Genomic DNA, 144,179 nt, shown 5'->3' with positions numbered 1-144,179 from the left:
TCAACCCGGAAAGACGGATGCAATCGACAACTCTTGCGAATTATATTCTTGCCAATGAGATTACGTGCATCTCGCAAATAGCGTAAATTGGTCCAATTTTCTGCCACGCCGCGTCTATTACCCTTATTCTTTTACTCCATTTGGAAATAGAAAATATTAAGCAATTGAAGCGGAATTCAAAGGTTGTCTGTTCTTTCGAATATTCGTGTTTGAGTCGAATTCGAAATGGTACTTTGCCAAATTGTCAAGTATTGCTCCTCGCCAGGACTCCATACTTAACTCGGCGGCACACCACTGGTTAGTATAACAGGTCTGCTGCTTAACTACTGCTTAGCACATAGCTACAGTTTTCGTTGCCATTGTCATGCGCACAGATTTCGGCTGGTGGTAACCGTCGTTTCTTCAATTATTCAGCCTTTATCCGTCAGACGCTAAGAGTATCGCTGTCAACGTTGGAAATGCGCACCTCAGAGATTAGAAGGAGCTCTCTTTCAACCTTCTATGTCAAACATCTTCTCAAGAATTCAAGACATTATTCCCCCACGCACACAAATGTGTTCCGGTAACTGCGATTTGTGTGCTATTGCTTGTTTTCACGCCTTGTTTTCTAATTACATTGCCAGCATGATGCGACTAATGTGCCGACAGAGGGAGTTATAGCACGCACGAGGTGTATTCACTCTTTATAAATCTTGTTTTGCAGATGACGCTATTTGCCTTGCTTGCCGTACTCGCCGTGTCCGTGTTCTCCCCAGTGGCAGCAGGCGGGAAACTTGGCTACGGCGGCGCTGGCTACGGAGGCCTAGGATATGGTGGCCTCGGCTATGGAGGTCTCGGCTACGGAGGTCTAGGCTACGGAGGCCTCGGCTATGGAGGTCTCGGATATGGTGGCCTAGGTGGTGGCTTGGGCGGCGTCGGCGGCGTCGGCGGCGTCGGTGGGGTCGGTGGTGTAGGCGGTGTAGGCGGAGTAGGCGGTGTAGGCGTCGGCAGCAGTGTCGCCCTTCTTAGCGGTGGGCCTGCTTTTGCCAAAGCCGTGGCGGGCCCAGCTTTCCTGGTGAGGACGGTTCACCACGTCAACAAAGTCAGTGGTGGAGGAGCCCTTGTAGCCCACTCTGGCCTCGGAAGCGGATATGGTGGCGGCTACGGAGGATACGGAGGCGGCTATGGTGGATATGGCGGCGGCTACGGAGGATACGGAGGCGGCTATGGTGGATATGGTGGCGGCTACGGAGGATATGGAGGCGGCTATGGTGGATATGGTGGCGCCTATGGTGGCTACAAAGGTGGTTACAAAGGATAATTTTTGAATCGTTCACTTATTATTGCGAATGTCTTACTAATGCAAAAGGCGAAATTACATGCATAGATGTGTCCCGGCAACAACGAAGATGCATTAACAGACGATCGAATTACCTACCACTAATTGTGTGAAGTATGAAGTTCGAAAAGTGGTGCCAGTTTCCTTCTTTCAGCATTCACAGCTCAAGAATGCTGCAGAAGATTTGAAATTGGCCGTTGCAGGAGGCGGAAACTACACACCACAAATAGCTGTGATACATGAAGCGATGACACCACTGCGGCACTTCTCCATCGCCAGTTAGAAAAGTACAAAATAAAAGAGGTTTCGCACCAGAGAATGATATTTAGTCTTCCTTATACTTCGGAGCCGAAGGCATACTTCCAGCAAAATGCAGCGCAGCATGACGCACTGCATCGTTGTGAATATGCCTTTGGAAAAAAGTGCTTTCCTTTGGATAAAAAGAAAGGGCCTCAGTGCAGGGCTGCACGGATGTACAACATTCACAAATAAAGAGATGGCGACGACTGTTTAGATGACCATAGGACTATCCTGTTGGATCCAATGTAAAGCATCAGACATCCGGCAATTTTTTTCCAGACGTGTCTGCCAAGAGTAAACATCAGGGTCGTGCGTACGGAAAACGGTATAGAGAAAGTGATGCTATGTGACAATAAGATGAAGCTCCTGTAACCAACTTAAGCGTAAAGTATACGTGAATATTACAAAATGTAGGTGCCTAAAGTAAACATCAGGGTGTTCCGCACATATGACAAGAGCATTCATTGTCAACACGCATAGCACAGCTCTCTGTGTTGAAAAAAAGAAGAACCTCGAAAAATTGTCGCTCATCTCACCGTGACTGGCCATGCCATTACTGACTTCATTTAAACATGTGCCACAGTTTGTCGTCAGCGTATAAAAGTCAGCAAACCAGCAGCTGATAAAAGCTCACCCAAGAAAAACTTTGTAGAATGAAGCTTCTTTCTCGTCCGATGGCCCGTTAGTAGGGGTAGGAAGGTTGGATACAGCAACTGCAGTTACACCAAGACCTGTCGTGTGGTAGACCAACCTACAGCAGAATACATGGGAATCAAGCGCCTATTTTATCCACGTGGTCACGTGTTGTTTGCGTCGTCGTGTTTACAATGAGCTAATGGCTGAACATAATTGCAAGCCCCTGACTTCGCTTCGTAAAACCATTCCTAAATATCACTACTGGAAGGCTATCCTATCTCATTGGGATGGCATTTCTTCATGCTGCACACTTACCATCGTCGCGGAAACGCATCAGTTGGAACTGCAGAGGCCAATATTGCATCTTCACATACCTCGGATGGCTAAGAAGTTCTATGTGCCCTCCGTTGGGGCCAAATATCCTGTCTTCATTCACTTGTCTGTGATGTATATATCCTTGCCGCGGGCTACAAATGTTTTGATTTAGAACTTATACCATCATTGAAGTACCGGTACTGGTCGAAGTATGCGATAGCAAGCTTGTGCGTTTGACACACAAACACACACACACACACACACACACACACACACACACACACACACACACACACACACACACACACACACACACACACACACACACACACACACACACACACACATATATATATATATATATATATATATATATATATATATATGCATAAAATGACCGAAGATTGAACGCATACCGTGGCATCTACGTAAAGCACATGTTTAGTGATACCGTTGTTTTATTGCTGTAAAACTGCCCATCGCATTTTGTAATATAACAATTACTGAGCACAGCAGATTATGACAGCGGCCCAGCTTACTGCGCTATAAAAAATACCAGGCCGATGGTGGGATCACACTTCTGTCTTCCAGAACGATACCTCAACGCTCTAACTATTAAGCGACGATTCGAAGCATGCTTCTCTGGCGCCAACGTCGCCCTTTTACGCTTCCGGTGCGTGAATCACCGGCCAGCATTTTATATTCTCTCCTGGTGACAGCTTGGGCTTGGAGACGCCATGTTTGAGAATGCAGTGCCTTGCGAATCAGACAGCATTTTTAGTCATGGCATCACCTGGGAATAAAAGTGACTTTGCCTGCGAAGCGAGCAAAGTGGACTCGCTGCGGTCAAGCACATGGAAGCCGTGGTGATACTCCCTTCCTGTCATCAATGGAGGCCTTGAGTGCAGGTCTGGGCGCCGCCCGAGCCGCAACGGTACTTAAGTCTGATAAGACTGCTCAGCGAGGCGTCACCAGTGAGGACCGCTGAGAGAGCATTGTACATCTGGAAAATTTTATCAAATCACCCAAGGGCCCGGCTTGAGTCAGCGTCCACATCACATGGTCCTGCGGACGAATTTCGAGCAATGCCGGACTAGGCACCGGACCGCGTTACATTAGCAGGCACCACCGTGGACAATCACGAAGTATGATAGTATTCTATTACGACTATTTGCACGAGATGCATATAAGTATAGAGCTTATAAGAGTGCAAAATGCCTGGTACTACATATTATGAAAAAAGTGATATTGTGTTGTGCTAGCGCTGTGTAGGTCTGATGAATGCTTGCATAGATGACATATTGGAAATAGGCCATATAAGTACATTTCATTTTTTTATCTGTTATTTTTATTAGATAACTATTGTTTTCTTTTTTATCAAGGTTAGTGTTTTTGAGTGACCAAATGACATTTTTTATGGAGAAGAAAAGACAAGAAGCTTCAAGTATTCAATTATGTGATCCACCAACGGGCTAGGCAGCAGCACTGGCCAGTAGAAACGAACAATATTACACGTATGTGAAGCATTAACTCAAACGATATTTATAATTTTGGCGACAGGTGTAGTTTATGTATTGTCACTAAAATACCACGAAGCTTTGATAGCAGGGGAAGTTGTACGTTCATCTTTAACGCCTATTGAACGGCAGCATTAGAAGCTTGTCCGAAAAATGAGCTCCGGATCATTCACTCTTTATGGAGTAGTGTTCCCTGCAGGCAGCGTGCGGGAATTTCTTTGCCTTCCTGAATTTCTGTATTGAGTACAAAGTTTCTTTCTAAGTGTCATTGACGAACACTCACTGACAGGCATCAAGCGCCATTTGTTGGTTTAGAGGAAGAAGATTGGCACGCGGTTCACTGTTTTTGACAGCACGTAACCAGAAGGCAGGCCGATGCAAGGTATCCAGCGCACTTGGTCTAAGCAACTAAAATGTACAGCGATGGTTCACATATGAGAGCTGTTTATACAAATTGAAAGCGAAGTCCTATGTGACTTGGAGTGAAGCCCACTTCCAGATTCCTACTTTGTGTTTTCCCCCTACTGCGAGAAAAATATCTGCAAACAATCTTTTTTTTGTTTTTGTTGATTATGCTTGTTCTGGAGGTGTTTGGCACATTTATATAGAAAATATTCACTTTTCTGGGAACTTATATCTCTCCTCCTTAAAGGATCAAATGGTACACAGTTGAGCTATATTGTTTTGAGACGTGATTTTATGGTGCGCGCATCGCCGATACAATGCTTCCATATTTGGTTACACGTTCAAGTTGGAATCCCTGAGTTAGTATATTGCTGGCCTTGTCTGGCTCTGCAGCGGAAGGGATACTTGCTTGCGCAATACTTCTTTCCGGCACGGGTGGGTCATTGAATTTTTAAATGTACGAGCTATTCGGCAAAACAGCAGCAGCACCCAGCAGCCATGGTCAGGAAAGTCCAGAAGGTTCGTGGCAGCAGTGGTAACCTAACGGTACACCATCCGCCTCATATGCGGGACGTACCTTGTTCAAATCCCGGTGCCGCCGGGTGGTTAGGTATTCGGCTCTCGTGGTGGGTTCACAACTCGAAAAGGAGTCCAATAGAGATTTCCAGAGTTGTCTCTTGGCGGCTCCCCTCCAACCACAGGCGGCATTGTTGAAGAGCATCCGCCACCGCTGTGCGGGGCAAGTGCTGCTTCCGGTTACCGACTGGGAGAATAGGTACCAGCGCACTCCCAGCCTCGTGCTCTGCCAATATGGGAACCCAACGCCTTTATAGGGGTGTTTGTCGCCAACCCGTAAGCACCCTACCTCAATATGTGTACATGGGCACCACATGGCAAACGGTCGTCATGGGAGCGCCCCAACGCTCCTTTTCTGGTGCTCAAGAGGCTGTCAACCGGAATTTAGGACGCAGGCTCCTTTCCCAAGCCTATCACTTCTGAAGGAAACCCGAGGCCAGGCCTGGGTACACATGTACTCATTTGTACCCGTCGGTACCCACTGGAGGCGGGAATCGAACCGTCCCGCAGCCGAGGATGGTGCTCCACAACTGGGCCGTGGCTGCGGTGCGGAACACCCACCACAGTATGTTGCAAGGGAAAAGCAAATGATGAAACCATTCCTGTATCAAAGGTTTACTTCTATAAAAGCGATTCTGCCAATTTAATAGAGCAGAAAATACAAATTAAAATAGCATTTCAAAAGAAAGATACAGGCTTGTGGTGCGCAGCAGCAGCAGATTGAGGGAAAAGTAATCACAAATAGACGTCACGGCGCTCTTCCTTGCAGCTTAGCGCTAAAGAATTCTAAAATGAAGAAAATCGCCAGTAGGTGCGCCACTTTTGATTACACGAATTCTCTGTTAACCAGGTTTAAATATTTATAAGCGTTTGCAGCAAATTATAGGCTCTTAAACTTGTTTCGTTATTTTTGCAATGAAGGTGTAAGCAATAGGAAATGAGTAAACTCTTCGCTGCATGACGTAAAAAGTACACCCACATGTTAGTGGTCATGAGGGAGTGTACGAGTGAAATAAAAGAACTGGCACTTTCGCCCGAGAAGGCAAGAGTGGATAGCCATAGCAATGTACTCAACCCATACACCGAGTAAGGCTAGTGGTAGTAAGGCCTTACAAATTGCAGTAAACATTCACACACTAATTATGTCATGCTCGTGCATAGAAACAAAAAAATTTCGCTCGCTTCACCACTTAAAGTTTGCCGCATCTCGATGCAAAAGTCATATCACCTTAGACTGCATACCAGTACAAGGGCTGCATACATTATGACACAATACAGTTTTAAAACGGCACCACACTACACCGACCTAAGCGACGGTGATGGCACCAGTCCTCCCATGCACCTGCCGCGACTGCTGCTGCAACCGTGGCAGTACCTACGACGAGCGTGACGTTGTAACCACAGAAACACATGCAAGAAGCAAAGACGCCGACGCCACACTCTCTCCCCGTCTCGTTATTCGTCAAACGATTCAAAACCAATGGAACGCATGAAGGACAACTTGCTCTACGCTACATGCACTTTCTAATATATATATATATATATATATATATATATATATATACAGAGCAAGAGAGCAGCATGCAGCGTGTCTCAACCAGAGCACCTTCGGCGATCTCGACCTCGCGCCTCCCGGACTACTGGCGATTTGGCTGCAGCGCCGGGCATTCCTCTTCACTGCGATCGCCCCCATAGGAAAAGGATCCATCCTGGCGACTGATGGTGAATCATGGTGAATCACGGGGTGGTAGTACGGCTTTAGGCGCTGTACGTGGACGGGTTCACGACCACGACAGCCTTGGTCCGTAGGTGGCGTGACAGGCTCGACAATTTAGTTCACAGGCGATGTCTACGCGACAACACGGTAGGGCCCTTGATATCTGGAGACAAGCTTGGATGAGAGTCCAGCAGGAACGGCAGGAACCCAAAGCCACACAAGGGACTGCGGACGAAAGTGACAATGCGGGTGATCATCGTCATGTCGAGATTTTTGTTCCCATTGGTCAGTGGCTGTAAAAGAACGGGTGAGCTGACGGCATTCCTCTGCGCGGCGGGCAGCTTCAGAGATGGGCGTACATGAGTCGGGTCTGTACGGAAGAATTATGTCGAGGGTAGTCGAAGGTTCGCGGCCATACAAGAGGAAGAATGGGGAGAAGTTTGTGGTCGCCTGTGGTGCAGTGTTGTAGGCGAACGTGATGAATAGCAAAATGAGGACCCAATCATTGTGATTAGAGGCGACGTATTTGGGGAGCATGACGTCAAGGGTGCGGTTGAATATTTCCGTCAGACCATTAGTTTAAAGATGGTAGGCGGTCGTGGTGCGATGAATGATGAGACATTCAGCAAGGAGCGCGTTTATGACTTTGGAGAGGAATACACGTTCTCTATCACTCAAAAGCTCGTGAAGTGCACCATGACGGAAAATAAAGTTTTTCAGGAGGAAGGATGCTATATCACGAGTGGTGGCAGCAGGCAGAGCGGCTGTTTCTGCATATCGCGTCAAATGGTCTATGGCGAAGACTTGTTCTTGAATGCTTGTTCTTTGTGAGATACATGGTAGACATGCTGTCGGATGGGTATTTCGGCGGGTTTGGTTGAAATTCTGTGCTGCGCATCGAGTTTCTGCTTGGATTTCTGACTTCGTGCAAAGCCGTTGCTAAAGGAAAGCAAAGATTATCTTGCTCTTGAAGTCGTTAGTTCGGAATTGACATCGAGGTCAAGTGTAGACTGCTTGTCGTCGTCTGGGATGGAGGAAAGCTCTGCGGGTGATAGGTTAGTACTTGCGTCGCCGACTTCTTTGATGTAAGCGACAACAGTGTCCCTCGTGAAGTGCACGTATTTGCGACTAAAAATAGTGATTAGGATTTCAGTAGGCTGTTTGGTCAGTTCGTGGAGACCGCGGGTAACACATGCTTGATGAGAGAAGAGGATGGACGCATTGGTTTCTACAACTCCAATGTCAGTTCGGTCCTTGTTGCTCATTAGGGTAACGGATACAATGGAACCAGACGGGACGGTAACGGAATCTTCAGACACGCTACGGTATCTCGTGCGATTTGCAGTCGTGCGAACTGGCGTTACGTGAGAATGTTACCAGCAGCTATCGACGATATATAATGGCCCCATATTCTATAAGAAAGTCCATTCTTAAGATGCCTGGAACACTCCCGCAGCACGACGAAAGATCCGATGAAGGCAGAGCCGCAGATATGCACTCGAGCAATGCATCCCCCAACCGGCGTCACGAGATGACCACCCGCAGTACGGAGCTGGGGACCGTTTGATGGTGTCGTCACCTTTCGGAGAGTAGCCACGAATTCACCACTCACAGCGGAGTAGTCGGCGCCGGTATCAACGAGGGCGGTGGCTTGGTAATTGTCAGCCGCTACGGCTATATGGACGGAAAGTCTTGTGTCGTTATAAGAAGATGGCGCGGCAGGTTAATCATTGTGGTTAATTTGTCGTGCCGGAGGTTGCTTGCCAGAACGATAAGCAGTGCCTCCACCCCCGGAGGTTGCTGTCCTCAGTTTTCGTGACATGGGCGTGGACTTTGGGATCTTGTGCGAACATCAGCAAACTTGGAATAGCGGCTAGGCGAGATGATGCGCCGAGCTGATGGTGAACGTAATTGGCGTCGTTGTGTGGGAGAACACGGTGCTTGATAGGCCAAGTACTGTTAAACCTCGCGTGGGTGTTCACCATTACTTGGTTGGTGCGCGTAAGGGTGAAATCCCTGAAGACCCTCCCTCGGATAAGGGCACTGACGATACAGATTGTCCGCGTCGCTGCATTGGTAGCAATGTGGCCTATTATCCGAGGTGTGCAACACGTCTGATTTCCGTGTGATCTCTCCCGGAGAAATGCACTCATACGTCTTCAGATCTGTAGCGGGAAATTGACGTGGTAAAGCTGAAACAGTGCAAGGCAAGCGTCGTCCCGTAGACAGTTGAGGACTACGGAAGGCTTCGGAATATATCAGGACTAGGGTTTGCGCTCACGTTGGTGCCAATGATTAGGTCAGGGTTATGATTTCTTCGCGAATGTTGTCACCAGGACTTTCTATCTCTCGGCCATACCTGCATCACCAAGCCGGAACACATGCCCTCGACAAACAATGGCCAGGCTTTCGTTTGGCTTCAGAAACCAACTCTTCAGAACCTGCTGGGCCTTGTCGTTCCTTTCGGGGCTGCTGTATGTCTCGCGCAGTGGTCGTCAGAATTCTTGCCAGCTAGCAATGGAGCCCTCACGATGCAATGGAGTCCTCGAACCACGTGCGAATGTAGTATTCAAGCGTAAAGTACACGTAGCGCAGTCTCATACAGTCATGTGATTCATTGACTGCGGCGACTCGGTCGAAGTTTTGAAGCCAATCCTCCGCGTCCTCAAACACGTCGCCATGAAATGACTCGCCATGAAAGACAACACTCACGTTAGAAGTGGATTGGGCTGTGTCGCTCTGTTGCATCTGACGTACTTCAGTGGTGGACATTCTTACCGGGCTCAATGGGCCACATTCAAGAAGTAGTCCTTTCAAGCGGCGGCTGTGTCGAAGTGCCCGGGTGCCGGGTTTTCCTCTGGAATTCTGGAAATGGTGGCAAGATCTTGACGCCTCGGGAAGTCACATTGGTGTACAGGATGGTACCCAGCACCTCTACCAGCTTGGCGCGTTAATTACACGACACGCAACAGCCGGCCACCCAGCAGAACAGCTCCTATAGAGCAGAACATTTCCTTCGTCTCTCTTAACAGAATCCTCCGCGGCGCGCAAAATAAAGCTCAATCAAACTGTAACCGCATAACACACCACTGACTGTACGTGTCAGTATACATTACAAGCATAAATTCCCATAGGTAAGAAAGGAAAGTGCGGAACAGGCTGGGAAAGTTAATCAGTCGGCAAACTTGCCTTTTGTCTTCGTCCAATGATTAAGGCGACAACCTTCAAGACCAGGCCAACACGCTTGGACAATATTTCGAGCCTGTATCTAGCTCGGCAAACTCTTCAGACTGATTGTAGAAGCATAAACAGATAGGAGAAAGTAACGCACAGAACCTTAAAAGTAGTGGAAGGGAACGGTATAACCAGCATTGCCGAGTTCAGGACTTCTTTGAACGACTGCGAGAAATCAGCACGAGGAGCTGATACAATCATGTACATAATTGTACAACATCTTCACCCTGACTCGCAGATAGAACTGTTGCCTTTTTCAGGATTATCTGGGCCACAGGAGACAACCCATTGGCATGGAAAGACGCGATTGTAGTCCCTGTCCTGAAACAAGCTAAAGATCCGTCCTTTTTGGAAAGCTACCGGCCCGTAGCGCTCACAAGCTGCTTATGCAAACTCTGAAAAAATTATTGTGGATAGCAGGGTTTGAAACTCTTGAACCAAACATGCTACTCGATCCACATCAATGCGGTTTTAGGGAAGGGCGGTCGACGGCAGGGCACTTCGTTTGCATGGAAGAATATATTCGCGACGCTGTTATAAAAAAACATTTTTTTGTTGTCCTGATTTTAGATGTAGAAAAGGCTTACGATACGACTTGGCGGTACGGAATATTGCGTTACCTATGAGAAATGGGCATGTCCGGAAAATGGTTAAGGTAACTGAAAGTTATCTATCAAAAAGCCCGTTTTGTATTAGGGTTAGTAAAGTTTTATCGAGACCATTTGTGCAAGAAATAGCGTTACCACAAGATCACGTGCTTAGCAACATACTTTCTATCGTAAAAATGATTTGCTTGCACTCTCAATACCGTGCAGTATATTTCGTTCCGTATACGTCGATGACGTTTAGACCGGATTTAAGTTATGTAACCTCGCAGTATGTGAGCAACAAGTTTACCTTGGTCGGAAGGAGGTGTCTAAATTGGCAATTGAAAATGGCTTTAGGCTCACCGGCAACAAAAGTACCTACGTGCTTTTCAAAGAAAAGGGAGGCCTCAGCGCAAATCCTCATGTAGAACTTCATGGACAGCACATACCTATGAACATACAAAACAAATTTTTGGGCGTGATACTATACACAAAGCTTACATTCAACCTACACATGAAGTATCTGAGGACAGATGTCGGAAAACAATGATCATTCCTGAAATTTTTGTCGCGCGCAACATGCGGTGGTGGTATCAAATGCCTTACGAACTTCTTTACAAAAGCGTCATGCGTACACGCTTAGACTACCGGGCCATAGTTTCTCAGCCTATTTAGAAAGGCGCTAAATATCAAGCGCCTTGAAGGTGCTAGATCACGTTCAGAATCTTGGCATATGCCTGGGTGGTAGTGCCTTCAGGAGAAGTCCTGCAGTGACCCTCTACGTGGAAGCTGATGAGTGATCTTTGCATCTACAAGCATATTCTCTGATTGTTAATGCGGAATCTGAACGTCCTTCCTACACAACCTTTAATGACCTCAGCCTCGATCAGCAGCTAGAGAACCCTTCTCACTGCATGTAAGAACATTTAGCGTGGAAATGGGTGTTTTACTCATTCAACATAGTCTGATGACCCCAGCAATGTCAATGTAGTTTGTTGTCAAAAACAAAAATATATAAGACATGGCACAAACACGTGTAAAAGCTCGTGTAAAACACGTGTAAGCTAGAAATAATCAATTTCTAGGTTATCAGAGGTGCCTTCGCAACGCACTTCATCGGACTTCTGAATGAAGAATGCCTCAGCAATTTCCCGCGCAGTCTTATCTTTGTGCCTTGATAACACATCAGTTTCATTTACCAACACTTTACAATTGAATTATTTGCAATGTGAGCACAAATTAAACCACGTCTGCCCTTTCAATAAAGCTCTGTCGTCCATTAATTGGTTATTCAAACACGGGCCGGTCTGGCTGGCGCACCACTTCCCGCAGGACAGGGGAATGTGATACACCACACTCTTTCTACCGGTTGTGCTCGTGCAGCGTGACTCGCATGAAACGGAACACATGGTCGCCTATGCTGGCCGAGAACTGTGAGACACTGAGCATCATTAGCACACTAACGAGCTCGAGTGTCCAGCGGTGGTCTTGAGTATCGACAAGTTCGAACATTTTTTTTTTCGGACGAAACTCCACAATTGTGACAGATAATTCAGCGATTGCCCGAATGTTCTCGAAGTAGCGCCTAAAGCACAAAATCTCAAGGTGAACCAATCGCCTTCAAGAGTACACCGACGACGTGCGACATCGCGCCGGTGCACTGATCCACGTGGCTGGCGTTCTCTCCCGCGACCAGGGCGTCGACGGTTCGCACAGAATGGAAGATGGCTCGATACTAATTTCCCCCCAATGACTAATGCGAAGAAAGGGAGCGGAATGATATGATCACTTCGCTGGCGGTCACCTCGACTAACTGCATGTTTGGGATGTGGGAGGGCCCTCTGTACTCTCGTGACTCGCAAAAGAATTTGCGAGATGAACAACGCCTCCTGGTCCTTCCCACCCATTAGCGCTCCCAGACATTAGGCGCTATCCATGACACACCGGAAGGAAGACATGACGGCCATATGGCCACGCTGAGAAAAGCTCAAGAACGCTTCGGGTGGTCCAGAATGAAAATCAGTGTCCGCTCATACGTGGCGAGATGCGAGGTGTGCCAGAAAGTGTGAATGACAGAGTGCCAGTCTGGTCTTCTCACGCCAATTCCACTATGAGAGTTGGTTTTCGACACCGTTGGTATTGAACACATTGGCCCACTCTGTATCATAGCAGTTGACAAGCGCTACATCCTAGTAGCCTGAGACTTCTTGTCGAAATTCGTGGAGGTGGCTGCCGTGCCTTCCGTCGCCACCCGCTTTGTCGCCAATTTTCTACAGCACCGATTTGAATGAAAGCACGGTCTACCAAGGAAGGTGATCTCGGATAGGGCAAGAACGTTCCGAAGCCGCGAGCTCCGGCCTATCTCTCTGCGGACCTATCGCTCTGAGGCAGCAGTCGAGTACGCCTTTGTATATGCCTACCATCTGCAAGGTAGGGATCTAACCGAAAGGTCAAGTCAGATCATCCAAGCTGATCAACAGTCAGCTTTACCCTTCTGAGGGTGAACGTGACTGATAGAAGCACCCAGAAGCAGCCGCGTATGCCGCCAACACATCATTTCATTTCTGCTAGGATGACAACATATACAATTGTGTGCAGACAACTGCCATAATTCAGGCCCGTAAATGTCGGACACTCCGTGGCAAGAAAAACATGATTGCGCAATATGAAGAAGCGCTGCAACGAATGACGTCATCCTCCTGCACTAGGTACGAGCTCGGAGATGTGGTGTGGTTGAGGCGGCCCGCGCCGACGCACAGTCAGAAACTACTTGCAAAATATGAGAAACCCCTCGTAATCACCGAACAACTGCGCCCTCATACTTGACGGGTGAGTAGAACTTTTAGGTGGCGCAGACAGATGCTGAAAATTTTGCCGCGCACATGTCCCGCCTGTAAATAAAGGGTTCCCCATCACAACTGTAATTGCTGTGCTTGCTGCGCTTCATCTGAGCGAAGGCAGTGTGGCTGGGTGTGGGGAAGCGGAAGACGAGAAGTGGACGAAGATCAAAAGAGACTAAAGCAGGTAATCGCAAGGACGGCATCTTGTCTGCTTCTCTCCTTTACAATAATAAATGCGTTTAGAGTAATGAGTCGCACCCCCATGTTTGGCTGCGAAGTGGGGATTAGCTTAAGCATTTCAGTTCATTCATTACCATTCTTCATTCCTATAAAGATTTAGCGCTGTAGAGAAGGTAGCGACATATTGCGGTTGTCGCCAGCACTTTAAATTCATAATAAGTAAGTATCAATTTTGATATCGTGTACGGGCACACGCTTACGCAGTGCCTATTGAATCTCCCAGGACGAGTTGCTTTTATAAATAGCTCAAAACCTTCGATTTCATTTCAAGAGAGCCAATGATAGCGCAGCTGAGAGCCGGAAAATCTTTACCATGGGCATCGTCATCATCGTATAGACGGACCTCATAAGCTGTTCGCAATTCGTGGTGTAGCTAATATTTCCTCTAAAGCACACACGTCTAAATAGTTTTACGAATACAAAATAATATGGGTTGAATTCATTTATTCATTTCGTGTGGCATGCAAATACAGAACCACGTTGAGAAGGCGAAATGCTGACTATGTAGTGGTTTAACTTGAATCGTCGCGAAATTCCCTGTAACACGAGACATGCAGACATTTGGTTACCACGATTTTGTCGTAATAATTGTGGACAGCAACCAGTATCCTACCTCATTGCTGATCTGCTGAACACCCTAAACACAAATGGATTAAAGCCGGTTTCTATGCCTCCTGGCTCCATTTTCACTTATTTCCTTTCGCAAGATCCCGCTGTCTCATTCCTGTAATTGTACTTGAACATTGTACACATATCTGTATGCATGAGCACGTATATTCCTACATATATATATATATATATATATATATATATATATATATATATATATATATATATATATATATATATATATATATATATATATATGTCCTCTAGGATAGGATAGGATAGGAATAACTTTAATAAAATGCCGGCTAACGACGATTTAACGAGTCGTGACGCTGGCCAAGCGTCGACCCGGGGTTATACCCTACTCTGCACTAGCCCAGTTGGGCCCGTTTGTAGTGGGTCATGAGGCTTGTGCTTTTCGAGTGCACCCCGGGCCTGCTGGACGGCCCATAGTTGTGAGTCCTTGTCTGCTGACTGCAGTGCACTTTGAAGTTCTGGCGGGTAAGTCCTGGAGGTAGCTGCCGTCGGGAACCTGGCACAGTCCCACATGATGTGCCATTGGTCCGCCGGACCCGCTGCACAAACACCGCACAGCCCACTCGGATAGAGCTCTGGGTGAAGCAGGTGCAGCATTACGGGGGCGAGGAGTGACGCGGTCTGTATTTGTCTTAGGATTACGCCCTCCTCCCGAATGAGTGCCGGGTGGGGAGGCGGCATTGTCCGTCGAGCTAAGCGGTAACACTTGGTTACTTCGGCATAACTAGTCAATCTGTCCTTGGTTTCGAACCACTACACGGAACGGTCACTCTCGGGGGCGCGGAAGGTAAGCGCTCGTGCCGCCGAATGGGCCGTCTCGTTGTGGTTCGGTAGGATGCACACTCGCCGGCGTGCGCCGGGAACCACTTGATACGGACGGTGCTGCCGCGGTCTTGAAGTTGGAGCTTGCCGATGATGGCAGCCGCCGGCGCGCATTTTCGCCCCTTGGCAGAGTTGCGCACGGCATTCCTCGAGTCGCTGAGCACGGTGCGACACTGGGCCTCGGTGATCGCCAGAGCGATGGAAACCTCCTCGGCGTCTGTGGCGTTCGTGCACCGCACGCTCGCTGCCGGTGTCTTAATGCCGGTAGCCGCCGCAACGACCACTGCCGCGAAGCCTTCCCGCTTATATTCCGCGGCGTCCACGTACCGGGCGTGCGGGTCTTAAGCGTGTTGCTCGGTGAGGGCCTTGGCCCGCGCCTGCCGCCGTTCTTGGTTGTATTCTGGGTGCATGTTCTTCGGGATGGTGTCCACGTAAATGTGGGCCCGCGCCTCATCTGTGATCTCGCACGGTTGCCGGCTGGGAGCTTGGGGGTTGTACCCCAAGGACGTCAGTATACAGCGGCCCGTCTTGGTGGTAGAGAGGCTCTCGAATTGCGCGGTGAGCTGCGCCTCGGCTATTTCTTCTAGGGTGTTATGGACGCCGAGCTGCAAGAGCCGAGCCGTACTCGTGGTCTCCATTAAACCCAGCGCTGTCTTGTAAGCCCGTCTGATCAGCGTGTTGATCTTGGTCCTGTCAGTGACGTGCCAGTTGAGGTAGGGCGCAACGTAGGCGATGTGACTGATCACGAACGACTGGACAAGGCGCACGAGACCGTCTTCACCCATGCCCGCCCGTCGTGTAGAGACTCGATGTATGAGCCGGATGGCGTCCATTGCCTTGGTGGTAAGCTTGTTGATGGTCTCGTCGTTGCGGCCGCTCTTGTTGAGCAGCAGGCCCAGGACCCTGATCTTGGGAACTTCGGGGATGCGTTGCCCCGACGCAGTCACAATTTTGATGTGATCACACGCCCGAAGAGGAGCGCGCTTCCGTCCCGGTCGAAGCGGTGTGACGACGAACAGCTCGGATTTGGCGGGCGAGCACATTAGGCCTGTGCCATCAAGGTGCTGCTCGATGGCGGTAACCGCCGCTTGCAGCTGTTGCTCAATGCTGGCGTCGGTGCCGCCGGCCGCCCACAGGGTAATGTCGTCGGCGTAGATCGTATGCCGGACGCCGGTCCCCGTTACTGCCCTCGCTACCCCGATCATGACGAGGTTAAAGAGCAACGGCGATATGACCAAACCCTGTGGAGTACCCGTACTACCGAGCTTGTGTTCGGGGAGCTTGAGGTCTCCGGCGTGCAGTTCTACCGTGCGGTTGGTCAAGAAGTCTTGAATATAATTGTAGCCCGTTACCCCCATGTTGAGTCTTGATACTTGTCCTAACATGGCTGAGTGTTTGACTTTGTCGAATGCACTTTGTAAATCGAGACCCAGAATTACTTTGCTGTCTTGTGTCTTGTTGTCGACGATTTCTTGTTTGAGTTGTAACATGGCATCTTGTGTGCTGAGTCTGCGCCGGAAGCCGATCATCGTGTCAGGATAGAGGCCTTCCTTCTCTAGGTATTCCTGCCACCGGTTGGCAACCACGAGCTCCAGCACCTTGCCCACGCAGGACGTCAGCGAGATGCGACGCAGGTTGCCGATGTCCAGTGGTATGCCCGGTTTCGGAATCAGGATCGTTCTTGCCGTTTTCCACTGTCGGGGGAGCTTGCCCGAATGCCAGCATTCATTGAAGTAATCGGTTAGGGCCTCTATCGAAGCATCGTCCAGGTTGCGTAGCATCTTGTTTGTAACGAGGTCCGGGCCGGCTGCTGAGCGGGTGTTGAGCTCGTGCAGCGCTACCCGTACCTCTGATATGGTAATGTCTCGGTCGAGCCACGCGTTGGGCAGCCCCCCGTACGGCGGGTGGGTTTCCGTTGGCGTGTCTGGCAGATACTTGGCTTCCAGGCTCCTGATAACAGCGTCTTTTCCTTGTTGTGTGATGGTGTGCATGAGACGGGCCAGGCGGTCGCGCTGGTTTGACGCGCTGGTTTGACTTTGATTCCATGTACAACTGCGATGCAAATCCCTGTCAGCTCGGTTGCAGATCTCGTTCCACTGTTGACGGCACAGGAGCCTGCAATGTTGTTCAATGGCCCTATCTAAGTCAGCCACCTTCTTCCTCAATTTGCGATTCAGCCGGTGCTGCTTCCAACGCGCCTGTATCGAACGTTTGGCCTCTATCAGGTGGGCCAGGCGGCTGTCCATGATGAAGACGTCCTCGTCTGTTTCTATGGTCTTTGTGGCTGAGCGCACTGCATCGCGGAGTTCCGCCGTCCAGGTTTCGATCTCTGTGATGTCTTGTGCTGTGGTGAGGCGCCCCTTGTTCGTCCCAGTCCGTCCCATTATGTATAATGTAATTTCTCCGTGATTGGTTGGGTATCGTAATTTCGAGGATGTAATGGTCAATGCCCAGGTCGACGCCCGTGTTGTGCCATGTTACTTTGCCCGTGTGGTCATTTTTATGAACGTAAGGTCTGGTGTGGTGTCTCGTGCTACGGAGTTGCCGATGCGGGTAGGATGCGCGGGGTCCCTGATTAGGACACATTTGTGGTCCAGGGTATCCTGTAATAAGTCCCGTCCCTTGGCTGTGTCCTTCACATAACCCCACGCTCGATGGGCGGCGTTGAAGTCCCCTCCGATCAGCAACGTGTTGTCTCTGGCTTGGGTGCTGGCTGTGTGTAGTAGGGTCTTGAATTTCTGTGTTTGGTGCTTGGGATTACCGTAGATGTTGGCGATGAACAGGCTGTCTTTCCGTTGTTTGCTTGAGATGCTTTCGGTGAAGGCGTATTCCACCCTGCTGCGGCCGTGTTTGAGTTGGTGCTCGATGAACGTGAGCCCTTTGCGGACGAACGTGCAGACGCCCCGTCCCTCCGCCTGGCTAACGAGAGCGCGATACCCAGGGAGGGTGGGGGTCACCGTCGCCGTTTCTTGCAGCAGGATAATGTTGGGTTTCTTGTTTACTGTGGTAATATGTTGTTGCAGCACTGCTTTCTTGTTGTTGCAACTGTGGCAGTTCCACTGCCAGACCGTAAGGCCCGGTAGCGATGCTATTGTGGATTGGTTTTGGGACATAGTTGTGGCGAGGGTGGGGCTTGCGTCTGTTCTTGGAGGTATGGGTGTTTGGCGAATTCCGCTGAAAAGATGGGGCTGCGGACTATGGGCTTGAGGGTGTGTTCAATGAATTCGAAACGCTCTTGTATGGTGCGGAAGGACGTGGTGATCAGTTCCTCCAGCCGTGCCAGTCGTTGGTCGGTCACGGGAGCCGTGCTGGCGTAGGTGTTGGCGAGCGCTTCAATTTTGGCTTCGAGCTGAGTTTTCAATTGGGTCAGGTCCTTGTTATGTCGTGATGAAGTGCGTGTTCGTTTCTTGGTGGTTGGGTCAGTGATCTTCTCCTCCTGGGGCGCGTCTTTGGTTTTGTCCTTTGATTCTGTGACTTGGTGCGATAGCGTGTCGGAGTTCTGCTCGGGGACAGCGGTGGGTGTTGGTTCGGTGCATGCTCGTTTCTTGGGGTTTGGATCAGTGGTCTTCTCCTCCTGGGGCTCGTCTTGGGTTGTGTCCATTGATTGTATGCCTTAGTGTGATGGCGTGTCGGTGGCGGGTGTAGGTGTCTCGGGTGACTGAGCTGGCTCTGTCCTTGGATGGGCTTGCTGTGCTTGAAGTTCTTTCTTGATCTCGGCTAGCTCTTCGGCAAGCCGGCGCGTGGTTTCCACCAGGGTCGCATTGGTTGCGCGGAGTTGTTCGAGTTCCTTGTAGTAGGGGCTACTAGTCCACGCCTGCCAGCTGCTCGGAGTGCTTCGGCCACTAGTGGCGCTGTTGGAGCTGGCGCTGCTGCCTTTAACTTCGCCCTTGGCTACGTCGGCCCAGCTGACTTTGTCACGGGAGCGCGATCGCTTTGCGCCGCAGCTGTTCCTGTCCGACGAGTCACGGCCGCGGGATGCGCTGCGCGAGGCATGACGGGAAGCGTAACGTCATGCGTGGCGTGAGGCATGGCGCGACGCGCTGCGGCGTCCGCCACGGGAAGCGCTGCGCGAGCGGGAGCGGCCTAGGCGTGGAAAGGCGCTTGATTCGAGTGCTTGCTTTCGCTGTTATTCGGCGTTACGGCGTTCCCATCGCCGTCGCCGCACGACGTACGGAACCTTGTATTTGGCTCTGCAGAGGCGGTCTCCAGTGGGGTGTTCTTCGCCACAGAGCTTGCACTTGGGGACACACTTGTAGCCCTCTCTGGGATTAGAAACACCGCATGAAAAACAGACACGTACGTTTGGTGTGGGGCACACGTCGCGCCTGTGGCCGACCTTGCCGCATACTTTGCACACTTCTATTTGCTTCCTGTAGAGACTGCACGGATAGAGCGTGGATCCATAACGCACATACTTGGGAACCTTGATACCGTTGAACACAACGATTATTGTCGTCGTGTTCCCGATACGCTTCGCTCCCACGGCGAGGGGGTTGTACTTTGTAACGATCTGCTGCAATATTTCGGCTTCGCTGTCCTCGAGCGCTATGCCCCTGATCACGCCCTTGACTGTGTCGTGGGCGGTCGTTCCGTAAGCGCTCACTTCGTATATTTTGCCTTGGACGTTGATAGCTTGTATTCGAGCATACTTTTTCGCTCGCTCCTCACACGGAGTGCTGAGCACCATAATGTTCTGATGGATATTGGGACACGCCGTATCCTCAGCTCGATCTGCCTTCTCAATTCCCGCTGCCGCCATGATGGCAGTAGCCACGCATGCAGCTCCCGCCTCTATTTGTGTAGACTTTGATGCTCCTGATGTATTAATTTTTGTTTTCATTTTCTTTTTAGCTACATTGGCACAGATTATTTTCTGAAATTATTTTGCATGTACGTCTCGGATAGCGTTTTTCATTTCTTTGTTCTACATCAAAGAAAACTTACTACCTGTACATTCAGGTTACTTTATTGAACGTTTCTTTTGCTTAACATTTTCTGTACAGTGCCTAGACTTAAGTTAAGCTGTCATGTACCTATGTCTCTGCTGAACACTGTCGAATTGTACCATAGGGGGCCGGGCTTAGTCACACTGCAGTAATGCAGCTTGTTCCCGCCAGCCCCTTTCTTTCTTTGCTGAGAGATAAAATAAAGTTTGATTTTATGTTATTTTATTTATTTTACGCGGCAAAAGAACGACGCGCGGAGAGCGTTGATCTCATTGTATGAAACATGAATTAACATCTGGGATGCCAAACAATCTGAATATCTCTTGCAGAAATAAAGCTTGCTAATTTCCAACGCCATGATTAAATCTTGTCACAAAGTTAGGCTGCTCTGTAGTGATAGGAGCCTATGTACCGCTGATGTTATTGCTCAAATATTACTGTTTTCGAAGTGTCCAAAGCGAAATGGAACGCGTGCATCAACAATCCATTATGTCGTCTTTAATATACGGCGGATCCATAAGTAGAAAGCCCTGCTGCATTTCACGAAGCTTTCCGCTCCCTGCAGAGCTAAGACGTGAGAATACGTAGCGAGCTGCTTATCACACGCGTATACCTTTCTGTTAGCAAATGAGGTAGTTGCAATCGTTCGCAAAGAAACGGGAGAACCAACGTGTCATAACACAGGCCGACGGCAAATAATGACAGCACACTATAGGGCTGGCGATTCTAGCGAAATGGGCACTTGGAATCAGCTCTAGGCAAATAATACATTGCAGGACAAAAGTTAAGGGCAGAATATTCGGTCTGTGAGCAAGAATTTTCCTTACAAGCGCTGAAACCAACGAAAACAATTCGGCAATGTCCCGGACAGTTATAGGACATTTGTTAATATGCGAGAAGAAAGGAAGCTGCGGGGTGGACGTTTATTAATTACATCATAAGCAGTCAACAAAAGAGGAGATACCAAGGACAATAAACGGGAAATTACTTGTGCGTACTAATTGAATTAAAAAAAATGATAAATTAATGAAAATGAAAGAGCACGAAAAAATAACTGACAGCAGGTGGGATACAAACCCACGTCTTCGCATTACGCGTGCGATGCTCCTACCAATTCAGCTACCGTGGTGACGTTTTACCATACACTTTCTGGGGTCTCTATGTTTTACTGCTAGAACTAACCCTGATATTGTTAGCCAGCGCCACCACTCAAAAACCTAGGCGCCTGAGGTGGAACATCCTTCCGGCCGTACGCGTCGCGAGTGCGTGATTTATTTGGATGACGGCAACTCGCCAATGAACCTAGTTCTAGCAGCAAAACATAAATACTCCAGAAAGTTGGTGGCCAAACGGCGCCGTGGTAGCTCAAGTGGTAAAAGCACAGCACGCGTAAGGCGAAGGCGTGAGTGCGTATCCCAGCTGCGGCCAGTTGATTTTTCGTCCACATTTATTAGCAATCATGTATGATTTCTTTCATTCAATTACTAAGCACATGTAATTTGCCCTATGTAGTGATTTGTGCGTTTGCTTGTTGGATTCTTATGCTTTGATAATGTAGTAACTTCGAAATCACTCAGGCAAGCTACAGCGGTGGGGTAGCGGAAGTGTCTCTGGTTTACAGTTGCGGTGCGGGTTCGAGTCCTCGTTGCGTTTTTTTTTTCTGCCTTGATCGTTTCATTTCTTAGTGTTTATTTTTCGGCAATTTCTGCGCCATGACTGAAACCTTGCCACTTAAATGTGATAATGGCACATCATATGAAGCGGCGCGTCCTCACAGCCCCTCCACAACCGTATCTATTGCACCATCGCGCCCTGCGTATAAATATGCGCTTGCTGCACTGTTTCTACACTACGTGTATTCCTCTGTTTAATGTATGCTCGGTAGCGCATGTAATAACACCACAATAAGCTTATTTAAACGAAAGACGCAGCGGTCCGATGAGTGTGGCAGTCCAGCAGCAGTAAAGATGCACTACTTTCACTAATTTTGTGTTGTTTGATGTGCGTAAGTGGCTAAAATTTCTATCGCCACGGGAGATAAACTGCCGCAGATGAAAAAGAAACGATATAAAAAGAAACGGTGAACAAGTGCCACGCGCAGGACACCGAGCTCAGCAATAATTGATTTAGCCGCAACGCTACAAGATGGCCCAGATACGATCGTCTCTATTCAGTTTTGGACTGCAGCAGTCTTGTTGATTACAGCGTTCTAAACACCATTTCTTGTAGGCTTCAGCTACGTTCTGCTGCCCAACTTTTGTGTATAAATTATGGAACATAAGCAACCACTCCATGTGTCATTAGAAAAGCGAATCCCAGGCGAACTGGTAGTCATTAACATCAAAGTGATCTACTGCACCTATATTTACCATAACGTTTGCACAGAGCGCCGCCTCTATAGGGTGTCCCAGCTAACTTTAACCAAGCCGTTCAACGAACATAAATAATAAAAAGTCGGTGCATGTTACAAATATAGGACATATAATGTTCGGTCGTCAGACCTCTGACGAAAACTGAATGCGACCTGAAAAGCGGTTACTGGAGCTAACTGTTCCGTGCAGAGTTCTTGCGGTTACTTACCGTGTCCATTATTCTGCGAATTGCTGGTTCGACTTCAACATTTTCGTAATCGCGAAATGTTGCAAAAATGACGTATTGCTACCAATCAATTAGGTGGATTGTGAGTGGGGCGTAATGCTATTCTTTGTATGTTTGCAAAAAGCAGACCTGTCATATTACCGCGTCGAGCTCAGTGAAGGCTATTTGTTTGGCTTGCTGTATAAACGTACGTAAAGGCTGTGGAATCAGGTCCGGAAGTTGTTGCATTAGGGATGCGCACGCCGATTTGTATGGACCCCACCGGCCCCGGCACGCTGGATTGTGACAAACACAGAATGAGCGTTGACGGTGGGGAAGCATGTATGTAGCTGTTTAGACTGCCTATGCCCAAGGTATCCTGACGTGGAAATGCAAAAACTGACGAAAAAAGTCGGACGTCGTTTCACTAAAACGCGCCCGGGTTTTTCTAATGCATCCGTCAGAAAGTTGATAGGAGGCGTCGGAAGTACCCTTAGCCACTACATTTGCCTTTTATATTGTTGCACGCATGACAGTATTCTACGATTTGGGTATGTGCCACATGCTATAGTGGGAAACGGGGTAATAGAGGTTTGAGAAAGGAGACGCTCGCGCAGCAATATCGGAAGCTCAGCTGGCGTTCAAAGTCTTCGGTTACGTCGCGTCCCAATAAACTTTCTCTTCGCAGAGAATAGCTCGTAACATAATGCGAAGGAGACTACAATGGTAGCTGTAACACCGGCATATGTCGATCACAGATGCACCATGTAGTAAAAAAAAATGGTTAGTAATAGAAGAAGAACATCTGTTTACAAATGCTCAATTTTTTTACCAGGGACATAGATAACATTACCAACGCTTGTTGCGCATTTAGGAGAATAGGCGCGATGCTTGCTTCAGTTTTCCACTAGGCCTGTAGGATCACATTGTGAGTCGATCGCAGCAATCAGATATACATGTGTTAGAGCTAAAATGTTTTACTATGAAAAAAAAAGGTAAATTGTTATGCAAATGAAATACTTTATTTAAATTCAATTAGGCAGTTGTACACGAAGAACAGAGACAAAGGCGCTGATCTTTCTCTATTAGATTTTGCAGAATACATCACCTTTTACATGTTATACAAACATAAAATGTAGCATACTTTTGGTTGTTCGAAAGAAGCACAGCACTAGAGAGATGGTCGGCTTCTATGAGCGATGAGGCAGCTGGCGTCGGAACGACGGTATTTGTAGGAAGGTCCGCACAACAAGTCAAAAATGAAGTGGCAGTGGGCATTTTCTTTCTCCAGGACCCTTTCAGCGATATACAACATACATCCTTTCTCTGAAAAAAAAGGCAAAAAATATAGAACATGAGCCACACATTCTTTTCAAAGTCACCAGTGCAGCGAAAGCACCTTAACACACATCAGCGTTTATCATGCTACATTAGGCAGAGAATAGCTGTTACCATATCGTATGCGGATAAGATAAAGAAATAACCGTTTATGTTTTCTTCACTAGAGATATCAACTTTTGTCTCAAAGCACTCCTCAAACAGAATTTCGCCCAACTACTGAAATTAAACATCACGAATACAATGGTATTGAGTGCATCTAGAGAAACAACAACTCAACACCGTTGCGATTGACTCATGCCCGAAAATGAAGATTAGGAAATTTATCAAGCAACGCGCTGGTACGGGCTAATTGATAATTCATACTGATCAATGTTTTAGCGCAGAATCAACAAAGAAGCGCATGTTCCGTTCGTGTCTCTCTATGCTTCCTTCTAGGTCATATGCTAAAAAAAACTGATAAGTAAGAAATTTCCGTAGCTGACCGTGGTCGTTTAGCTCACAATCAAAACTTATCATTTATCCGAGGTGTGCGAAATTATCTAAAACGATTTGGTTGTGTTGGTCTCATCCGTTAACTCAGAACCCACCTTTCCGGAGCTTCGGTTAAGGTCGTTTGAAACGCCCCTCATATGCTTCTTCAAGATTTTTGACTCTGCTGAGTATAGGAGATCAGTATAGAGGCTTCGTAATAATTTTGCCCAACGGAGATATCGCCAAGTACCCGAAAGTGTTTGCATTCACATTCCTTGGGAATGCGGCTACCGCAGCCGGTATCAAACGCACGACCTCGAGATCAGCCGCGCAGCGCCATAGTGACCGTACAACCGCGGCGGCTCACGTTTTCTAACGCTGATCACATCCGACTGATCCCGCCGCGCATGCGCAGTATTTTTGGCCTATATGCTCGCTCATCGTCCGCATGGAATATCAGTTTGGCCAGTTTGACCTCTCAGGTCAGCACAGTCATTTCGGGGCCGTATTCACAGAACTTGATTCGTGCACGCCTTGTGATCCACCTGGGCACGGTTAACACCTAGTGACTTTGCAACGGAAAGCGACAGTGAGATGACATCTATGGTAGCACAGGCTTCGGAGTGTTGTATTACACAAGAGATATCCTTCGTGCGTAAGCTTCCAGAAGGAAAGCTGGTGGAAACGAATAACATACAAATAAAGGTTTCGTCATTTTCTATGTATTTCCACCAAAAAAAAAAACCGTACTCCTCGGTATCAACCTGAACGCTCGAAATGCTTTTTTTTGTCAACTTAGACCATTCGAAATGTATTGCACAAAACAGGTGAACGTTCGGGAAGCCCAGAATTGCGGCGGTCCGGCTGATTCGATGTCGATACGTGAAGCCTGTATCGCGCACACCTCGAACTACCAGGGGTGGAAGCCGCCGCGGGGGTTTGGTTATGGTGTTGGGCTGCTAAGCACAAGGTCGCGGGATTGAATCCCAGCCACGGCGATAGCATTTTGATGGACGCAAAATGCGAAAACACCCGTGCAAGTTACACATAGGTGCGTGTTTAAGAACCCCAGGTTGTACCCAACTATGGCGTGCCTCACAATGAGATCGTGGTTTTTGCACGAAAGACCCCATAATTTACTTCTGTTTAGCCACGGAAGGAATACAGTAAGCTACGCTGTTCGCAAGCAATCTTTAGCAAAGTTTTTACGCTGAGATGAGGATGCAATCACTGTGGCAGCGCATTTAGCTTTCGGCGTCGTTTGAGAGCGAGGAAGGAGCAAATCGCGGATGAAAGGACAATAAATGAATGAAGCGTGGTCAACTGATAGCACGATCGCCCAAATGCATATTCAGTTGATGCCTTATTCTTACGGTAAACCACTGAGCACCCCTATTGGACAGCTCCCTTTCCCGGGCGGCTGCTACAGCGCCAAGCGCAACCGCGCTCGCCCGTTCACCGCACAACCGTCAAATGAATCGCTGCGGAAGTGTTACACTTTCTTCTCACATTTCTGCGAGAGAAAGGACTGATGATCACGTGGTGACATATGTGGAGCAGACTGAGACGCTCAGTCGGACCAATAGTTGCCCAGGCCTGCGAGGCTAACCTCGCCTGCATATGTCACCGCGACCCCAGAATTATAAAGCGATTGAATGCCTTTGTTTCGACACTAATTATGTAATTGGAAAACAAAGCTCCATATTATATACTTCTTAAGGTTTCAAGGAAAGGGGCCCAGCACCCGTACTTTCATAGGTATGCTATGGGGTCGTGCTGCACGCGGTTACAGTTGCGGTTCTAATGCCACGCATCCACTCAAAATAAGCTCCTTCGGCAGCTGGTACCGTCTGTGAAGTGCCGGTCGACGATGTCGTCGAGTGCCGGCCGACGACGAAACGCACGCTTCCTTCGCATAGGATCGCTGTCGAGGGCACAGAGAGCTATGAAAGTGAGAGAGAGAGAAAACTATAAATTAAAGGTAGGGGAGGCTAACCAGGACTGAGCCCGGTTGGCTACTCTACACTGGGGAAAGGGAAAGGGGACGGAAAGATTAAAAGAAGAGAAAGTCCACTGGAGATATCAGTAGTCGGTCACTCAGTCAGGATCGCAGACGCTGACTCAATCCGGTCGCTTTCAAATATCGCAGCAGCGCTTTTGTGGCTTTTTGTAGCTGCGATATGTGAGGCCATGGTACCAAGATTGTGTTCAAGGTGAACGGCTTTCCATCTAGCTGATTGAGAGCTGTGCAGAGGTCTTGCCTTTCATTTTCAAAAGATGGGTATTAGCACAGTAGGTGTTCTATGGTTTCCTCGACACCGCAGGCATTGCACTCGGCGCTATCAGCCATTCCAATCAGAAATGCATAAGCATTGGTGAATGCGACGCCTTAACGTAAGCGGCACAGCACTGTTTCCTCATTTCTCGGAAGACCTGGTAACAGCCGCAGTTGCATAGAGGGATCGAGGGAATGCAAGCGATGTTGAGTGATTTCAGGTGTGTGCCACTTCTCCAATGTCAAAGAGTGCGCTAGCTTCCCTAAGTGTTGGGCTGCGTCGGTCCGCGATAAAGGTATTGAAACAAGGGTTGCTCCTTTGTGTGCTTTTCTAGCAGCTTCGTCAGCGAGGTCGTTGCCGGAGATACCGCAATGACCAGGCAGCCACTGAAACACGACGTCGTGTCCTTTCGCGATCATGTGATGGTGCATTTCTCGTATCTCCGACGCGAGTTGTTCACATGACCCCCGACGAAGAGGTGCCAGAAGACGTTGTAAGGCCGCCTTCAAATCGCAGAATATAGCCCACCGATTAGCCGGTTGGTTATTAATATAATCAACGACACCTCGGAGGGCAACAAGCTCCGAACCGGTCGATGTTGTCAAGTGAGAAATCTTGTATTGGATGCTTAGTGATCGTGATGATATAACCATTGCACTGGTGGAGCTGGTCTGAGTGGAAGAGCCATCCGTATATATGTAGACTCGATCAAAGTAGAAAGCGTGCAAACAATCCAGAGCTGCTTGCCTCAAGGCCAAGGTAGGCAGGTCGGTCTTCTCTCTTATCCTTGGAACCGTAAGACGCACTTGAGGTTGTTTGAAACACCACGAAGCTGAGGTTGAACGTGCTGAGGGTGTGAAACCCGATGGTAAGGAGGCACGATGGATGCTGACCTTGTTGAAGAAGGACGCCTGGGGTGGTCGTTCTGGCAGGCACGCAAGAGAGCTTGTCTGCATCCGTGAAACATGACGAACATGGACTCTAAGCGTTTCGGTGCTAATGTAAGTCGTGATCGGATGGTCTTATGCCATTATAATGGTTCCAGCAGTTGAGGCGCTGCACGGTAGGCCTAGGCAAACACGTAGTGCCTGCGCCTGCAGGCTCTGAAGTTCTCGAAGATTTGACTTGCATGTTTTAGCTAGCACGGGGGAGCTATAGCGTAGGAATCCGATGAACAGTGCTCGATATAACTGTAGCATGGAGCCCACTGACGATCCCCATGTTTTTCCGGCGATGAACTTGAATACGTGAACAATAGATGTGAGCTTCTTTTTTTAGTGGGCAACACGAGGGCTCCAAATGAGGTCCCGGTCTACAATAATGCCCAAAAGCCGGTGATTTCTCTTGTAGGAGATAGGCTGACCATTGATGCATACTGGATAAGGAGTCATCACTTGTCGCGTAAAAGGGACTAACGCACATTTTTCTGTTGAGATGGTAAGGCCTTGTGTGTGAAGGTAGTCAGATGCCTGTGTTACTGCTTTCTGTAGCCGGGCGCGAGCCTGCAGGCGAGTGACCGCTGATGTCCACATGCAGATGTAGTCGGCGTAGATTGAAACACTCACTGTTTCCGGTAGGGATTCGGCCAGCCCAAGAAACGCGAGGTTGAAAAGAGTAGGGCTTAGAACACCGCCTTGGGGAACGCCTCGGCATGTGTAATGGTCGGTAGTCGGATGTACGAACAAGGACCTTTGTGTCAAGTAGTTACTGACCCATCGATATACTCGCCCTCCTAGTTCAATTCTGAAAAGTGTGTCTAGAATGGTTTGATGGGAAACGTTGTCGTAAGCGCCTTTCACATCAAGAAAGAATGCTACTTATAATCGCTTCCGAGAGTTTTGTTTTTGCACAGATGACACTAGATCAATGACACCGTCAATCGACGAACGACCGCGTCGAAATCCCGACATAGAGTCAGGGTAAATTTTGTGGTGTTCAAGGTACCATTCGAGACGCATGAGGATCATACGTTCCGTGAGCTTCAGGACGCAGCTAGCAAGAGCTATAGGCCGATAGGATGCCAGTTCGAGTGGTGACTGCTGCTTTTAGAAGCGGTACCAGGCGGCTGCGTTCCCATTCCTGTGGGACGACACCATCTTGCCATGACCTATTAAAAACGCTGAGGAGTTCTCTTCGTGATTCTTTGCCTAGGTGGCTCAAAGCAGTATATGTTATGCCATCGGGCCCTGGTGAAAACGAACACCTGCACAGCGCCATAGCAGCTTCTAACTCTTCCATAGAGAATGGAGCGTCCATACTTGCATCTCGTGGGCCGGGGATATTGCCTAGAGCCATGTCAGGAACTAAAACTGTGCCGCCGGCGACGTTCGCACAAAATTCCTCTGCGACGTCTATCTCACGGTGGTTTTGATAGAGAGCAAGGACGTTGAATGTTTGTCGTTGCTGCGGACTTGAGCAAAGACCCCGTAGGGTACGCCACACACGGGACAATGGCTTGCGGGGGTCTAGTGAGTCGCAAAAACATTTCCATCTTTGATCCGGTAGCTTATCCATTCGGCGTTTGATCTTCTTTTGCATGCACCGAGCTTCTCTGAGGTCAAGAATTGACTTCGTGCGCGTGTACCTCATTTCAGCTCAGCGACGTAGCGAACGAAGCCTTTCCAATGCAATGTCATTCTCTGCACGCTTTGATGGATGTGTGAAGCAGCGTATACAATCTTGCATAGCGTCTGCAATTATGTCTTTTAATCTGCGTGCAATATGTGTCTTGCATGTGTCTTCTACGCGATCGTGAAAGACTAACCAGTCCATTTGGCGAGAGACAACCGGTAATGCGGCGTCTAGTCCATCGATTCTCACATAGGTCGGAATATGATCACTTTCATGGGTTTCGATATCAGCGAACCACTGCACGCTCAAAGTCAGGCAACGTGACACCAAAGTCAAGTCAAGGCAGCTGCTGTACGTAGTTCGTCGCAGAAATTTCGGGCTTCCGTCATTCAGAAGACACAGATTGTGGCCTGATGCAAAGGATATTAGTGACCTGCCCCTCGAATTTATCCTGGAGCTTCCCCATATATGGTGGTGAGCGTTGAAGTCCCCTGTTATTATCCAAGGACCGGGAGTAGCAGCCATAGTATCTTCCAGTCTTTTTCTATCAAACTGACTTGTTGGGGAAAGGTACGCGCCAATAAGAGTAAAAGACAGCTTCTTCTTTTTCACAGTAACACAGGCGTATTGGTTACCGTCGTATGGCGCTACGTGTTGGAAAAAATACGTAAGGTCCTTGCGAATGTCAACCACAACCTTACTACTACTGACACACGTGTTTGAAACAAAAGATTCATATCCCGATAGTCTTATGAAGGCTGATAAGTTCGGTTCACAGATGACCAGTATAAAAAAATGGTTTTCAATTATGAACTGTCGAAAATCCGAAATACGGGACCTCAGGCCTCTCGCATTCCATTGGAATATGGAGGCACTTCTGACATCAACCCGGAACGATCGTTGTTGTTGTCGATGAGCCATGGTTCTGCTGTAGAAGTTCTCAAGTAGTCTTAAAAGAGGAATACAGAAGGAAGCCGACGCTTTCGGCACTCCCAAAATTACGATAGAACATCCCTATACATAGCACCCACAACAGTAAATTTCACTGCCTATCACACTTTGACGTCGTATCACCATGCATCGCTCCTTGGCTTCTGCTCTGCTGTTAAAACACGATGATGCCGCGCACTAAGTCAAGAGTTTATTTTTGCTAGTTATGGCGGGTGCATTCCGACAGAGGCGAAATGCACAAAGCCGCGTACACACAAATTTTGGAGACCGGTAATAAATCACAGGCTCGTGATTCCGAGGACTGAGGCCCCTATCTACGCTGTCTGTTGTAGCCCAAGTGGCACTTCATACAGGTCAAGGCTAACCAGTGAACATCAGCACGAAGCTCAGCGCCAAGCTTGCCATAAATTTACACCCTCATAAGAATGCACATTTCGGCGCACGTCAGCATACCGAAGAGCACCGTGCACGAAGCATACAGCGATTCAACATTGTAGTTGGTTTCGGATGAAATCAGTTCAAGTCGTCGATCTTGCGACACTGACGCACTTTGTTGAGTGTAATCACTGCACATATAGTACGATGCCAAATGGAGGGCAGTGGTATCCAAGCGGCACCCGATTAAAATGCGGCGTTGCAGTACGAAGCGAAGTGCGGCTCAAGAGCAACTTTCCGTTTAAATTCCGTACGAACCTTGGATGTTGTAAAACGTCATGAGCGTATTTTCATGTTCACGTCAGGACGGAGGCATCTAACAGCAATCTCTAACAACCCCACACCTGCGCTGGTTCCAAGGTATGCCTGCAAATTACCTGATTTCATTAACCCACCTCATTTACCACCATGCGCAACAGCGTTTCCTTTCGCCAGCACCCACTCTGTATTTCTAATCTACTACTCCTATCAATGAATCACGCGGCCGTCCTACCAGCTATTTTTCATCTTAATTCGAACTAAGACTTCCTCCGTTTCCTCTCCGATCTACACCGCTTTGTTCCTGTCTCTTAACGTTAAGCTTAATGTATTTCGTTCCATCGTCTGTTTGAGTGGTCCTTAACTTATTCTCAATCTTACTGGTTACCCACCGAATTTCTGCCCCATATGATAGTGCTTGAAGAGTGCAATGCTTGTGCACTTTCCTTTTCGACCACAGCGGTGAGCTCCCGGTCACGATTTGGTAATACCGGCTGTGTGTGCTTCCAGCCGTTTATATTATTCTATAAACTTCCGTCTAATGACGAGGGTTCCCTGTAATTCACTTAGGTAAGTTTAGTCTTGTGCATCCTCTAGAGGCTGGCTGTCGATCATAAATTCTTGTTCGATTGAAAAGTTATTAAATATTGCCTTTATCTTCTGCAAATCATTCTTCAACCTGCTCTTACACTTCCTCGGATAAGGTTCTCAATCAATTGTGCATTGTTTCCCCAGCAATGCCGAACAGGACAATGCCATCGGAAAGTTGAAGCTTGTTGAGCTCTTCAGCGTTGACCATCCCCTTGATTCTTCCCAGTTCCCACTCTAATAGCTTGAATGCTTCTTTAAGCATGTAATGAATATGATTGGAGAGATTGTGTCTCCTTGCCCGGCCCTTTTCTAGATAAGTATAATATGTGTGACATTATTCTTATGTGGCGAGCCGTATGCTGCAAGCACCACGGCCTTGGTGTGAAGTTCATTCCGTCCTTCAGTACAATTCATACGGTATGCATTTACACCGCTAATTACACACAAATGTCGTAGCATCGCCCTACACACTGAAATAATTTGCTTGAACTATGCGCCGCCGGAACAGCACCCAAGACAGCACAATTTGAGTAACTTAAATGCTGATTTCGCTTGCACATCGCGTTTTAGTGATCTCGATTAGCGTGTTACAGGCTTCACATTGTAGACTTCACGATACCAGGCCACTGTTGTTGGCTTTCATGTTGTCATGCATTTACGTTGTCCATACTACTGCGCAGCAGGTGCAGATCAGCGTAGGACTGCCGCTGGCTGGAAGAAAGCTTTTACGCTGAATTCATGAACGCCTGTTAACTGTTCCTTAAATGAGAGGAGGAAACTGTAGAAAGAAGATCGCACGAAGCGATTGACAGGCGTGAGCGATGTCGTTTTGCCCAGGACTGATGTTAGTGTGGGGTTTAGAATCAACATCAACAGCCTATCATATGAAGACGATGGCTGTCATCTGCTGTCGCTTTTTCTTTGTCGTCTGGTCTTCCCGTGGCAGGTAGCCTGAAAATGATGTGCCATAGTTACTAGGACGAACAAGACAAACGGAAGAAGGGTGGGACCGGACAGAGCGCTACTAGCGCTCTGTCCTGTCTGGTTTTTTTTTTTCGTTTCTCTTGTTTGCGCTAGTAACCGTGTCACAAAACCTGCATCAACACCAACTAGCCTCACTTACTGCGTTAATTAGCTTTTTAGAAACACAAAAAAATAAGAGCGTCTGTATGAGCGTTATGCTGCGTGCTTTTTTTCCACAACAAAGTGTCTCCAATGACACTCGTCAGTGTGGTTATATACATATAAATAAATGTGTGTGCGTGTGTGTGCGTGCGCGTGTGTGTGCGTGCGCGTGTGTGTGTGTGTGCGCGTGTGTGGGCGTGCGCGTGCGTGTGTGTGTGCGTGTGTGTGTGCGTGTGTGCGTGTGTGTGTGTGTGTGTATTCATGCGACCGTTCTCCGCTTCGTTCGTGAGGTTAATCTTATATCAGAGGTTCACTGTTGTTCAAGCTGTCCACCTGATTTTGGTATCAAAGGTGGTAGGTGGTATTATTTGCCATTTTTATTCATGTCATCATATCGATTTCCCGCTTTATATCATAGAGAGTATTGCAATCCGTCGCACGCATACGTTGCTTCATACTGTAAGCCACCGAATAGGAAAAACCGTAGGCACGGACACTAGGTCGCTTCTATGTAGTGCTGAATTGAAACTATACGCAATAAAATAGAACGCTGTGGCTAAAAGCATGGAAGATGACAAACTAATATTGCAACAACAGCACTTTTATGATTAGAAGCGCTTAGACGATTTCTCGTTATTTAATTTCGCATGGAGGATAATAGCCTCAAAGCGCTGGAAAAAATTATTCGCGGCCCTTTGAGCAGGAAAAAGCTTAAACTATTAAAAAATATGATAGAAGTGCTCATAACCGATCAGTTCCAAACTTGACCAGTGTCAGGGACGGACACTTCTGTTTGCTAACACCCAATAGAGCATAATGACCAGCATAAAAATTCAGGCTATCGGCACGCATGCAGAAACACAGCCTACCAGACATTATGCAGATGTTCGCCGCGCAGCATTAAGGCTGCTGCCTTCCACAGCAGCTCAAGGTCAATACAGTTATGCGCTGAAACAGTTCAATATACTTTGAGACGAAAAATCAGAGCGCTCCGCAGAGATATAAGCAGACGCCATCCTCGGCTATCAAATGTTGCCTGTGGCCAATCTGCCGTAACAGAGCGTTCCAACGCTGACTCGCGCCAGTTCGAGCGCCGCAGACAGACATAATTCTGTTCGTAGGCCTGCTACATCCCTATCGTAGAAATTCCTTCTTAATCGTAATCTGCGACGGCTGTTTATGTCTTGTGAACCGACTTACGCTTACTATTGGCAGAAGCACTGAAGTTATCCCCGTGGCTGCCGTTACATACGCGCGTTTTTCCCCACTACGTTCGCTCGTCTTTGTAGCTGCGGGCATCGCAAGCTTCCTTTCTTAAGAAAACCTTTAGCTTTATGAATATGATTTTTGCGTCACATATTTTTACTCCACATTTCGTGCGTAAGTTTGCTTAGTGAATTTCGCTTCAGATATGCAACATTTTTGACGTGGCAAAAACAGTCCGTTAACTTGGCTGCCTTGACGGTGAAGAAAGATTACGCAGGATGCCCTCGTTGCCCCTGCATTTAATATGGTCGTGCGTTTTCGCAACGTACACTATGCATCGACGAAGGGATGGCAACGGTATGTAGCTCAGAAAACCGTCCCTACGTTTCTTAACTATATTTTGTCTTCCATGTCAGGTGCATGCTCGTTATCGCGAACGATGACGGCGGTTCCTATTCTTATGCATGTTTTCCCCATTACCAAAACTAGCAAGTAGCAATAGGAATTTTGGCCTATAGAAAAGCAGAGGGTACTATGCATGTTATTGAGAACAGCTTACCTTTTTTAAAGTTTTCAGTTGCATATACCTTGCAGGTATCGCAGTCGTTGTATAAAACTTGGAATTTGTGCAGGTCACCTGAGAAAAAATGATTAGTGCTTTGTAAAAGGAGCTTCATAGGAGCGCACATGCGTGAATGGTCATAATCGCTCAGCCCACGTTCTCGTGAACACGGAAGACACCAGTTACGCGCCCGCTGAACTAGAATGTTATATAATGTTAACGTATCTAAACTTAGAGCGCAGCAAAAGATGATAGGCGAAAAAAGGGACACAACACATCCAATCTTCTTTTATTGGCTTTTAACGAGGTCAATGTTTCCATAGATTAATGCAATACCAACAAGCCCACCTATCCATAGGAATTGATATTTAAGGTGTTCATTGAGTGCATAAGGCAAGGCGGGTGACATAAGACGCGTTGTGACCGTCTAACGTTGCGAGCCGCAACCTCCATCCGCCTATGAAAAATTGTTGATGCGCATGGCTGACCGGAATTTCTTTTTCGCTACTTTTGTGCTCCGGAGAAACAGACGCCACCCCGGGCAATCTAGTCATTATGGCAACACCGAGAGTTAGCTTGGCCCGCCCCATATCACCTACAAATTAAGGACTGGTCCACTCTAGTAGCTAGGGCTTGAGTCGATCTACGTGGACAGTCTCACAACCGCCGCGATGCTGTTCAAGAGAGGGAAACAGGTTCTACGACTTAGCTCGCGTGGAGGTTTGCGTACCCACACGGTAAGTGCCATGGCATATGGAGAGGAACTTAGAGGAAAGGCTAGGAGCTACAGGCAGAATCCACAGCCAAACCAGAGTCAGAATAGAAGGTTGGAGTGTCAGGCCAAGCACTACATCGGTTCTGGTGGGACCGATTTTCCATCGTAACGCAACGAGCAAGCTTTCTGAATTCTTCATCATGCTGCGCAGCTTGAGACAGAGGAAAAATGGCAGGAACAAGAGTAACTTGATAAGCGAGCAGTAGGAAAGCAGCGTGTGAACACGCAATGCGACGAGAGGAGACGAGATGGTAACAACGCTGATAAAAAAAAGAAATTACAGGAATTTACAGAATTGCCTGCTAATGCGTAGCATTCTTTGGTTCGGCTCATACTTCTTTTTCCTATGTTTAGCCTCGTAAGTGCTTTTCTTGCCCTGTTGACCTACGAGAAATTTCACGCTGGCACAACCCCATATTTATGTTGACCGAATCCAAATTTTAAATTGCCCCATCCACAAATTTAGCTTGGCCCGCCCCATATCACCTACAAATTAAGGACTGGTCCACTCTAGTAGCTTCCATAACCGTTTTTAATGTAAGTAAAATTTTATATATATAGTACCATTTCTGAGGCTTTTGTGTATTCTTCAAATGCTTGTTTTGCGCCATATGAATAACTGGATTTACTATCCATGTAAAGGCAGGAGTTACAGATCGTACCGTTTCGTTGGTGTGTTTTCTTCCTCTATGTTGGCTATTTACGTATCTTTGTAGGGTTCTTTATTGTCAGAATGATTTTCATATCAGCAGACATTATCATCCTTTGACCAAAAATAAAAACAATTTATTCTTTATGAACAAGCTGGCGATACACTGTACTGAGGATTGGTCCATGTAGGCATCGCCATTCCGCAGACCACAGCGAATCTCATCATCCTCTGTACGATACGAATTTTGAGCCTATGTTTCCTTCCGTCCAAACGAACAATTAAAGGATCCCACAGGAGGTGCTGAGCGCTGAGTGACAGCGGGCAAGACTAACTTTTTATCTTTTCAATATATTTCAGTTTTCCTTTCCCCCTATCAGTCTATACCACGATTCTTTCTCTCGCTCTAGAACTCCTCTGTTCTTGCTATTTTTCATTCTTACGAACTGTCGTAGCCATTTCGCGTTAACAGCCGTCGTGTCTACACACTCACTAATTGATATTGATTTGCTTCTGATGTAGATTGATTGATCGAAGCATGGGATTTAACAACAAGATAACAATATGCTGGCTATGATAGATGCCGAAGTGAAGAATCCTATACTAATTTGACCACATGTGTCTGTTTAAAATGCACGAATAGTACGGTATACGAAAATGTTTGCATTCAGTCGCATTGGAATAGTGTTGCCGCGGCAGCGAAATAAAAAGCGACCACGTGGCAATAAGCAGAGCTCCATAGTGAGCAAGCCTTCGCCAAGGATACTGCTGATTTAGACATCGCGCACTGAGCCTTTAGTTCAAAGCTCATGATCCAGCATTCTTTACTAACTTAATCTCGGAGAGGTTGGCACGCCACCAACGTGCCGGGCGTTCATGTAACTCGACTCCACAACAGGATCCTTGGTAGTGATATTATTTGTATCCCACTATTTTTCATGTTTTATTTGGGCGCTACCCACGCTTTCCCCAACACCCAATAAAACTGGCAAAATAGTTTCTGCTATTCAAGCACTTCTTGTTTCGAGGAATCGGTAACGCACGATACGCATTTTCAAGAGCAGTAGTACAGAATTACTCAGACGCCCTGCACTATGGTGTCTTCCATGTAGCACCCGTTCAGTAAGCACTCAACTTCTACTAGCGGAACTTTTGTTTAGAAAAGCTTTCATTTTGCCATTGAAATACGCTTTGCTCTTCGATACATACGTTAGTCTTTACTATTTTTCATTACTATGTTAACGTGCACCAATAGATGACCAAGAAGAATCCAATAATAACATTCTCTAACCTTGTGTGCCTAAGTATGCAAAAAGTAATAAGCCAAATATATTCCGGTTCAACAAAGTACATTTTGTCTGTCCGGTCTTGGCGGCCATAGAGGATTATTTTTACCGTCAGGAAGGTGTCTTGCATAGATGACTTGCTTAGAATGCCGATTGCCAGTAGATTCATGCCTGCTGAGGACGTACCTGCACGAGTGAAAGAAAAAAAAAAGATGTATCGCTATTAGCAAATATTCCTGCCTTGTACCCGCTGGGGAGTTGTCTTGAAAACAACAGAATAATTGTTTCACATCTATTTAATATGTCGACTTCTATGTTACCGCAATTTGCATGGATGGTAAGTAACAGAATAAATGTTCTACATTTCTATAATACGCTTCGGATACATTATCAAAATTAGCGTGGAAGAAAGGCAAAAGGATAAGGGTTCGACATTTCTCAAATACGGTTCATTATGCCTAACGAGAATTTCTTTACACGAGCTGATTTGCCGGTCCCAGATTTGTAGAAGGTGAATTTCTCGAATTCAAATGACTTCAGATGTTCAAAAAGGTTCTTTTTGTGTGTTCTTCAAGGCGGGGGGTGGGGGGAGGGCCTCGCAGATTTTCTGGCATTGTACATGTTAGCGTTAAGGCAGCATGCCTTACCAATATCAGCTTCATTCTTTCTAGAATGAAGCTTGCATTAGGCATTCATTGTTTCTTCTTTTATTTTTATGCGTTTTTATTGCTATTGTACTATGCTTAGCTTAGGGAATCATTTCCTCATATTGTACATGCTACTCAGCACATATTCCCTCCCGAATAAATTATTGCAGGTTGTTTCATTTTTTTCTTTTTCATTTGCTAAAACTGCGCTAGTATTACTTGTCAACTTGGAAGTATGTCTGCTTTGATTTTTTATTCTATGCAGATTCGGAATGTTAATTTTGCATTTTTTACTGTTCTGCTAGTGTATGCCAAATTTGATGGTCAGTGGGCGCTTCTAAGTCCAATTTCGAGGCCTTTTGTCCGCTACCCAGAACACCAATCTCTCCTGACATTGACTGATCAAAGGCTCCACTAATAATTTCAATGCTTTGCAAGAAAAGAAAGCCGCGCAATAGGAAATAGAAAAAAACCATGCACATTCCAACACCAAAAGCGTTCTGTCTCTTGAAACGAGCATGTCGTCTATCGCGTGCCGTTGTATTGCGGACGGGAATAGATTGGACAGACTGGCAGATGCATAAACACGAGACTTAAGGAGCACAAGAAAAATATAAGTGACGGCAATCAGGGCCAGCTTAGCTTACACTGCCGTAAATGTGGTAAGTCTATGCGTCGTCGTACCAATCCATGCGTGCCTAAGTTCAAAAAAAGCGGGATTGTTTCTCGACATGATGATCAGTGCGTCAGAGAAATAAACGAGGCTGTCAGGATTGCTCGTGCCGGGGAGGGGTGCGTAAGCATACCACCACTTACAGTGACCAAGGAAGAGCTAAAGGTTATATGTGGTTGGCGATTAGGAGCTTGGTTATATTATCTTGTGACATTCATACTCATTGTTGCTGCTTTTCTTTCTTTTTCTTTTTTTGGTTCTGTTTCCTGCTGGCGCTTCATATGTGTACATATGCCTAGCATCGTGAGTAAAATAAACAATTGGAAGTCAGCGCTCTTTTCACTCGGTCTCTATAGTCCTCCCTTATTTATTTTTCGCGTTGTTACATAAGTGGCAATGAGACAACCAGCCCAGCAAGCAACCATTCTTCTAGCCAAGCTGTTGAACGAAAACAACAACAGTAAAAGCGTAAAAACGCGGTGCCAGACACAATTTTAATACTGATGTGCTCGGTCCCCAGAGGTCTGACGACAGAACGCCTTGAGTTTTAAAACTTTATCTTGCACAATGTTCTTTTTTTCGTTGAATAGCTTGGCTAACGTTAACCGACTCACCCTACATGATATATAGTAGCAATTCGACAGCAAATCGAGAATGATTCGCATTGCGTAGGTGTCATTTTGTTTTAGTCAGTTGAAATCTTAATGCGATTAGCATTCCTAGGGTACTTGACACACTTCCCGGTAGCTACCTGACGATGTGAGAGACCGTTATCCCGCCACTTTGGGCCAGTGGGTTGTACATGGTTTGATGGATACAACCGAACTGCGCTGAAGAAACTACATTCCGAACGAAGCATGGGATCAACTTGGGCCCCTGGATATGTTCCATTGGTTTTGTGCGGCTCTTTAATAGACCCCTCTGACAAAATTGCGCACCTGGGTATCGGACACTGGGTATGCTACGCTCATCAACGAACCTTTTTGAAGCCAACTTTGATCACTAGGAATGTTTCACTGTGTATGTGTCAATGGGTATGTGGCGCTCTCGAACGACAAAACCGAAATTCCTTCTAAAGTTTAACCCTTGCCATATGCAATCGAAACCACATTATATAAGGCAATCTTGTCTGAATACATTTTCAAAGAAGCACCACTGGCGGACTCGGGGGGTGCTGTGTGTACAATAGTGCAGTGTGTTAAGTGCGCACCGCGAGAAAAGAGCCGGGCTGCATGGGCTTCTTTAACATGATGCACTTCGGCGTTCGCAACACAGTGACTCGGTGAATTGCTGCAATGCTCGTAACGTTAACGTCAAAATTTGTGAGGTGCCTTCTGCCGTAACTTTCCTTAATGCCCATGGAGACAGGTGCTCATACTTACGAAGTTCCATTCGGTTCATACTGAAGCAGTGATAAAGTCGCGCCGTTGGGAAGCGCTGTGACGACAGTAAACCGCCAACACGTCGCGTTACTGTGCAGCTCGAATAAATCCACCGAGGTGTAAGTCATGTACCAGGCCTCCTGCACCACGGCGCACTGCGAAACGAGTAAAACAAGAAAAGGGAAAATTTCGTCATTCTTGCTTTGTGGCTATGGCGTCCTGCCGACACTTGTAAAACTGCTGGGGGTAGGTAGGCTGCTAAATAACAATATACAGCCTTAGAAAGGGAAAATTCGGGCGTAGGTTGATTGCTAACTACGTCGGCAAGTGAGCGGCCTAAAATCTTGGAACTGATGTTACTGCACGACCATAGTATCCAGCTTTTCTAGACAGGAGGGTTTAGTTCGCGTGAGTGCTACCACGTGGTGTACTGAGCTTAAACTTTTCAAACTTCCCCCGGTGACACGGTGATGACGTCAACAAATTAAAAATAAAATAATTATTAACTTTTCGTGTGCACTGAACTTCGCAACGCCGCGAAGCTCGACCGCACGTGGTATTCGTGCGAAATCGTTTATTAAGTAAAATTGATTGTGAGCGATCTTTACAAGCCTCCATCGAATATGTGTCACGTGCAATTTTATAGACTCAAGACGCCTTGTGAAATGAGGAAATGTTCATATTATTTTATGTAGATGATCATTGCGCGCCTTCTGTGCATTCATCCAACGTTGTGGCACCAGGTAAGCAGCAGTAGTTCCCGTAGGAAGCTCCACCAGACGACGTCAGCTAGTGCGTGTAGAGGTGAAGCATGTGAAAGTGGTGAATGAGTGCCAATACAAACAAAAGCAGTTCGATTTTTTATACCCGGCGTAGAAAATGCCCCACTCATCCCGAACAATACCATACATACCACGAAAACATTCTCTTTCGAAGCATTCCCCTCTTCCCAAGCCTTACTTCCTGCACTTTATTAGCCCGAATACACGCGCTACTGTGCGTTTCCTGAACTTGGCTACAACCGACGCGATAGTACGCTACGAATACACAGACGTGGCAACAACGCAGGCTCTCAACGAGACCATGCTGGACGCTCGCAGAATTCTTTCTTCTTGCACTCAAGACAAAAGTGCGGGTGCCAAGTATGTGTTCATTCGTTAAGAAGACAGAATTTTGTAGTTACAATTCCTGACGTTTGAGCTCCTTGGCGTTACCTTTCGCGTGTTCTGCCGGCGCAAGCAACACGCTCTCGTGTTATCACTCTTGGTACTTGCTCGTCGCGTTTTCGATGAGCGTGAGTACCGAAACAAGACAAATTGTTGTGGGGCCATAAAAATTGCCACAAACTTGTCGCAGTAAGATTCAGTATGCGCCAACCTGTCACCACGGCCGAGCTGCTCTTCGCTGCATCACGACAGGCGCGGCGAGCGTGCCTCGTAAAACAAAAAGAAAGTACCGAAAATAATTTTAAACAATGTTTGGCGTCAGAGAAAGCTCCATGAACTTGTCGGTGCATTAAAGCGCGATACTTAACTGCGCACCACGGCCGAGCTGCTTTTCGTTAACCGCGTCACAGGGCCAGGCGCGTCCCCTACGCTTGAAAAGTACCCCCAAAAAGTAACGAAATTAGTTACAATAATGTTGAGGGTCAGAGAAAGCGCCAAAACTTGTCCCACTAAGATTCAGTGCGCGCTAAACTGCGTCACAGTTCCCTGTGCAACTGGCGTGCCCAAAAAGTACCGAGATAAGTTAAAATATTGGGACGCTTTGAAATCGTCGCAAACATCTTCCAGTACAAGCCATTAGTTCAAGTTAACTGCGCCACGACGGCCACGCTGTTTTTCGTTAACTACGTCACAAGTCTAGCCTAGTGCCATGCGTAAGCCTAATTGCTTGAAATGCGTCGCCGACTGTCGAACAAAGTTTCTCACCTTGCCGCGGTCCAATAGTGCAGTGGTATGGTATGGTATGAAGAAATTTATTGTGTCCTGAAGATCAACCTTAGGTTGACGCGGGCCGCTCGTGGGAGCGGCCCGCGTCAACCTAAGGTTGATCTAAGCCTAAGCCTAACCCCCTCTAGATCTAACCCCCTAAGATCTAACCCCCTAAGCCTGGGGCTGTCAGGCCAAGCCCTTCAGCCACATCGTGGGCCTTCTGGACTGCCCGTAATTGGTCAGAGAGTGATTCACTGTGTAGCATTTGCCACCACCATTCTTGTTCCTTGTCACAGTGCAGTGGTGCCATGTCGAAGTTCAGAAGGGACGCAAGAATTCACCGGGAGCCCACCAAACCAGGCTAAATCCAAAAATAGAACAACAGGCAGACGGGTGACGGAACAGGCCAACGCTCAGATGCGCGGCCGGCCTCTCTGGCTTCGGCGGTGTGTCTGACGAATGACGAATGCATCTGGCTCGGCATCCGCCGATTCGCCTGCCGCTAGGCAACGGAAGTAAGCCGCAAAGTTTAATTTACACGAAGATATGTTTACTTTTGCCAGGAAAGAATAAAAAAATAAAACAGTTTCTGTTAATCTCATTTCACATTCTCTTTTTTTCGATGCTGGCGGCAGCAAACCGTTGGCGTTAATACCATAGCGTGACGTCTTTCCTGTTGCCACTTCTTGCCGAGGGTCCCTTCTTGTTATATTTCTTTCTCTATGAAGGTACGGAGTAAACCAGCTCCGGTAACCGTCCGAAGCACTCCATGGCAGCCTTTTTTCAGTGGGCACACATTCTTGACGTCCGAGCAGCGCACAGCTTCTAGGAGAGATGGCGTAGTGGACGGCTTTTACTTTTAACCTGTCAATTTCATTACGGTGCCCCCAATTATTTCCCTAGCGACTTTGCTATCTGTACTCATGGGCTACCGCAGCAGCGGCCAATCGATCTGTGTTTAAATATTTGCTTTTGCACCTTGACGCAAAAGTGACGACACAAGAAATGAGCAAACTGTTTCTGTGTCGCCGTCTGCTCGCATGCTACGACCGAAGCTGCTCGCATTATTACGTCACATTCGCTGGCCAACGGGCCAGGCACACCTTTGCTTGATGTGTGGGGTTTTATGGCGCAAGGGCCAGGTATGGCCAAGGAGCGCCATGACGAGTGTAATGTTTACGGTGCATTGTGAGTGCTGTAGACAATGAATTCCTCATGGTATATGTGACATGGCTGTAAAAAGGTCTAAAATCTGTTGCTGTGGATGGCGTAAAATATATTGTTGCTAAAATAATGGCACTAAGTAGTGCTGTGGGCTATGGCAATGGGGTTTCGTTAAGAGCATGATGCAATAAAACATAACGTTGACACTTTAGCTTCAAGAAATTCTTTGAGTACAGGGGCGGTTATACGTGCGTTAAAAATTCCCTGGCCAAATGATTTCCAGAGTGTGTGTTTCAGCTAAAACTTCTAAGACTAGTTTCGGATTAAAAAGCGGTTCACTGCTAAGAAAAAAATTCGGGTGAAGAGGTATATTTTCGCGATATGCAGAAATGAAATACATTTTTTCCTCTGTGGTTCTACTGCAGGGCATTGAATAAGAACGGGCAGAACTGTGAGATTTTGGCCGCACTTACAACAAGTCGGAGGATTGCCACCAGTCACGTGGTAAGAGTGAGTGCCGTAAGTGTGTCCTATTCTTAATCGGCAAAGGAGCACTTCGTTAAATCGCGGTGTTCCTTCCGATACCCAATATCCTAATTTGGGTTTTATCAAGTGCAGTATATTTGATATCTGAGCATTCCACTGTTGCTGCCAGTGGATTTTCAGCTTGTGACGCAAGTATGCTTTAAGATCTGTGGCTACGATCGGTATGTTTAAGTCCGTGTCACTAAAAGCTACCGAAGTAGCTTTCTCGTCAGCCGCTTCGTTGACTTTTAAGCCACAGGGGCCAGGTACCCAGCATAGGATGATCGTTTGTTTAGCACTATAAGCTGAGCATAGCAATGGTCTTTAATGTATACAATAGATTAAAGACAGTGTTTTAATATTTACGTACATTCATTACGGCTTGGACTACACTCAATGAGTCTGTGAACCCAATAGCCCTAGTCAGATTCTTTTCATTGATGTGCTTTACTGCAAAGAGTATTGCATATGCTTCCGCTGTAAAAATACATGTGTGTGGGTTCAATGTACCGGATATTAAAAATGCTGGTCCTTGTGCTGCGTAAGCAACACCAGAAGGAGACTTAGAGGCATCCGTGTGAAATTCAGCACAAGAATACTTCTTCTGAAGCTCAAGAAAATGTGACCGTATGTGTGCCTCAGGTGCTCGTTTTGATATTTCTGCAAACGACACGTCACATTCGATAGTCTTCCACTCCCAAGGCGGTGGAAGCCGCATAGTTGCCATTAGGACATTCTCTAAAATCAACGCGCCCGTTTCTTCGGACAATGCTTCCAACCGAAGGGACAGAGGAGGTCTAGTACTTGGGGGGTTACGGAAAAGCCTAGCCGTAGACAGGTCGTGAATAACTGGATGACATGGATGATGGAAATCTGATTTCACTTTGAGGGCGTAAGAGAGACTTAAATATGTTCTTTGAAGATGTAGGGACCATTCGTTAGATTCAGCATACAGGCTTTCTACGGGGCTAGTCTTGAACGCACCAGTAGCAAGACGGATAGCCGTGGTGGACGGAGTCGAGCATCTTCAAAGCATTAGGCGTGGCGGAGTTATACACAATGGCTCCGTAGTCAAGGCGTGACCGTATACGGCTTTTGTAGAAGCTCAAGGGGAATCTTCTGTCACTTCCCCAAGATGTGCGGGACCAGAGTTTCAGTACATTCATTGTCCTCAATCACTTCAGTTTCAAATATTTTAAGTGTGGGATAAAAGTTAGTTTGGAGTCCAAAATGAGGCCTATAAATTTATGTACATGACTCACAGATAGCCGTTCTCCATTAAGGTCAATAACGGGCTCCGGTATTACGCCTCTCTTATTGGAGAAGAGAATGCATGTACTTTTTTCAGGGTTTAGTTTAAAGCTGTTCTCTTCCGCCCACTTAGACAACTTATTCAGGCCAAGCTGCACTTGTCGCTCGCAGATGCTAAGATTCCATGACTTGTAACCTATTTGGATATCATCCACGTATACGGAATAAAACATTGTACGTGGTATGATACCATAGAGCGAACTCATATTTACAAGGAATAAAGTACAGCTCAGCACTCCACCTTGTGGCACACCTGTTTCCTGAGTAAATAGACGAGACAGGACGTTACCAATCCGAACATGGAATGTGCGGTTGCACAGATAACTTTCAATCACCTTCAGCAAGTTGCCTCGGACGCCCATTGCAGCTAGATTACGACGGATTCCGAAACGCCAAGTATAATATCATATGCTTTCTCCATGTGTAAAAATGCTGATAAGAAAAACTGTTTGTGCACAAAGGCATCCCCGATATTTGTCTCGATACGGACAAGTTGATCTGTTGTGGATCTATGTTCCCTGAAGCCACACTGCAAGCGATATAGTATCTTGTTACTTTCAAGAAAGTGCTCCAGGTAACGGTGAGTAATTTTCTCAAAAAACTTGCATAGGCAGCTTGTTAGAGCTATGGGCTATAGCTGCTGGCCAAAGACGGGTCCTTGCCCTCTTTCAGAATAGGGATTATGACTGCTTGCTTCCAGGCTGACGGGATGTAGCTGGCAGAGAATATGGTGTTAAAAAGAGAGGTGTGCTTTGTGTGCTTCGGGATGTAAGTGTTGAATCATCTCGTAAATTATTCGATCGGTGCCAGCAGCTGATTTGTTACAACTATGTAGTGCAACCTGAAATTCCGCCATAATTAAAGGACGGTTGTAGGATTCATTGCTCTTTCCTTTTAGGTCCAGAGGCAGTCTCTGAGCTTGTTGCTGGTATCTAAGGAATGCATCGGAGTAATGCAATGAGCTAGAAATGTTTTCAAAACGTGCCTCTAGAGAGTAAGCTTGCTCCTGAAGAGTATTTCCTTGCGTGTTTACTAATGGTAGAGAATGAGTTTGCTGACCTTTGATTTTATTTACTCTGTTCCAGGCTTTTCGTTCGTCAGTATAAGAGCTAATGCTAGAAATATATCTTTGTTAGCTTTCCCTTTGGGCACGGCGCTGCGTTCTTCTACCCTCAGACTTTATTTTCTTGAAAATGATCAAATTCTCCGTAGTTGGAGAGTCTCGATGGTTGTTCCAAGCATTATTTTGATTTCTACGCGCTTTCTTGCAATCTTCGTTCCACCATGGAACACGTCCCTTACAGGACGATCCATTTGTTACGGGGGTACATATTGACGCCGCATCAACTATGAACGCCGTGAAATATGCCACTGCATCTTCGATAGAAAGATTACTGATATCATTCCAAGACAAATCTGTCAGCTCCCTGTATCGTGTCCAGTCGGCACCGGGAGACATGTGGAGAGCACTCATCACCTTTTGTTCGTTTTATGACAATGGGGCAATGATCGCTCCCGTAGGGATTCTTAATCACGCTCCACTCCAGACGCGGCAAGAGTAAACTCGATGCGATGCTTAAATCGATAGATGAAAATGTTTTGTTTTGCAACACTGTAAAATGTAGGTTATTTCCCATTTAGCAAGCAAGTATCTGTAGTGAAGAGGAAGTTTTCAACTGAGCGCCCTCTGGCATCACAACGACGGCTTCCCCAAAGGGTGATGTGTGCATTAAAATCTCCAATGACAATGTAGGCTTCGGGCAGTTCATTGATAAAGGTGTGAAATTCTGTTTTTGAATGTTTTAGTTCGGGGGGATGTATACAGAGGTAATTGTGATCAACTTATTAAAAAGTACCGCACGGACTGCAACTGCCTCTAGGGGTGTTTTAAGCTGTAGTTGCCGGCAAGCAACGCCCTTATCTACTATTATTGCCACATCGCCAGACGAGGCGACGGCGTCGTTGCGGTCTTTTCGATAAACGGCATACTGCCGGAGAAAGTTCGTGCGTGAAGGATTAAGATGTCTTTCTTAGGCACACAGCACCTTTGGACTATACTTATGTAACAGTTCCTTAAAGTCGTGTAGGTTGTGGAGTAAACCCCTGACATTCTATTGTATTATCTGTGTATCTATAATGTATGTGTTTTGTCCTGCGTGTCTAAGAAATATAGATTAGATTATCTCAAGAGACCTTTCCAGGCCCCGTGAAACGAAATCTCCCTATCTTCCGGACGCGCTCGAGGGAGCTGCGCCGTTCCTTGGGCGTCTGAGACGCTGGATTTGTGCTCGTATCCATCATCTCGTCTGAGGCGGTGGATACTGCCCGCGCGGCGGGCACTTTCGTGGGAATGTTGAGCCGGTCTGCTTGGGCAGTGGCCGTGGGTCCAACAGGCCCGAGGGTCTGCTGGTCCTGCTTTGCGGGGGCCGGTACAGCGCTGGCTGTTCCAGCAGGTGGGTGGGGGGGGGGGGGGGGCTGATGGCGTGACCGCCGTCACACTCAGTGTGACTTGGGCGGCCGCCGAAGGATGTAGCGCTCCTCCCCGACGTGCCACATCGGTGTAGTATGGACTAGATTGATTGATGGAGAAGCGTTTGCGCTTCTCCAGGTTCAGCGCTTCTCCAGGCTCCAGGAAAGATTCAGTTTTACTTTGATTTCGATGATTTGTTTTTCTTTTTTCCAGGATGGGCAAGAACGACAGTATGCGGGATGATCCCCTTCACAGTTAGCGCAACGTGTGGTGGAAGTGCAAGTGTCGGACGAGTGCTCGTTTGTTGCACATTTTGCACAAGTAGTGCGCCCTCGCCAGCTTTTCGAACCATGGCTGACACTTGAAGCATCGGCGTGGGTTGGGAATGTATGGCCTTACCCACAGTTTGCAGTATCCTGTTTATATTGAGTCTGGTAAGTTGCTAGTTCCAAAAGTGATAATTATATGCCTGGTTGGTATTTCTTTGTCATCTCTCCTTATTTTTATCCTTTGTACCTTGACGACGTGCTGTTCTTGCTATCCTTCTAGTAAATCACTTTCGGAAAGTTCGATAAGGTCATCTTCAGAGACGACACCGCGCACTGTGTTCATCGACCTGTTTGGTCCTACAGAAACTGGAATGTCCCCAAACGCTACAACTTTTGAGAGTTTGTCATATTGTGGCTTGTCGCGAACTTCGAAGATCGCCACTTCCCATTTTTGTTACTTTATAACCTGGGCCTATCGCTTCAGTCATAGATTTGGCTACAAGAAATGGTGATATAATTCGGACTGTCTTCGTTTCGTGCTGACTGTGGACAACGTGGTATTTAGGAAAGGACATTTTCGGTTGCATGAAAAAGTTGAATTGTTCATTGGTGCGCCCCCTCTTCAGGGAGCGATCAGCTAGTAGGGGAAAAGCTTCAGCCATAAAAAATTGGAAAATTTGGCGGCGATGGTGGCCACCCACCACCAAGCCCAACAAGGGGAAGCTACAAGATTGGAAGCCTGCAGACGGCAGCCATGCATCGCCACTATAACCTTATATAAGATACCCAAGGTTTGATAATTACACCAGGTTAACCCTTGCCGCCCAGAATGCGGAAGTGAGAAGTGAAGAGAAGACAGGAAAGATGAAAAGGCTAGAGAGAAAGACGAAGATCGAAGAGGAGAATAGGAAAAGGCGACCGCTGATTTCCTCCAGGTGGGTCAGTCTGGAGGTGCCGTCTATGTGAAGCCGAGGCCGAAGAGGTGTGTTGCCTCCGCCGTGGGGCCTTAACCGTCCGAACACCCAGCATCGGCTCAACCCCCAGGATCCCCCTTTCCCCAGACACGGCCAAGCCGCGTACGGCTACACGCGGGAGGGTCCAACCCTCGTGTGCTCGGGTACGTGGTGTCGCAACACACCAAACGCCTGCTGACACAGACGCCCCTGTAGGGCAGGGACACCTTTGTGTATGACACGTATATTACCTACAGCTAGTTCCCAAAGTTGTCTCCTGTCGCGGTTATCGACGTTCATGAAGGCAGGCCGCTATATAAAATTACTGTGCAGTAAAATATGTGGCATTTGTCTGTTCATATTATCTATCATGTTACCGTTCCACCTCTATAGTATAGCCGCAATGTAGACAAACAGGTATCGGACGCCATAAAGGCTACCCACATACTAAAAGACTTCGCGCACAACTCCCGACACTTACTTGTATTCAAGAGTTGTGTGACTGCCAAGGGAATCCTTAAGGAATGTTACGTAATAAATTACGGGGTTTCATGTGTCAAACCATGATCTCAGTATGAGGCACACTGTAGTGGGGGATTCCGCGATAGTTGGGACCACGTTGGGTTCTTTCACGTGCGCCTAACCCTAAGGACACGGGTGTTTTCGCATTTTGCACCCATTCAAATACGGCTTCCGGGGCAGGCATTCGATCCAGCGACCTCGTTATTAGCAGCTGAACCCAATAAACACTAAGCAACTACGGCGGGTAAGGAATGTGGGCAGTTCGAGGAAAGTGACAATCGGCACGTGAGACAATTTGGTCCCATCCTCACTGCCAGAGAATCGGTACTAGCCTTCGAAGAATGACACCATAGAGTGCACTGTACTTAATGTGATGGAGTCCGCGTCCAATATATCAGGCGCGAATCACACTGTAACGACGGACGACCAGGCATCTCGCTTAGACGTGCAGTCGCGTAACAGCTGCCGGGCGCTGGCATCCGCTCTACGTACGAAAGCACTATCGGATTATGAAGCATGCCGTAGTGACGTACTCCGGATTAAATTTTATACTTAGGTGTTCGTTATCGCGCTCCGAAATCAAAGTGCACGACCGTTCTTGCATTTCGCTCACGTCGAAATCCGGCTCCCCCGGCGGGGATTGATCCGCGACTTCAAGTAATGCCATAGCCGTCAAGCTACCGTGGATGGTACATAAGGGTTCATTTGACGTTCGAACACTTAAGTAGTGTCACCTATAGCCTACGGTAATTAATTGCGGCTTTGCGTCTGCAGTCCCTGCGTCAGTTGTCCACTTAACGAATTTGCCTGGTGTTTATTTTTTAGAAATAGCATAAACGTACAGTGCGGTGCCTTCAGTTTGCCTGCAACCGCTAACGTGTCTATAGCAGTAGAGTTTCGTTATCTTCTCAAGTCGTCTTTTCCCTGTACGGTACTTCCTCCCTGTATGAGAAGTGCGAGCGAAGAATGACAAGAATGTCATTCAGTAGTTTCGCAAATATCCCGGTTCTACCCATTGTCTGCTTCTTCGCTCTTCCCCTCTCTACCATTTTTTCTGCTTTCAGTACTTGTATGCTATGATAAGGATAAGCACTGCAGTTTCTGCAGTGCTTATTGCAGAGGGTCACGGATAATTACAGCTGTCGAGAGGATAATGTGACGACACCCAGGGAACTCCAGAGGGCACTGTGCACATGTGACGTTATGGAAAGGTCCAAACGAGTGTCTTGCGCCGCCTTTCCTCTTTTTATTTTATTTATTTTATTTCACAATACTGTCAATCCCGATAGAGATTATTACAGGAGCGGACACATGATCATCAAGAAAGTACAATACGAGCAAAATAACACTGAACAAACAAGAAGTAAGCATAGAAAACATGGACGCTTACATTCATTGAATTAGACATTGGTCTCCACACAATTGCTCTTGCAAAAAAAAAATAAAAAAATAGAACACTAAGTTGTGATCGCGACTGTTTCTTCTAAATGATTTGTAAATGTTTCTAACGTTGGCTGGGCAGTAGTAGCAGGGTTTAAGCAGTTCCACTCTCGCACTGCTTGCGGAAAGAATGAAAAAAGAAAAATATTGTTACAAAGAAATTATTCGAGTGTGAGAGCGCGCGTATGTCGAGTCTGCCTGGTGTGTTTGTACTATAAGAAGGCAGTGGGATCCAACTTCAGCGCACTGTGTAATACTAAGCATAGGAACTTTAATCGGCTGCTTTGTCTGGCTGGTGAATGCGATAAGGTGCGTTTGAGGTAGAACAATTTGTTTGGCCTTTTTTAGCTACGTACTGTATGTGCGCATTGCAGCTGAGGTCCGAGGACATGATTACGCCTAAGTATTTGCACTGGGTGATGCTTTGGAGGACAGGGCCGTTGAAACCGTATGGGAACTGCAGATTTGATTTTTTGTTTGTGACCAACATGCCAACAGTTCTGTCGGAATTTATCACCATTTGCCAGTCTGCACACCAGTGCAGACTGGCAAATGACCTTATTTAGGGAATCGTTCTGTTTCGCTTGATCTTCGCGGTTATTCACAGTATGATAAAGGATGCAATCGCCTGCAAAGAGGCGAATGGTGATGTCGACTTGGTTTGTTATATCATCTATGTACGATAAGAACAGAAGTGGGCCCAGAACAGAGCCCTGGAGAACGCCGGACAAAACAGGGACAGCATCTGAAAGGTGATCATCGTATTCTACGTCTTGGGAGCGGTTTGACAGAAGGTCATTGATCTAATGAACAAGAGGGCCCTTACCAAGCATCCGGTTAAGTTTGTGAAGCAATTTAACATGGGAAACACGATTCATCGCTTTAGATAAATCCATATAGATTATGTCCACTTGTACTTGCTCATTAATGTTTTGAGTTAAATCGTGAAGGGTTTCCATGAGTTGGCTGACTGTTGATAATCCGTTTCGAAAGCAGTGCTGGTTTTAATGGAATAAATTGTTGGATTCCGTCAATTCTGTCAAGTGTTTCAAGATTATGTGCTCTAGTATTTTGCAGCACGTGCATGTTAAAGAAATAGGCCGGTGGTTAGACAGGCAAGATGTGTCACCTGATTTTGGTATGAGAATTACTTTTGCAACCTTCCACTCTGCAGGAAGGCGGCTCTCACGGAGCGACTTTAAGAAAATTATATGAAGAAACTTGCTTACAGGTTCTGCGTACCTTTTCAAGAAACTGTACTGACGTTGATCTGGGCCATTGCTTTTCTTTTCACCTAAATTCAACAAGAGAGATAAGATGGCAGCTTGGTGATATTTTTGGAGTAGTGCCCAAAACGCTTTCTTGGCAGTGGCTAGGGACGAAATGGTTCAAGGAACCATTGTTGACGGTGAAAATGGATTGAAAGTACTTGTTAAATGCATTAGCTTTTAGCTTACTTTCCTGAGCATTTAGAGAGGGTACGTTAGAGCGTTTGGCGCTTAGGTAGCACCAGAATATTTTAGGCGAGTTCCTGACAAAACTGTGTAAGGAATTTTTGAGTAAGCTGTTTTTGGGATAGCGTATTTTTAGTTTTTAATGACGTCGTTAGCAGTGGTATTTCTGAGTCAGTTTTTCTACACATATGTGACTTTCTTTTTTTCCTAAGTGCCTTTATTTTGGGCTTCCAGCGGATTATATCTCGACATATCCAAGAACCGTGTTTTCTAGTTTTTCTTTGAACTCGTGGAACAAAGGCATTTATGCAGTGCGTCACAATGGTTTTAAACTCGGTCCACACCACATCAATAGACGACTGCTGGTCGGAAGTGAGGTAAAAAAATTCTTATATTTGTAGGCGATGTAGGTGATGATAGCTGCATTGTCTGCATCTTTGAGCGAGAGCACTCGCTTTATAGGACCGAGCGTTCGTACCGGACTTGGGAATTGCGAAGAACACACATATTATCTTGTGGTCAGATAATCCTTCAAGGGGGTACGCAACGTCTAAGAGGGAACTTGAGGTACCGACAACCCTTGTTGGGAATTTGCGTCAGGTTATATGCTAACTGTATATCTGATATGGTGTCAAGCGTAACATTTCCCGGGGCTATTGAATTCCACTTTCTGTCAGGCAAGTTGAAGTCTCCCGCCATTATTATTTTGCTGCCATCGGTTATGTTTTGTTGCATGTATTCTGAAAGAGATTCCAAGAATAGTGACTCAGCATCAGGCGGCCGATAAACTGCACCTATATTGAAGACATCGCCTTTTAGACGGACGGTGCAGCAAACAGCCTCGATGCCTGTAGCCTCGGTCATGACCATGTAAGATATCCCATGCCTAAACAGCAGTGCAACACCCCCACCTCTTGTGTGCCTATCTTTGCGGACAATTGCATATTCCGGTGGCACAATTTGTTGGTTTAAAATGTTCGAGTGAAGCCATGTCTATGTATGGACGGAGATATCAGGCTGGCAAGCAAGTACAACAGCTTCTAGTTTGTGGAATTTATTGACCAGGCTGCGCGCGTTTATATTTATGATTGTTGCTTATTGCGGTTTTGAGCGCTTCACGTCCGCATGCTGAGGTGTTCTTCGTTTTATTTACAGTCTACGATATCGTTTCAATCGTTGTTCCAAGCGAAAGGGCGGCGATCAATGCAGACTTTGTCGTAGACTAGAAATACATTTTCCTTTCGATCGCGGTTCGCTTTAGTTTTATTTCCCAACTTCTTTCTTACTTCCCGGATATGTCGTGAAAAATCCTCGACGATTGAGTAGCCGGACCCTTTTAGCTTGGAACATTGTTTTAGAATAGTCGCTTTGTCACGGTGAGCAAGTAACTTCAGAATTACGGGCCTGCTTTTATCGTCATCGTTATTGGGTTTTTAAGGTAACTTTTCCATGCTCCTTCCATTATATGCACGTTCTGAAGCCCCCTCCGACACGCCGTGCAAGACAGCCGCAGCACCAGTGGAAAATTCGAAGGAAGAAGCAAAGCAAGCTTCCCTTTGAAAAAGTTCTTTTTATTTGTTGAAGTAAAGTGGCGTGTCGTCGTGGCGTCAACGCGCCCTTTGGGGGATATCGAAGCGGCGAGAGACAACTGGTTGACCTAATTACTACTTTTCATTAATAAAAGAACTTGTATTCCAAATAAATTCTCTAATAATGTGTTATTCTTGCTATCATTGTGGTACATAATCCACACAGAGTACTCAGGCACCCTCTTTTGAAACGCTTTCAATTTTTGCATGGTTATGCTCGCCATTGTGATGCAAATAAACGTAACTTAAACTCATTTTCTCAGAAAAAAAGCTGAATAAAACGCTGACGTCATACCGAACAAGGTCAACAAGCGCCGTAGTATTCGATCTTATGATGCCCCTATGCGCAAACTTATTTCCGTGTTTTTTTTTTGTTCTTTTTTTTGGGGGGGGTGTACTCTCGTACCGTAGAAACGTCACTCGGACGTCTCTGATGTGCTCGTTTTTATTCTCAATCACCCAATGTAAACTGTCATCGCCGCAACTCCATGATGTCCTGGTGACAGGCCACCATGGCGTGTCACGCAAGTATGACCACGCTGATTTATTTTGGTTAGCATATACTATTTTGGTGCGTCACACATCGCCACATTCATTTTTGAAACAATGCCAGAGCTCGAGAAGACCGTCCGGCTCACTGGGCCCCTTTCCTCTGTTTGTTTCCGCAAAGTGTCTGTCCATCGCTGTGGTTACCAAATACGCCCAACGGTTTGCTACCACTCAAGCCTTTCTGGCGACCTGAGCAAGTGAAGTCGCAGGCATTCTTTAACACGGCCTTGACGTTCAATATGGCTGTCCTCAAGTTCTTTTCGCGGACTTTGCTGACCGCTCTCGCCCGAGTGTCATCTCTTATACGACTCGCTCGTGCTAGACACAACACAAACATGCAACGACCTTAATGAAGTATCATTTACACGCTAGTTGACATGCTGTAGATGTACATTTTCTTTTGTACATTCATGTTGGATGTAACCCACACCTGCTTGGGCCACCACATTGGCCTGCAGTATTTTTAAATAAAAATAAATAATAATTTCCGCTGATCACCGGGATAGGAGCGTGGTCCTATATGTGGTGACATTATAAGTTTATAACCTCGCTCAACAATACGTTCTGGTTATTCATCACATCTTTTGTCGGCAGGAGCATATTGTATTTCCTCTGAATATACTTTGGGCTTAAGGCGTGACCTTACACGCCGGCTTATTCTGTTATGCTGCCGCCGACCGCTTCAGGCTGCCGCCTCATTGTGAGTTTCGCCGTCACCAGAGAGTACAGAAAGCTGTCTTCACAAACTACCTTGATTCTAGTCCATGTATTCGCAGCATTCTGCATATGGGAGCTGGACACGCCAACCATTCCGCTACCACCTCCCGCTACCACTTTCTGCCTGGATTCCAACTTCTCGTTCTCGTAGCAGACGCAGGCAGAACGGACGCAGAAACGAAAAAACAAAGTAAAGACCGCTCGAGCTGCTTGCTGATACATGACCTTAACTTCCGCAGGCTACTGGAGCGCATGTAAGCTTGCGGCTGCGTGCAGACCGTCGGTCGCGTTAGCTTTATTGTAAATTTGCTTTCACCAACTCTTTTCAGTTATAACTGAAACGCCGGGAAGAAATCAGACCTACCATTGTTTTCGAGGTTTAAGCCAAAAACTCTCATTCCTAACTTTAGAGCACTAACAATTTCATTATTAGCGACTTGAACGCTCATTTACACAAATAGTTATTTTTTTAAGAAATGGCATAACGAGGCATATTTCGAGGTCGTGTCACTGCCAATACGGGCCGACACCACGTGTCGACGAAAGGGCATCGCACTGTCGATGCACGCGGCAGGTTACTGAATGATGAAAACAAAAAACACGACTGCTTTCAGTTCTCGCAACCTATTTTAAACAAAACACAAGGCACCCGCCACCATGACAATTTTATTTTCGACAACAGCGACACACAACGGTGAACTGATATACTTTTTAAAGGGTTTAATTTTGTTTCATCGTAGAACCGCAAGCGCAGGGAGTGCCGCGCGTATACTGCGGACATGTACTGTAGCCGCACTCCTTTCCATTTAGCAATATGGCCGCCGCCGGCTTCACACACTCCCGTAGGCGGCAGCTGGGACTGTCACTCCCGAAGTTTAAGTATGCAACCTCCTTGCATAAAAACCACACCAAGGTTGCTAATACGTTGTTGGCTTCGATATGTATTGCACGAGGCCCAAGACGGCACCCTGTCTTCTAACGCGTTCTTATGCTTGCGTTCTGGTCTCCGTCTTGAAGGGACGCGCACCGTAACATCTGCAATGGTGCTTGCGTTGAGCGTATGTAAGGCGCGAAACGCAGTTCTAAACTGTCTGTTCTCTAACTTCTGCAGTAAACCCACATTTACAGTGTTCCCGTAATATAGCAAGTGTGACGAGTAGGGAAACTATAACCGCAAGCACCCCGGTACAGTCGTAACTTCTCGCGACACCACAGTTATAATCCGCAGACCTTGCCACTAAAGAAAACGCCGCGAGGTATGGCCGATGAGTAAGTAATTGCCAGATTGGTTTTCGGTAAACGTTTATTACCAAGCACGATGGGGTCTTATATTACCGCAAACGACGGATGCTGGGCGAGGGTTCCAATCATTTGCTCGCCACACCACACATCTACACTAGAATTCAACCGGTTTCACCAACTCTCGCTTATATTCTTTCGACCCTAAACTGCGACTTCGCCTGCTACCCGGACTCAAGCTTTTCCTCTTTCTGTCCCCAGCTCCTTTCCTAATGTGCTGACACCTGCTTCCATCGATGTTTGCTCCTACCTTTTCTCAATAAATTAAGGTATTTATTCATTCATTCCTAAATTGCCGCAGGAAATAGGGTGTCTTCATCTCTATAACCACCCTATCTCTCACCTGGTCTCTCCCATCGCAAAACAATGTTGCTGTATTTGCAAATGGCCGGGCGTCGCATATACAATTTGCTAGGAATGGCCAGCAGCACGGCGGGCAATTTTTGGTGGGTGACGAGACAGTATATACAACACCTTCTCTGCCATATCCGCGCTCAGCGCTCTCGTACGCGAGCTACTATTAGCCGCTAGGACGAAGTCCAAAATGAAAGAAGCCTAGCTGGGCTGGTCGCTGGCAGCTCTTTACGGATTCGTGATGCGTCGATTTAAAATATACGTTCTTTTATCTAAACCTGAATAACAGCGATATAGGCGAGATGAGCTACCGCAGCTTGTGGGCTTGGACTAACGACGCTCTTCACGCAGCACTTTCGTCTTATGCGTGTTCGCGAACCGGAGTGAAGGGCAGGAGGGCAACACGCCTTCCTGAAATAAAACATTTCGAATAACCCTTTTTTGACAGTTGGACATACGTCAAGGGCCCTCTATACGAACCACCTTCAAGTGGGTATCAGCTTTCAAAGGGGGAACTCAGAGGAAACATTCTCAAGCCGATAGCCCTTTAATTATCATAAAAATATCTTTATTAAAATTCCTTACCATGAAGTGAAAGCCGACTAATAAGAATACAAATTATTTTCTGCATTAATAAGATTTTCTGTTAATATAAAGTTGCTGTCTTTAACAGCCTCCTAAATTAAAAAGTAAGACATGAAAAAATTAATTCTTGTGGTAAATGTGTAAACGCGCACGCAACAAAAGTCCTAGTCAATTTCCCAGTATTCTTTCAATCAAGATGTAGTAAGTCTATAGTGTCAAGTTGTAGTGGTGTGAAGAACAAGGCAGTTCCAAAAGAATGAGTCACGAATATAACTCATTATAAGGTTAGCTCGCGCTGGAAAATAAAATAACACTCAAAGCAAAACAATGGCTGCGCGCAAAGTAGGGCTTCCTCTGAATCTGATGAAGGGATGAAGGCATCGGTTCGTCAGGTTGGAACACCCATACATTGCAGCGCAATCTCCGGTTCTCAAATGTGACGGAGAATGTATGCCAGTATTCGCTTCACGCGCGCAATCTGATAACGCTCTTTTGCTATTGAATCCGCGACAACATACTAGATATTAGAAACACATGCAGGCGCGTCTTGGGCTAACCGATAACATTGGTTTACAGTAGTTACAGTAGTTAACAGATAACTGTAGTTAGACGCTAAAAAAAGCTCTCCCCCCCAAAAAATAATGTAGAGTTGCTTTGAATATTTGCTGAAACATAGTGCTCGTGCTAAAAAGGGCCCCCAAGACTGCACAGGGGCGCCGACGTACCAAAAATTCAAAAGATAACCACTTTCCGATTACTGATATTAATCAAACCAGAATTTCGTGGTTTATAGCAGCCCTATAGTCCAGGGGCCAGTTCCACCACGGGTACTGTGTCGGAGCTCATATTCCATTTCAGCATTAATTTTTGCAAAATCACAGTATTTTGTTTAGGTCCTAATATTAGACAGCCAAAATAGCTGCAGCAAAACCCTCATCCTAATATTTCAGTAGTTTTCGTTCTAACGAACAGAACCGCGCTGATCTATATGTTACAGAGCATTGAAGATGTACCCAACATTTCCCCCTGGCAGATATTTTTATTCCTTCTCACGCCAGGAAGCCGAGCCTGATGCCACGAACGCTCAGAAATCTAATCGGGAGCGCGCGCAATGTTCTTGAACACCTGCTGTGATATACCGTAGCGATAAGGTGCTTCTTGTATAATGTAGGAGAACCGATCATAAACACTGATTTACATGGTTGGGAACATGTGCTGAAGCTCATGAATTTGATTTGCGCAAAAAAAAACTGTCCTAGATTTCACAGTTGCCTTATAAGAAGCCTACAACACAATTTAATGTGCCGGCTGCAACAAACAAAACTATTACACCAATACAGGTATTGGTGACGTCATTTTATTATTCCAGTGTTCAGATTGGTAACCTCCGCATACGGAGTAAGTTGAGAAGTCGTGTGCGCAATTAACAAAGCTACGTTAATTAAATTTTCAGCCATTGATCTTGGGTGGCTATAGAAAATGAAGTTTGGAGCCCGTCTTCGAGAAAGATATTTTGATTAAACATGCTGCTGTAAGAGCCATGCGAACAAAAATTTTCCATGTAAACGCTGCTGGAAAGCCTAACTGACGCAAAGTCACATAAAGAACAGCGCTTAAAGACTGGACACAAAAGATGAACCACACGCACACTGCGCTAACAACTTGAAGCGCTGTTTTCTGTGATAATGAACCAACTAGCCCGTCAGTCAATCCTTGCAAACCAGTGAAGTCAGACGGATAGCACCTAGCCTTTTGAGATGCTCCATAGTATGGCCCCGTGAGCATGTTCCTTGTTGCCAGTCCGCTTTCGATTTTTATTCACACTGTTTTTTTCGAAGGCAACCACTTTAAACCTATAGTGTCAATATAGCAGCGAACGCGTGCCCCCGAAAGCTTGCGTGGTCGCATTAGCGATGCATGACGCAATGATGGTGCAGATTTAGCGCGTCACTGGTATCAAGACAATGCGCTGCCGCCGAGGGAAGTTAACGGAAGTGAACAGCTTGGTACCTGCTCACAGAGACGTGCCGATGTTGACGGTGCCATGGCGACGAAATCTAGGGCGGTAATAGAGACGGCTGAGAAGTTTTTCTTCCTTTTTTTTTTTTTTTACAGCGAAGCCGTTAAGAAGCAGCTTCAGCTCGGGTCCAACTGCGACGCGGCCTTTTCATACACATGTAAAACACACAAATGCCTTTCTGAGATAACGCTTCGACCGATTTTAGTGAAATTTGTTGCATTTGAGAGGGAAAGGTAAATTATAGTGACTGCCGGCAGCGGGATATCAAGTTAGGACCTGAATTTTGTTACAGTAATTTTCAAAAATTCCAAAGTTCAAATAAAATAGAAGCACGAAGTTTACGTAATAATAGCTCTGCACCAAAAAGAGATATTGCGGTTCTGTAAACGCCATCCATTAGATCATTCAAAAGGGGAAAATTCGAGATGTAAATTTATGTCTTAAGTAATTTGCACGTTGTGCACAAAAGTTCTGCAAAAGGTGTATTTCCATATTACTAAATTTTCTTCAGCTTTATGTGTAATATGTTAATTGTGTCTGCTTTATTTGTACTGTTACATGCGATGCACAGAATTGTGATATCATTTCTCATTGCCGAAAGACAGAGATGTAAACTTGATAGTTTCATTTTCTGAAACTTCCAGACTTTTGCCAATCTTTATTAAAAAGAATAACGACTAAACAAAACATCCGAAGACAGCAGTCACTATACCTTAAGTTTTTCTTTATAATGCCACAAACCTCGAAAGATTTGGTGAAATGGCTGCGGAGAAAAACGAATTCTTCTTTTACACTTATGTAGATTACACTTATGTATGTCGTACAGGAACAGCTGCAGCGCAAAGCGATCGCGCTCCCGCGACAGTCAGCTGGGCCGACGTAGCCAAGGGCAAGGTTAAAAGCAGCAGCGCCAGCTCCAACAGCGCCACTAGTGGCCGAAGCACTCCGAGCAGCTGGCAGGCGTGGATTACCAGCCCCTACTACAAGGAACTCGAACAACTCCGCGCAACCAATGCGACGCTGGTAGAAACCACGCGCCGGCTTGCCGAAGAGCTAGCCGAGGTCAAGAAAGAACTTCAAGCACAGCAAGCCCATTCCAAGGACAGACCCAGCTCAGTCACCCGAGACACCTACACCCGCCACCGACACACCATCACACCAAGGCATACAATCAATGGACACAACCCAAGACGAGCCCCAGGAGAAGTCCACTTATCCAACCCCTAAGAAACGACCACGCACCGAACCTACACCCACCGTTGTCTCCGAGCAGAACACCGACACGCTATCGCACCAAGGTACAGAATCAAAGGACAAAAGTCAAGACGCACCCCAGGAGGAGAAAGACCACTGACCCAACCACCAAGAAACGAACACGTACTTCATCACGACATTACAAGGACCTGACCCAATTCGAAAGTCAGCTCGAAGCCACAATTGAAGCGCTCACCAATACCTACGCCAGCGCGGCTGTCGTGACCGACCAACGACTGGCATGGCTGGAGAAACTGATCACCACGTCCTTCCGCACCATACAAGAGCGTTTCGAATTCATTGAACACACCCTCAAGCCCATAGTGCGCTGCCCCATCATTTCAGTGGAATTCGCCAGCCACCCATACCTCCAAGAACAGACGCAACTATGTCCTATCCCCAATCCACAATAGGATCTATACCGGGCCTTACGGTCTGGCAGTGGAATTGCCACAGTTACAACAAGAAAGCAGTGCTGCAACAACATATTACCGCAGTAAACATGAAACCCCACATTATGCTGCTGCAAGAAACGGCGACGGTGATCCCCACCCTCCCTGGGTATCGCGCTCACGTTAGCCAAGCGGAGGGACGGGGCGTCTGCACGTTCGTCCGCAAAGGGCTCACGTTCATCGAGCACCAACTCAAACACGGCCGCAGCAGGGTGAAATGCGCCTTCACCGAAATCATCCCAAGCAAACAACGGAAAGGCAGCCTGTTCATCGCCAACATCTACAGTAACCCCAAGCACCAAACACAGAAATTCAAGAACCTACTACGCACAGCCAGCACCCAAGTCAGAGACAACACGTAGCTGATCGTAGGGGACTTCAACGCCGCCCATCGAGCGTGGGGTTATGTGAAGGACACGGCCAAGGGACGGGACTTATTTCAAGATACCCTGGACCACAACTGTGTCCTAATCACGTTCCCCGCGCATCCTACCCGCTTCGGCAACTCCGTAGCACGAGACACCACACCAGACCTTACATTCATCAAAAATGACCACACGGGCAAAGTAACATGGCACAACACGGGCGTCGACCTGGGCAGTGACCACTACATCCTCGAAATTACGATACCCAGCCAATTACGGAGCAATAGCATTATACACAAGTGGACGGACTGGGACGAATTCCGTAAGGGGCGCCTCAACACAGCACAAGACATCACAGAGATCGGAACCTGGACGGCGGAGCTCCGCGATGCAGTGCGCTGAGCCACAAAGACCATAGAAACAGACGAGGGCATCATCATCTGGACAGCCTCCTGCCCCATCTGATAGAGGCCGAACGTCGATACAGGCGCGTTGGAAGCAGCACCGGCTGAATCGCAAAGAAAGTGGCTGACTTAAACAGGGCCATTGATCAACATTGCATGCTCCTGTGCCGTCAACAGTGGAACGAAATCTGCAACCGAGCTGACCGGGAACTGCATCGCAGTTCTACATGGAATCCATTTCGGCCCCTCCTAGACGAAACAAGGACGAAGTCATACCAGCGCGACCACCTGGCCCGCCTCGTGCACACCATCACACAACAAGGAAAAGACGCTGTTATCAGGAGTCTGGAAGCCAAGTATCTCCCAGACACGCCAACGGAAACCCACACGCCGTACGGGGGGCTGCCCAACGCGTGGCTCGACCGATACATTACCATATCAGAGGTACGGGTAGCGCTGCACGAGCTCAACACCAGCTCAGCAGCCGGCCCAGATCTCGTTACAAAGAAGATGCTACGCAACCTGGACGATGCTTCGATAGAGGCCCTAAACCATTACTTCAATGAATGCTGGCATTCGGGTAAGCTCCCCCGACAGTGGAAAACGGCAAGAACAATCCTGGTTCCGAAAGCGGGCAAACCACTGGACATCGGCAACCTGCGTCCCATCTCGCGGACGTCCTGCGTGGGCAAGGTGCTGGAGCACGTGGTAGGTAACCGGTGGCAGGAATACCTAGAGAAGGAAGGCCTCTATCCTGACACGATGATCGGCTTCCGGCGCAGACACAGCACACAAGATGCCATTTTACAACTCAAACAAGAAATCTTCTACAACAAGACACAAGACAGCAAAGTTATTCTGGGTCTCGATATACAAAGTGCATTCGACAAAGGCAAACACTCAGCCATATTAGCACAAGTATCAAGACTCAACATGGGGGTAACGAGCTACAATTATATTCAAGACTTCTTGACCAACCGCACGGTGGAACTGCACGCCGGAGACCTCAAGCTCCCCGAACACAAGCTCGGCAGCACGGGTACTCAACAGGGTTCAGTCATCTCGCCGTTGCTCTCTAACGTCGTCATGATCGGGGTAGAGAGGGCAGTAGCGGGGACCGGCGTCCGGCATACGATCTACGCCAACGACATTAGCCTGTGGGCGGCCGGCGGTACCGACGCCAGCATCGAGCAACAGCTTCAAGCGGCAGTTACCGCCATCGAGCAGCACATTGACGGCACAGGCCTAATGTGCTCGCCAGCCAAATCCGAGCTGTTCGTCCTCACACCGCTTTGAGCGGGACGGAAGTGCGCTCCCCTTCGGGATTGTGATCACATCAAGATTGTGACTGCATCGGGGCAACGCATCCCCGAAGTTCCCAAGATCAGGGTCCTTGGCCTGCTGCTCAACAAGAGCGGCCGCAACGACGAGACCATCAACAAGCTTACCACCAAGGCAATGGATGCCATCCGGCTCATACACCGAGTCTCTACACGACGGGCGGGCATGCGTGAAGACAGTCTCGTGCGCCTTTTCCAGTCGTTCGTGATCAGTCACATCACCTACTTTCCGGCCTACCTCAACTGGCACGTCACTCACAGGACCAAGATCAACACGCTGATCAGACGGGGTTACAAGACGGCGCTGGGTTTAATGGAGACCACCAGTACGGCTCGGCTCTTGCAGCTCGGCGTCCATAACACCCTAGAGGAAATAGCCCAGGCGCAGCTCACCGCCCAATTCGAGCGCATCTCTACCACCAAGACGGGCCGCAGTATAATAACGTCCCTGGGTTACAACCCCCAAGCTCCCAGCCGGCAACCGTGTGAGATCACAGATGAGGCGCGGGCCCACATTTACATGGACCCCATCCCGAAGAACATGCACCCAGAGTACAACCAAGAACGGCGGCAGGCGCGGGCCAAGGCCCTCACCGAACAACACGCCAAAGACCCGCACGCCCGGTACGTGGACGCCGCGGATTACAAGCGGGAAGGGTTCCCGGCAGTGGTCGTTGCTGCGGCTACTGGCACCAAGACAACGGCAGCGAGCGTGCGGTGCACGAACGCCACGAACGCCACGGACGCTGAGGAGGTTGCCATCGCTCTGGCGATCACCGAGGCCGAGTGTCGCACCGTACTCAGCGACTCGAGGAATGCCGTGCGCAACTTTGCCAAGAGGCGAATATGCGCGCCGGCGGCCGCCATCATCGGCAAACTCCAACTTCAAGACCGCGGCAGCACCGTCCGTATCAAGTGGTTGCCAGCGCACGCCGGTGAGTGTGCATCCAACAAGACGGCCCATTCGGTGGCGCGAGCGCTTACTTTCCGCGCCTCCGACAGTGACCGTTCCGTGTGGTGGCTCGAAACCAAGGACAGATTGACTACTTATGCCGAAGTAACCAAGTGTTACCGCTTAGCTCGACGGACAATGCCGCCTCCCCACCCGGCACTCAGTCGGGAGGAGGCCGTAATCCTAAGGCAAATACAGACCGCGTCACTCCTCGCCCGCGCAATGCTGCACGTGCTTCACTCAGAGCTCTATCCGAGTAGGCTGTGCGGTGTTTGTGCAGCGGGTCCGGAGGACCAATGGCACACCATGTGGGACTGTGCCAGGTTCCCGACGGCAGCTACCTCCAGGACTTACCCGCCCGAACTTCAAAGTGCAGTGCAGTCTGCAGACAAGGACTCACAACTATGGGCCGTCCAGCAGGCCCGGGGTGCGCTCGCAAAGCACAAGCCTCATGACCCACTACAAAAGGACCCAACTGGGCTAGTGAAGAGTAGGGTATAACCCCGGGTCGACGCTTGGCCAGCGTCACGACGCGTTAAACCGTCGTTTGCCGGCACTTTATTAAAGTTATCCCTATCCTATCCTCCTATGTAGATAGGAGTACCCGAGCTAAGGCTTCCTCTTAAAGAATACTGTCCTCAGTATCGTGTCCGCGTGTAGAACAATATCCCGAAGATAGTACAATGCCGGCCCGACCTGCGGCGGAGGTGCAGTTAGCCATTAAGGGGCCCACATACACAGCTTCGCTGGTCATACTTCTTCACAGGGTGGAAGGGAACTGCGTTTTCCTTTTTTTTTGCATTGATTTCGCTTTTAGAGAGCGATAATGCTATAAATGCAATGTCATTAGTTCTTGTCTCGTAGATTTAAATATGGGTTTAAATAAACTTTATATTGTAAGGAAGATAACGAACGTGCGCACTGGGTCAGCAGCATCGACAGCATCAAGCGCGCAGCAGAAGCTCGAGCTCGGGAACTGCTCGGTGCATCGTAGAACCGGCGGTCGCTACGAACCCTAATAAATCTCCTTTACAAGTGGTGGAGCCGTGCTGAGTAACGTTCCACTCTACCATCCTGGAACTCCGTTCTCGGACGCTACCCTCTGCCATGCCGGACGCCGACCAGCAGACTCTTCCACCGCCACCCGTCCCTTGCCCTGGTACCGTTCGCCAACGGGAGCCTCCCATCTTCAGCGGAACCGACGACAACGACGTTGAAGAGTGGCTGTCGTCCTACGAGCGGGTGAGCGTTCATAACAAATGGAATGACTCAGATAAACTGGCTTACGTATCATTCTATCTCGCGGGCGTGGCCAGTCTCTGGTTCAGAAATCATGAGAGGGATATCCGAACGTGGTCCGTGTTCAAGACTTCGATTACCGAAGCATTTGACCGACCCGCCATCAGGAAGCTCCGAGCCGAGCAGCGTTCGCGTGCACGCGCACAGGACACGGGTGCAACATTCACCAGCTATATAGAAGACATTCTATATTTGTGCAGGCGCGTGAACGCTGCCATGACGGAAGCGGAAAAGATCAAGCACGTCATGAAGGGAATCGATGATGACGCGTTCCAGATGCTTCTGGCTAAGGACCCATGCACTGTTGGCGATGTCATCAGCTTGTGCCAGAGCTATGATGAGTTGCGTAAGCAGCGAGCTCTGACAAGGCGACATCCCACACCAAATGCGACGTCACTCTGCAGCCTGACCACCGGCCCAGAACAAGCCTCCCTGATAACCCAAATCAAGGATTTCGTCCGCGAAGAAGTTGCACGACAGCTATCTCTGGTGTCCGTTACTCAGGAGTCTGCCAGCACTTTGCCGTCTCATCTCCGTAACGTGATCCATGAAGAGGTCGCGGAAGCGCTGCCGGCTGTTCACCAGCAAGATGTCGTGACTACACTACTCACTTATGCTACGGTTGCTGCAATGGCCCCTAGCACTGTGCCCGTGCGTCGCTTCCAGCAGCCTGTGCGCCGCCCTCCCCCTCCCGTCCCCTGGACCACCACTGCCGTCACTAACCCGTGGCGTACGCCGGACAATCGCCCTATATGCTTCGCATGTAGGTTTCCCGGTCATGTCGCAAGGTTCTGCCGCCGCCGATCGCAGGCGTTCGATGGCGATCGCCGCGCGCCCTATGTGCCGCCTGATCCACCTGCGCCTTACGGATCCTTCGACCCATCACCAGCTCGCTCCCAGACTGATCGCCGTCCTCGCTTCGAACGCTTCCGGTCACCCTCCCCACGTCGCCGATCGCTTTCCCCTATGCGTCGACGGCCCGTCTCTAACGAAGAGGGAAACTAGACGACGCAGTTCCTGAGGCAAGAACTGCGCAAGTGTCGACATGCCGAAGTCCTCCTCCTTTACCTGCTAATGTCATTGATGTGTTTATCGAAGATGTCGCTACAGTCGCCCTCGTCGATACCGGTGCCGCGATTTCAGTTATGGATGCAAGATTTTGCCGTTCGCTTCGTAAAGTGACGACGTCTCTGTCTGGATTGTCGCTCCGAACGGCGAGTGCTCAACCAATTCGCCCTACCGCCGCTTGTACTGCCCGTGTGACCATACAGGACGTTTTGTACACGATTGAATTCATAGTTCTTTCATCGTGATCCCACGCCGTTATTCTAGGATGGCATTTTCTCTCTCGCCACAACGCCATCATCAATTGCGTTCGAGCTGAAATTGAACTTTTCCGCCTTGGTGACCTGGCCTCCGTCGATGCTCATCCTGCCGCTAAAATTGTCGTGAAAGAAGACACCTGTATTCCTCCGCGCTCTTCAGCACTCGTACCAGTCTTCTGTAGTACCATATCCGACGGGACGGTCTTCTTCATGCCCTCTCATCACTTTGTTATCCGAAAAGCGCTTCCTTTGCCCTTTGCAGCTCTTGACCTTGCCGCCGGTGTGAGCACGATGCCCATTTACAATCATCTTTCATCGCCGCTATCACTGCTCCGCCGCGAATGCCTTGGTTACGTCGAGTCGGTTGATTCAACACGAATTGTCTCCGTCCTCGACGAAGTGTCTTCTACTGCCGCCCATGAACTGAGTGCCTTCTCCGTACCAGACTCAACATCGACTGGTGTGTTCAGCCCATTCATCGCTGAAGATCTTACGCCTTCGCAGCGATCTCAACTTGTCGCAATCCTTCAGCACTTGCGCCTTTCTTTCGACGTTGCGCAAACCTCTCTTGGCCGTGCATCGACAGTCAAGCATTACATCGACACTGGCACTCACTCACCCCTGCGACAAAGACCATATCGCGTGTCCGCTACGGAACGTCGCGTCATTGCAGACCAGGTCGATGACAGGCTCCGTCGAGGCGTCATTCAACCTTCCCAAAGCCCATGGGCCTCTCCCGTGGTCCTCGTCACAAAGAAAGACGGTTCCATCCGCTTCTGTGTTGACTTTCGGCGGTTGAACAAGATCACGCTGAAGGACGTCTACCCATTACCACGCATCGATGATGCTCTGGACTGTTTGCAGGGAGCCGAGTTCTTTTCTTCGCTGGATTTCCGGTCAGGCTACTGGCAGGTTGCGATGGCAGAGGCCGATCGCCCGGAAACTGCCTTTGTTACACCAGACGGCTTGTATGAATTCCCCGTCATGCCTTTCGGACTTTGCAACGCACCTGCTACGTTCGAAAGAATGACGGATAATGTTTTGCGTGGCCTCAAATGGAAAATATGTCTTTGCTATCTTGACGACATTGTGGTGTTCGCCCCTGATTTCCCAACACACCTGCTTCGCCTCCAGCACGTACTCACTTGCTTGGCCAACGCCGGGTTGCAACTTAACTTGAAGAAGTGTAGATTTGCTGTTCGTCAGCTAACAATTTTAGGCCATGTCGTGTCAAAGGAGGGCATTCGCCCGGATCCCGAGAAGCTACGTACTGTTACTGCGTTCCCAAAACCTACTACTATGAAAGAGCTACGCAGTTTTATCGGCCTCTGCTCTTACTTGCGGCCATTCGTTCGAAACTTTGCGTCAATTATATCGCCTCTCACGCAGCTCCTTGGCGGCGCTAGAGATCTCTCATCGTGGTCTCCAGAGTGTGACGACGCCTTCACAACCTTGCGCCGTCTTCTCACGCGCCACCCATTCTTCGCCATTTTGACCCACAAGCGCCAGCCGAAATGCATACCGATGCAAGCGGTGTAGGCCTTGGTGCCGTGTTGGCACAGCGTCAACCTGGCCACCCAGAATACGTCGTCGCATACGCGAGTCGCACGTTAACCAAGGCGGAGACCAATTACAGCGTTACAGAAAAGCAGTGTTTGGCCATTGTGTGGGCACTTGGCAAGTTTCGCCCATATTTATACGGCCGATCTTTTGCAGTAGTGACCGACCACCACGCACTATGTTGGCTGTCGACGCTCAAAGATCCATCGGGCCGCCTTGCCCGCTGGGCATTGCGAATCCAAGAATGCGACATCCGCGTGGTGTACCGTTCCGGGCGAAAGCACTCGGACGCTGACGCGCTATCCCGATCACCGCTTCCCCCGAAGGCCAGTGACGACTCCCCCTGCGAGTGCACATTATTCTCTCTGGACGTTGACACTATCGCTGCTGCACAGCGTAATGATCCCTGGACTGCATCTCTGCAAGACCTTCTCTCGGATACGTCGAAAGTTCCAGCGTCACGTACGCTTCGGCACCAAGTGCCTCATTTTGCGATTCGCGACCAGCTACTGTATCGACGCAACAATGCCCCAGAGGGACGCACCTGGTTACTCGTCATTCCAAGAATCTTGCGAGCAGAGCTCTGCTCCTCGTTCCACGTCGACCCTCAGTGTGGCCGTGCGGGAGTCTTCAAGACCCACGAAAGACTTCGCCACCGCTATTACTGGCGGGGAATGTATAATTTCGTTCGAAAGTTCGTCCGCTCTTGTCATGAGTGCCAACGCCGGAAAGCGCCACCGCACAATACCGCCGGTGAACTCCAGCCTTTACTATGCCCATCCCGACCCTTTGATCGCATGGGCATAGATCTCTACGGGCCGCTTCCGTTGACTCCTGCCGGCAACAGGTGGATAATCGTTGCGGTAGACCACTTAACCCGTTATTCGGAGACCGCTGCTCTACCAAATGCTACAGCGCAGGAGGTCGCCAATTTCCTACTTCGTCGTTTTCTCCTTCGTCATGGAGGTCCACGTGAACTTTTAAGCGATCGAGGCCGCGCCTTCTTATCTGAAGTCATCGAACAACTGCTTGCTGAATGCGCTATTGTTCATCGTAAATGCACTGCTTATCATCCACAGACTAACGGTGCCACGGAACGCTTTAATCGAACTCTTGGTGACATGCTCGCCATGCATGTCCCACCTGATCACTCTAATTGGGACCTAGTTCTTCCGTTTGTCACCTACGCCTACAACACCGCGACTCAGGCCACTACCGGATTCTCACCATTTTACTTTCTTTACGGCCGTCATCCTTCGCACACCATCGACACCATTCTGCCCTACCGGCCAGACCCATCCGAATGCCTGCCGATCTCGGAAGCCGCCAGACACGCCGAGGAATGTCGCCAGCTGGCCCGCCGATTCACCTCGGACGACCAGAACCGTCAAAAAGCCGTTCACGATGCCCAGAACTCGACTCCCACTTTTCTACCGGGCGCTCTCGTCTGGTTGTTAGTGCCACACCGCACGCCTGGGCTCGCTTCAAAACTCCTTCCGAAGTACGACGGGCCATACCGCGTTCTCGAGAGAACATCACCCGTGAATTACCTGATTGAGCCGCTAACGCCGCCGTCCGACATGCGACGTCGTAACCGCGAAGTCGTTCACGTTCAGCGTCTCAAGCCGTATCACGATTCTACCGTCCTTCCAGAAACCTAAGTCGCCAGGATGGCTCCTTTATTTCCGCGGGGCCATTGTAAGGAAGATAACGAACGTGCGCACTGGGTCAGCAGCATCGACAGCATCAAGCGCGCAGCAGAAGCTCGAGCTCGGTAACTGCTCGGTGCATCGTAGAACCGGCGGTCGCTACGAACCCTAATAAATCTCCTTTACAATATCCCATTCATCCACTGGAGTAGGTGTAAGCTGGGAATTGTTTGCTAGCTCGCTCACTCACACACACACTCACACGCGCGCGCGCGCGCACGCACCATCGCAAACGCACAGAGATACGACAAATGTTCGCGCGTATTCACATTTGCACGCGACCACGTATGCACGCACGCACGCAAACACAAACATCCGTATGCTCGCACACGCATACACGCACTCGTGCGCACGCATATTCAAATGCTGAGACACAAACACGCACGCAACTACAAGTACACACACGCGCACCCTCATGGTGGGCGCGCCCATCTTTTTACCTGTTACCGCACCAGACTGAATGACACTCGCTCTGCAATTACCGTTCGAAACTCCAGCTGTAACAAATCGCTTTAATGGTTTGAATTTCGCGCTTCTTCAAGTCAATGTGCCCTCTGCTGGGAGGGTGCAAGCCCAATTGCTCCTGTCCTGTGTCATAACCACCCATCCCCGACCAAAACACTGCTTTAACGCACCAACAATGTTCCGACTAAGTGCCGTAAATGTATATGTTGTTACAAAGGACAACCTTGTTGGCGCAGGCAGCTGAAACTTGTCGATACTCGGCTATTACATAGAAATAAAATCGTGTAAAATTTTGCCCATTCAGTTACGCATGTGCATTGCCGTGGAGTTCCACGAGAAGGTGACGGTGCAATCTCCAGAATTCCTGAGTATGTCCATGCTACAAGGCACGATAGTATTTTTTTAACGCCACACAGACATGCGCGTGCTTGTTATCTTCACCAAAGAATATAGTTTGATAAACAAAGCGATGACTTAACAAATAAGCAGCCAATTGCTACGTTTCAGGAAGTAAAAATAGAAAGTGTAATTTTGAAGAGTCCTTCTGAAGAAAACCAAAAGTGAAACCAAATCTTGGATATTGTGTTTCGGCTATATGGTGGGAGACTGTCGATCTCAGTCCTACATGGCGTTAAAAAAATGAGGTATCAAACAGCACGGTATCGAACCACCGCCAGCATGAAGCGGAACGATATATGCGAGCGACCAAGTGCCTCGGCCACGGCTTCCACCGTTTGCGCAAATGATGCGCTCGAGTTTTTATAGATACCACGTGAACTTGCACGACTGTGTTTCAAAGATCGCTTTTGAGAACAGTGTTACTCCATGTGCAGACAGTCGTGATAGGCATCAATCGAAAGCTGAGTCTCCGAGCTACACACGCTGCATCAGCTTTTACGACAGACGCCGTAATTTTATCGCAGCTACCGCTTCGGTCTCGAAATCCAGTGCAAAGTTTCGTCGTTTCCCTAGGCTTCCGTTGCTGAATCTTTAACCGCTGTGGAAAGAAAATTCTTGCTTGCTACAGCGTGACCACTGCATTTGGCTCGTGTGGATTGTCTTCCAGACCATGTCCGTCACCTGCCTTTTTCAATAATCGACCTGCATGAAGCTTTTCTTATTCGCAAAAAACCTACTCGTTCCATTGAAAACGCGCTAGCTTTGTGCTGGGGCCGCTTGGGGCGCTAGTTGGTACGTATCCAGAAAAGCTGGATATGTCTCCTCGGCCGGCTGCAACAGCCTGCTATGCAGAGTGGGAACTACGTCGTGTCGAAGTATGTTGCCAACACACTGTATCAGGCGCATTCAAAAGCAATGTCGGACCTTTCGAACACAGGATGATCTTTTTTCGCAAGTGCCTAACTTATGTTACTTTTACTGAATAATAATTGTTATAATAGTTCAAGAATGACAAGTGCTTCCTTTTCGACTTTATAATAACACGAAAGGCTTTTTTATTGCTAAGTTGACTGCACTATAATGCCTTACTGAAACTAGTGTGCCGAATAGTGTATCTTAATTCTTTTTTCCTAAATAATTTTTCCCTAAATTTTATTTTGCATTTCGTGCGGCTGCTTCTATACTGCGATAGTTATAATGGCACCAAGAATTACCATAAATGCAAGGCACATACGTCCGCGCTCTTTTCAATATGTGTATTCATATTTTGATTACGTGGTTCCACAGAAACATTTTTTCTAGTCTATGGGCCCATGGTTGCGGGGGGACAAACGGCAGCTTTTCTTCGCGATTTTTTAAAGTGTTGCTTAATACATCTTTAAAAGAATGTGCTCTCTCTGGTGCAGCACATCTTCTACTGTTCATTAGGCACAGCAAGAAGGTTGCGTGCTTGCTTGCTATCAACCAGGAAGAAAAATACTTATTATTTTGTATTATTATATCATTTGAGAACATACATAGATTTGACAGGAAAGTGAAAGCGAGGAGCAGGCCTGGCAACTGCCACCGGAAGGGGCATAGCGCTGGCCTACTCTTGAGAAAGGGTGATACAGAAACATCGAATAAGCACTTTATAAATAAAGCACATGTTATAAATACATATAAGCTCTATACAGGCCCACATATAAGCCGACCTACAGATTGCTGTGGGCCATCCCAGTGAAACCACTTCATCCGTAGGATTTTGGTATCATGTCCCAACGACCACTCACCCAACCACAGGGAAATACCAGGAGAGGGGACCTGCACCTACCACCACATTACCCGTTATTACAGGGATGGTAGACGAGATTTACCTCCCCCTCACCATTCCCTTACCGCCCATCAGAGTTCAATCTGGCACCAGATTCAGACCAAAGCCTTTATTTCTACCTATCTGGCACATTTATTTTACCTTGGTCTCAATAATCCACATTGTACCACCTGCCGAGCGCCCCGGGCAGATCTTTTTCACAGTTTGTGGAGCTGCCCCACGCCCATGGCGGTAGAGCCTATTCCCAACCCTTCCTTTTCGTCGTGGGAGGCCGCTCTTCGGGTCACTTGCTCGGATGACCAATTCTGGCTGGTGGACCGTGCTTCCCTAGAGATGTCGGCCAGCGGGCTCCCCGACGTGTAGGGGCCCAAGCACATTCAAATAGATCCAGTAAAGTTTTATCCATCCATCCATCCATCCATCCATGCAACATGTCGGAGAGAAACAGAAGATCCGCCGGGGTGTCCAGTTTCGGATATCTTAGCAAAGATGCTCCAAGGATATCGCAGAGGGGCCTGTTCCGGGTATCCCACCACGGATATACCAAGGTTATCCATTATTTAGCTTTTTAGCATACGGGTGAATATTTACCCTCCTATTCAGGCTTTGCCGTTGAGATTCCTCGTAATAGAATTATGTTTGCTCGCATGCTCGAAATACGCTCCGAAGCTACCGTGTTTGCAGCTCGTGTGCACATCGTACTTTGCGAATTCTTTCATGCCCTTTACTTTAAATACTTTAATTAATTGAATAGGCCCCCTGCTCTTGGTGGAAGGCCTAGAACAACGAGGAGAATGCTGCACTCCCTACATGCGTGCCTACGAAACGTGTGTACAACATGTATCTGTTCTTGATGCGTGTGCACCCTGCCCGTTGCATCTGTCACACAGCACACACTGCGACAGTAAGACATTATAGCAAACATTGTGCGAATATCCCTGACAGATTCGTAAAATGCTCGCGGCATGTCCTATGATGTCCCTCGCGCACATGCAAGTTATGTAAACAGGACATGGAAAATGTGGCCAAACGGTCATGCGAGAGAGTCCGCTGGACGTATTTGATACAACCCTAGGACATTCATGTCCAGGCAATGGATGTTCATCAGATATTCATAGGACTTCATTGTTGTCACTTGGATGTTAGGTTCAATGTAGGCCCAGACATAAGGCGACCAACAAATTTTCGTGGGCCATGCTAGGCTTGATGTACGCCCAAGGATAGGCTGACCTACAAATTGTCATGGGCATTGCTGGGGTCAAAGTCTGCCAGGTTGGCAGCACTGGGCGGCCCTGGGTCGGCAACGTTATAGTTGGCCGATGTAAGGCCTATGTCAATAGCCAAGAAGGGCCAAACCGAAGTGGCTAAGCATTGGCATATGTGGCGCAGCTGGTCACCGTATACTTTGCCGACATTTGGCCAAGCAAGCTTTTCCCATTTAAGAAATACATGGTCGTTCCAGTTACTTTTGTATTTCATTGCACAAATGAGCGTTTTACTAAAAAAAAGTAAGTAGGCCACAGTGCACTGTTACGCTGAATTTGCTGGCGCATGTCTCCGAACTAGGGACATTCTGGAAATTCGTTTTAAGTCGATGCGCCTGACAATTTCACCTACTATAGTTAATCAATAGCAATGTGTACCATAACAAGAGTAATTATGAATTTAATTATTAACTTTTGGTAACTCTCTCAATAGGTGTTTTTGTCTTTTGTGCAACTAATGTGCGCCTCTCTGGGCAATCCAGCTCAAGGAATAGAGTTATGGTATCTATAAGATGCGATTTTTAAAAAATACATAAATCGTAAAAATCCTAAATATGATCACCACAAATGCCTACTTGTGTGTCTGAATCTAACCATTTCCCCACCTACCTCGGGCATGCATAATGAGAGCCGGAATGGGTAGCAAATCGGACTGCCGTGTTGAAGTAACAAGGATCGAAGCCACCCATAGAACCAACTTGGGTCACTGAGTATGTGGCAAAGTGTTGTGTACATGCGTGCCGCTCTTCAAAAAACCTCTTTCGCGCCTGCATGGACCACTGTAGACGCGGGTGTGGTTAGTACCGCCGTGCGTAGAATCACTTTGACGCCAACTTAGAATACTGGGTATGTGCCGCTCCCTGTGTCTTGGTCTCCAATGAATCTCTTCGACGCTAGCTGCGGTCACTGAGTATGTGTCAGTGCGCGCTTGCGGCTAATAATTGAATATCTTTGACGCCCAACTTGGGTAACTAGATATGCGGCCCTGGGAATAGACCCAACTACAACGAATAGAAAATATCCCTTAAGTCACCGCTCCTCTTCAACGTCGCAATGGTCGACCTCTCGAGACACCTAGGCAAGGTCCAGGGCATCGGTCACACGATCTACGCGGAAGGCATCACTGTCTGGTGCGCCGTGGCAGTGACCGACACGTTGAAGCCGCTCTCCAGGAAGCTGTCGACACTACAGAGCGCTTTCTAACAGACACGGGACTCCAGTGCTCCCTAAAAAACTTGGACCTCCTTCTCTACAGACAAACTAGAAAGGGCCGCAAGCCACAGATATGGAAACCCCCCACTGAAATCCACTATAATCTCTACACCAAGTACGGAGATCCGATTCCTAAAGTCGCGTCCATTCGAATCTTGGGAATGACACTCGAAGGGGCGGGCACAAATAGCATCACCATTCATAAACCAGCAAAGAAGAAGGATAGCGTCATTGGTCTAATCAAGCGGGTAGCTAATAGAAGGAGAGGCCTGAGCAAAAAGAATCTAATAAGGCTAGTCCGCGCTTTCTCGTTTTGCCATTTCACGTACGTAACAGCCATGCACGTCTGGAGGACGGCCGAGCGAGACAAGCTAAATGCCATGATAAGGAGGGAGATCAAAGCGCGCTCGGACTACCAAACTACACAGGCACCGTCCGACTCCTGCAATTGGGTATTCATAATAAGCTGCAAGAAATTGCAGAAGCACAAGAAAGGGCACAGATTCTCAGACTCGCTGGCACCAGGGCGGGCAGAAGACTCCTAACTGAAATGGGCCACTCCCCCCAGGCCCCCTCTCAGCCTGGCCACTATCGAACACGCCTACCAGAGCCTTCCGAAACAGCAGAAAGAAAACATCATTATATCTCCCGCCCCGCGCAATATGCATCCCGAGCACAACGTAGAAAGAAGGAGAGCCAGGGCGGTGGCGCTCCTAGGCCGCGCGGCAGAACTCCCTGGCGGCAGCTGCTTCGTTGACGCGACCCAGTATAGCAACAGGAACAATTTCTCTGCAGTGTTGATCAACCACAGGGGTTCGACCGTTAACGCCGCTTTGGTACGAAGCACGTCGTTGCGTGCGGCTGAGCAAGTGGCCATTGCCTTGGCCCTTCTGGACAACAAACATGTCAATATCTTCAGCGACTCCAGGACAGCCATCCGCGCCTTCAGCGTTGACGCCTTGTGTAAGGAAGCATGTCGCATCTTCGACGGCAAAAGCATCGCCACCCACACTCTCGTGTGGTTCCCCGCTGTCATGGGATCCATCATGGCAGGCCCCACAAACCTCAACGAGCTGGCCCACTCCAAGGCGCGAGGCCTCGCTTTCCGCGACCATGGAGAACTCCACCGCCACCTCGCAGTGGTGGAGAACAAAGATCAACCGACCACATACAATGAAATTACGCAGCACTTTTATCTCGGCAAGAGAGGCTTTCCCCTTCCTCACAAGAAGTTAAATAGAGCGCAGGCATTGACCTTCACATTGTTGCAAACGGGCTCGTATCCCAGCCCGGCTTTATTCCACAAGTTTTATCCCGACACTTATGCCACTCAGGACCTCAGGACCTTCATTAAAGTTTTGCATTCATCCATCCATTAAGTTTTTGCGATGCAGAGCGCAATCGAATCAATGCGACAATTGCTCGTCAAGGACAGCAACCCTACGCATCAGCAGGCTGCACCAGAAACGCACTACGTACGTCCCCTTTTTCAGCGAACGCCTTTCACGCCAATGCTCGAACGAGCTGCGCCGTGCACGCACTGTGTGTGTGCCGCTCTTCAATGAATATCTCGCCACCTTGGGTCACTGAGTGTGTGCCACTGAGTACGCGGCTAGTGGGAGAACAATACTCAGCGTTTTCAGGCACCGTCGCGCAACGCTTCTCGTCTCATAGGCCATGCGCGCACTGCTCAGCCGTGCCACTAGATACCACAGCGCGGCCAGAAATGAGCGCGAGAGACGAGTCCGGCGACCGCATGACGCGACTCTCAGCGTTCGCACGCACCGGCGCACCAAGCATCTCTGAGGCCATGCGCGGATTTCGCGGTGGTGGTGCTAGATGGCCCCGAGTGTTCTTACGAAAGCGAAAGAAAAGTCGCGCTGCAGCACACGTTTCCGACGTGACTCGTTTCGATGGCGGCAATACGTTGTGCCGCAATAGTGATTCAATACTAACGCATTGCCGCCTACCGTCATGGTGAGATGCGTTCCACCACATTTCGTTTGCTTCAGAGCATGGGCGACGGCGTTCTACTGTAAAAAAAAAGTTTTTTTTTTTTCGATTTTCTTGTAATTAACGCGATGACGGCCGTGAGATGATCTTATGTTGCTCTCCAGTGCCAATGTTTAAATGACATGTTACCCACTTTTCCATTTACTTGAAGAAAGCAGAAACTGTCATTGAACATGGGACTGGCGCTCAGCCGCAGTGTCTTTGCGGCACTTTCTCGGAGCATTTTGTGCAACTTTCGCTTGCTTTCTGCCTATTGTGTGAGTAGTGCAGTGGCAAATATTTGTTACCACATTTTCTGCGAATCTCGCGGTGGTTAAAGAAAAGTCCGTATTCCATTAAAGCAAAAGTAAAGCATCAAGTTATTGCGCATTCCACTTCACCAATTTATGTGCACTCAACATCTACATTGCTTTGTCATTTTTCATTCGATGTGAAATGCAAACAGGTATTGAGTTACGTAAGCTTGGTCACAGTCAGTCAGAGTACGTTGGTAGGATCGTCAGGTTGCTTCTGACGAGATGATTTTTATAGCGCATTCATGCTTCCACGCATGACAGCGATGGTACAATGCTTTAAATATATAAGAAGCTAAAACGATTAAGTAGTTTATTTTACCTAATAGTAGGCGCTGTCTTGCATTAAGCTAACAACGCCACAATGAAGTGCGAACGAAAATTATAACAGCTGCTTTTTACTTCTGTGTTAAGGTGTCCTCTGGCTAGAGGCTGACGTGTCACACACGATCTTTGTATAATAACCGAGAGTACCTATATTTTGTAGCAACGAATCAAAGTACAAGAGCTCACGATTTAATTGCGAGGCAAAATATTCCAGCGTAGTGGCATGAGAACCACATGTTAAAAGGACACCTCTGGTCGTGTAACCACTAAGCGAGAGTCATGCAGTAATCATGATGCAGTTGTCCTTATATGAAGGGTACAACGTGATATAATACAAGTACACGTCTACAACTCTTTTTTCAAACTCTTGGGTGTTGTTCACACCAGCCCATTCATATTGAATGGTATTACACAGATTGCGGAGTTACCAACACGTCATGACAAGTGTCTAAAACGCGGTATCAACGTCTCCCTGCTACGTCTTGATTTGTTTAAAATAAGGTCAACAAGCTCCTTGTGACGTTCTCGAAACACGAAGGGATAATAAAATTGATATGAATGTGCCGACTGGAGGGTGCGACAATACCATATCGCGCGCCCGACAGAGGCAAGCACTGACCTTACTACAGCGCAAAAATTTCAGGGAAGCGCTAAATGCCTTTGTACGCCGTAAAAAAATGCAGACCAGTACTTATAACTGTACTTCAGCCAGGGAAGAAGCAGCCTCGGCAGATATTCACGGCGTACATGCGCATTTATGCATGTAGTGCCTAGCAGACGACAAACGGTTCAGTTCACACTATCCGTGGTCCAGCCAGTGCCCTCCAGGAAGCGACTCGAGTCTGCTTGATCTCGCGGCCAATAGTGTACTTCCTCCTCTTCATCACGGTGCTACGCCACCGGGTGTAATGCCCTTCTTGCGCTATCGAAGCAATGACGACGAAACCCGTTCATAAGGTCACTAGTTACTATGGCAGCAATAATTGCCAGAACGCTTCATTCCGTACAAGGGGCTCTTTTTGTTCGCTCCAACATTTCAAAACTGAACAAATTTATTGCGAAATGCAAGTGCGCCATATGTTTAAACTTCGGTCGGATGAGTGCTTGTTGTACGAACTCAGCGAGACATTACGATGCTAGTTTTAATTGCTGTGGACTGATTATATTTTAATCTAGTTACCCCGGCTCAATATTTTTGTGCTTTCCCAAATGCATGGCAGCATTTCTGACGAGGCACTTACTTTTTCGGAGTCCTGATAAAGGCGCAGTTCTGGTGGTAAGTTGGTCACTGGCACTTCAGTAGTGTCCACAGCCATTACGCAGAACAGCGTGACAGAGGCAACGGCAAGGATAGATCTCATGATCTTCAATTTGTGCTTTGCTGGAATAGAGAGAGAGAATGAAGTGTAATCAGTATGGTGGTTCAGCAGCCCAAGCATTGGCGAGGGTCTGTGGCAAGGATCACGGTTGGCGTAAACAAACTATAGAAGAAGACTGCGTATGACTCGTTGGTCAACCCCGACTCACACACGAACTCTCATTAAAGTTTATGGTTTGGCAAAGCATAACATGCGGCGGTGGCGATAAGAATAGTTTTGCTGCGTTCGGATAGCTTGATTTGCTTGAACGCTGTAGAAGTTCACATGCTAGTGCCCACTGCTGTGGACAATAGGCGTTTTCGTTTTAACACTAGGGTGGCAGGTTTGATACAATGTAGTAAGGATGCAACGTTTGACATCGCGAAGAGAAGCCATTTCGGCTTGCAGAAAGAACTATACATGCCAAAAAGTTTGAACGATTCTCAAAGCAATCAGAGATCCCGCATTCGCTCTGCACCCTATAATGACGAGCTTCTTTCACGCCAAAAGGTAATTAAATGTTTGTTTGTTTACTTAAAATACGGTAAACGAGAGAAGGGTTGCAATGTGACGGCATTGGTCATCAGGCAGGAATAGTAATTTACGCAGCCGCAAAGTGAGATCCAGAGAATATCAGAGCTGAAATTGAACTTTCCTTGACTTTTTCTTTAACTTGTAGCTTAAAATTTAGGTTTCAGGGGTTGCACGGATGGGGGGACCCTTATGAACCGAGCTGCCGCGGGATTTCCGCTGTGAAATTGTGATGATCGTTGTCAGAGGCCGTCACAAAGCTCGAAAGCTGGGCGAACGAGTTGATATTCTGCGACAGTATTAAGCAACCACACGATGCATGTTCTCAGTGATATTTAGCTGCACAATTGCTTGTTGTATAACTATGGCAGGTGACGAAGCTTCGAAGTTTCCCGATAGAACGACACGCATGCAGGAAGAGCGAAAAAAATTTGACATCTGCTCAACAGTGCCATGAAGCAACCAATATCTATAACAAACCAAGAAGCAATGTTAGCTCGCACTTAAAGTGTTGCCACTCAAGAGTGTTAGAAAGGGTCTCGGAGAAAGCCAAGAGGAGACAGAACATTCACAATTATTTTCTAAAATGTCCAAGAAGATTGTCGCCCCTCCGGCATGATGCTAGGGGACTCGTAATTCTAAGAACGCGTGTTTTTTCAAGTGTTTCCAATGTACAGCGCGGATCCTCAGGGAGTTAAAGAAGCCCGTCCACTTTCATATTGATTTTATAAGACAGCATTTCTTCGTATAGCTATAACGTTCTGCATGTGTCAGTGCAAGCAGTTTGGTGCACAAGTACGGTGAACCCTCGCTACAACAGAATCATTGAGGTAGGAAACACACTTCGTTATAACCAGTATTTTCTTCAGAGTAGAGAGGCCCAAGAAGAGCCATTATAATTTGAGAAGTGCACTCAAAGAGCATCCGAGCTCGTAAAGCGCAAAATTAAATGAAGTCACAGTCAATTCTGGTGACATTACGGTATAGTAATGGAGCGTGGAAGCTGGAAAAGCGTAATAAAGTGCCCCATATTTTGTTATAGAAGTTGCAAAAAATATATTCAGTTCGCAGTAGTCCCCCCTTAGGTTTTCTCCAATATGCCATGAAGTTGTTTTCATCATTATGTTTCTAAGCAAGCAAATTTCACATCTTCGGCATCGAGGATATTAAGAAAGTAATTGTGCCATAGGGTGCTTTTCCTCTTTGCCCTGTTCCTTATTTTGTACTAAGTGTAGTTCAGTGCCACTCCACTTTGAATAAAATAAGCAGGTCCCACTCTGCAGTTCTACTCGCAAGCAGTTTGAATAAAGCAAAACAAAAACAGTCAGCCATTTCACTCTGTGAAGATGGAATGGCAGCGAAAGCTGACGACAGTCAAAGCTCTCAAACGAAACGCAAAGCGCTTTCGCTTCCATTGCATCTTCGCAGAGTGTAATGGTTGCCCGGGCTCGCGATTGTCGTTTTTGTTCAGCATCGCGGGAGCGTTCTTCGCCGGTTTTTGTTTCGCGCCCCCGCCGTTTACATTCTCGTTGCTGGTACCTGCGGCCCTCCTCGTGGGCATGTTGCTTTCGGGTTTACGAACTATACAGGTCCGCCCCATTGATAACGCACTCTTTTAGCGCCGATACCTCCCCTGCTTACATACTGCGATGAGTTTCACGTTACACTATTTTTCACGGTCAGTGTTCTAATATGTACCGCATTTTGACATCTGCGCCGCCGCACTGCACCCGTACGTGATCACACACAAAGCAAACAATGAAACCTATTGTGTATGCGTTTGCTAGAAATCACTAAGTCCGTTTCTGTTAAAAAAAAAAAAACTACGGAAGGTTAGTCTCATACAGCTTTCGCTATAATAAAATAATTCCGTTATAACGAAGGTTTACTGTTATTGACACGCCTACTTGTTTATCTTTTTCGGGTGAGCGCTTTTCACCGTCTAATAAATGATATTGATCAGCGCTGAACAAAAATATGTCTCCCCTTGAGTAAGCAATAATAGCTCAGAAACCTTCTTCGACGATACAACAACTGATTCTAGATGTCATCGATGATTCGACGAACACTGGTTGCAAAGCATCGCATATTAACCAAAGAGTGCGCTCGACTACTCCGCCAGAGCCCTTACCGAGTTTGGACGCGAGAACGTGGAGGTATCAAGGCAAGAAGTCGTCGAAATGCTGCGCGACATCTTCCCGCCTCCGAAAAGCCCGCGGGCAACTTCTGTGGTCTTGGTGAAGAAAAGAGACGGAACCCTGCGTTTCTGCGTCAAGTATCGTTGACTGAAAAAGGTCACGAAGAAGCACGTATACCCCCTGCTACGGATAGACGATGCTTTGGATCGGCTTTGCAACGCTAAATACTTCTCGTCGATGGCTCTCCAGACTGGCTACCGGCAAATAGATGTCGACGAGAGAGATTAATAAAAGGGGCCTTCATCAAACCAAACGGCCTCTATGAGTTCAAGGCCACGCCATTCGGACTGTGCTCGGCGTCTGCGATGTCCCAGCGTGTCATTGACACGAGGTTAGCAGAATTCAAGTAGCACGCCTTTCTTGTTAACTTCGATGACACCGTCGTCTTCGCCGGAAACTTTGACGATCACTTTACGCGGTTTGCGACAATACTAGAGGCCATCAAGTCATCAGGGCTCACTATGAAGCCAGAAAGGGCCGCTTCGCTTAAGATGAGCTTCTGTTCCTAGGCCACGTCATCAGCAAATCTGGAGTCCACCATGACCCGCGGATGGCAGCTGCTATCGCAAAGTTCCAGCAGCCCATTGGCAAGAAGGAACTGCGTACATTCCTTGGCATGTTTGCCTGCTACAGGCGCTTTCTCAAGAAATTTTCGCGAACAGCTGAGCCACTGGCACATCGAACTAAGGGCGATGTCGAGTTCAAATGAAAAACGCCGCAGGCTGACGGAGTGCAAGAACTCAAACGACGCATACAGTCGCCACATTTACTGGCTCACTTCGACGAAGACGACGATACACAGAAATTCGCGCTGAGGCCATTAGCCTAGGCCTTGGTGCCGTTCTAGTTCAAAGGAAAGGCGCACTTTGGCGGGTTATAGCTTACGCTAGCTGGTCGCTGTCAAAAAATGGAAGGCAATTATTCTAAGACCGAAAAGGAAAGCCTAGCCATCACTTTGGCTGCAGCGAAATTCCGCCCTTACCTATATGGCAGGCCATTCAAAGTTGTCAACAACCCTCGCGCGTTGTGTTGGCTAGCGAATTTAAAGGACACTTCAGGACGCCTGTTCGGTAGAGCGTTGGACTGCAAGAATATGACATGACTGTAACGTACAAGTCCTAACGAAAACACTCTGCTGCTGATTACCTACCACGTGCCCCCATTGACCCGCCTCCGCAAGATGACAAGGATGACAATGCCTTCGTTGAAATAATAAGCGTGGAAGACTTCGCTGAACATTAACAAGCAGACCAGGAGCTGAAAAGCCTCGACGAGTATTCAGAAGGGAACACCGACGTTGTGTCTAGGGCATTTAAGCAAGCATTTTCTTTGTTTTCTTTTGAAAACAACCTACTCGTAAAGAAGAACTTCTTACCAGTCCGCGCCCACTAGTTCCTTGTTGGTCCTTCAGCAGCTTCCAGAAGTACTGCACGCCCCTACACGACGATATGACCGCTGAGCACCTCGGATTTCCCCGAACGCTATTGAGGATACAGCAAAGGTATTACTAGCCGCGCCTGACAGCCGATGTCGCTCGTTACGTCAAGGCATGCTGACACTGTCAGCGACGCAAAACACCACCAACAAGGCGAGCGGGTTTACTACAGCCGATCGAGGTTCCTTGCTGACCATCTCAGCCGGTCGGGATGGATTTGTTGGGGCCCCTTGCGATGTCAACATCCAGAAATAGGTGGATCGTCGTGGCGACATACTACCTGAACAGCTTCGCCGAAACGAAAGCTCTGCCGAAAGGTAGCGCAGTCGCAGTGGCGAATTTCTTGGTCAAGAGCATCCTGCTGCGACATGTCGCCTCAAAAGTCCTTATCACATAGAGAGCAACGGCCTTTACAGCAGAGCTCACTCAAGCCATTCTGAAATACAGCCAGACAAACCACAGGAGGACAACTGCCTACCACCGCAGATAGATGGTCTGACGGAGCTCCTGAACAAGACTCTCGCCGACATGCTAGCAATGTATGTCGACGTCGGACACAAGATGTGGGACGCTGTCTTTGCGTATGCAGCCTTCGCTTATAACACGGTAGTGCAAGAAACAACTTCAATGACACAGAAAGAACCCAACGATGACCCTCGAGGCCATGCTGCCGCACGCCACCGACGAATAGAATCTCGACGTCGTCGCTCGCCTATCGACAGGATGCCGAAGAAGCCTGACAGCCCGCATGCCTGCGCATCAAGAATCAGCAGAGGACCCATAGCCGGCACTAAATCTTCGACGACGATACGCTGAATTCGCTCCTGGCGACGGTGTTTGGCTTTGCACCCCGATACGACGACGAGGACTTCGATGCTTTTACACCATTATTTCGGACCTTACAAGATCGTCGGACGCATTGACACTGTCGACTATGAGGTCGTGCCATACGGCAGTTCGCTATCACAGCGGCGGCACTCACGACCTGAAATAGTCGATGTTGTGCGACCTGAGCTGTTGTACCGGTGAGAACGAACTTTGACACTTTGCGTAGCGGTACTTGGACTTTCTTACTTTAGACTTTGTTTCTTTGTTGTTTTGTTACTTTTGTTTATTATGTATACCTTTGTTTTTCGCTCTATAAACCATCGGAACGATGGTTTATAGAGCGAAAAACTACGTTCATTGCGTTTATTCGCAGATGACATAAGCGTATCCTCATCTGATAAATCTATTGCGCTTTTTACTTCAATGTAAAATATAGCATTGAGTAACATTATTAACTGCTGCAGCAACAATTATTTAGTTCTTAGTCCCCTAACAACTAAATTTACTTTTATTACTTTAGTTAGCTTTTATTTTTTTAAAAGTTAACTTTTATTCATGAACTGAAGTTTCCACTTCATCCAACTCCCGTTTGCAACACTGTTACTTTTCTTGGCATATATCTTGACCCTAACCTTACATTTCTCTGTCACTTCCAACATCTCAAGCAGAATGCGTTTGGCATCCGTGCATTAATCAAATCTCGCCTTTTATTTTTCTCGTGCGGCCATGCTAGCGTTATATTTTGCTTTCTTTCATAGTCACATTAATTACGGTAATATTTCACGGGGCAACACGTACGCTTGTCATTTATCAATTCAGCATATCCAAAATTAGCCAGTGTGCATTATCACTTTTAGCTCTATGCAATTTCATTCCTCTGTGTTACTTCGCGTGCAGACCATCTTGCCTGTTAAAATTTGTCCCAGTTTAGCATACCCGTCCTTTTGCACAAGTTGCCTCATAATGAAGTTACGTTTCCGTTCATTGCAGCGGACCTTCTGCAGAATAAAAATGTAACCAGATTTCCGGATAACAATCATTTCTCGTTACCCGTGGCTTATACCAACTACGGTAAAAAAATCTGTGTCCGCTGCAATTTCTTTTTGGAATAAATTACCATCAACTACAAAACCCTGTACTGCTCGTGAAATCTTTCAAAATTACCCTGAGTATATTTAAATGCGATAACTGTACTACGATCCTGGCGGTGTATCTTTGACCTCTCTCTCACATGCCAGTTCTTGTGTTTCCTTAGTGTTTTGCCCCGACTTTCCTTTAAGACATGCTATTTCGTGTTTGGCGGATTTTAAATGAAATGTACAATAAAGTATTTATTCTGCCGATGCTATTTGATAATACCGCTCATTTGCTGTGTATAGATATCACCATCAATGTTGTTATTATTAACCGAGGGTCCCACTCCAGTTGTTTCACTTTGGGACCATCGTGTGTATATATTGACACGTGTACTTATCTTTATCGGGCGACCACGTTTCGCCGCTTAACAACTGTAATCGCACACCGCGGGACGCGCCTGCATGTATCCGACGTTTCTGGAAAGTTATCGATGCTTCTACCCGGCTGTCTGTTGTCGCCGAACCTCGCGTTATCTTATTCATCGCTTGACGCGAATTGTGTAGAACTTTGTAGTAGGCATGCGGGTCCCAACGATTAGTCTGGAACATTCGTTGACTGCTGTATAAAAGCCGATGCGCTAGACCCGCTGATCAGATTTTCGACGATCGCCGACCGTGTTCGCCGCTATCGTTGTGCTATAAGCGTAGCCTGTTTTTGTGGGCACAGGTTCGCCCAATAAAAGTTAGTTTTGTCTTTCACAGTATTTGCTACTGTGTTCTTCAACGTCACCACCACGTGACATCTGGTGGAGGTGCTTTTCGTTCATGTACCGGACGCCCCCGACAAGCCGTGATCCAAGCCCGGACCGCAAAGAGAACACCAACGTAGTCCCGGAGCATCGAGCAAGCCGCCGTCTTCAACAGCTGCCACCGGAGCATGGAATTCTACCTGAGAAGACCAAGAAGACTGTGGCCAAGGCAACCCCAATGGCAGCCCCAGCGTCCCCCATCGTGCTGCAGCAGCTCAGGGAACCTCCGACGTTCCGCGGATCAACATTCGAGGACCCGGAAACCTGGCTCGAAACGTATGAGAGGGTCGCTGCGTGTAACAGTTGGGACAGCGACGACAAGCTGCGGCACGTCTATTTCGCACTGGAAGACGCCGCCAGGACGTGGTTCGAGAATCGAGAAGCCACCTTGACGACGTGGGACCCGTTCCGAAGCGGCTTCCTCCAAACATTTACGAGCGTCGTGCGAAAAGAGCGAGCCCAAGCTCTACTGGAGACCAGAGCGCAGCTGCCGAATGAGACGATCGCGATCTTCACTGAGGAAATGACCCGTCTGTTCCGCCACGCCGACCCGGAAATGTCAGAGGAAAAGAAAGTCCGCCTACTGATGCGTGGTGTAAAGGAGGAACTTTTCGCCGGAATGGTAAGAAGCCCACCGAAGACCGTCGACGAGTTTCTTCGTGAGGCGACGAACATCGAGAAGACACTGGAATTGCGGAACCAGCAATTTGACCGACGCACCAAGCCAACAAGCTACGCCGGCATTCAATCAGTGGCCACCGACGACCTGCGCGAGACCATCCGGGCAGTCGTACGAGAGGAGCTTCAGAAGATCTTCCCTTCATCGCAACCTCAAGTGGCCTCAATCGCCGAAGTTGTCAAACAAGAAGTTCAGCGATCGGTCGGAGTTCCCGAGGTACAATCACAATCATCGCAGCCCCAGCCAGGAGCGATGACCTACGCCGCCGTCGCCCACCGTCAAGGTCCCCCTCCACGACCGCGCCAGGGCCCTGTAACGCCGCAATACCGTCGTCCGCTGCCGCCGCCAGCACGCCCACCCGTCGCCCAGCGCACCTACGCGAGGAAGACGGACATTTGGCGAGCCCCCGACCACCGCCCGCTCTGCTACCACTGCGGCGAAGCCGGCCATGTGTACCGCCGATGCCCATACCGCGACCTGGGATTGCGAGGCTTCGCCGTCAACGCACAGCGCCCGAGGGAAGGTGAACGCCCTCGTGACATCGCCGACTACCTCGCCGCCACTCAGTGGAACCCTCGACGACCGTCCCGTTCGCCGTCACCAGGCCGCTACCTGTCGCCGCAGCGCCGACCGTACACCGGCCCAGCGCGGGGCCGCTCTGCGAGCCCATATCCGGAAAACTAAAAGCAGCAACGGATGGAGGTGCGGTTGCTGTTCGTCGAACTGACGAAGATCCTCCGCCGCCGACGAAGACGACAAAGAAACCATCCCGACGACCTAATGACGACACGCCGCCGTCCCGACGAAGTCAGGAAGCCAAGGCTACACCGATGAAAGACGACTTGACGACGCGACGTTCCAACTTCAGTTCAACACGACGCCGCCGTGATCCGACGCCAAGACCTAACTGTAACGCAAGACAAAGAACCACCGACTTCGACGTGCTTCTCGACGGCCACGCAGTCACCGCCTTAGTAGACACAGGAGCCGATTACTCCGTCATGAGTGGACCCATCGCCGCCCAGTTGAGGAAAGTTAAGACTACATGGGAAGGCCCTCAAATTCGGACCGCTGGCGGACACCTGATTACGCCGACTGGGATCTGCACGGCAAGAATTACCGTTCATGACCGGACTTACCCTGCCACCTTCGTTGTCCTCCAACAGTGTTCACGAGACGTCATTCTCGGCATGGACTTCCTGAATCAACATGGCGCAGTCATCGACCTGAAGTCGAAATCGATAACGCTGTCACAAGATCAAGCGATACCGCCGGAGAGCTGTCGTAGTCACCACGCCTTGAGTGTGCTCGAAGATCAAGTGAGCATCCCGCCGCGCTCCAGCATTATTATTTCCGTCGGCACTGAAACACCCGCTGACGTAGAAGGTGTCATCGAGGGCGACCAACATCTACTGCTCGACCGTGAAATTTGCGTCGCAAGAGGGATCGCTCGACTCCACGGAGGGCAAGTGGAAGTTATGCTAACCAACTTCAGCCAAGAGTTCAAGCACATAAACAAGGGCACGACAATCGCATACATCGAGGAAATTGTGGAAACCAGCAATGCCTTTGTCCTCTCGGATTCAGCCGCACCTACCCCGATGAGCATTGTCCCCGAACCAGACTTCGACGTAAATCCAAGTCTTCCTATGAGTAAGCAGCAACAGATCAGAAGTCTTCTCCGACGATACAAAGACTGCTTTTCGACGTCATCGAGGATTCGACAAACACCAGTTGCAAAACATCGCATAATAACCGAAGAGAGCGCTCGACCACTCCGCCAGAGCCCTTACCGAGTTTCGACGCGAGAACGTGAAGCTATTAGGCAACAAGTCGACGAAATGCTGCGCGACGACTTCATCCAGCCGTCGAAAAGCCCGTGGGCCTCTCCTGTAGTCCTGGTGAAGAAAAAGGACGGAACCCTGCGCTTCTGTGTCGATTATCGTCGACTGAACAAGATCACGAAGAAGGATGTGTACCCCCTTCCACGGATAGACGACGCATTGGATCGGCTCTGCAACGCTAAATATTTCTCGTCGATGGACCTCAAGTCTGGCTACTGGCAAATAGAAGTCGACGAGAGAGATCGCGAAAAGACTGCCTTCATCACGCCAGACGGCCTCTACGAGTTCAAGGTCATGCCATTCGGACTGTGCTCGGCGCCTGCAACGTTTCAGCGCGTCATGGACACGGTGTTAGCCGTACTGAAGTGGCAGACGTGCCTTGTTTACCTGGATGACGTCGTTGTCTTCGCCGGAAATTTCGACGATCACCTTAGGCGGCTTGCGACAGTGTTAGAAGCTATCAAGTCATCAGGGCTCACTCTGAAGCCGGAAAAGTGCCGCTTCGCTTACGATGAGCTTTTGTTCCTAGGCCACGTGATCAGCAAACCAGGAGTACGCCCCGGCCCACAGAAGACAGCTGCCATCGCAAGGTTCCCGCAGCCAACCGACAAGAAGGCAGTGCGCAGATTCCTTGGCATATGTGCCTACTATAGGCGCTTCGTCAAGGACTTTTCACGCATCGCCGAGCCGCTAACACATCTGACCAAATGTGATGTCGCGTTCAGGTGGGAAACGCCGCAGGCCAAGGCATTTCAAGAACTCAAACGATGCATGCAGTCGCCGCCGGTACTTGCACACTTCGACGAGGACGCCGATACCGAAATCCACACTGACGCCAGTAGCCTAGGCCTCGGTGCCGTCCTAGTCCAGAGGAAAGAAGGACTTGAAAGGGTGATATCGTATGCTTGCCGGTCGCTGTCAAAAGCGGAAAGCAACTATTCTACGACTGAAAAGGAATGTCTCGCCATCATTTGGGCTACAGCTAAATTCCGCCCTTACCTCTATGGCAGGCCATTCAAAGTCGTCAGTGTCCATCACGCATTGTGTTGGCTAGCTAACTTAAAGGACCCTTCAGGACGGCTCGCGAGGTGGAGCCTCAGACTACAAGAATATGACGTTACGGTAATATACAAGTCCGGAAGAAAACACTCCGACGCCGACTGCTTATCGCGCGCCCCCATCGATCCCCCGCCGCAAGACGAAGAGGACGACGACGCCTTCCTTGGGATAATAAGCGCGGAAGACTTCACTAAACAGCAACGAGCAGACCCGGAGCTAAAAGGCCTCGTCGAGTATTTGGAAGGGAACACCGACGCTGTCCCTAGGGCATTTAAGCGCGCGTTGTCTTCGTTCACGCTACAAAACAACCTGCTCGTGAAGAAGAACTTCTCACCAGTCCGCGCCAGCTACCTTCTTGTTGTACCGTCAGCGCTGCGTCCAGAAATACTGCACGCCCTACACGACGATCCAACCGCTGGGCACCTCGGATTCTCTCGCACGCTGTCGAGAATACACGAAAGGTATTACTGGCCGCGTCTGACCGCCGACGTCGCCCGTTACGTCAAGACATGCCGAGACTGCCAATGACGCAAGACACCACCGACAAGGCCAGCAGGATTACTACAGCCGATCGAACCTCCTCGACGACCATTCCAGCAGATTGGGATGGATTTGTTGGGGCCGTTTCCGATATCAACATCCGGGAATAAGTGGATCGTCGTGGCGACGGACTATCTCACCCGCTTTGCTGAAACTAAAGCTCTACCAAAAGGCAGCGCAGCCGAAATGGCGAAATTTTTCGTCGAGAACATCCTGCTGCGACATGGTGCCCCAGAAGTCCTCATCACCGACAGAGGAACGGCTTTTACAGCAGAGCTCACCCTAGCCATTCTGCAGTACAGCCATACAAGCCACAGGAGGACAACTGCCTACCATCCGCAGACGAATGGTCTCACGGAGCGGCTGAACAAGACCCTCGCCGACATGCTAGCAATGTACGTCGACGTCGAGCACAAGACGTGGGACGCGGTTCTGCCGTACGTAACCTTTGCGTACAACACGGCGGTGCCAGAAACAACACAGATCACGCCGTTTAAGCTGGTTTACGGCAGGAATCCGACGACGACGCTTGACGCCATGCTGCCGCACGTAACTGACGAAGAGAATGTTGACGTCGCTAGCTATCTCCAGCGCGCCGAAGAAGCTCGACAGCTCGCCCGCCTGCGAATCAAGAGCCAGCAGAGGACCGACAGCCGACACTACAACCTCCGACGACGCTTCATCGAGTACCAGTCTGGCGACCGTGTTTGGGTATGGACCCCGATACGCTGACGAGGACTCAGTGAGAAACTACTCCGACGCTATTTCGGACCCTACAAGGTCATCCGACTTATTGGCGCTCTGGACTATGAGGTCGTGCCAGACGGCATTTCGCATTCACAGCGGCGCCGCGCACGATCTGAAGTGGTCCACGTGGTGCGCCTTAAACCCTTTTTCGGACGCTGACGAACTTCGTCATTTTTGTTCTTTTCTTTGCTACGAGTGCTTTTCTTTATTACTTTCGTTTGTTTGCAGCATCGGGTCGATGCTTTTTAAGTGGGGGGTATTGACACGTGTGCTTATCTTTATCGGGCGACCACGTTTCGCCGCTTAACAACTCTAATCGCACAGCGCGGGACGCGCCTGCATGTATCCGACGTTTCTGGAAAGTTATCGATGCTTCTACCCGGCTGTCTGTTGTCGCCGAACCTCGCGTTATCAGATTTCATCGCTTGACGCGAATTGTGTAGAACTTTGTAGAAGGCATGCGGGTCCCAACGATTAGTCTGGAACATTCGATGACTGCTGTATAAAAGCCGACGCGCTAGACCCGCTGATCAGATTTTCGACGATCGCCGACCGTGTTCGCCGCTATCGTTGTGCTATAAGCGTAGCCTGTTTTTGTGGGCACAGGTTCGCCCAATAAAAGTTAGTTTTGTCTTTCACAGTATTTGCTACTGTGTTCTTCAACGTCAGCACCACGTGACAATATGTGATGTAACCACTTTTTATTGAACCAATCAATTTGACTCTGAATCAGAAAGTGGGGGAAATTAGTAGCATTAGAAAATGAAGCACACATACAACTTCTCACAAGTTTACTAATTCACCTAATTAATCCCTTTACAGCACCTTTTGCAATTTACAATGTGTAACTATTCAGTTTGAGCAAATGAGAGCAAGGTAAAAGCAGGAGCCAATGTTTCGACAACTGGACTTGTCTTTTTCAAAACTAGATATGTCGCCTTGAATAAAGACAAGTCCACTTGTCGAAACGTTGGGTCCCGATTTTCCTTTGTTCTCGTTTCACTCATCGCATTCAACTTCTCTTTGCCTCCTTCCCCCATTTTTCTTTCAAGAACTGGTGAGTTTGGAAATGTGTATCCACTTGAAATGAATTTCGAAGATGACACCTGTTTAGGGATATTTCCCTCAACATGGAAAGGAATACATGGGCGTTTTAGTTATTTTTCTGCTTCAATGCATAAAACAGCGTTTTCTTAAAACTTAAAGTAACACAACAGCGAATTTCTATGACTTGTCTGATGACGCATATCTCGAAACTAGTGCCATTCTGGAAAGTCATTCTAAATGCACGCCTCTTAAGTTCAACGGTTACAATTAATAAATTGTTATATGTACGGTGCCTAATTAATTAGGAAGTTAATTAGGTATTATTTATTTGTGGAACATGCGTTTTCGTTTCTTGTGCAAGCAATGTCTGGTTCTCTGAGTAATCGAGCCCAAGGACTATAAGTATGTTATCTGCAACATCCGATTAAAAATTTCTTGCAACTCAAAAATGATCATCCCATATTCCAGTATCTGGCGTGGGCTCATGCCAATAGAGCCATGGTTATCGTGTCACTGGCTAATTAATAATGCAAGCAATTACCTTTTTTCAGTTTTCTTCATTTCTGTCACGCCGATCTGCTTGTGCATTGGTTAATTATGCACCTATTTAGACATTTATATATTTAATTTGCTATTTATGTGTATTTTCGGGAATGTGTTTTACTTAATTGCCAAACAGACATTGATCTGTCAGTATCGAACTTTGTTATGTGGTCAAGCTACAGGCACTTTGTACTTCGCAACACTATTTGAGAAGTTTTTGATATTCCCGAGCTACGAATAATTGCACATTTATCCAAGTGTTTGGGTAACAATAAACACTTCACCAAGAAAAACAATTTTGTCCGCATCAAGTTCGCACTGTTGATTTCGTGAAGGAGCATTGACATTGCTGTATTAAGCTACTTGAAAAACTGGCATAACAGTTGTGCTAGCGGCTTTCCAATGTGCCTATCTATGGGCATGGTTTTGACGCCAGGGTGACCCAGGCCAGCAGTAGAGAAGTGCCTGTATTTAATTTTGCTCCTGTCCTCTCACATGAAACGAGTAAATCAACATGACATCAACGGTAATGCTATGGGACACAACGTACCTTGGCAGCTTCTTAAGAGCGAAGTGCAGTTTGGAACACTACTCAACATACACTAGGGCCATATTTCATTGACCGAACAACATCCTTTCAATATTGACTTTCAACACAGGTTTAGAACTATTGGAATTTCTTTCGATATGAACGTTCGACAATGATTCAATGGGCCTTCAATCTTGAAGTTGAACACGTTTACAACAATGCATCAGTGGGCTTCAAAATTGTCATTACAGATGGTTTCAACGCTAAACCTGCACCTACTCCAATTCTACTCTACTCGGTGATGTTTCCATGAAATGTCGAGGGTGAGTGATCACTACATTTTGACAATTTCATCAATAATTTATCAACAAACGCTCTATGTATTTGCAATTTAATCTGTCACGTTGACAACCAATTATTTTGATTAACTTGTCAACTAACATTTTTGTAACAGCGCACTTACCCCTGACGAGGAAGCTTGAACCAAATCACTTGATGGGCCTGAAAAACAGAGCACGCTACACGCGACGTCTGCTCGAAGCAATAGGGATGAAGTACTCTCTCAATATTCACGCGAGGCTAACCTATATAGGATGATTATTTCCGGGTTTAATGCTCCTTCGCAGGTGGCACTGCACTCGCAACTACCATATGCGGATAAAGTGCATAAGTGGAAATAAAAAGGAAATGTTCGACACTCGACAAAAACTTCCTAAAGCTACGTAGGCAGAGCCTCTGTACGTGCGTTACTACTTGAAGTGCCGTATTTACGTGTTAATAACGCGAACACGAATATAACACGAGGACAGACTTTTGGCATCCCTCAAGTACAATACAGAGACATCTTACAGTTATAAAACAATGCAGTGCCGCAACTAAACTGGAAACGACGTATGGCAGCGCATTACCATAGAGTGCTTTATTCATCGCTGCTGTGAACTGCCGTCGCAAAATTAAGTCGAAGGACGAGTTCTCATGTTTCTGTAATTAGCGGCAAGCACAGTGTCGTCCCCTGTGCCACCCATGAAAGTTAACGAACAGGCAGCAATTCACGGATTGAGCGACTTCGAAGACCACTCGCTTGACACGTCGCCACAACGGCGTTGGTCGTGTTGCTCAAACTTACGAATAATACGCCCTGACCGCATCTATACAGCACTAATAGAGTTGTAAATTAGGAGAAGAAAGGGTGTGCGATATGTAAAGTAGCCACTTCCCCCCCCCCCCTTGCGCCAAGATTTCTGTAGTTTGAATTGCTAGAACAAATAGAAAGGCAACAACGTGCTACAATAACTGCGTTAACAACCCGAATATATCGCGAGAGTTGAGCTGAGGCCGGGCATATAAAAAATCAAAACTCACGTTATATCAATGCAAATTCGATAGTGCCAACGGTTCGCTGGTGCTTTAGGTTTCACCCGCATGCTAAGCACACGACCTTATTTTTCTTGTGAATGTTTTTATGTGTCGGCGTCTACGGGCAGCCGGGTTTCTGGCACAGGCCAAGCACACTGTGGTCGCACAGCGAAAGGAACGCTGTCTGCCGTATAACATTGACCAGCCGGGCGCCACAGGCGAAACTTTGCAAACGTTATGGCAAAGTTTCGTTCGCACCTGATACATGGACTCCAATCAGCTTACAAAATGTTCCTCGTAGTTGAAGCAACTACCTACGCCATGCCGCGTTCCTCTCGTCCGTGCCTTGTGTGTTTAGTGTGCAGCCCACGAATCCCTCCCTGCAGTGTGCATGTGTCCCATGAGCTGTCCCACGAGAATGGGCTGCAGCCAAAGGCTGCAGCCCATTCCAGCGAGTAGACGCAGCCGGTTACACGCAGTTTTCTTTGTTTCTCCATTATCTTTCTTATTTACCTGTATCTGCGATAGAAACCCCAATGTGCTTCCCTGACGTTGCATTGTGAATGTGTAATTTTCCGTCTTGTTTGCTTTCTTCAATGAGTGCCCTTTTAAATATGTTCTTGTTGGATAGTAAGAATATCTGTAATGTGGTTGAATCATTCCGACTCTTTATTGTTTGAGGACAGCATTGAGTGGTAATTTTACAAGACCTTAGCGATCCAGCTATGCGCATCGAGATAGAAAGCAAAATATGTAAACTTGTTCCAGTATGTTAATCATACTATGATTTGTCAGTATCTCAGCATGTTCTCAGTGCTGAGGGCCTTGCAGTATGTTAAATAAAAATGTAGTTGCCTACTTATCTGAAATAGTGTATGTCATTTCATCATATCATTCGTTCCAAGTACAATATTTTCATGGGTGCACTGGTAGATTTTAGAGTTAAAAGACACTGTGCGATGTCATTGAACAGCACGTGTTGCAATGTTTCGACAACAAACCAGGAGTATCCTATGTTGTGTCAGGCATAGTTACTCCATAAAACTATTTATATGAATACGCAAAAGGTGATTCTTCCATTGCATGTAGTTTGTAAGTCATAAAGCAAAAGATTATTTAACCCTGTGAGGAAAGAATATGATTCCACATAATCTTGTTAGTTTGGCAGTTGGCTTTGCCACTAAATTACTGTGTATGTCATCATCATCTTAATCACCCCATCTTATGTCCACTGCACGAGGAAGGCCTCTCCCTGCAATCTCCGATTACCCGTGTCCCTCACCAACCGATTCCAAATATTGCCCGGGAATTTCCTAATTTCATCGCTATTTTGTATGTGGGATGTTCATATCCATTTGTCTGGACAGTGGTACAAAATGCGACATGAGCAGCAATCTGCTCACTAGAAAATGACCTCTTATGTCATACTAATGCTGAAATAACAAATTTACTGAGCGAACGTGTGTGGATTTCCGAGTTAGATTTACCAAGCCGTTATAACAGATTGTTTGTGTTTAGTAAAAATCAGTTCTTTGTCCCTGTTCACTTTGCAGAATTGTTATCTGGTTCTCACATAAAGTTTAATGTAATATAACTTAGGTAAAAGCAAGCATTATGAAGCATGAATGTTAGGTATGACTACAGGCTTTCAGCACATCACTGGAAAGTGATTTCATGAAAGCTAGAAACATAAACTTCTATTCATCATAACCGGTTTGTTCTGTGCCTTCCTGCGAAGTGTAGGATTGGTACGCATTTTTTGGTAATTAAACTAATGTATTTTGAAGCTACTTGTTTTCCAACCACGTGTAAGCAGGACACTTAAACAAAGCAAGTATAATATGCATAGCGCTGTTTGCCTGTCACTATTTAATATCTTTCCGTGGAACTCCATCTTGTGCCAGAGAAAACATTGTCCATAGATGTTTCCATTCTAGTCCTAACGCTTGAATTCTAGAAGATCTAACCAATAACATTGAATTGCAAATATGCACGTTTTATATATATATATATATATATATATATATATATATATATATAGTATGTATTATCATTTTCTAAAGCAGCTTTGTCATGTATCCTAAAATTTGCAAGCAAATGCATAAATTCCTGGCCATTAAAACGTTGTGTTCATGTATACAATGTCATAATTCAGCTTATGTTTCTGTCATAAGTAAGAGGTAGAGAACTCATGCAATGGTTTCCATTGTAATGGTTCCCATCTTTGGAATATTCAGTTTGCTACTCTGTCTCCCTAGCACCACATGGAGTAATTGAAGTTTCCCAGGCTATGGTTACCTCTGCACAATTCCCTTTACCTAGCAGCTTTATCACAATTGTTGGACGTACATACACTTTACACTATCCTGACAAAATGTGTCTCCTCATCACCACAACGAGGCACTTAAATGGTGGTTTTGTCCAGACTATAGAAATGTTGAATGTTTTACTCGGTCATGTTCGTTCTTTAATTTTCACAATGCTCAATTATTCGATCTTGTAAACATTAATCCTTGAGCTTTCATTGCATCTTGTTTTCTTTGTGTTTTCCCTTTTTTATTCTTTGCTAAATTTGTATTCTGTAATCCCTGTTCCTGCAATGACCGTATGGGGCTACAATATATTGAGATAAATAAAGGTAATAAATTTCAATGTGGTGCCTGTGCTAACTTCAAAGCAGCCAATTTCGCATTTAAACAACCTTAACCGTACACAAACCAGGAAAGAACTATTAACCGAGGCAGGTGTGCAAAAGCAAATTTTACATCATAACATACTAGCATGTACGCCAGACAGCATCCACCCTGCAGTGATGTGCACACCTAGCAACACTAAGCTGCACTGTGGTGTGGTGGACACCAGACCACTTTGATGTGCATACCAGAACACACCAAGCCGCTGTGGTGTAGACACCAGAACACACCAATTCACTGGCGTGCACACCAGAACATACCAAGCCACTCTGGTGTGCACGCCAGGTAACACCAGACCGTGCTGGTGTTTAGACTAGGAAACACCAGAACACAACAAACCGCTCTGGTGTAGTTTTCAACTGGGTAGATAGAATGTTAAACCGTAAACAGTACCAATAGTAACTCAACCCACTCGCACATCGGGATCTTTCTGTAACATTTTAGACTTAGTTTTTCTTAGTGTGCACTGCTCATCATATCGTGCCAAAATAGAACTCATGGATGGCATAGCCGACGACAAATTTACCAGTTCGAGCGTACCCATTCATGGCCCCATATAATGTGTACAATCAAAAACTGCTTACCATAATTTTACCAATGTCAACTATGTGACAATACTTAATCTTGATCCTGCCTTTCTAGTACTCTCTAATTTTGAAACTTCTAATATAGAATTGTTATGGAAAAGGGTAAAAGAAATTGTTTTAGTTTGATAGATAACAGTGAACCTAGCAAAACAAAGAAGTAAGAGAAACTGGATCATTAGATTAATCGCGCCATCATTCACGCTGAATGTAAAGTACCATGCTTAAGAGAAGCGCAGAAAATGAAACTTAACCTTGCATCTGCAAAGGGCCTTTCAACTGCTATTCGTATTATGGGAAGGCAGCCAAAGTCGGTAGTAATTTTACCAATACCCTTCCTAACTTTCTAAAGCTTTGCCCAGGGATACTTTAAACCTAACAAGCACAGCGGGCACCAAGTTTCCTCCGAAGACGATCTTTCGGGGCAAAAGCTTTTTGACACATATTTTCAATCAGTTTTTACCGTTGTCGACGGAACATTCTACATGTTAACCCTTGCACCCGAAGACATATAAGAATACTTGTAGTAACTCATCGTAATTTGATTGACTTTTTACTAAATTTTGTCAATAAACCCAAAGTAGGACTGGATAACACATCTAGCATATGTCTAAAAAGATGCGCAAGATGCTTTGCCAAGCATTTCTGCCTAATCTCTATTAAATCTTAACATATGCACGTTACCACAGGACTGCAAAATGGCCAAATTTATTCAAGCACACAAATCAGAAAACAAGATGGAAATATCAAATTGCTGGCCCACGTCGCTGACCCGCAATCAGTAAACATTTAGACCACATAGTACTCAAACATATAACCACTACCATAATGTAGAAAGCTGCCTATGTAAGTTTTTTGAGAAAATTACTCAACGTCGCCTGGTGCAGTTTCTTGAAAGTAACAAGATACTATATCCCTTGCAGTGTGGCTTCAGGGAACATATATCCACAACAGATCAACTTGTCCGTATCGAGACAAATATCCGGGATGCCATTGTGCACAAAAAGTTTTTCTTATCAGTATTTTTACACATGGAGAAAGCATATGATATTACTTGGCGTTTCGGAATCCTTAGTAATCTAGCTGCAATGGGCGTCCGAGGCAACTTGCTAAAGGTGATTCAAAGTGATCTGTGCAACCGCACATTCCATGTTCGTGTTGGTAATGTCCTGTCTCGTCTATTTACTCAGGAAACAGGTGTGCCACAAGGTGGAGTGCTGAGCTGCACTTTATTCCTTGTAAAAATGAATTCGCTCCATACTATCATACCACCTACAATGTTTTATTCCGTATACATGGATGATATCCAAATAGGTTACAAGTCATGCAATTTTAGTATCTGTGAGCGACAAGTGAAGCTTGGCCTGAATAAGTTGTTTAAGTGGGCAGACGAGAACGGCTTTAAACTAAACCCTGAAACAAGTACATGCATTCTTTTCGCCAACAAGAGAGGGGTACTACCGGAGCCCGCTATTGATCTTAATGGAGAACGGCTATCTGTTAGTCATGAACATAAATTTCTAGGCCTCATTTTAGACTCCAAACTAACTTTTATCCCACACTTAAAATATCTGAAAATGAAATGCTTGAGGACAATGAATCTACTGAAGCTCTTGTCTCGCACATCTTGGGGAAGTGACAGAAGATGCCTCTTGAGCTTGTACAAAAGCCTTATACGGTCACGCCTTGACCACGGAGGCATTGTGTACAACTCTGCGATGCCTAGTGCTTTGAAGATGCTCGATTCCGTTCACCACTTGGGTATCCGTCTCGCTACTGGTGCGTTCAGGACTAGCCCCGTAGAAAGCCTGTATGCTGAATCTAACGAATGGTCCCTACATCTTCAAAGAACATATTTAAGTCTCTCATACGCCCTCAAAGTGAAATCAGATTTCCATGATCCATGCCATTCAGTTATTTACGACCTGTCTACGGCTAGGCTTTTCCGTAACCGCCCAGGCACTAGACCTCCTCTCTCCCCTCGGTTGGAAGCATTGTCCGAAGAAACGGGCGCGCGAATTTTAGAGAATGTCATAATGGCAACTACGCGGCTTCCACCGCCTTGGGAGTGGAAGACTGTCGAGTGTGACGTGTCGTTTGCAGAAATATCAAAAGGAGCACCTGAGGCACACATACGGTCACATTTTCTTGAGCTTCAGGAGAAATATTCTGGTGCTGAATTCTGCACAGATGCCTCTAAGTCTTCTTCTGGGGTTGCTTACGCAGCACTAGGACCAGCATTCTTAATATCCGGTACATTGAACCCACATACATGTATCTTTACAGCTGAAGCATATGCAATACTCTCTGCAGTGAAGCACATCAGGCAAACGAATCTGACTAGGGCTATAGTATTCACAGGCTCATTGAGTGTAGTGCGAGCCCTTATGAACGTACGTAAACATAAAAACACTGTCTTTAACGAACTGTATACATTGCTATGCTCAGCTTATAGTGCTAAACAAACGATCATCCTATGCTGGGTACCTAGCCACTGTGGCATAAAGGGCAACGAAGCTGCTGACGAGAAAGCTACTTCAGTAGCTTTTAGTGACACGGATATAAACATACCCATCCCAGCCACAGATCTTAAAGCATACCTGCGTCACAAGCTCAAAATCCATTGGCAGAAACAGTGGAATGCTGAGATATCAAATAAACTGCACTTGATAAAGCCCAAATTATGATATTGGGCATCGGAGAGAACATCACGATATAACGAAGTGCTCCTTTGCCGATTAAGAATAGGACACACTTACGGCACTCACTCTTCCCTCTTGACGGGGGGGTATCCTCCCACTTGTAGTAAGTGCGGCCAAAATCTCACAGTCCTGCACGTTCTTATTCAATGCCCTGCAATAGAAGCACAGAGGAAAAAGTATTTTATTTCCGCATATCGCGAAAATATACCTCTTCACCCGAAATTTTTTCTCAGCAATGAACCGCTTTTTAATCCAAAAATAGTTTTAGAGTATTTAGCTGAAACAGACACTCTCGAAATAATTTGGCCAGAGAATTTTAGCGCACGAAAGAGCCCCTGTACCCAAAAAGATTCTTGAAGCTAAAGTGTCAACGTTATGTTTTATCGCATCATGCCTTTAACGCATCAACGTTTTATCGCATCATGCCTTTAATCATTGCCATAGCCCACAGCACTACTACGTGTCATTATTTTAGCAACAATAGATTTTACGCCATCCACAGCAACAAATTTAGGCCTCTTTACAGCCATCTCAGATATATCATGAGGAATTCATTGTCTACACCATTCACAATGCACTGTAAACATTACATTTGTCATGGCGCTCTTTGGCCATAACTGGCCCTTGCGCCATAAAACGCCACACATCATCGCCTTGCCAATACAATATTCGTAAAGGACGGCCAAGTGTCACTCAGATGATAAGACTAATGCAGGGTTTGGCCTTCAGTATTGATAACGAAAAATAAACAGATATTATCTTTAATTGTCTAAATGCACGTCCTTGTGTGGCACAAAACAAAAACTTATTAGTAAAATCTACTCAGAATGAGGGAGTGGTCCGATAACTACCTGGTTTAAAGATGGCCAAAATATATTACAATTCATAGAAATTCACTGTCAGCGCTCGAGATTATCTCCGGTCACATGTGATTCTCCCAGGGGCGCGTCTTGGCTCCTGTTCTTTATAAAATTGTTTAAGCATGATTGACCGCCTAAAGCACGCGTAAAAACTTGATTGTTCCCAGAGCGCTTCATATTGTACCAAAACATTTGCACATATGAGGACCACGTAAGCATAAATGAGGCGTTGGACGCCGTTGCTAAAGAGTGCGCTGATTGACAAATGATCGTTATCTTTAATAAATGCGCTAACCCAGCCATTACGAGAAGGAAAACACACGTCTGAGTTTCAGGCGCATTACAAATAACGCCCAACTAACTAGAGTTTTAGAGCATAAGTACGTTTTTTTACGACTATCCCACGATCGTCGATGGGAGACTCACATTTCCAGGATCTGATTACCCGCCCTAAAATAATTTGTCTTCCTCAGAGGACGCCTTTCCCTTTCCCCGCTTCAAACCAGATTCCTAGCCTTAAACACATCCGTTAGAACAGTTATTGAATATTTTAACATCCATGGTCGCCACACACGAAATATTATTTTATTAGACTGAAAGGTATCCGAGAAATGGCGGTTAGGTTTACTTCTGACAAATATCAACTCTCAGACTCGTCCGCCATATTACTAAAAAAAAAGGCTAGGCTAGCCTTCTTGCCTTGAAAACAGAGTGAAAGTAACATGATTAAAATTCACGCACCAGTTTTTTTCGCCACCAGGTAAATAAAGACATCGCTAGACATATTTCTATGAAATCACTTAAGTCCACACGCTAGCAGAAGTTTTTGGGACTAACTGAATACACGGATTAGTCTGTCTCAAATACTCATACTTTCCGACAGCAATCAGAGATTGGCATAAGCTTGACTTATTACTGCTGCGTATATACTACAGTAATTTAACAGTAGGTCCCACAGCATTTCTCTGTGCCAATGAACCCGCTCGTTCTGCATCAGAGCGTCTGGCATGAATCGCACGTGCAAACGCACGCACGCACGGTTTGAAAGTAGCTTTAACATGTGTTTTGTAGGCAGCTTTTAGATGTGCACCTCGTGCCACATGTTGTGTTGCGGAACAAGCGGGTTCAATGGCACAAGCCACCACTATGGCGGCTACTTCTAAACTGCTCGCCAAAATGTTTATGTATTTGTGAAGTTTGCATTTCATTTTGTGCTGTATGTTTCATATATTTGCATTATACTAATAAATAAGTGCAAACACTGAAGGTAGCGTCATGGGAGCTCGCCTCCCACAGTGGAAGCCATTCGCGACAGGCCAGAACGACCTGACCAGAAAAACCAGTTTTAGAAACTGTATATTCTATGTCTGCATAATAAAATAGAAAAAAAAGTGCCAAAATAAGGGCTTGTATGATTATTAGTCAGCATCGAAATTTCAGAAAAAGCAGCGGGCTCCGCTGGCCAAGTCTAGTGCGCGCTTTTACTATTCATGCAATGTGGCAACATTAACCCCACAAAGCATGCAGATGATTTCACATGAAAGAAAATTAAAATCACTGGTTCAAATTTATCTCTTGCCATTGCAAATATATTGGTATTAAGAAAACAGTGAAATGATAACTGATTAAAATTGATTAGCACGGTAATTATTTATTCAATAATTCATTGGGTGAACTATGGACAACTGTAAACTCCTTATCGGACATTAAAAACGGTAGTATGGGCTTTGGACTGGGTTTTCAGCGCTTCAATAACGGTTTTCAGGCATCAAATACAGCGTATCAGACATGATACGTTGGGCTTTGTGGCTTTAAGGTACATACTTCCTTGTTGATGGGCCAAACAAAAACAACGTAAGAGCGTGAGCCAACGTGTCGACAAGTCCACTTGTTGAAACGCTGGCTCCCACTTTTCCCTTGTTCTCGTTTTGCTCATCGTCTTGAATTTCCATCTTCCACCTTGCCCGTGTTTTGCTTGTATATTTAACAACTAAATAATGGCAAGCGCAATTCCAAGGCAGGACAGAAGATAGACACAAAGCACGGGACAAGCGCTAACTCACAAATAAATTTTATTCTGGATACTTCGCCCACTTACGTACACAGCAGAAGAGGGTCGCATAAGAGCACTGGCCAACAAGCCAACCAATACATCATTTCAAGAAGCGTAGAGATTAGAGCATCATCTATAAACAATGCTTTTTGTTGCTACGCAAAACAACCGACGTATCGCTAATAGAGGGAACTAGCTTGCTGCAATACATAAGAAAAGTGAAATTCAAACCAAGGATCCAACTTCTGCCAGCTCGGTCGTAAGCTGTCTTAAAGAAAATTATGGGGTTTTACGTACCGAAACCACTTTCTGATTATGAGGCACGCCCTAGTGGAGGACTCCGGAAATTTGGCCACCTGGGGATCTTTAACGTGCACCTAAATCTAAGTTCACGGGTGCTCTCGCCTCCATGGAAATGCGGCAGGCGTGGCCGGGATTCGATCCCGCGACCTCGTGCTCAGCAGCCCAACGCCATAGCCACTGAGCAACCACGGCGGTTCCTAAGCTCTCTTGACCCTTCATTACGTTACCCTCCTGACTAGTTTTGTTTTTCATCGTCGTGCAAGTTGTCGCCGTGCAGATATAAGAAGTATATTTCCCAATTGGACTGAAAATGGAAAATGTTTTCGACGCTAACAAGTGCGTCTCCATGACTCGCCTGTGACGTGACCTCAGCTTGGCTGTAAAACGATAAAGAAAGCAGCTAGGTGCACCACGAATCTCCACTCATTTGGGTTCAACGTATACGCAGTCCTACGTTCCGCTGCCGCTATGAGCGTTGTACGCAGACGCATTAGTGTTCCCGGTAGCCTTCTGCGGCCCTCTTAAGGAAGTTTACATCATTTGGGTGGCATCCTTTCTCACAACAATAATCGCCATTTGTTTTGCACGCATTTCCTTTTTTTAACGTTGCGAGCCCGGTACTGCCAAGTGAGAATGGCTTACGCGTTATCAGCGCCACACAGCGTTGTCGAGAAGAAAGTAGCGAATGCGTAGTTCTAAAGAAAGGAAACGCAAGCAAGGCAGATCACGATTATTGCTCCACAAACGTTTAATATATTACTATAAAATACTTTATTAACATTACACGTTAACTAACATTATTCAAAGCAAGTGTTTTGTAAATTATCATTATACAAAAACTTTAAGGTCTAAGCTGGAATGCGCATGCGCTTTGTCGGATCCCAGTAAAGCATTTCTCAATAATCAATTAGAATCAGTACAAAACCGTAGCGCGCATATTATTGTGTCAAATTAATTCTGCTTTCTAAGTCTATCGTCTATAAAACACATTTTAAAACTTCCTAACCTTTCTCTGCGCAGAAAAGTGTTTCGTTTATACTTATTCCATAAAGCTTTTCATAATCCACATCTGTAAAATGAGCTCCTTAATGAGCCATCTGATTTGTTTTGTCGTACTAATCACCGTCATAAAGTTGAAATCCCTTTTCGCCACACTAACGTATTTTCTAATTCATTTATTCCAAAGACATCGAGGGAATGGAACCACCTGCCCACCTCCGTCTTCGCCATACCAAGTGTTTCTGCATTTAAATCCGCTGTCGACAATTATTATTGCATATACTAACCGTCAGCAATCACAACAATTATCTTATTTTCCTACTCCCTTCTGTAACGCGTTCGGGCATTGAAGGTAATGAAATAAATAAATAAATAATGTTATATATTATTATGTACACAAAGGACGACACGATCCTCCACTTGACGTTGTTTTGTATGCGCGTAATATTTTAAAGCCGGAAGACTGGTGCATCAACATGTAAATCAGTCCGTTGCAGAATTCTTGAGCGTTTGGTGATTGAGTTCTTGTATTCCTTTTACTTGTGCTCCAGATTTCACGCACTGCTTCACTATGCCTACCAACGGAATTTTGAGAGCTTGACAAACGAGAAAGTAGGTAAGGGATGCAGGATATTGCCCATCTATTTTCTGGACAGGGACAATCTTCATCACGCCAAAACAAGGCTAGCCCGCTCAGGAAAGCCGTTATTAAGGGAAAGTTTTTATTTACTACAATGATAGTTGGTGTCATTGCTGATACTTCATCAAATTACTCTTTTCCCGCATAATCTACACTCGACGTAATAAAACGTGAATGGCTACAATGGCTCGTGTTTGTTAACCACGGTTGACAAATCTATAAACAGAGCAGAAGCATAAAAATACATCACTGTACTCTCGCATGTGCAACCGGTGGAACAGTGGGAACGACTCTCATCCAAGAGAGTTTACATACATTAGACAACTTGTGCACTCTTCGTATCTGTTGCACAGTTCGAAGGGCAGCACAAGAATTGTTAAATAACCTACACAACCTGACAGCTCGAACCAAATTGGGGCACATTATGGCAGCACAAGTATGCGCCGCCTGCAAACAGTTAAAATGTGTAATAGCTGGTATTTTTTGGTCATTCGCAATTATGCTTACATCAGCGAGAAAAAAAAACAGGGGCATCACGACAGCGATAGTGCAGACAAGCGTCCAAATAGAATACATTGATGACGCACGCAAAGGTGCAAATCACGCGGAAGCAAATAAAAGCGAGGACGAATCCACAGCACCCTCCTCCCCTATTAAAACAGCAACAAAATCCTCTCAGCCCTCGTCTATTTTGATACCAATTGACATCTCCACAATCCGCTACTTGCGCTGGCAACGCTGCCGAAATAAACAAAGATGGCTACGTTATCGAGCTTCACGGCGGCTTTTTCGCTTGCTGCTATGGCCACGTTTGTTTTTTGTGGCATCAAATTGAGGTGTTTCGTGGAAGCCCAAATGGTCCACCTGATTATTATCTTAACTATACCGGTGTCAAGGATGTTGTGACAACATCGAGGAAGTAGCTGTGCTGTGCGTGCACCTTTTCGCTGCTGTATCGCGAACCGCCGGTGCCGCTTTATGCCCCCCCCCCCCCCCCTCACCGTCCTTTTGTCGTCTCCTACCGTTGGGGTTACAACGAGAAGAAAAAGGTTAACCGAGAGGCCTGATTTTTAATAATCACACTGCCACATCGAATATACGGCACGCAGAGAAAGTCGAAGATCTCGCGCACTGCAGAAGAGAAGGCGAGGTCCATGCGCAAGTGTTTTTCACTTAGCCTGCAATTAAAGTGTCCTGCCCTGTTTTATAATTTCCTGCTGCTTGTAAATCGTGACACTGGTGGAGGCGCTGGGTAAATGTTTGGGACGCCTGTCAACAGCGCCATATCAAGCCCAGGAAGTTTTCCGCCTGTCGAAACAACTGTTGCCGTGTTAGCTGAGGACATGGCTCATCTTTGTCGTCGTGCAGACCCCGACATGCCCGAGGCTAAAAAAACACAGCCACCTCATGCGACGCGTAAAGCGACAACTGTTTTCCGGTCTTGTGCGGAACCCGCCGGTGAGCTTTGATGAATTTATTAAAGAATCGACGGCCATAGAGCGCGCGTTACACCTACGCAGCCGCCAGTATGATCACCTGACCAGCACTAGACCTCCAAGTGCCAAAGCAGTAACGGTCACAAACGAGGGTTCCTCGCGCCGGCCCATACGCGAAATTGTTGAGGACGAAATTAAGAAGCCATGCTCAAAGAAATTAAGAAATTTCACCCATGCTTCACCGTTCCTGCTCTGGCCTGGAGGTAAACTGACAGCCGCAGTTCCCGAGGCAAGAACTGCGCAGTCGTAGAAATTGTCAAGGCCTCACATTTCCCCTCCAAAGGAGATCGCAGTGTTTGTCGCAAGTGCTGCGACATACGCTGTTGTCGACACAAGGGCTGCCTTTTTGCCAAAAGTGAACACGTCGGCCGCAAACTAAGGTAAGTGACGATTCCTGTTCCCGAACTTTCACTACGCCCGGCACGCTCGCAGCAAGTCAAGTCTTTTGCGGCATGTACCACTCCTGTATTAATTAAAGACAAACTATATTTTGCTAAAGCCATCGTTCTATAGCATGCTTTGCTTGGGGGTATTCTGGGCTGGGATTTTCTTTCCGCCTATCATGCTGTTGTCCACTGCGCTCGTGCGCAATTGGCTTTGTCTCGGTTCCGTGACACTGCCGTCCATCTCCCTAGCCGGTCTGGTGAAGGGGTCGTCGCCGCTGATGTCATTATCTCTCCTTGTACTGCCGCTTTGGTGCCCGTCTCGTGTGACTGTCTCCGCCTCAAGTGACCATTGTTTTCCGTCGCGTGGGTTCCAGAAATTACTACACAATTCGTATCGCGCACGCAGTCAAAATATACAAGGGTATACACAACAGATAAATCAACGATAAGAACAGTTCGACGAAAAGGAAGCGCGCCTCCATCACACTTGTGCATCGCCTGTTGCACTAAATGGAACGCCTGTTGAGCTCCTTTTACTCTTCGGGATATAGGTTTGCGGGCCGTTCCTGGGCTGGACCAGTGTATGATCGGAGTTGCGCCGACAGGTATCGACCTGGTGACGGTGAACGAAATGGTTGTCAAGGGCTCCACTGAGTGGAAGCGAGGTAGTCGGTAATACCCAACGGCCGTTCATCTTGGAATGGGAGCGGTGCGTTGACGGCGAACCCTCACAGCCCGAAGTCGCGAATGGGAATCGGCGGTAGACATGGCTGGCTTCCCCGCAGTGATGGCAGAGCGGGCAGTGGTCCGTGGCGCACCATATGTCCGTCTTCCTCGAGTAACTGCGCTGGGCGACAGGCGGGCGTGCTGGCGGCGGTGCATGTTGTCGCTCCTGGCTGAGAATGCGGTGTTTGTGGTTGCACCTCAGGAATTCCAAGTAATCGCTTAACTTCTTTGGCGATGTCGGCGATTGAGGCTGCGACCTTTAAAATAGTTTCTGTAGTTCGTCGCGAGCGACCGCTATGATGGTCTCACACAGGTCGTCGCTACCAACTGCTTGAACAACGGCGTACTTTGCGGCGAGCGTTTGGCGGGGATATAGCCTTTTCTCCATATCGAGTGTCTTTTCGAGGTTGTGGCCTCGGAAACAAACTAAGCAGCGGCCTTCGGCCGGCTGCCTATAGATAAAGTGAAAAGCTGCTGCTTAAACCCCTTCATCTTGAAGGGAACTGTCTAGAGCGCAGCTCTTAGGCGCCTGTGCCTGCGGCGGGCGTCGGCCCCGGCGTAGTTGAGCGAACGAGCACAGCGAAAGATGAAAGCGAAGGTAGAGCACAGCGGAGCGATGAAAGACACGAGGAGGAAAGTGGAGAGGAGGGTGTCCCCCGACCAGGAGCAGGAAGGCGTAAGAGGGCACTGCGAAGAGGGTGAGAAGGAAAGCCTATTGCCGGCACGACCAGGTATGTGACCAGCGTGGAAACAAAGCGCTCGCGTGGGCAGCGGATACCCTGCGCATGCTCTAATTCGCCTGCGGTGCCACCGCCGCTAGAGAATACACTCTGCGCGAGCCACGCGTTCCCATGCTCACTTTTCTATCTGAACAACGAGCGGCGGAACCGGTGGAAATATTTTGTCTGCCGATGCTGCTAAGCGAGCTGGCCGAGCAGGGGTTCGGCGCTTCCGTCGAGAGCAAGTTTTATTGTAGAACCAAATTCTTTTTCATTGTGTATCGCGCATTCTAAACACCTAAACAGCTGCGATTGAAATTCGCATTAGGGAGTGTCATAATTGTCGGTGAAAAGTTTTCTCCGCTGGCATGTCGGGGTCGGCGTGTCTGAACAGGCGAGTCATCTCCGGGAAAATTGCGATGTTCTCGTTTGGCAGTTGCATTCGGGCATCTAGCAGAGTTCGGCCCTATCCTTGCACATGACACTCGTAAAGGTCCGCAGGAAGCCGTGGCGGAACAGTTTCCAAGTTGTCAGGGTCGAAGGGTCGACTCCGTTTCTCAAACTGTGTTCTGGTGGCGTCTTCTAAGGCGAAGTACACGTGCAGCTGCTCGTCGTCGGAGTTCTGGTTGTTGAATTTCGCGACTCTTTGGTAGTTTCCAACCGAGTTTCTGGGTCTTGAGCCAATGTTTCACTGAAGTTTTTTGTCTCCCGAGGCTGTTGCGGCAGGATTAGGTACGTTGGGGCACCCATTAGGGTCGTTCTTAGCCTTGATGCCTGTGCTCTTCTTGGAACAGGTCCGTACTCCAGTAACAGTCCTTACAGCCTACGCCTAGCGCGCTGGTTCGCGGCGACGTTGCTGTTCTCAGGTTAAGGGCTTGGGTCGTAGCTTTGCGGCAGCGTTCGGTACGTGAACGCACTAGGAGCTGCACCAGATGCCAAGTTCTAGCGACGGATAAGAACACAGGAGCAAAACTGTGAATAACTTTTTATGGTGTAAACATGTGCCCTCAAAAGCAAGCTACACCTAAAGCAGAACGATAGCGGCGAACACAGTCTGCGATCGTTGCAATCTGATCACCGGGTCAAGCGCGTTGCCTTTTATACAGTGCATGTCGAAGGTTACAGTGTTATCACTGGTGTCCACGTGGTTTCCAGAAAATACTATGAAATTCGTGTCGCGTGTGCAGTCTGATACACAAGGTTTAGCGAGGACACACAAAATTGATGGAATAAAGAGAACATTCGCGTAAGTTCTAAAACATGCTGGAGCGTCTTGCGTGGAGCGATGAGGTTACGTTGTTAGCGGGTTATATGCAGTCCCCTAGAAAAGAATAAATTAGTAGCCGTATCAATACACTGGGTGCCTGGCCATATAGGCATCGAGGGTAATGTGCTCACTGACAGAGATGCCACATTAATAACAACAAAACAATTAATTTTTCAATAGCTGTTGCTGCCATAGACCTGAAACATTTCATATGTAAGTAAATAAAGCGCTATTGACAAGCTCTATAGGACAATGCAACTCTTAATAAACTCCACGTTACCATCTGTTGCCATCTGGCCCTTCGCAACATAAACTGCACGAACTCATGTCATTCTGCCAACTCATGGTAGGGCACCCACATGGTACAGTTTTTTGCGGGCTCGCTGTGATCCTCCAAAGTGTAGTAGTGTTATTGAGGGGCTGGTGGTCCTCCGTGTTTTGGTAGTAGGTCAGAAAGCAGAACCGCAACCCGAACGGTATTTTCCTTTACCCTATAGACATTACATTCCTCTTCATTCAGGAATTTTTCCTGGTACAGACCCGCTTTTGTCATAAAATCAGCGTCCAAGCTTTTTCCAATATTTCAGCACATTCCACGTCATCAGCACGCGAGACCACAGCGCGACCTTTGTCTACAGGCTGCTGCTGCGACAGTACCACTTTTTACGCGCTTTCATGCCTTTGCGTTTTAGCGTGGGGTTTAGGTAGTAGTGCTACTGGGAGCTCACCTTATAGTGTATCACCCTTCATGGCTTATCATGTATGCGCATAGAGCACGTCACATGTCATCGCCATACTTCTAACACGTATATACGTAGAATATTTCACGGCATTTACAACGAATATTTTAGGCCACCATACATCTATTTTTATAAATACCCTTGGTCCCTGACCTCACCGTCGACTGCATCATACAATTTCTAGGAGCTCTTTAGCCATCACTGGCCCTTGAGCCACAAAACGTCATACATCGTTACATCAAAATTTTTTTGACCAGTTTTCGAATAATTAACTGGTGTTTTACGTGTATCGAAAAACCGCCTTCACATTCTATAGACTATGTCACAACCTTAGCAACTTGATTTTATTATATTAAACGTTATAAAGTGCTATGCATTGAAATCGGCAATAGAGTACTAGAAGGAAGTAAGCTGTGTGCTCGCATACTCATAAATCGTCGGTGAGTGCGAAGGATAGCCGTTTAGTATTCAAAGTATGGATCCAAAAGTGACGTAGCAGGCTCTAATACACCATGTACTCTATCTTCTGTTGCGGCTGGGAAGAAATTGGATTGGAAAAACTTTAATAGAAGTCCTGCAGGACGCACGTCAGCGCGCAGTGGGCGTCTCCCACGCAGGGACCGACAGGGAGTACCTGGCGGCCGCTGCGCGAGCCTGCTGGACGGCCCATTGCTGATCTTCTAGGAGCGCACTTCGTATCGTCCTCTCCCACTTGTCGGAGGTAGAGTCGGGCGGAGCGTTTCTGCACTCACAGAGCACGTGTGCGAGTGTCGCCGTGACCCCGCACGAGGGGCACGCATCGTCTGGGTAGATGTCCGGGTAGATGATGTGTAAGGTGCCGGGGTTCGGATAGGTATCTGTCTGTAATAAGCGTAGCGTTAGCGCCTGTGGCCTGTTTAGTTGGGGGTGCGGGAGCGGAAAGAGACGTCGTCCCAAGTAAAAGTGTTTGGTTATTTCATTGTAGGTTACTGGGGCGTCCCTGTTCGCCTCCAACTCATCGAGACGTGGTTGCCCGGGGGTGACGGCGCGGTCGGTAAGCGCGCGCGCAGCGTCGTGGGCTGTCTCGTTGAGGTTTGGCGGGGCGCCCGGGATCCGACCCAGGTGGGCGGGAAACCAGACGACGGTGTGGTGTTTGAGGGTGCTTGGATCAGCGCCGCGGAGAATGCGTAACGCCTTGATGGAGACGACTCCTCTCTCGAACGCTTTCATGGCCGGTCTTGAGTCGCTGAATATTGTCGTTCGCTTATCGTCGAGCATTGCCAGGGCTATATTAAAGTCCGTTGCGAGGACGAGACGGCTACCGCGGCGAAGGCTCGGTTGCATCGGTAGGCGGCGGCGTCCACGAAAGCGACGTCGTCCGCTTTCTCGTTTATTCGTTTGAGGAACGCGGTTTACTACAGTCATATGTATGACGGCGCACAGTGGGCGATCAGATGTGTTCGAAAATATTTAGAAAAATAGTCATATTTATAGACAGTGAATAATTGATTTGAACATCGAATCCAATAGGGCAATATTTGATTGGTCATTCGAAAGTTTCGAATCTTCGCACAACCCAAGTGTTTTATACTCGGAACGCCGCGGGGAACGGTCCTGACTCATAAGCGAAGACACTCTTGCGGATGCTAGAAAAAACCTAAGTAGCGAAATGACACTTGGTCTTCACTTTTCTAATCCCATGGTTACGCTAAACTGCGAATATTGCTGTGCCAAAACACATATACCCAGTACGAGGAGGAAATGTCACGGAGACAACCGTACTTAATACCTGTACTACAATGGGCCAGACTAAAAACAACGTAAAAATAAAAATAATACAGCACGGTACTACAGCAGGAACAAATAGATCAAAACTCTACGGGTGCAAATAGGCGCTTGCACCATGCGTTGCTCCTCGTGTCTTGTGTTTTTGTGCGCTGTCATATTACTCTCCACCAGCGCAAGCGCTTGAGAGGCACCTCCAATATTCAGGTTTGAAATTAAAACGTCAGAGAAGTTAAGAACAAGAACCACCTATATTAGATTATTGCTTTTCATGTAAAGATAAACGATGTACAGGTGAAAAATAATGTTAGAAAACAACGAAACGGAACTGGGGCAAAATCCAGACTTGTTTTCTTTCTTTGTTCCTTGTGGGTGTTGGTTGAAGTAGGCACACATGTAATATTGTCCTTAGTTGAACGTTCTGATGAACCATCAGATGAAAATTAGCAGTACTCTCCGTGTCGCCTCTATGCCGCTTTTACGGTGCGCTACAAGTTCACCATTATCTTTAAATAGCTATCCCCGCAAGGTACCATTACACTGCGAGGATTCAATGTTGTGCCTGAGTGCTGAAGTCAACATTCGCTTGTCTCCGGCTCGCATCGTGGGGCATAAAAAAAAGAGTTCTCGCATGGCGCTCGTGCTTAGGAACGGCTTAATCTTAACTATTACCCAAGATATTTCAATTTCAACGGTTCCGCTATGCATAGAACTGATACCTGAAGGCTTCTCTTAAGCCTGCTTAAGATGACAGATATTCTTGCCGTTTTAGGTGACGCGAAATAAATTTGTCATATTCTATGCCAGTGTCCGCAGTACAGTGTGCAGAGACCATCGCTTTCCATCATGCTGAACCAGTTCGATGACCAGACTCTGTCGGAACAAAGAATTTTACAACATCGACGCGACATTACATTGCATCAGCAGGCCGTGCAAGCGCTAATGTGCTTCGTGGGATCGAACGGCCTGTGTGAACGCCCGTGAGTGGAACGCCTTTTCTGTTACCTGTTTTCTTTTTCTTATTTCTTTACTTCTTTCCTTTCTTTTTCTTGCTCCTTTTTTTTCTCCTCGCGCGCCCTGTCGTCTTTAAAACCCCTATAACGCGCACCCCAGTGCAGGGTAACAGATGGAAATTCGCCTGTGGTCAACCTCCTTGCCTTTCCTCTCTCTTTCTCTCCCTCTTCGTTATAACTGCGGAATAATGTTTTGTGCGAGAATTAAATATCAAAAACAATGAAGAAGTATATCTTTTTCGTGGATTCGTCATCTTTTTTTCAATCACCATTATTTTTATTTGTAATTTTATTTATTTTTTGATAACTACATCGCTTGTCACTGTGCACCAAAGCCAACCTCGCCGTACCTCAGAATTGGCCGCTGTAGATTGTTGTTTTCCTGTTCACAAGTGGTGCAGGCCCAACGTTCGTCAGGAGCAGAGAATTGGGCGGTTTGCTAAAAAGGTATTAAGAAATTTTAGAACACAATAATCTGCCTTACTGGTGTGAGACATCATATTGAACGGTTAGACTATTTTCCAATGGAGAGAATCCTACAATAATAAAAAAGTAAATTAAGTAAATTAGCTTTTTAGAAAGGCAGGCAATGGCAGAGAAAGGCAGAGGGCACGGAGTCACCGACAAGGTGACAGGCTCACACTCGTCCTTTTTCACCCTGCAGTTACTCGCTGCCTTCATCCCCGGTTTCCAGTGCGCTGTTCCACTGGATTCGTATGGCGAACCTATCGTTCATGGTTCTGAGGCTGGCTGATTCGGTGAGCCTGTTCCCGCCATACTTCGCCCGGATCAAAGCCGCCATCAAATCTACATCTGGAATGACACCCCATTTGTATCTTCGGCTCATCACTGCGCAACCGCGACAGCATCGACAGCGCCAGCAGCGGGACGCTTAAAGCCAAGCAACACGCTCTGGGCAGTCAGAGGGCATGGAGGCACCGACAAGATGACAGGCTCACACTTGTCTTTTTTTTACCCTGCAGGTCAGTTACATTTCCAAACTGCCACTTCTTTGCTTTAAATCTAGTAATCGCTTCATTGTCGTGCTTCCGTGCCCAGAAGCCTTGAGTGACCCAATCTGTTCCTTGTTTCTTTCACTGTGTGGTGACGTGGAAAGCAATCCTGGCCCATCCAAGGATGATGTCCTTGCTGAAGTACTTAAAACCGTGAGGGACCTAAATGAAAGATCTATTAGAATGGAATCTGTACAAAATTCTATGTCGGAGACAATTCATGAGCTGAAACAACAGCAAAAAACCGCTTCAGATGCTATATCTGACATCGATCAAAGACTGCAGCATGTGGAAAGCCAGACGGCCATCCTTGATGAATAGAAACAGAATGTCAGCTTAGTGTGCGACGAGATTGAGGGTGTAGTAACTGACACGAACACACTTCGTGCGCGACTTGATGACGTGGAAGATCACTCACGTCGCGACAATCTGGTTTTTTTTGGAGTACCGGATACTCCAACAGAAAATTCAATGCAGTCAGAGGAAAAAGCCCTGGATTTGATAAATAACACTTTAAAACTTAGTTTAACTTGCGACCACATAGTGCGTGCACATAGGATTGGTCGCTACAGTCAACAAAAATCACGGCCGATAATAGTTAAGTTTTTCTCTTACAAAACCAAAGAACAAGTTGTGCCTAAGCGCTCTCTTCTAAAAGGAAGCAGCCTGACTGTGAGCGAAGACTTCTGTGATGCAATGCGAAATATAAGACATAAATTAACGGAATATGGCAAGGGACTAAATGTACCCTACAGGCTACGTTACATAAGGATATTCGTGGGAGAAAAATGTTATGGCTACGACCTAGATAACGATGTTGTCTACGAAATAACGCCACGAAACAGAAATTCCGATCCTCGAATTCTGCGCTCAGGTCGTGTCTTACAGAACTCGCGATAGCGAAACGCAAGGGGAGATGCTTGCACTTCATTGAAACATGTTATTTCTGTTGTATTCACTAATAATCGCAGTATATTTAATGAAAGGACGAATTGTGTTCTCTGGTTGATGACACTGATGCTGACATAATAGCGATAACTGAAACTTGGTTGACTAACAAAATAACAAACGAAGAATTGTTTCATTGCCGTAAAAGATACGTTGTGTATCGGAATGACCGTACTGACAGAATAGGAGGCGGTGTATTACTTGCTGTTCGTAAAGACGTTGAGTGCTTTAACGTACCGATAATCACTGAAATCGAATCTATCTGGTGTTGTTTAACCATTAATTTCAAAAAAATTATCTTAGGCGTCTGCTACCGGCCACCCTCGAATAGTTCATTTTGTGATCACCTGCATGACTGTCTAAATCAGTTAACAGTAAGATTCCCGGGAGCAAAGATAATTCTTATGGGTGACTCTAACTTTCCTAACATAAATTGGTCAAGCACATGTCCCTTCTCTAACCCATCATCCAGTGAGGCTAATCAATTTATCGCTATTTGTTCTGACTTTACCTTAGTACAAACGGTCCTTATTCCAACACGTGTAATAGGCACTACGTCATCATTATTTGATCTCGTGCTGACATCATCAGCTGATATTATATCCCCGATAACGCACTTACCTGGCCTTAGCGACCACGATACATTACATTTTACAATCACGATATCACTACCGCTGAAACGTAAACGATTTAAGGAAATAAAAGATTATAAAAAGGCTAACTTCTCGGCAATAAACAACGAACTTGCTTCCTTTCTTGACACGTTTCTACTTTGCCATGTTGATCGTTCTGTCGAGACAAATTGGCGCCTCTTTAAAGAAAAAGTATCTGATTTAATAAATCGTTATATTCCAGTCCGACGTATATATTCAAATAGTAACGCACCGTGGTATAACAGACACCTTAGCAGACTAAGTAACAAAAGGAAACGCCTATTTCGTATCGCTAAACGGTCACTAAATCCTGAACGCTGGATGTCATACAAATCTGCTGCTGCCACGTACTTTTCAAATTTAAGGTCTGCAAAATATTCCTACTACAACGTTACCCTTCCCAAGCTACTGAAAACTAACAGTAAGGCATTCTGGAGCTCTATGAAAGGAGATAACACTAGAAAGGTTACTCTAACTTCACTAACTGGGAAAGCAATCGCCGACCACGCATGCGCTGACGTGCTAAATGACACGTTCGTACAGGCCTTTTCGCCGTCTTCGCATGTTACTCCTCCTCCCGAAATACGGCCTAAAAGATACCCCCCCATGGATCCCATAGCATTTAATAGTAACGGTATTAAATCGATTATAAATATATTAGAATTGAAATCGTCATGTGGTGTTGATGGAATTAACATTAAATTTTACACAGTACTAGTGAGTACTGCTCGATAATTTTAGAATTACTTTTTTCTCAGTCGCTTCACAACGGCACATTGCCTTTAGATTGGAAAACGGCTAAGATCGTCCCAATTCATAAATCTGGTGATACGCATAACCCTTCTAATTATAGGCCCATTAGTTTGACTTCAGTGCCCTGTAAAATAATGGAGCACGTAATTTATTCTCAGGTAATCAATCACCTTGAATCTAACAACTTCTTTACCTCTAGCCAACATGGTTTTCGTAAAACATTCTCCTGTGATACCCAGCTTCATTGCTTTACTAACGACTTGCATTCCAACTTGGACGCAGGATTTCTTACGGACTGTATTTTTCTTGATTTCGCTAAAGCTTTTGACAAAGTACACCACACATTACTGCTATCTAAACTCAGCGCACTAAACATTGATACTAACGTACTTAATTGGATAAAAGCATTTCTAACACACCGCATGCAATTAGTAAGCGCTAATGAAGTTAATTCAACTCTAACCCCAGTTAAATCAGGTGTTCCACAGGGGTCTGTGCTTGGGCCGCTGTTGTTTTTAATTTACATTAATGATCTGCCTGATAACATTTTGTCTAAAATTTGTCTTTTTGCAGATGACTGCGTAATATATCGTAAAATTACTAATGACACTAATATTTAATCTCTTCAGGACGATTTAAACACACTGCATAACTGGACTATAGAATGGCACATGCAGCTTAACGTCAAGAAATGTAAATCAATGCGAATATCCCGTACTAATGAAGCTTGTCCTGCCTATTTACTTAATAACATTCCTTTAGAGAGCGTAATAAATTACAAGTATCTGGGCGTCCATATAACCTATAACTTATCCTGGAAGTACCATATCGACTTTATAACGAGCAAAGCTAATCGCACACTTGGATATCTTCGTAGAAACTTCTCGCTCGCACCATTATCACTCAAACACTTGTTATACACGACATATGTCCGTCCACAGTTGGAATATGCATCATCAGTATGGAACCCACATCATGCCACCTCAATTAACTGCCTTGAAAGTGTCCAGAATTGCTCCGCTCGGTTTACACTAGCTAATTATCATCGTACAGCAAGCGTAACACAAATGAACACTACTCTGAACCTACCTTCGCTATTAACCCGCAGGAAACAATCGCGCCTATGCTTATTTCATAAGATTTACTACCAGAACGCTGCGCTTCGGTCGGCATGGATTAACCCAGCACCATTCATCTTCTCACGTAGAGATCATGCGCATAAGGTACATGTTCCTCGCTCTAACACACTAACACATTCGCAATCATTTTTACCTAAAACATGCAACGAATGGAACGGTCTGCCAGCATCTATTGTTAATATAAGTAATCCTGTTCAATTTAGAAATGCTTTAGTTAACTACATGTAAATCATGAAACTTGCGTTCAATATGTCATGTGACTTGTTATTGTATAAGTACTATTCTTTCAAATTAACTATGTATGTATTTACCTATCATTCCCAACCTGTATATTGAAGTGTATGATGAAATTTTTATGGTGAACTACGACTACTATTTTTTGTGTAAATTAATGAGCTAGTGTAATTTTCTATTTTTACTTATACTGTGCCTTTCCTGTATATCATTTTTTACTTCCATTATGTAGCCTCTCCCCTCTATAATGTATGTTTACTCTGAGAGTACTGTAAATAAATAAATAAATAAAAGTGTGGAAGGAATACTTTCACAAAATTGCAAGCATTGAAGTGCACCGAACGGGGAAACACAGAAGGAAAACAGGACGGGTACTTTCAAGCTGAAGCCAAGCTTGTGTACACGGACCTCGAGAAACCTTCTTTTGAAAGAGGGCAATCGCCGCAGTGGAAGCACTATGTGGTCAATGGTTTCTAGTTCACTGCGATGACAACACAACGGAAACCCCGCTAAGCAGGAGCTTCGCATGCAGAAATCGAGTGCCGGGTTAGTACAACATCTAGTTCTGGGCAGCTTGTGCGGCTGTATGGTGGTCAACATGCAAAATCATGAGAAATATATAAATCTCGTTCGGCATCGTGTATTCTCTGAAAGCAGGGTGCAGTGATAAAAGCGGTCCATGGTGATTAGAAACTACGGGTCCCCAATACCGCGTTTTCCAATGAATTGGCACAAGCAGTCAACGACAAGTATTTGCGCCCACGTGCCCGAATCGTACGAACAAGCAGGAACAAGGAGGAACTCATTGATGTATAATGCTCGCACAGTAGCTCAGGAGTCTGCCGGCTGTAAGATAACAGCTACTGATGAAAAACGGGGGTTACATTTGCATTGTGTGAATTATTCTCGTGAATGAGTGCTTATTACTCGCTCATCGTAATGTTCCGAGAGCACGGTCACCATTCGCAGCAGCGTGCTCATTATGGGATAACCAATTCAGATGGCCATCGTATTCACCCCAAGTATGTATGGTATGAAAAACTTTATTTTGGTCCTGAGGGATCAGTCTGGGACTGATGCGGGCCTCTCCCACGTCGGTACAGAGAGGCCGAGCCCCTCTGCCATCACACGGGCCCTCTGGACAGCCCTGAGTTGGTCCGCCAGCACTTCACTGTGCAAGTGACTCAGTTCTTTGAACTTTCGGAATGATTTCATACTGGTACAAACAGAGAAAGGACGATACTCTGCTCTACAGCGATAAGACAACAACGGCAACCTGCTAACGTCAATATAAAGGTGAACATCTGCTAGCCACTGCTCACGGGAGGTCTGATAATCTCTCAATGTCCCGTAGAGAGACAGCCTCATCTGCAGAAGCAAAGAACGCCATGTCATCTGCGTCAACATGAGTGCCTACTTCAGGCTGAATAGCGATGGAACTAAGTAATGTATTACAGAGCAGTGAAGACAGAACCCTCGCTTGGGGAACACCCTGCGTCTGCTTAAACCCTGGCGAGGCTTTGCGATTCCGCCCACTCAAGAAAGTTTTCGCTTAGTAGAGAGTTCGGCCACCTTTTACAATACACCCAGGAAGGCTTAGAACAATGTTTATGTCCAATATTATTGAATATTGCACACCATCGTGAGCCTTAGCAACATCGAGGTTAACCAAAGCAACACAATACCCGCGGAACCGTTCAATACATATTCGACTCTATTTCAGCGTGTGCACACGAGATGGCTCAGTCTAAATCCAACCTTAAAGTAAAGTATTCAACCTCAATTCAAAGGGAATCTCTGCTTTTTTTTTTCTTTCGTTTCACAGGCATGCGCTTTTGAGATTTTCTTGCTTGTCATGTTTGCGTTTCACGTTCAATAAGCCAACTCTGTGAGCATCAATATCCAGGCTAGCAATATAAATTGAATCATATGTCTCGTCTTGTCTCAGTGATCTCAACTCGAAATATTGCTTTTGGAGTCTATCTAAGGAGAGTTTCCTACGTACTTCCTTCTAGATTATAATTTTCCACACCGTTCTGCGGCAGTCTAACAGCAATCCTCTATGTAGCAACTTTTGCTAGAAAATTCATATTAATAGCTTTCTGTGCGTTTACAATGCCAAGGTTTTTTTTTTTTTTACGTGCAGGAAGCGGGACAATGCCGGCGTGTTCTAAAGTTTTCTGATGAGTCAGGACGCCTGAGCACATTACTGTTAAACAATGTGCATGATTTTGCTAAACGGGTTGTTTATTTCTTTTAGCTACCTGGCCCTGTTAGCAGCGTTAAAATAGGTTGGTTTGGAAATTATTTAATGGAGCTAAGTGAAACACTAAGATTATAATTATCGTAATTGAATGGTCTTGTACATACGTACAGCAGGCATCAGCACTGAAGAGATTATAAGATCACTAAATATGACAGACGTGGCCAATAACATAAAATACTCCATCTGCCGAATTTTATTCAAACTTCTATCAGGCTGCTTTGACCGTGATACGATCGTTCTTCAGCGCTCTATGTTACGGGCTGTTGTAGGTCACATTCATACCTCGGTGAGTGAGTGAGTGAGGAAACTTTGTTGTGAACGCCTGCAGAACGGTTAGCCTTCCCCTGTTAGGGAGGCGTTACCGTGACGCGGCCATGACGTCTTCACGGCGTGTGGCGCCTCTACTTCGGCCGCGGCCGCACTATTCCCTTTGGTCGACCGCACCTGCCCCTTTGTTGGGGTGGCAGCCTCCCTCCGGTTTCGCTCGGTCGTTGCCTTTCGAGGGCCGCCGAGATCTGCTGGACGGCCTGGGTTTGGACATCTTGGTCATAGCATCTCGTTGCGGCCTCGAGCCGCGGCGGGATCGTTGTTATTGTTGCAGCTTCATGCGGATTCTTGGCACAGTCCCAAAGGATGTGAGCTGCAGTGGCTCTTTCCTTTCGGCACACACAACACAGATCACTTTCATAAACACTTGGACACACGTGCCTCATCAGCACCGGGGTGAATAATGACCCCGTTTGAAGTTGTCGATATAAAACCGCCTCCTTACGGGTCAAGCCCGGATGAGGTGGCGGCATAGTCCTTCGCTCTAGTCGGTACCATTTCACAATTTCGTTATAGGAAGTCATTTTGTCCTTGGTTTCCCACCACCACGACGGGTTGGCTGTAGTAGCAGCGGCACGGTTGGTTAGTCCTCGCGACGCCGCGTTCACCGTCTCGTTGTGGTTAGCGTTGCCGCGATCCGACACATCACTGCCCATGTGGGCCGGAAACCACTTTATCACCACACACCGACTTTCACTCGCGAGATCGACCACACGCAACACACGCGCGGCTTCACCACACACCCTTGCTCTGGCGTAATTTTTCACTGCCGTCCTAGAATCACAGAGTACAGTCGTGCACTCGGGGTCGGCGATGGCCAAAGCAATGGCCACCTCCTCGGCTTGATGCGCGCCTCGAGTCCGCACACTCGCAGCTGTTCTCGTTGCACCGGTCGATGCCCCGACGACTGCAGCGGCGAATGCCTTTCTGTCATGTGGATACTCTGCCGCGTCCACAAACACGGCACCCCTGTCTTTGGCATGGAGATCGATGAGCGCCTTGGCCCTCGCCGCCCGCCGCTCTTTGTGGAACTCAGGGTTCATATTCCTTGGCACCGGACATACCCGTAGCCTTCTACTAATTGCGTCCGGTACAGGCACCTCTGTATTTTCGAGTCCCATTTCCTTTGGTCCCAGGCCTAGGTCACGCAGCACTTGTCTGCCCGTTCTTGTTTCTGATAGCCGCGCGAGCTGAGCGGTCCTCTGCGCCTCGGCGATTTCCTCCAGGGTGTTATGTACTCCCAAGGCCAGGAACTTGTCGGTGCTTGTGCAGTCGAGAAGTCCGAGTGCAGCTTTGTACGCTTTGCGTATGAGCGCATTGATCTTATTTCGTTCGCACTGCCTCCAGTTGTGGAAAGCAGCAACGTATGTAATGTGGCTTATAGCGAAGGATTCCACTAGCCGGGTGAGGCTTTCTTCCTTCATGTCTGCTGTTCTGTGCGACACCCTCTTAATGAGGCGGATGGCCGTGGTGACTTTGGCCGCCAGACGGTTGACCGTCTCGCCGTTGACTCGTTTGCGCTCAATCAGCATCCCCAGCACTCGGATCTTCTCGACAACCGGGATCATGTGACCACCACTCGTCCTGATCTTTATTGTGTCTTGCTCTCTCGCAGGTTCGTTGCCTTTCGTCTTCCTAGCTGTCCTTTTCGGAGGAATCACCAACAGCTCAGACTTGCTTGGGGAGCAGACGAGCCCAGACCCGTCCAGCTGCTCCTCGATAGCGTCAACCGCCTCTTGCAATGTATCCTCGATGTGTCCGTCGCTTCCTCCTGGGACCCAGAGCGTTATGTCGTCGGCATAGATGGTGTGTCGGACCCGCGCCACTCGTGAGAGGCGCTCGGCCACCCCTATCATTACAAGGTTGAAAAGCAATGGCGAGATGACTGAGCCCTGGGGGGTCCCGACACTGCCGAGCTTCTTCTTTTGGAGCCGCAGGTCACCGGCGATGATTTCGGTAGTCCGCTCCGTCAAAAAATCCTTGATGTACGCATAAGTTCTCTTGCCCATGTTTAGCCGTGACACCTGGGCGAGAATCGCTGAGTGTCTCACTTTGTCAAAAGCACTCAGCAGGTCCAAACCCAAGATGGCTCGCTTGTCTTTCGTGTTGGTAGTGTCATCGAGGATTTCATTTTTCACTTGTATCATGGCGTCCTGAGTTCCGAGCTTGTTTCGGAACCCGATGACGGTGTTTGGGTAGAGCCCCAAATCTTCCAGGTACCTCTGCCACCTGTTCATGAGTACATGCTCCAACGCTTTGCCCACACAGGACGTAAGCGAGATCGGCCGGAGGTTCTCAATGTTGGGTGGCTTGCCCGGCTTGGGAATCAAGATGGTCTTGGCTGCTTTCCACTGCCGGGGTAATGATCCGGCTCGCCAGCAAGTGTTGAAGTATGCCGTGAGGTTCTCGATGGCCGCTTCGTTAAGATTTTTTAGCGCTCTGTTCGTAACGCGGTCGGGACCAGCGGCGGAGTTGCTGTTGAGATCGTGCAGGGCAACCCTTACTTCCCATACTTCAATGTCTCGATCTAGCCACTCGTTTGCTTCGCCTAGGTAGTCCGGGTGCGTCTCTGTGGGAGTGACCGGGAGGTACTTGTCGTCGAGGCGTTTCTTCACTTCGTCTTCCCCGTGCTCGGTCAGCGCCCTGTGGATGATCTTGGCCAAGTTATGGTGCTGGTGAGACTTGGTCGTGGTCGCATCCAAAAGATGCCTCAGCATGCTCCACGTCTTGCCGCAGTGCATCTGGCCGTCCGCTGCGTTACAAACCTCATTCCATTGCTGTGTGCATAGCACTCGGCTGTGGGACTCGATCTCGCGGTTGAGTTCGGCGACCTTCTTGCGTAGCTTTCTGTTTGTCCTCTGCGTCTTCCACCTTGACAGGATGGACTGCTTGGCTGCGATGAGGTGGGTGAGGCGGCTGTCGACCCTGTGGACACGCTCGTCCGTCTCGACTTCCTTGGTGGCCTTTTCTACCTTGTTTACAATCTCGGTGGACCACTGCTCAATGTCCGTAATTTCGGTTTGCTCCTCGGGTAACAATCCTCGAAACGCGTCCCAGTCAGTAAATCTATGTTTCCGAAGGCTTCTGCCAACTGCGTCGTTACCACCGAGCGGGACAACGACCTCCACAATATAATGGTCACTTCCCAATTCGTGGCCCGTGTTGCGCCATTCGAAGTCCTCCATACCACCGCCATTACTCCTGACGAAAGTGAGATCGGGCGTTGTGTCTCGGGTGATCGAGTTGCCGATTCTTGTAGGGTATGCTGGGTCGGTCATTAGATTTAGTCCCAAGTCGGTAGCATCTTGCATTAGGTCCCTGCCCTTTGCCAATGTTTTGGTGTAACCCCAGGCTTGATTCGGCGCGTTGAAGTCCCCGCAGATTACCAGCCTGTTGTCGGGCCCCGCGACTTTGCACGCTTTGTGTAACAGTGCTTTGAATTTCTGCTTTCCGTGTGACGGGCTACTGTACACGTTTATCAAAAAAGTGCTTTCCTTCTCCTTTTTCCCGGTAACCACCTCTACCATGGTGTGCTCGATTGGGCTTTTGCTCAATAACTCGTGCTCGACGTACGTGAGGCCTTTTCTCACCAAGGTGCAAACTCCCCTGCCGTTACTGCCGGCCGCGGTCCGGAAGCTTGGTGGGCTGGCGTGGGGCCGGTAACCTGAGAGCTTTACTTCCTCAATGAGGGTCTCTTGCAACATGATAATATCTGGCTTTCTTGATGCTTGTTCTAAGTGTTGCTGAAGTACAGCCTTTTTTCCAGCAAAACCGTTGCAATTCCAATGCCAGACCAGGAGGCCTTTCACTGCTGTTGTGGTTGCGGTGGTTGATGTCCTATCCATGTTTGCTGAAAGTTAGCCATTTGCGTTGCCAAATTCTGTGCTGTCGTAGTAAATTGCTGGCACGTCTGTTCAATTGCTATGAAACGGTCGGTGATTGTCTTGGTGAATGTCGTGCGAATATACTCTTCAAAGTGGGTGAGCCTGTCTTCAAGGTTGTCTACCCTATCGCAGAGTCTCCGCTCTTTGAGATTTTCAATTGCTCTTCTCTTGGGTGCCGGACCCGCCGAGGCCGCGTTCTCTGTCCTCGGGTTCACCGCTACTTCTGGTTCATCCTCGGTCATTGCCATCTGCTGTGGTTGTGGCGATAAAGGCGGTGCCTGCTGCTGCTGTAGCTGGACCGTCATCATTCTCTTGATCTCTGCCATTTCCTTGCTGAGCTTATTGACTGTCGCCTCTAGTTCAGTGTTCTTCTTCCGCAACGCCTCGTTTGCTTCTCTTAGCGCCTTCATTGCCTCACTTTCGTCTTTAAATTTCCCTCCATCACCTCGAAATGGCGGTGACTGCTGCTGCTGTCGCTGCTGCTGCTGCTGTTGCTGCTGCTCTTTCTTGGCTACCCCCGACTTTACTACGTCTGCCCAGGCTACTCTGTCTTTGGATTGGGATCGGCGGTGGCGGCTCATGCTTCTGTTTCGACTTTCGCTGTTGTTCCCTCGCGAGCGTGACTCATGGCGACCAGCTGTGCCGCTCGCTCCTGCTGACGTCATCAACGGTGGAAACTCTCCGGATGCTAGTTGTTGCTGTACGCGCTGTTCCGCCATCTTGCGCTCCCACTGCCTTTTCGTTACTACGTAGGGAGTTTTGTATTTGTTCTTGCATTCTCTATCGGCCGTTGGGTGTTGTCCCCCACATAGTTTGCATTTAGGCTTACACTCGTGGCCATCGACAGGGTTATTGGCCCCACAGTCGAAGCACACTTTCATATTGGGGTTAGGACAAACGTCTCTTCTGTGGCCTATTTTGCCGCACTGTTTGCAGACATCGAAATGCTTGCGGTACAGGCTGCACCTCGTTAACACAGGGCCATAACATACATAATTTGGAACCTTTTGGCCTTCAAAAACTACAATTACGGTAGTCGTATTGCCAATTCTTTGCGCCCCTCTTGCTAATGGATTTCTTGAGCTAACAACGTTCCGGTCAATCTCCGCCGGAGTATCTTCAATGGGAATGCCTCGAATGATCCCCTTGACCGTGCCATAGGGTGTGGTTTGGTACGCGCCTACCTCGTGTATCTTGTCCCCGATGCGGATGGCCTGAATCTTGGCATAGGACAAAGTACGCCCCTTATCGGGGGTACTCACCACCATGATATTCTGGTGTAGGTTGGGGCAGAAGGTATCCGCCGCACCGTCTTCTCTGGAAACCCTCGCCGCAGCCATGATGGCCGAGGCAACGATCCCAGTCTGCGTTCTTGCGATGTTTAGGCCTCCCCGCGGCCTCACAATCACTTTGGTGTCCTCTCTCGGCAGCACGTCTGGCATTCTCGCTGCCCTTGTTGTCGTTGCGATAACTTTTCTGTTGACGTGGTCTCTTGTTTTAGGCCTCGACTGGCGAGCGGCGGAGCCCTCGCTCGCCGGGGCTGTTATGCGCTGGCCCACTTGCCACCAGCCGATCCCAGTGTGGAACTCCTCAGGAGAAATCTCTTCCCCTTGCACCTCGACGCACATCTGGCCGGAGCCAGGGCTCGATGTCGTCGGAGATGTGGCCGTCTCCATCTCGGACGCCATGTCGTATGGTTCCACGCCGGGGTCAGGCCAAATCCCGGCGGCCACGAAGCAAGCCTAGGCTTAGCACACCACCGCACCGACGACGGCGAACAAGTTCCAGAAAACGGCGAAAAACTTGCCTTACGTCGAAAGTTGGGTATCGGGCGATTCCTAGCGCCTTCACAAATACACTGGTAACAACGAAACTGCGATTTGAGTCAAAAGACACTGTCAAATCGGTCATCGAAGACGGAGCCAGTGCCAGCGTTCAACTAGAGAATCACTTCGTCGTCTTCTCCCTCATACCTCGGTGTAATTTTTTCTTCGCGCATCGCAGCGATTCCCTCAATACCGCTGGCATGTGCTACAGCGGGGGCAGCGATATGTAGTTCATTAGGAGGACACGCTTGAAGGACGTGGTTACCTCTACAGCTGCTCGCTTAGGGAGGGAAAAACTAGTTTGATGCCTAACCGCTTTTAATATATACTGAAACTAGAGCATGTAAGCGCTAAGATGCAATGTACATTAAAGAAAGAAATATAACATAAAATTTAACAATGAGCCGATCCCACGAGCACCAAATTTTTTTTTATATTTAAGTGAATAAGACATCCATCTGGAAAAAGAAACAAATGTGTTCTAACGCTCATTTGCTCACATAGTTTTTTTTTTTTTGGTATCTCATCATAATATTGTGTTATTCACAATATACCCTCCTAGAGCTAGCGCATGGTTGTTATTTTTTTCCACAGTAAAAGTTTATATTCATCCCCTAGCTGTGTTTTTATCTTCTCCCCAGGCAGAACCTTGACATATTAAGTGCATGCTTTTCTGATATGGAACTGCTTTACTTTATTGTTTTATTTGAGCTAGTTTTCACAGGAGGTCAAATAGAGCCGTCGACTTCTGTATATTCTTGTTACTTATTTATATTTCGAGAGAAAATAAACTTCACCTGCATCTATCACATATGCATGTTTAAATGCAGAGAATGATGTTTGTTTTCCTTTTTATTGACACGAAGAAAATTTAACACCAGAGGAAACATGTAAATGAGTTCAGACCACAATCAAGGAATCGTGGCGCGGCCACATATATTTTGGGCAGTTTTTTTTTACTTTATGTTCGTTGTGTTTTACCCCTATAATATGATAGCCTGCGCGCATCATAACGCTATGAACAAATTATTTTCTGCATATGTTGCATGTACGAGGGTATCGGATACATGTAGAAGAGTGTATAGTAATATATTTGTAAATCCCGAACTCTTCATTAGAGAATAATAGCCTGTTTCTCATTCATGAACTAATACGTTCTTTCATTGAGGAACGAAACGTCCAAAGATAGCTGAAAACACAAATCAATACCTACGAATATATTAGCGAAAATAGAAATGGCCGAAGTAGCATCAGATATAAATTCTATCTCGAAAAGCAATCATTAAATTGCATACGTAGAAAGAAATGGTCGGTGTGATGTTCAAATTCATATCAGCGAATAATGTATGACCTCCCAGTGCAAGATGTATCCCATTCACAAAGCCTGTAGACCATCATGATCCTACATTTTCTAAAAAGAGCCATTATATATCAGTGATGCCAGTGGTACTGCCGATGTTCTTGCAAATATTTTTGTGAATGTTCACCTTTCCTATCCCTTGTTAGTGTCGAGCAGTGCGTAAACCATTCAAGAAGCATGGTCCTAAGGGACTTTCTGATCACTGAAAGATTTTTGAAAGCAGCGGCATGAGCAAGCTGCTTTGAAGTAATGTTATAGTGCATTTCAAAGGCACGCAAATAATAGCAGTCCTGCTCTTAGACTGGACTGCAGATAAGAAAAGCCGTGCCGTTGCGCAGACGCTTTCGGAGGAAAAGTCCCGCACCTATAGCCGCGGCAAATACCACACGCTGCCCAAAAGCTGCTTCCCTTCTAATCGGCTTGCACTGCATCTGTGCCAGCATAACTTCCATGTTGCCACAAAAAGAGCTCGACGATTCTCTGTCCCCCACGCAGACGCACTTCCACGAAAATACTCGGAAACCGTTTCTTTTGTTCCTTACTTCTTTCGGTTGATTTTTCCACGTGATTGAGCACCACTATGGAAATGGCGTAGGAAGAGCACATCTGCCCACTATCGGCGCCATCTCAGAAGTCGCGGAAGCATTCGAAAGTCGAGCAACTCGAGCACGCGGTGAGAAAGCGTGCCAGCGACTGGGCAGAAAGGGCGCAGGAAAACGCGCTTAGCTTGCAGCGCACGCATCCGATGCAGCGAGCCGGTACAAGAAGCGGCAAAATGTGCGAGGAGTTCACGCGATCCAAGCCGAGATTCTGATGGTATCTTCGACTGGTCGCCTCCATCCCCCGAAGCAGAGTTGGGCAGATCCGGCGTTCCCCAAGCTCAGAGGTAGAGGACAAGCGCGCAAGCCGAACGTGTGACTCGCTCTCGGAGGAGGAAATGGCAGATGTGAAACCACGTGACTACTGCCAACGTCCAACGTTTCGCCTATCAAAAGCTGCCGGCGCTGCCGAGAAAACCGGCGGACGCGCCAGTGGCACGAGCGTTCGTCGAGACGCCAGCATGCAGTGGCCTAGGTTGCCTAGGTTACGGTGGACCGTCGCCAACAGCAGCGACGCGGCGCTGCGATGACGTTTCAATCTCGACGACTGCTCCAACGACAGGGTTCGGAGCGCCTCAGAGCGCTCGAAGATGGAGGAGAGCAATCGAGAAGAACCAGCCGAACGCAGGGCGCGCGCCCTCTTTCAACCAGCCGAAGACAACGCCGCTCGCGAGAGCGCTCCAGAGCGCTCAGAGGCGACCAGCCGAAGATGGCATAAGCGGCGCGAATTCGCGTGCGATCACGTACCAACGGAGAGGAGGTGATGCCATAAAAGGGCGCAGGGCGCGGAAAGGTTGAACGATAGTCGGAGTGGCTTTTATATGCTGTTATTTTCACTCTCGCCACTGGCAACGGCGGCAGCAAGAACGCCTTCCGCTGTGCGCACGCATTTCAAGCTAAACATTTTTCTGTTTCACGTAGCCAGCACGATTACGGCGAAAATAAGAAGCATTTTTTTGGAGGCGTTCCTTCGCCAATTCCTCGTTTAAGTACAACCTTCTGTGAATGGTCAGTTAAAGTAAAACGAATACCTTTCTTTGGCACTATCGGCCGTATTCGTGGTATTCGGATCTTCACCGCGATTTTTCAGGCGCCGAAACACGGGGAGCACGTTCTCGCGGAACCAAATGGCAGGCCCTGCTTTTCTTTTTCCGAACGCCAACTATTACATTTTTTTCAGACAGACGTGCTGTTGTGTGACACCTTTGAGGGGTTTGAAGGTTCAGATGCTGTTGGTGGAGTGCTTGCGCAGCACAGTCGTCTTGTTTTCCAGGCCCTGTTTACCCGTGAGGGGACTGCAGCCGTCCACACCAGTGATCGTGCCACTGGAGACAACACAAATGTGAGACAGAGAAAAGAACATTTATTAAAACAAACAGGAACCACACAATCCTTCGACAGGTCCTGGGCGTGGGTGAAGATCTCAGTCCAAGACCCCATGAGCCGCGGCCGCACTGCGTGCTCTCACGACCAGATTGAGCTGGTCCCGGTAGTTGACGCTAGACAGGAGGCTTCCCGCTGTTGTGTGCTTGCGTGTGCGTTTAGAGGGTTGGCGCTCATGAACTGGCACGCCCAGGGGGCGTAGTAGAGCGTGGTCGGGGATGGCAATCTGGGCACTGGTGCAGGTATTGTGTGGGGTGCATTGCTTGAAGAGTGTGTGGTGTGGAAAGTTTCGTAGAGGCAGGTACACACAAACGCGCATTTTACGAATCTTTTTTTATGACGTGTTTATTGGACGACTGTAAATCGCGAATGGGGCTGAGAGATGGAGTAGCCCACTGTGGTATAAAGGTTATAGACCGGGAGGAATAAGATGTATCAGACCTATCTTCGGCAAAGGCGGCCTCGTCATCCTCGGCATGTTACTTTTAGCGGGTTAGAAGAGTGATGTCACGTGCGGTCGCTGTCGGTGGCGGCTGGCTGTAAAGGATGAGAGTGTAAAGAGAATGAGCGCTGTCGCCTGATGGCTCTAAGCGTGGTTTCTAAATCGAGGGGACAAGAGTGGGAGAGCGGGAAGGCGGGGCGAAAAAGAAAGAGGAAGAGAAAACGTCAAGAAAAGAAAAGGAAGGGCATGGGAGGGTGTTGGGGGAGCGAGAGGTTGGGGAGCCTTCAGGTGTGTTGTTGGCGGCATGCTTTTGTGGGCTTAGAAGAGCCGGTCAGTGCGCCAGTAACAGAAAAAACACAGAAAATGCATCACTTGAAAGAATGACTTGAGTAGCGTAGCAGCAATGCATCGGGTAATTTCCAATGAGTTAAGATGGCGACACGGAGTCTGGGAGGCAATGGACGGGGTAGCTGGAAGGCAGCGGCTTGGTCTTCCAAGGGACGTTAGCCTGAGTAGCTGAGCGTAGGTGTTTTCATAACGGTATACAGAAGCAGCGGCAGTATTTGTGTTTGAGGCACCGAAAAAGGTTTCCTGGCTTCTGGCACGTCAGAATGTGTTGGTGAGGGCGTTCAAAAAAATTGAAAGGTTTTCTTCTGCCTTCAAAAAGGTTGTTACGCTAGCCCTTTCATGCGCCAATTACGAAGGACTGTATACATAAATAGGTGAAATTTGCACAACTTCATCCCAAGGCACTCGACACTCCACTGTAAGAATGGCAACTATTGCATCAATTACTTTTATGTTGTTTTCAGTGTGAAAACAAGACGCAGGACAAGAAGCTGATATAGGATGGTGAGCTTCATGCGGCCTTTTACAGTCAACAGCATGTATAGCAAATGGCATCTTTCCCAAACAGCCTAATTGGCGTTCGAAAGTTATTCACAGCTAATAAAAATCACAAACATATACAAAACAATGTCATGTATAACTGCAATCACATTAGTCAAAGAATAAATTTACAAAAAAACACAAACTACACAACAAATGCTTTTTACAATAACTAAAAAAAATGACAGGAAAAGTAGAAATACTGTGGTGGGATGGCGCCCTGTTCACGTTCTTATGCGTCACCACAATTAGAGAGTAATTCACGTGCTTCAATGACGCCTACAATTTTAGTATTGAGTGCATGTATTAAGAATTAAGAAAAACTATTTTGTCTAATTGCTGCTGGTACGCAGAACGTCCAACGTAGCGCCAGAACATGGGGCACTTTTGTGCACAGCTATTCCAAACTGTCTCAATTCCGTTTCTGCAATCGATCTTCAGCGATTGGTCAAACACATTTTTGGGCCACCCTCGCTTAAGCTGTGTGTTACGTGACGTCAAAGAAATCACCAACACTCCCTTTCCTTTATGACGTCTGCACACTGATTATACACGATTAGACTGAATAAAAGAACAACTATTATTCCAGGTTCTTCGCCTTTTTTGCCATTGGCCCCCCGATTTTCGTCAAAAGTCCTTGGGAAGCACCCACTTCGTCTATCTGTCACACGGCGCCACAAACCCGCCAGAACTTACATCAGCGTGACATGTAGGCATTAAGAATGCGTTTAATGTGCTGAACAGAACTGAATTTTTCTTTTTTTTTGGAATAGCCGAGAACTGCCCCCTTTCCGAGAAGAATGGAAGATGTCCGCCAATCGCTCTTGCACTGGCTACTCGGAGCTTTCAAGGAGAGTGGATTTACTTGTCTGTAATAAAAACTTTCGCGTGGAAGTAGAAGGTCGTCTAGCCCTCTCGGTACCTAAACAACATCACTCTCCCATTTATTTTTTGATTAGGATCCGTTTTAGCAGCATTTTGGTCCTTGCGTTGCACACCGCCGCCAATTTAGGCTAGCCACTGCAAGTTAAGCAAGAAGCGAACCAATCACAGACACAGGCGCCACCCTCCTCTTCCGGTTGTCTACTTTCTGAGGGGTGGTACGGCCCCACCGACACTCTCTCCGCTTGTGCGTGCTCATCGCTTATTGTCAGCCAATTATATAAGAAAAACCTCAAAACGTAGGCAATGCCACTCGCTTTCAAAGCAAGCAAAATTGACCTCCGATAAACAAGGAGAGCATTGCAATGGGCTGTTTAAATAGCACTGTGCGTCACCGCTCGATGCTGGCGTCAGCGGTGACGTAAATTTGAGGCCAAGTGATTGGAACAGATTTCAGTTATGGCGTCCATGGTTAGTACCTTCAGCAAAGCGGTCGTATCTAGCAGTAAGGAGCGCATTGGAAGTGAAATGATGCCACCCTGAGCACACGGGTGGTTCAATTCGCTAAAAACTAGTGTCTGCTACTTTTTTGATTTGGGGTTCTCCCCAAGGTCACTTCCCCAAGTCATACAACGTGACTGGAGCCTGAGGCGTCAGGGTACGCAGCCGTGCCATCGCTCCGTCGCCAATAGCAGTCAAGCTTTATATTATTTGCTGGCTGCTGACATACCGATTCGTGCTTGTGTAAACCATCGGTAGTTTGAAAATAAGATTATTATCAAGGGGAAAAAGTAATGATGACTAGTCGAGGTCACTGATCGTCATCATCAGCCTATTTAATGTCCAATGCAGGACGAACGGCTCTACCTGCGATCTCCAATTAACCCTGTCCTGCGCCAACCGATTCCAACTAGCGCCCACGAATTTCCTAATTTAATCGCCCCACCTATTCTTCTGGCGTGCTCGACTGCGCTCCCTTCCTCTTGGTACCCATTCTGTAACTCTAACGGTCCATCGTTTATGTAACGTACGCATTACATGACCTGCTAAGCTCCATTTTTTTTCTCATAAGTGAATTAGAATATCAGCTATACCCGCTTTCTCTCTCATCAAAACCGCTCTCTTTCTGTCATTAAAGATATGGGCAGCATTGTTCGTTCCATCGCTCTTTGCACAGTCTTTAACTTTTTCTCAAGCTTCTTTGTCAGTCTCGAAGTCTCTGCCCCATATGTAAGCGCCGGTAAAATGCATTGATTCTGCACCTTCCTTTTCAAAGATAATGGTAAGCTTCCAGTCAGGAGCTAACAATGTCTGCCGTATCCGTTACCAACCATTTTTATTCTTCTGTGAATTTCCTTCCCATGATCAGGCTTCCCTGTGATCAAATGACCTAGGTAAACGCACTCCTTCACTGTCTCTAGAGGAGGACTGGCGATCCTGCAATCTTGTTCCCTTGCCCGACTACTGATCATTATCTTTCTCTTCTGCATGTTAATCTTCAACCCCACTGTTACACTCTTTCTATCGAGGTCTTCAATCATTTGTTGTAAGTCGTCTGCAGTATTGCTGAATAAAACAATGTCACCGGCAAACCGAATGTTGCTGAGGTATTCACCGTCGATTCTTACTCCTAAGCCTTCCCAGTTGAATAACTTGAATATTTTTTCCGTGTAAGCAGTGAATAGCATTGGAGAGATTGTGTCTTCCTGTCTGACCCCTTTCTTTATAGGTATCTTCCTGCTTTTCTTGTGTAGATTAAAGTAGCTGTGGAACCTCTGTAGATATTTTCCTAGGTATTTATGTAAGCGGTCTTTACTCCTTTATTACGTAATGCTTCTATGACAACTGGTATCTGAACTGGATCAAATGCCTTTTCGTAATATATGAAAGCTATATAGAGAGGCTGATTGTACTCTGCGGATTTTCGATTACTTGAATAATGACATGAATGTGATCCATTGTAGGGTATCCCTTCCTTAAGCCAGTCTGTTTCCTTGGTTGACTAAAGTCAAGTGTTGCCCTTATTCTGTTGGAGATTATCTTCGTGAATATTTTATATAATACTGGAAGTAAAGTAATGGGCCTATATTTTTCAATTCTTTAACGTCTCCCTTTTTGTGGAATAGTATAATGTATGCACTCTTCCAGTTTTCTGGGACCCTTGAAGTCAACAGACACTTCGGGTAGAGAGCTGCCAGTTACTCAAGCAATATGTCGCTTCCGTCTTTGATTAAATCCACCGTTATTCCATGTTCTCCTGCCACTTGTTCCCGCTTCATGTCTTGCAAGGCCCTTCTGACCTCATAGCTAGTTATAATGCCTGTTTAATATCACTATTGATATTGTCACGTGGTAGTGACGTTAAAAACACAGTAGCAATACTGTGAAAGGCAAAACTAGATTTTATTAGGCGAACCTGTGCCCACAAAACAGGCTACACTTATAGCACAACGAAAGCGGCGAACACAGTCGGCGATCGTCGAAAATCTGATCAGCGGGTCAAGCGCGTCGGCTTTTATACGGAATCGTCGAATGTTCCAGACGAATAGTTGGGACCCGCGTGCCTTCCACAAAGTTCTACACCATTCGCGTCAGGCGAATAACTCAGATAACACAAGGTTCGGCGACAACAGACTGCGGATAGAAGCATCGATAACTTTCCAGAAACTTCGGATACATACAAGCGCGTCCCGCGCTGTGCGATCAGATTTGTTAGGCGGCGAAACATGGTCGCCCGATAAATATAAGTACACGTGTCAATATGTTCACTGATATGCCATGGCAGTCAATCAGCTACCGTGGGAACCATTATCGATTCTTCTACTATAGGAGCCTACTATGATTTAAACAGGTTCACTAAGAAATTGATACATCAATTCATCATGTTCATTAATACACAATTTTATAGCGCCACTCCAGATGCAGTCAAGTGTTTTCTAGTGGGAATTGATTCATCATATTACGTAATTGCCTGTGACACTTCCAGAGTGCATGTCAGAAAACATACATATTATGAAAGAAGTATACTTCATTGTATATGGTTTCGGTAGCACATAAATAATAATATTGTAAACTCGAATATGAAAACTAAAAGCAACATGAGACTAATACTTGCCACTCGAGAACCACACTTTGTAAGTTTAGTTTCAAGTATACAAAAGGTATTTGGCCGTTCAAACCCATAAAAACAAAGTTGAGAGAAACCCATACATGGCCCACAAATCTCATTCAGCCTACGGCGGTGGCCTGTGGGACTTCTGCTCGCCTTACCTTGAGTGGGCGTGGAAACATTGTAGACGCTCAAATAGCTCCTGTATCGTGCCTTTAAGTTGTTCAGGTGCGGGCCTGCGTTGCCTCTTCCTACGAGTGCTTGGCGGCACCAAAACAGCATCGCCTATTCCACGTGGAACTTTGAAGCAGTTGCTTCTCTACCTTGAATTCTGCGAACTCACCTGAAGTAAGTGAAAAGCCATTATTCGGACGTTTTTTCAACACCTACGCCGCCAGAGATAGTGTCTTCCGCGGCTATCATTCACTCACCGGCGGAACTAGTGTCGACTCTTCTGCTAGCAATCTACTATTGTTTAGTGACGGACAACCAAATAGCCTATCGACCGATCGTTCTCCGTCGTTAGGAAGCTAGCTTCTCACTGATCTTTTTTGCTTGAATAATATCTGTTTTTTCCAGAAGGAAAACTTATTTTTTCATTTACTTCTTTGCTTATTTGTGTATTTTTTATTTATTTCTTTCAAGGACATCGCCTCCTCCCATTAGATCCTTGCCGGGCATCCGAGAATTGTAAACCATGCGTTGAAAGGTATGAGGTTGAAGTCGATCAAGCAGCGTAAATTGTGTATTTCTTTTTATTTATTTCAAGGACGTCGCCTCCCATTAGCTCTTTGCCGGGCATACGAGAATTGTAAAGCATGTGTCGAGAGGTATGAGGTTGAAGTCAATCAAGCAGGAGCAGTGATAACAATCGACGCCTCCGGTCACACCGAAGCATAATCTCGAGATTTCCCGGACAATGGCCACGCCGGTTTCCAGCGTGGCCATTTTCGCCGGGCAATTCGAGCCAAACAGTGTCAGTAGATGGGCTCGATACGTTACGCCAGTTACCCTGTCGCATTTCGTGATTACTATTCTGTTACCCTGCACTACTTGCCTGAATATGGGTAAAGAAAGCGGGCCAGGCTTACGGAAGTGGTTCGAGACCTCACGTTTTTTGTCACTACGGTACTCCGTCTAAGCAGGTCGCGAGAAAGGCATGACGTGTTTGTCAATGCATTAGGCAGGGGTCTTTCCGATACGTTTATTTTCTGGTGGTGTTTTGTACAACGTGCAGAGAAAGAAACGAGTTCTCTTGTGCGCGCCAGACTGCCAGTTCACTAAGTCAGGTCTCTGGTGTCTTGTGGTTTTTCGTGAGGTCGTTTGGGAGAGCAATTGATGTGTTAATAACGAGCTCTTGTAGCTCTTGCTTGTAGGAGCGGTGCTCTGTATCTTCGGATATTCCGAGGTAGTGGGTGAGATCCAATGTTCACGACTAAATACTGTGCTCATAGAGACGCGTTTTAAAAGTTTGAGGCGTCTATGGAGTCCCATTTCTGATGGCAAGAACCAACGAAGGTGTTGATAGTAGGCTACGTCAAAAGCTTTTGCCCCGAATACTCTTACAATGCTTGTTTGAGCAAGGGAGTCCATAAAGGTGGAACAAACTTTAGTAGCATCGTAGGGGTTCAGATTGCGCACACATCGTGCGTTCATTTTCTTCGGGCTTCTAATAAGCAATTACTACGTTTCTAACGAATCAGCAATCGCTGGCCATTTTTGCTTCCGTGCCCACCTCTTTCATGTGACGCGTTTCGTGAAACCGAGAGTATGTTAAGTACAATCATGTTATGCCGTGGGCTGTGCTTTTATGCAGTTGTGGTGCATAACAACCGGGCCACAAAATTGCTCGAAAGGTTCTTTTTTATTTTTAGGTAGAGTGTGCTAGCGCAGTAAAAACGGCGCTGAACAACAGGACGAGCGGAGGGACACATACAACAGCGCTGTTGTCTCTATCACTCTGCTCGTCCTGTTGCTTAGCGCTGTTTTTACTGCTCGTAATCATGAACCAACCAGCCCAAATGCGTACTCTTCTGTGCTAGCGCACTTGAGGACAGCAATAACTTCACTGTGGGCATGGTCATTCTAATGTAGGTGAAGTTGTTAAGCAGATTGTGGTTTTTTTGGCACCACACGGAGAAATGACGTTATCATTGCGGGTAACATAACGCCACACCTAGGAGGCTGAAGTATCCGCACATGTCCTACATAAAAAGAGCGAGCAGAAGTCCACCACAATGATTAGACATGTGCACAGAGTAGCACAGATACGGGCCAGTGGGAATTTTTGCATTCACTGATTTTATTCCTTCACACACACACACACGCACACACACACACACACACACACACACACACACACATATATATATATATATATATATATATATATATATATATATATATATTGAATAATTGAATCAACAACGCCAATAAATGCATATATTTTGCAAGACCAAGAGCCGTTTCTGCAGGTGATGTGCAGATGGTTCGGCCTCCGGTGTGTGGCTTCACCTTGCCTACGATGATAACGTTACTCTTAACGTAGCGTTAAATATCTTTTTATTATTATTATTGAGCACTGTACGCATATTTTTGTAAAGTCTGTAATGGGTCATTGCCCTCTTTTCTTTTCTGTATTTGCATGTGTTTGTTGTGGTTTCCATTATGTTATTTCAGAAAAGTACAAACTGTGCTTTTGACAAGCTAATACTACCGGTAGCGATAAACTTCCCTTTTCCATTGGTTCTTGTTTGTGATTTGAAGTTTTACTCTTTTTTCTAACCATGTGTCATGCAATTCTTTTTAATGACTGCGCGTTATTTCTTACCATGCCAATTTTTTGTAGCGGAATTGTCCTCAAGAGTAATTAAACTTAGCCACACGCTCCTCTCACTCAATGCCTCTCTGGATGCCTTTGAGCCATTTATAGATGTGCATATATATATATAGATGTATATCAGTGCTCGGGCGACCATGTTTTTCTCCCTCCGTCTACAACCTACTGCTCACCTCACACACATACAAACAACACCCGGTCATATATGCACCATTACATTATACAGCGTGTTTCTACATAGATATTAAGCAATAGTTAAAACTAACCATCTTGAAATAAATGGATGGTTCCTTGGGAGACATGGTTTCGGCGGTGGCGAACACAGGGTAACGCGGTATACGTTGTAATAAGTCGCTAATATACAAAAATCTCTCAAATAACTTCTAATCATTTAGATTCAGCGGTCTCATTGCAACTGAAAAATTCAATTGAGCGCTCCCTACAGGCCAATAAACTTTTGAAAGTTATAAATTGGATTACCCAAGTATCTGTTCCACGACCAATTGCGGCTATCACAGCGCGCGAGACAGAAACTGGGAGGCTGCAGCGAGCGCAAAGCTGCGCCTCTCGAGGCGACGTAGTGCTTACGTCACCCAGGAGCCGGCAGACAGCGCACATTGCTGCTCCGTGCTCCTCGCTGCCGCAGCGCGCTGGCTGCTCGCTGCTGGGTGACGTAACTTTGAAACTTCCCTTGAGAGAGTTCCACTCTCGAAAGTTTTGGCACAAATAGAGAAAGTTTTCGTTTATCAACCAAGGCCCCTATTTTTCCATGACTTCCTTAAGCAGCAAATAAATAGCCCACTGATCTCCTACAATCTTTCAGAAAGTCGCGCGTACTGTCGACTCTGCCTTTTACACAAGATTTAAATTAAAAAATTTAAATTAAAATTTTAATTAAATTTAAATTAAAAAATTAGATTTAAAATTTTAACACCTCCCTCTTATTTTCGTCCCGCACCGATCATCTTCATAAAGCTTTCGTGCCATCTTGTCGTATGAACGCGTACTGTTACTTGTTTTTTCCTCGTTCCGCGCACTGACTGGAACCACCTTCCCGCCTCGGTCGCCACTATTACAGACGTATCTAAGTTCAAGACTACTGTTCTCTATGCCGTTTAACTAAACTTTATTCACTATACTGCATTTTTTTTTTTGCATGTACTACTCCCTTCTGTAGCGGCTACGGACCTCTAAGGTATGTAAAATAAGTAAATAACTAAATAAATCTCCTGATATGTTTATATATATATATTGTCACGAGAGAAAAAGCCAGTCAGTCAGTTCTAAGCGAACAGCCGTTTACAGTTCGTGTTTGCAGCAGCTACCACGCACACTTCTTCTTCCTCGACCTCTAGCGTAACTAGTGCGTGCCATTACCATGCCATCGGAGTGTCGCTCCGATACCAACGTTACTAGCATCAGTATGCACTTCTGTGTCAGCCTCGGTGTCAAAGTGACCAAGTATCGGTGGTGTCTGTAGACGTCGCTGAAGGTCGTGGAAGGCGTCGGATTGTGCTGGACCCCAAACAAATGTGACGTCGTTCTTGATGAGTCGTTGCAAAGGTTCGGCAATTTCACAAAAATTGGGTACAAAACGGCGGTAATACGCGCAAAGCCCTAAAAATCGGCGGACATCGTGTTTTGTCTTCGGTATCGGGAACAGAGCAACTGCCAGGGCTTTGTCAGGGTCAGGGCGCACACCGGTGCTGCTGACAATATGACCTAGAAATTTGAGCTCCTCGTAGCCAAAGTGACATTTTTCGGGCTTCAGGGAGAGGCCGGCGGTGCGGATAGCTTGAAGAACCGCCTCAAGCCGCTGGATGTGTTGTTCAAACGTGGTGGAAAAAACAACTACATCGTCTAAGTAGACTAAACACGAGTTCCACTTGAGGTCAGATAAAACTGTGTCCATCACACGTTGAAATGTGGCCGGAGCGGAACACAATCCAAAAGGGAGGACCTTAAATTGATAGAGACCGTCGGGTGTTATAAACGCCGTTTTTTCCTGGTCCCGTTCGTCAACTTCAATTTGCCAGTACCCACTACGTAGATCCATTGAAGAAAAGTAACGGGCATGTCGCAGGCGATCCAAGGAGTCGTCAATTCGAGGAAGTGGGTAACCGTCTTTTTTCGTGACCTTGTTCAGTTTGCGATAATCGACACAGAATCTTGGTGAACCGTCTTTCTTTTTAACTAATACAACAGGTGAAGCCCAAGGACTTGTCGATGGTTGAATGACATCATCGTCGAGCATTTGTTTCACTTGATGACGAATAGCATCCTGTTCTCTTTGCGACACGCGATAAGCGTGTTGGCGAACAGGTTGGACGGTCGGTTCAGTGATGATTCTGTGTTTGATTAAAGGAGTCTGTTTGACCGTCGACGTGGTGGCGAAACAGTCGCTAAATGACGAGAGAAGAGTAAGGAGCCTCTCCTACTCGTTTTGGTCGAGCTGTGGGTTGACGTTGATGTGACTGGTCAAGTCCACATCGCTGGGTTCCGGAATCGAGATTGTCGTTACCGAAGCACAGGCGTTGGACTCGGCCACCGTTTCAAAGTAGGCCATGGTGGTATGCCGCGCAAAGTGTTTGTATTCGCCACTGAAGTTCGTAACTAGAATCGTGGTTTGCCTATGTTGGAGCTCTACGAGACCTCGTGCGACGCCGACTTCGCGATCCAGCAATATGGTGAGGTTACTTTCGGCGATGCCTATTCCTAGTTGTTCTTGGGGACATTCAACGAAGACGAAGATGCTACTTCGAGGCGGTAACGTCACGCAGTCATCAACAACGCGTAAAGCCGCGCGGTGATGTTCATCCGCCACATTCGAATCCGAAGAAACATAGTTAGAAAAAGTCACGAACAAGTCACGAAGGTTAATGATTGCCCCATATTCCTGGAGAAAATCCATGCCCAGTATAACTAGCCGAGAACACTTGGGCAGCACAAGGAAAGACGCTACGAAAGTCGAAGTAGAAATTGCAAGTCTGGCGGTGCATCGTCCAATGGGTGACAAGAGGTGTCCTCCGGCCGTAATCAGATGTGGGCCGTCCCACGCTGTCAGCACCTTGCGTAGCCGAGTCGCCAGTGAGGCACTCATAACCGAGTAGTCAGCTCCCGTATCTACAAGTGCAGTTACTGGATAACCGTCGATTGAAGCAGTAATAGCAGCAGAAGTTTTTTTTGCAGTTGCGAATGAAGGCGTCAGTGGTACGTCGCGAGGGGATGGCGTCGGCGGAGGATATTTGACGGTTCGCATGGCAGCGGCCTCACCCCCGGAGGTCGCCGTTTTCAGTTTCCCCGGCGCGGGCTTCCACCGTTGACTCCAGCGGAATCAAAGGCGGGTCGAGCACGGTTCGGTGACGCGTACCGACGAGGTGAAGGCGACCGTGACTGTCTTCGCTGTTGGGCAGGAGGAAGCCGGTTACTTTCTAAGTATTTCTCGATTTCGTGTGGGCGTTCGCCATAGCGCGGGCAACGGGCGTCCGTATGGTGTCCCCGCAGACCAATCCGTCGGTACTGGCAATCGCGATACATGTGACCAGCCTCCCCGCAGTGATAGCACAACGGACTGTTGTCGGGGGCGCGCCATACTGTAGATTTGCGCGGACCAGGATGAAAGGGTGCTTGCGGATTCGTGCGGTGGATCGGACTTGGGGAGCGTCGAGAAATCCCAGCAGGCGGCTGCGAAAAACGGCCCGTCGACGGCGCGCAAGCCCGAAGAGCATCCGCGTACGAGAACTTGGGAGGTTCGGGTCGTGTTGGCGGCGAGGGATGAACCACTTTGCCGATTTCTTCTCGAATGACATTCGTAAGAACCGCGGCACAGGGAGGTGTCGGAGCCGATGCATAGGACTTCTGCAGTTATTCTCGAACAATTTGTCGTATTAGCTCGGTAAGTGACTTCCTGTCATCATTTGCAGGTACGAGAGAGCATGCAGCAGTCATGGTGGTCTGGCGTTCATACTGCGAGAGCCGCTGCCGAAGCATACGTTCCATGACTGTTGCCCCACGAACGAACTGAGAGACTGTTGTGGAAGGATTACGCACGAGGCCCGCGAAAAGCTGTTCCTTTACGCCTCGCATTAACAGACGCACCTTCTTGTCTTCTGGCATTAGTGGGTCGGCCCGACGGAACAATCGCGTCATGCCTTCGACGAACATGGCGACGGTTTCGTTTGGCATTTGGAACCTCGAAGACAGTGCCTGTTCGGCTCTTTCTTTCCTTTCGGGAGTGCAGAAGGCTTCGCATAGCAGTCGGTAAAACTCCTGCCAGCTGGTAAATGAGGCTTCGTGGTTCTCGTACCATACTCTCGCCGCGTCTAAAAGGGAAAAGTAGACGTTCTGCAACTTACGGCGATCGTCCCAGTCGTTAAAGGCGGCGACCCGGTCGAAATGGTCCAACCAGTCTTCAACGTCCTCAAAGGCGTCGCCATGGAACGGGTTAGGCGTGCGAGGCGCGTTGAGAATGCATGGTACGGGAGCATTTGGGATCACCTCGGTTTGGCTTGCGGTAGTTGTTGACATCTTCCTCACGGAGCTTGCCAGGGGACTGTATTGCGGTGGAAGACCTTGGAGGCGACGGCTGCTTCGATAGATTTCTGCCGTCCCCGAGGTACTGGCGTCGGTAGCTTCTGGTTCAGGACCCGTAGGCATACGATGGATGCGTACCCAGCACCTCCACCAGTTTGTCACGAGAGAAAAAGCCAGTCAGTCAGTTCTAAGCGAACAGCCGTTTACAGTTCGTGTTTGCAGCAGCTACCACGCACACTTCTTCTTCCTCGACCTCTAGCGTAACTAGTGCGTGCCAATATATATATATATATATATATATATATATATATATATATATACCAACTGGTAGAGCGTCGCACGCCAAATGCGAAGGTTATGGGATCGTTCCACCTGCGGCAAGTGGTTTTTTTCATCCACTGTCATTTCCATTAATTTCTTCCACCGTTTCTTTATTTCATATATTAAGCACAAGTGATTTCCCCTATTTTATTTATTTATACCTACTGCAGCCTCAGGAAGGCTATTGCAGGAGTGGGATGAACAGCACATATACAAACATTTACAAACAAGCTTGCGTGAATTGTTTCAGTGGTAGTGAACGGATGTTGCACGGTGATAAATTCCAGACATCAAATGTTGATGGAAAAAAACTGTTTTAATGGAATCAGTGTGGGCAAAAAACATTGAGATATTCCGTGCATGGTGACTCCTCGTACATGAAGACTTGGGTAAAGTCAAATATTTATCTAGAGAAGAGAGACGATGAGAATTGATTAACGTGTGAAGCAATTTTAGGCATTCAAGTTTGCGACGCTCTGCAAGAGGAGTAAAACCAAGTAGGCGAAGGCAGGCTGACAATTTCTTGTCATATCTCTTACAAACAAAAGGCACTATTCTTCTTTCTGCGCTGGTTCTTGTTTTTTGACGTCACAGTGGATTCACAGTGTATGGATTCCATAGAACGCAGCCATATTAGCGGATGGGGCGAATGAGGGTTTTATATGTAAGAAGTTTAGTTTCTTGAGGAGCAAGACGTAACGTACGACGTAAGTAACCTAGTCTTTATAAGCCTTGTTACAGGTGACATCAATATGTCACGACCATGACAAATCGTGTGGTAGCAGGATACCTAAATATTTGATTTCGAAAACCCTATTTATAGTAACATTGTTAAAGGCATAAGCAAAGAAGGAAGGGCATGAGCGTCATGTAAAACACATGGACACTGTTCTAATAAAGTTGATAATCATTTCCCATTTTTTGGACCCGTTAAAGAAGTCAGCAAAATAATTATTAAGGACAATATGGTCAGTAGTTAATTTATTTGTATGATATAAAACGCAAACATCTGCAAAAAGGCGTATTTTAACTGAGGTATGTTGGGGGAGATCAATAATATAAAGCAGGAATAAAAGAGGACCCAGTACTGAGCCTTGGGGAACCCAGGCTGATGAAACAGGTATGAAGAGTTAGGTAACTAAAACTGAATAATTAACTTTTTCGTAACTGCGGTAAGCGGGCATGTTTGTACTGAAATGTTAGAGGCAGTCGCGATTCCACGCAGTTCTAATTCGCATGATTCTTCTAGCATGCGCGTGTTACAATATATCGGGCTCAAACTTCTAATTTCAGTTCGCGTTATTACACATGCAAGACAGTGACGATCGGCGGATAGCTTCTCCTTGATGTGAGGCGGCTGTTGCATGCGGCGTTTAGTTAGAAACAGCATATGTAACCACAATGTTTACCGCGTTATCATGTCGATAACATCGATATCATGTAAAATTATTGAGCATATCCTATTTAGGCACATATTGACCTATCTTACAGATAATATTGTTCTGATAAATGAGCTGCATGGTTTTCTCAAGGGCTTTTCTTGTACCACGCAACTTGTAGAGTTCTTTCATGAGCTGGATTCCAACGCTGACGAGGATGGGCGAACAGATTGCGTGTTTTTAGATTTCCGAAAGGCCTTCGACACCGTGGCGCACTCCGTTCTCCTCGTCAAACTGCAGATTCAAAGTTTTGACCTGAATGTACTAACTTGGATAACCAATTTCTTGTTCGACAGGCGTCAATGCGAGCTTTTAAATGGGAGGCGTTCTCCCTATGTTGT

At 47.2% G+C, this 144,179-nt stretch overlaps 2 protein-coding genes across 2 annotated transcripts; both read right to left on the bottom strand.

The window, feature by feature from the left end:
* Window positions 1-23,675: 23,675 nt before the first annotated feature.
* LOC129382926 (uncharacterized) lies at window positions 23,676-93,238 on the bottom strand. Its single transcript, XM_055067144.2, has 6 exons — window positions 93,163-93,238; window positions 78,718-78,857; window positions 39,875-40,029; window positions 37,282-37,358; window positions 34,460-34,537; window positions 23,676-24,001 (listed from the first exon to the last, which is right to left on the bottom strand). Exons 2-6 carry the CDS (start codon window positions 78,835-78,837, stop codon window positions 23,847-23,849), a joined length of 585 nt encoding a protein of 194 aa, XP_054923119.1. The 5' UTR covers window positions 78,838-78,857; window positions 93,163-93,238; the 3' UTR covers window positions 23,676-23,846.
* Window positions 93,239-124,138: 30,900 nt separating this feature from the next.
* Window positions 124,139-125,890, bottom strand: LOC126524087 (uncharacterized). The gene is made up of 2 exons (XM_050172451.3): window positions 124,878-125,890; window positions 124,139-124,613 (listed from the first exon to the last, which is right to left on the bottom strand). Exons 1-2 carry the CDS (start codon window positions 125,843-125,845, stop codon window positions 124,139-124,141), a joined length of 1,443 nt encoding a protein of 480 aa, XP_050028408.2. The 5' UTR covers window positions 125,846-125,890.
* Between the last annotated feature and the right edge of the window lie 18,289 nt (window positions 125,891-144,179).

This window comes from Dermacentor andersoni, chromosome 3, assembly GCF_023375885.2.
Source record: "Dermacentor andersoni chromosome 3, qqDerAnde1_hic_scaffold, whole genome shotgun sequence".
Classification (NCBI taxonomy): domain Eukaryota; kingdom Metazoa; phylum Arthropoda; class Arachnida; order Ixodida; family Ixodidae; genus Dermacentor; species Dermacentor andersoni.
The sequence above is the reverse complement of the archived record's forward strand: the minus strand, read 5'-3'. Positions and strand labels throughout refer to the sequence as shown.

Excerpts from the sequence above, each read along its gene's own strand:
- LOC126524087 (XM_050172451.3), bottom strand. The coding sequence starts at position 125,845 with ATGTGCGTCGAGGTGCAAGGGGAAGAGATTTCTCCTGAGGAGTTCCAC. Across the intron at positions 124,614-124,877 it reads GAGTTTCCACCGTTGATGAC|AGAAGCAAACGAGGCGTTGC; the intron begins GTCAGCAGGAGC and ends GAAGGCGCTAAG.
- LOC129382926 (XM_055067144.2), bottom strand. The coding sequence starts at position 78,837 with ATGAGATCTATCCTTGCCGTTGCCTCTGTCACGCTGTTCTGCGTAATG. Across the intron at positions 40,030-78,717 it reads TTTATCAGGACTCCGAAAAA|TGCGCCGTGGTGCAGGAGGC; the intron begins GTAAGTGCCTCG and ends CTCGTTTCGCAG. Across the intron at positions 34,538-37,281 it reads TGCAAGACACCTTCCTGACG|GTGACCTGCACAAATTCCAA; the intron begins GTAAAAATAATC and ends ATTTTTTCTCAG.